The sequence below is a fragment of the Xenopus laevis genome, chromosome 4L, assembly GCF_017654675.1.
Source record: "Xenopus laevis strain J_2021 chromosome 4L, Xenopus_laevis_v10.1, whole genome shotgun sequence".
NCBI classification, from domain to species: Eukaryota; Metazoa; Chordata; class Amphibia; order Anura; family Pipidae; genus Xenopus; species Xenopus laevis.
The window spans coordinates 61,617,926-61,756,291 of NC_054377.1; the positions used below are offsets into that span (position 1 = coordinate 61,617,926).

General features: G+C 38.5%; 1 protein-coding gene and 1 long non-coding RNA gene across 2 annotated transcripts; one reads left to right on the forward strand and one right to left on the reverse strand.

Annotated features, from left to right (window-relative positions):
* Positions 1 to 852: 852 nt before the first annotated feature.
* Positions 853 to 14,994, reverse strand: lsm14a.L (LSM14A mRNA processing body assembly factor L homeolog; the record flags this gene model as incomplete). The annotated part of the gene is given in 10 exon segments (NM_001094038.1): positions 853 to 1,259; positions 2,517 to 2,766; positions 3,024 to 3,189; positions 3,556 to 3,735; positions 5,126 to 5,203; positions 5,281 to 5,460; positions 7,086 to 7,205; positions 7,956 to 8,088; positions 8,944 to 9,107; positions 14,805 to 14,994. Coding segments are annotated over 10 exon segments (1,416 nt in total). The 3' UTR covers positions 853 to 1,235.
* Positions 14,995 to 15,016: 22 nt separating this feature from the next.
* LOC108714111 lies at positions 15,017 to 42,644 on the forward strand. The gene is made up of 3 exons (XR_001935302.2): positions 15,017 to 15,149; positions 41,761 to 41,903; positions 42,362 to 42,644. It is a non-coding gene; the product is annotated as an uncharacterized LOC108714111 (long non-coding RNA).
* The last annotated feature ends 95,722 nt before the right edge of the window (positions 42,645 to 138,366 follow it).

Sequence of the window (138,366 nt, forward strand, 5' to 3'; positions counted from 1 at the left end):
GATGTGTGATATGCAAGTTTCTGTTTAGAAAGACTGAAGTCAACTTTTTGACATAAGCTCATTCTGCTGAAAAAAAAAGGGCACAACACTATCTGAAGAGGCAAAAATAAATGTACAGATATTAATGATTGCTCCAAATGAGAAGAACCATTACAGTCTGTCTCTGATTTACCAGGACCATTACCCCATTCTCTCTTAGTCTGGCAGTCATGTCATTTAACCCCTCCCTCACCTTATTCCAGTCTCTTGAAGTGGATCTGCTTTTCCAGAGAATCACCACGGAAAGCATAGGAACTTAAGTGCCATAGAAAAAGGTAACGAAATGAATGGCCAGTGGCCTAAGAGTGTCGGGGAAATCATCCCGGTGAGCTAAAATCACTATAATTGTTCAATCGGATGAAATATTTTTTTTTTCTTGTGCCAGTTCAGATAGTGTGGACGCACCTTTTAAATCGAATACTTTGTTCAATGGTAATAATACCAGGCATCTGAATGTTACCTTATGAATCCATTAGATAAGATGTGCTGACTACAAAATTTATTTTTACAGCTATACAAACTCTCCATGTTTCTTTGGCAGTGGGAATATAAAGGAACTTTACAACTATAAAAAAAACGTCCTTTACCTCAGAAACTCTAGCATGTAGCTGCAACGCTGCTCAAATTACCATCCTCTTCCAACACCTATTGCTGCTTTAAACATAAAAAAAGCCAGTGCAACAGCTGGTTGCTCGTTGGGCAGCATAAAGCCGTTTTTGGATATTGCACAGTACTGACAGCTTTCTGAATATATTTATATATGTATAGAGATGAAAAATCCTCAGGGTTGGAAGAAGAAAAAAACAAAACACATTGCAAAGTACTGCTTATTTGTATTTTGTTCAGCTATACATAGCAAAAATCAGTTTTCTAATTCAGAAAATTAATTCTACTATCTCAAATTTTTTTTTATCTTCAAAGATGGACTTTTTTCAAAAATGAAAAAAAAAAAGAAAAGAAAATAGATACAGAACAAACTGAGCAACGCCCCATTCTACAACCCTTTAGTGTTACAGGGATCCATTGTGCAGAAGTAACAAATGAACAGAAGGACCCTGAAACTTTCTCGGAGTAAAACCCCCAGTGCTGGTGACAAAATGTACAGCAAGATAAATGTCATTCTTCACAAGACTGAAAACAAGTTCTATGGACCGCAAAGGATTACAAAATCCACGTTGACACTCCTTCATCCTTCACTAGGCTGCCACTTTGTTGTCTTTCTGAAACAAAGAGGGGAAAAAAAAAAAAGTTAGGAAATGACCAACACAATCATCAAAAGTTATGGACCCTTACAGGCTTTCATTGGCCAGTCCCAAGCCTGACAAGGCAGATCACATTTGCATCCATGATTGGTACTATATGGTATGACTGGTGACCCAATAATACAGGAAGGGGGGTTGGAAGAGAAAGAAATGTTGAACACGTATGGGATATGTGGGGCCTCTTGTGTAGTCATATTCTACAACCGATTCTATGCACTATGCCGTTTTTGGCCATCATCAATATTATTAAAGCTAGTATTTAAACTTGTGCCAGTGACTGCTTCCAAAGTTTTGTCTTTACTGGTTCTGACTCATAAAAAGTGTAGCAGAAGCTGGCTGATTAAAAACCCTAGATAAGAAATATATATATAAAAAAAAAAAAAAAAAAAAAAGACTTCTGCTACATTGTTTCAGGAGACAAAAACAGAGAACAGAAAGGAGGATGAATAGATTGCAAATACAGTTAGAATCAACTTTTAAACACAAGAATACACAAGAGTCATGAATATCATGTCAATCTTATCCTTATAAAAACTGTGAGGTCATTGGTTATAAGCAGTGCGGAGTGATAGAATTTGTCACACGACTCACTGAAACTTGTAAATTATGCAAATAATGTACCCCCTGTTATAAAACACGAGAATATTAGAAGTTAATATGATAGAAGTCACTATGGAGTCCCATGACATTATTTGAGCACTCTCCCTTCAGCCTCATGCCTTTGGTCATTGAACTCCTAGGTGACTTAATATTTCTATATTTTTACAACGGGGGGTACATTATTTACCATAAATTGGAAGTTTGCTTAGTATTACATTTATTGTGAAATGCAGTTTTTGGGTGGTATACAGGGCTCATATGCTGAACCATCCACTCAAAGTGGCCAAACACATACGGAAGTGAGAATTGGAAGGTGTTCAGTCAGGAGGATGTTGTCAGCATGTTCTAATCCCTCACCTCCCCCCCTTGATGGTTGGACTTCGGCAGAATACATTTAACCCTGTAAGTGCCATTATTAAATTTCTTGCCTATGTCTGATGTAGATGTATTTTTCTGCTTAAGGTAACCTCAAATGGACAAGAGTTGACTCATAAAACCTGCCTGGTTTTGGAGCTGTTGAGGTCCCACCACACCAATCAACATGTTTCACCTTTAAATTGAATCTTTAAAACAGACAAATATTGTATGCTAATAAAAAAAAAACACAAAACTTACCCTGTATTCATAGTCTGCAAATTCCCTACCACCTCTGCCTCCTCTGAAACCACCACGGAAACCCCGAGCAGGTCCAAAGCCACCACCTCCTGGTGCACCTCTCCTCTCTCCGCCACGGCCTCTGCCTCCACGGAAGCCCATACCCCCACCTCTCCCTCGGAAACCACCACGCCCTCTGTTTGAACGGAGTGGAAGGCCGAATGTTTCAACATTAATTCTCCTTTCTTCTGCCCAGGTCTGTCTTCTATCCCTACAGGGTGGAAGATATTTAGCAACATAACTAAAAACCCACAAACAGTTATTCAAGAGAGGATAGGTTTGCTTGATAACAGAAAAATCACTATGTAAGCTATATCTTATGATGTATAATTCATGTATACATGGATATCTTATCTTGCTTGGTGTAGATGTATAAAATACTGGGGTGGTGTACATGTACAACCATTTTTTATAGAAAATACATACAAATACAAATTCAAAATGGCCAAATAGGACTACAAAGCATACCTATTGTCATCACAGGAGATGTTATCAAAGAAAGATTTGGTTTTATCATAGTAGCAAACTCCACCAGCCAAGACCTCCTCCTCCTCTACATTGCCTTCACTGTTCTGTGTGTCAACCACAGAATCAGTTTTATCCTCTCCATTTACTGGCTTTTCGGGTTTATCATCTGGAAAAACAAATTTTTTCTCAAGCAAGGAAACCAACCAACTATATTGTTATGTAAAGCGAGAGAAAAAGGCAAATCAATTAAATGAAAAAAAAATAAATAATGAAGACTGCAATGCAGAAACTGGTGCTCTGTGCAAGACCTTTAAGCAATAACACATTCTAACTGACATGAACAGTCTATTATTGCCCACACATAACCCCCTTATTGTGCATAGCTGATAATGAAAATTCCTGCTATTGAGATATAAATGGGTGTGCTAGACCACAGTGGAATAGGACAGTTACATATAAATCTGTGCTCCAATTTCCCTTTAAATGTAAAGAAAGGTAAAATCACCTTGGAAAGTCTAGAAGTTCTAGTTACCTTTTATTTTCAGTTTATTATGAAATTCTCTGTCAATTTCCTCTTTGTTAAACTGTGCATTAGCACTTTCAAAGTCAAAATCTTTTTCAAATTTCATAGGTCCGTCTCTTCTAACTCCAAATCTTCCACGACCACCTCGATTTCCACCCCGACCTCTCCTGGGCTGAAGAGCACTTAAAACTGTTAAAAAAGTGCCAAGTATAAAACGTTTAGTAAAATTGGCATTACAGAAGAGTAGTAGGTCTGCAACTGAATGCCTCATTTTATATACAGATTTCCCTCTCCCCTTTTAATGACTACTCTGGAGAGGGCTTACTCGACCACATACACATGGTAGAAATGCTAACTACTGTATATACAAACTGAAGAACAGTCATCCTGTGGCTACAGCTATAGTAGACCAAATTCCCTGAAACCTATGCACTCATCATGCTGTATAAAGCACCTCAAGGGAAAACAAAAAACAAACACCTTGTGTCCAGGTTAATCCTGGAATAGCATCTGTTCCATACTTCCTAAAGACACTAGATAAAACTGAACAGAGTGCCTTGTGTTGCATCTTAATTAAGGAATGTGACTTAAAGGAGAAGGAAAGGTAATAAAATAGTGCCCATTCATTGTTATGGTCTCCCAAACTGCCATAAGAGATATAAAAAGATATGTCCTGAGATGCAGAAGATATGGAAAAACCTTTAAGAATGTGGTTTCATCTTGGTTTGTGTATACATTACTTCTCTCTGTTAGATGCAAACACTATTTCTACTAGGGATGCACAGAATCCAAAATTCTGCCTTTTTCAGCAGGATTCGGATTTGGCCGAATCCAAGTGCCTGACCAAACTGAATAAAAAATATCACATCAAAAATTTAGCTGCTCACATGGTTCTCTTTCCTCCTCCTTTCCCTAATTTACATATGCAAATTAGGGTTCGGAGTTGGTTCCGTTTTCGTCTGAATAAAATAGTGGATTCGGTGCATCCCTAATTTCTACTCCTCCCAATAACCTCAGGCAGACTGTGAACCTAGCATCTCCTAGGCAATGAGGCTACGCTTCCTCTACTGCATGGGAGGCAAACGAGCTGGACCTTATTGTTTTAGTGATGGCATGCATGTGATAACTGAAGCAAATATAAACCCCACATTAAACAGAAAACATGCGCAGGGCTTGAGCAGAACTTTTTTATTTGAGAGTTTATCTTTGATTTTTAATAAGATAACACGAGGAAAGAGGAAAAGGAGAAGGAGGAAATAGGCTTGGGATAATGCAGGTGGCAATATCAAAAATCGAAGCTGGGGAAGTGTACCACCTCTAAAGAACAGAGGTGAAACATTTTAAATATTCTTAAAACTAAAACACACAGCATGAAACAGGTGACCATTCATATTATGTGAAGTTGTGTAACTTTCCTTATCTCTTAAAGGTACAAACTAAACAGCAATCAGTATACATTGCAATATACGTACTCCATATCAGCCTTAATTCTCACACACAAGGGAAGGGATTTTTTTAAAATGAAATAACCTTATAATTTAAAAGTGTGTCAAGAATGCATTTATATAATAGAATATACCTGGTTGTCTCTTGCTCGGGTCATTTTTATCGTTTTTGAGCTGATCAATGTCTGGTCTCTGCATTTTGTGTAGTTCACCTTTAAAACAACAAACCATATATAAAGCAGTGCTGGCAACTGTACTTGTTTTCATATTAATAGAGAAGGTTAGTTACCTTTCCTTTGTTCGGGACTCTCAGCTGTCTTTTGGATGGAGGATGGCACAGGTCTGGAAAGAACCGGGCTTCTTCTGCCTACAGTAGCTGTGGATGGGGCGTGAGGAGCTGCTGCAGTCTGCACAGCTTGTTCAATGTTTGGGCTCTTTCTTAAGGAATCTAACGGGGAACTGGATTGACCTGTAGGGTGCAGATAAATATTTTGCATGCTTTAAATATGTTATCATTACAGTTATAGCTTTAATCGATCTTTGAAAGATGTATGTTACAGAATACAAAAAAAAAAAAAAACAAACTGATTGTGATTGATTCAAACATTTGATTGTCTACTAAAATCAACCCAAGGTAAGAAACCTTTCCAAAAGTAGTAGTCGTTTTGCAGAAATGTACCTATGTCTTTCATTACAGAACATTTAAAAGCATATATAAAGAGCTCTTCTATGTAGAGTGCAGATTATGGCCCTGTTTGGCTGATCATGCCCACATTAAGTTATGCAAATATCGCGGTGTATTTGTTATGCCCTTAAGCAACAGGGCTGTCTTAAGGCCCAATACACGGGCCGATATAAAAGCTGTCGACAGATCGAGTCGGCAGCTTTTATATCGGCCCGTGTATGGGGCCTTAAGACAGCCCTGTTGCTTAAGGGCATAACAAATACACCGCGATATTGTATAAAGAAGCACCCCAATCAAGCAATAATGTTTAATGAGCCACGTTATTTATGTAAAAGATCTCTGAAAACATTTTAGGGTACACCCCTTTATTAAGGGCAATTGGTAAAAAATGTCAGCCTGCACATTTCTGGATCCTTCATAAAAGCCCATTACTTGCGGTGATCCAGCTTAATCGTGGCATTTTCCCCACAATTTAGCCAGATTGCTGTGAGTGATGCATTTTACTTGTACTAATCTAAAGGTTAGGCAAGAGGAATAAATGTTCAATAGATCTGAAGTAGCACAAATTAACAGAGGGCAACAAATCTCCTTGTGTGCCAGTATCATCATGCTGCAAGATAAGACCGTAAAACTTTCAGAAAAGCTTAAACAGTAACATCAAAACATGAAAGTGTTTTATAGTAATACAAATTTAAATTGGCTAAAATAAGCTGCACTCCAGTTCTGGGAAGGGATTATTTCTTAAAGGAGACATGTGAAAAACAAGAATGTGCCAGTGCATTAAACGCTTCGATATAGAAGGAATTTGCATTAAAAAGTTATGTTTCTGGTTACTATTGAAAATTTCTGCAAAAACCCTACTAGTCCCACCTATCTGTTCCACTTCCTGATGCCTCTATTCCTAGGCTGTGCAGGGGAGCCGGTGGCACTCAGTTCTGTAGGATAGGAATCAATCAGTGGCTAGACCTGATAGGGAACTAAAGTCTGTCTTTGCTTGTGTAAATACAGGGCTGTGATTGGCTGTCCCCTCCTACTGTTCCTCTAGCACAGTTAAGACATGCCCACCCCTCATTTGGAACACAGACAGGGACCAGAGAAGATCTATTGGAAGTTCAAATAAAGGGGCTCATTTTGAAGACAATATTAACTTACAGCCAAACTTTAAACCAGCACCATATAGTATACTTTATTGCCTACAAAATTAGGGGTGTTACATTTATCCAACATGTCTCCTGAGAGTGCTTTGCCCCACCAAAATTGGCATCAACCGATTCTACATCACATGCATAATGGGTGAGGTTGGGCACTTGCTTATTAATCGCATCACAGAGGTGATGGTGCAACAGATATGATAAAGTTACTGTAGTAACCAGAATAGTTAAAGGACAATCTCAAGAGACTAAACTAACCTTGGGATGACTGCGTTTTTAAAGTTCTTGCCTCCTGTGTGAAAGAGGTTCCAACAGCGCTGCTTGGTGGCAGAGATGTGCTGCTTGTTGTTTCAGCTCCAAAAGATGTCAGAGAGCTACCTGCTTTAAGACAGTCAATATCAGTATAATGCACAGGGCCATTTAAGTCTAAACAAAATTCAGAGGGTCTGTTAAAGCAGACACAAACCTTCAAAATTCTAAAAGTTTCCATTTTACAATTATGACCAGAACATTTATTATGCAAATGGCACACAAGGAACTTTTACCACTAAGGTATCTCAGCCAGCACTGAAAGACAACGGGAAGCAGTGGTTTCAGGCATTTAATAGAAACTGCCCGACATTGCTGGTACAGGTGGTTATCAGTCTGCAAATATAGTCAGGATAGTTTTATTGATGTCAGAGGAAGCAGCACAGGCTTTTTCACGGACAGCTGATTTATGCTGGCAGAGAAACCAAGCCATATGCAATTATGCTTAATTTGACAGAGCTATCATAGAATCTAGAGACAAATATCCAAAACCCAATGCACCTACTTTAATAACATATTACTGGTATATATTTATTCCTTAACAAAGATAGTGGCAAAATCACTTCTTTTGCAAATGCATGCCCCCGCCAAAAGGTGGACATCCCATTTAAAGTCTGACTGAGAGCAAGGATTTGGCCAGGTCCCATTAGAATTCTGCACTAGTTGGAGAACATTTCCCCCATGCTTTAGTTAATAATCCAAGACATCAATTAAGACATCTAATCCTTGCCGGCCTTCATGCTGCGCACCCTTTCACTTGGTAACATTTCAGCTCACAACAAGACTGAAGCTAATCAAGACACACAAAAGCAAACTCACCAACACCAACGGCACCAAACTGCGGCCCCACAAGAGGACCCGTGTTAAACTGACTGTATGCAGGCATTCTGCCAAATGGTCCATAAGAGCTCACAGACTGGAACGAGGAAGCGGAGGAGGACCCTAATGAAGACTGCAAAGAAAACTGTGCATCAAAACAACGACCATCATAACACCACTTAAAATTATATGATATAAATATGCCTCAAAGCCAACAGTGCAGTCACTGCACAAATGGCATGAATAGAAGGTGGTGTGTGAAAAAAATCAGAACGATTAACTGGAGCTGTGGTTTAACCTACAAGAGATAGTAGTAGTTAAGTAATTAAATAACCTCTTACTGGATGTTAAATTGCATTATATATTATAATAATATATATTGTATAATAAAATATATATTAAAAATAAAATATGTATACAGGTATGGGATCCGTTATCCGGAAACCCGTTATCCAGAAGGCTGTCTCCCATAGGCTCTATTATAATAAATTAATCCAAAATATTAAAAAATTATTTCCCTTTTCTCTGTAATAATAAAATAGTACCTTGTACTTGATCCAAACCAAAATATAATTAATCCTTATTGGAAGCAAAACCAGCCTATTGGGTTTATTTAATGTTTACACGATTTTCTAGTAGATTCGTTATTCGGAAACCCCCAGGTCCTGAGCATTCTGGATAACAGGTCCCATACCTGTACTATAAAATTGTGATGGCCTATGGAACTTGGATTGTAAGAAATATTCCATACATAAAATGAGGATATTCTATGTCCGGATGTCCATGAGCTACATATAAAAAAAAAAACAAAACAAAAAACACTTGGTATGAGGCCTTTTTCCGTTTATACTGTATCTGGCAACAGTGCGCTCTTGTACCCATAAGATGTTCAGTACTACAAGTATTTAATTTAGATCAAAGCATGAGATGGCTGACTCCTCTTTAACTACTTTTAGTTCTTCATCTTGGAAATGTATAAACCAGATACCTGTACAATGGCAGGGTCCTGAGGCAGAGAACACTGAGGTTTGGGTGGCTCACAGACGGTCAGATCTTTAATATCACTTCCTCTGAAAATAATATATTCAAATATTTCATCCCGGGGAGGTATGGGTCGGTCAGTCGGCCTGTCCTCTGTTCCAAAGGATCGTACTAATACAAAGAACAAAACCAGAAAATGCATTTCAGTTGTTTAGTTAAATCATTTTCAATAATGTATTTTATATATATATATTATATATATTCCACCCAAAGACAATTTGCCATAGAGGAAAGAATAATCTTTCCCGACTCAAAGAGAGAACAGTCCTGGAATCAACTTAGGGGTTGATCGCCTTAAATATAACTTTTCATTTATTTTTTTTAGTTATTGAGCTTCTTATTCAGCAGCTCTCCAGTTTGCAATTTCAGCAATCTGGTTGCTAGGGTCCAAATTAGGTTTGGTTAGGTTCTGGGGAAACAGAGTGGTGTGGTTTGGAAGGGTTGCCAGCAGTCATAGCTCAAATACAGTGTTTCGTACTGAAATGCTTCAAACCCATTTATCTATGGTTCCTTCATGCTTAGATGTCTAATTACAGCTGGTTAATCACCAGTCTTTACATCAGCACAGACTTGTGTAGATGAGATTGTTCTAACAAAGAGGGTAAACCTTTAGGGCAGAGACACACGTGAAGATTGGGGGAAGATTTAGTCATCTGGCGACAAATCACCTCTTCTTCGGGCGACTAATCTCCCCGAACTGCCTTTCCGCCGGGCTAGAATCTAAATAGACAGCGGGATGGCACTTGGAGTGCTTTGTTTTCCAAAGTTGCCTCACAAGGAAACTTCGGGCGAGTTCAGAAAACAAAGCGATCAGAGTGCCATCCCACCATCGATTTGGATTCTAGCCGGCGGGAAGGTCGTTCAGGGAGATTAGTCGCCAGAAGAAGAAGTGCTTTGTCGCTGGGTGAATAATCTCCCGAATCTCCATGTGCGCCTCTGCCCTTATTCTTCTTTGCAGGTACGTACTATATCCTATTTAAAAAGAAAAAAGAAGAATGGATAAAACCCCTCTTGAATGGCATAACTATAGAAGTTTGCCATGTTGAGTGAACAGTTGCTTTCACGTGTTGCACTTGTACAAAGACTTGCAGAGTGTATAGGCTTCATGACACCGCTTGTTGGCCACAGCAAAAATTCAGTTTTTCATGCAAATATCTGCACCAAGGGGGACACCATGCCTGTCAATGGAGCAACACACAGTGCATTCGCTGCTCTGCACTTTCATACAACACACAGGTGGGAGAGAAGTGGACCATGCCTCCTTCCACCTCCCATTCTTTTATACATGAAATTGCAGATAGCACAAGCACAAACTAAAAATTCTCTGGTGATTGTTTTTTTGCGGCTCAAAATAATTCAGAAAGAGTGAATGGCAGGAAATTAAAGGTGGCTGAAGTAAGTTGGGCAGTAAAGTTCCACGTGTCGGCTCAAAATGTTGATGAAACATAAACAATAGATTTCAGATAAGCTCTGTTCACTGTGGTCTGAAGACTTTGTTACAATGATTGATGGAATCTTTGCCATAAAGTATGACAGAACCAATCCCTTTCCTCCAAAAGCAGCAGTATTTCAGGGTCATGTTATTTGCTACAGGAAGCAATCTTTTAAAGCAAACATCTTATGCGCTACTTAAGGTTACTGCAGCTGGACAAACAGTCTAAAAGATTAACCCTCGTGTATAATAAAAGGCATTATTGTCACGCATCATCCTTCTCCATCAGTGGAAATGTGCAGATGCCACCCCATGTGTGTAGCAAAGAAGCATAAATAGGATCTGCCTGTTACAGGTGGAAAATGCATTTGTCTACTGGTGAAGAAATACTCTGTGATATTGGCCTTGGATTTCCTAGAAAAAGCACAAAAGATACTTATTTTTCTACTTTTAAGTAATTTCCCAAAAAGCTACTGTTTTTTGTTTTTGTAAGTAAGAGACATGTGTCACAGTTTACTTGCAGACAATGCAACCAGCAGCATCTCGAGATACTCAAACCTTTGTGAAGCCACTTTTGCATTGAAGTTATATACCATTCTAACAGTCACACCACATGAAAAAACAACAGCACCTGTCATTTCAGCAGGAACAGCCTACTTCAGTGCGGTCTCACTGGCAGCCCGCGACCCCCCTGCCTTGTGTGGCCCCCCGACATGAAAGTCTGCCTGCTATGACTGTTTACCTTGTGTAAGATTTAATAGGCATCAGTACAGAGATTAACTGGTCCCTGCATTGTTTACACCTCAAATTCAGAATATAAAATCCTGTATTGTTCACACATGTAATCCCCCTGCATTGTTCACATATGTAACACCTCTTATTGTTTACACCGCTAAAGGCTAGGACTACACGGCCGACATTGATGCGATCCGACGCTGGGCAACAAAACGCACACGTCAAATCGGATGTGACAGAAACAAGGTAAGTAAATATAACGTCGGATAGTGTCGCAACGGTGATCCGATGCAACTGTCAGATGCAGACGCAGCTTGCAGCATTTGCATCCGACAGCCGTGTTGGATCACTGTTGCGACACGATTGCGACTTAGCTTGTTCCGGTTGCATCCGACTTGATGCGTACGTTTAGTCGGCCATGTAGTCCTAGCCAAAGCCCTCAGAGCCAGACAAACTGCCCAATTGTTCACCTGCTCACACCTCAAATGAAGGGACACCAGCATCATGTCACTGTAGTGGACCTGATAGGCTTCCCTGTCTCCTACTGTATTCTGCCTGCCCTATGCACCGTTCATTGATCGGCTCTGTGTGCGCTATACTCTGCCAGCCCTCAGATCCCTGTATGTGTCATACTCTGCCTGCCCTATGCTCCCTGTGTGTGCCATACTGCCTGCCCCATTTGCATGTCATACTCTACCTGCTCTATGCGCCGTGTGTGCTATACTCTGCCTACCCTATGCTCCCTGTGTGTGTCATACTCTGCCTGCCCTATGCTCCCTGTGTGTGCTATACTCTGCCTACCCTATGCTCCCTGGGTGTGCCATACTCTGCCTACCCTTTCCTGCCTGTGGGACATGAGCCTGGTAAGGGTTTGTTAGCATTTGGAAATTGTGTTTAGGGGCCCCTAAGATGTAATTATGTGCAGGGGGTGTGGTATTATCCACAGTGGAGGAGGAGGCATTTGGATGTATGGGTATTTAATATGATTTACATTTTTTCACATGAGTGATAAGCGAGACCCCCTGCAGTGAACACCAAGCATGTTTTGTTTTGGTGTGCTAGCAGCATTAATGTGGACACGAGCTTAAAAGTTTTTGTGGTAACATGGGTGTCGTGTAAAGTGGGTGTGGTTAAAAAACTGGAAGTGGTCAACACTGGCTTCCATTATCCACACTCCACCACATCGGCCAGAAAAATTCTGTCCCTCAGTACTACAGCAGTTGGACAGCACTGGCCTACTTATAATGCTCTCTGCTATACACAGGCAGATTTAGCTGCCAATTCATCTCCTCCAGTCCAAATCTTCAGCTTATCTGCCAGTGTATGGGCCTTCAGACCTTCCTCCCCAACTTATTTGTGGCCATATAGATCAGGCAGTTTTGATTTTACCCTCCAATCAAGGACCGCAGTGGCTAGTTGATGCGGTCCTGGTCTAGTCGGCGCCTATTCCCATTTCTGGAATCGGATAGTTTGACCCTAGAGTAGACGATCACAGTCTATCTGATCTAGAATGGCAGCTAAAGACAAGACAGCAACTGGAAGAGAAATGGTGGAGGGCTTTGTGGAGAAAATAGCTTGAAGTTTATAACTTGTATAAAAAGTACTAGACCTGTGGACTTCTACTTATATTTAATATGGTCACATAATTACTCTGTGATGTCTAGTATCCTTTTAAATTACAGTAGGGGGCACATTTACCAAGTATATAAAGATATGAAAAAGTCAACATTTCAGTCCCAGCATAGACAAACGTTTTGATTTGCCTTGAGGAAGTTTTGAAACGGTTTAAGTACAAGGGCACACAGATCATTAGCATTGCTACTCTCAGATTGACTTTTTTTCCTGCAGGTAGAGGGAAGCGCATCAGCTCTCTTCCACATCTGTGTGACGCGTTGAAAAAGTACAGATACCACCTGACTGCAGGTACAAGGGAGTGGAGATCGACTTGAAAATGTCTGCTTTTGCTGAATCAGGTGGAAGCTGTACTTTTTCAATGCAGAAACAGAGATGCGGAAGAAAACAGATACGCTTCTCTCTGCGTGTGCCCTTGCCCTTAAGTTATTTGTAAATGTAATTTAAATCAGTGTTTTTTCTATCCTGTTGGATCTGATATTGTTGCAAAAAAAACAGCTGTCAAGTATTCTTCAAAGGGGTGTTAACCAGCTGGCTTCTGCTACAATGTTTAAATAGTTAGATTCATCAGGACAGAGAATAGCAAGGGATAAAAATTACATTTACAAATAAGTATAAATATAAGAATAGGCCATAAATTGAAACTTGTCAGGCTAATGTCATGCGCAAGTAGATACATTTAGTCTGTCACTGCAAATACAGAGCAGATTTCTGAACGCAGAAATGCTCATGTGGATTGATATGTGGTATTTCTCCCCAGGCAGAGAAGACATGATACTATATATACCCATCTGAAACAAAGGTAAAGCTAGGACATTCAAGATCTGTTCTGTCCAAATGGTGAACCAGGAGCTCCTCCGCAGATTTCGATTTCTCTGCATCACTTTTTACCCCCCCCCCCCCAAAAAAAAACCTTTGCATAGAAGTTAGGCAAGCCTGCTCTTGTTGTTTACATATAATTGTCAGTATGTTACATCAGCTTAGGTCAATCAGTACATACTACTAGATAACGGACTCTACGTCTACACTTTTAAGATGACCAAGCTTGCCAAAGAGCAGGTGTTTGCCCAATATGCCCACCTTGATATCGGTCTGATCCAATGAAACAATTAGTATGTGCCTGATCAGGTCTGACCAATTTTCAGTCAGATACTGGTCTGGCAGGCAAGTCAGACGGCCCCATACACAGACCAATAAACGACCAACTCAGCCTGGAAGAACGAAATCGGCAGCTTTTATTGGCCCGTGTATGGTTACCTTTATAGAAAACATCAGCAGGCCACAGCAGAGGGTCGTAAGTTTGATTCCATCTTGGGCCCTGTCTTCTGTGCGACTTTCCTTAGAACTCCAGATTCTCCTCACTATACAGATACGTATAGGCAGGTGAATTGGCATGTAATAAATCTCTCCCTACGGTCTGTAGCCTTAGGACATAAGCAACACTAGGACAAGGATTTGTAGGAGCAATGTAAATCACTGTGGGATATGCTGGTGGATTATATACAGGACAACGTGTATTATCAGACAGCCCAGGACAACAAATACAATCACAGTGAAGGTACCGCCTGTATAAAGTATCTTGGAGCTTGTTTAGCTAGAAGTGCGTCTGTTCGGGCTCATAAAGGTACAAGTAGCAAGTAACAGCCAAATGACAAGTATTATGAAAACATGAACATTTCGTTCACGGTTCCACAAGAGCATATCCCTACAGCTTCCACTGTACCAGGCAAATACTGGGCCCACAGCTTGATGGTGCGGAGACAAAAGAGAGAGCCGGCAACACTGTAACCACAGGCCTCCCACATCAGCCAGCCGCTTCCAACTCTATGGTTGTGTCAGCCCAACAGGGCCTTCGTCACCGTATAAGCCAGGGGCTTTCTGTAGCCAACAAAGCGCTAAACCTCCGCCTTGCGCCCACAAGCAGCGACGGACTGCTGGTGACGTAAGCAAAATACAATCCAATGATGTCCAACGGGGCACAGTATCCTCATCTGACTGACGCTCTTTACCTTTGGCGAGAGCTACGGTAGAGTTTTCGGTGTCGATAGTATATAGGATGCCTTCATAACGGATTTCAGCCTTTGAGATCAGGCTGATCTTGCTACCGATGTACGGAGTACCCCCGCTCATTGTGTCTCCCAGATGGATGCGGATTGCGGGAAACCCGAGTCCTCCTTTCGTAGTACTATTCCCGTCTGCGTTCACAGGTTCGAAACCTAAACAAACATGGCCGCTGCCGCCTTCATGTTCTACTCCGCCTCTAAGCACGCCGGGATTTTCCGCATAAATGTCTCGCGAGATTTGAAGATTGATTTGCTTTCGGGGATTGGCTGGTGTTAAAAGAGCAAGTTCCGGTGAGGAATTGAAGTGGTTTTAGGTCGCATGTCTGTGAACTTTTCTCTTGCTCCTACTATTTCTTCACGCTGCGCTCATCCATCCTCTAGGGGGGCGAAAATATATTTTACGTGGGGTACACGTCAGTTCGGGTGGGTTAGTCAGCTTTGCGCTGCTGTCATCTTCTTTGTAATAGTGACGAGCGAGTTGTCGGATGCAATGGAAATTAAGAAGCACATGCTACTTGTTTGCAAGGTCCCTCTTCTACGAGGGTCCCACGTTATTAGCATACCTCCCAACTGTCCCTTTTTTGAAGGGACAGTCCCTCTTTTGACAGCTCAACCTGCAGTCCCTCATTTGTCCTCATTTCTCTGCACTAAACAGCCAGAAAAAGAAACAAAGTTTCTAACTTAATTGGCTTTTGGCAGAGAGGCCAGTACAGCTAACAGGTGCAACTAAGATACTTTGTAACAATTTTGAGATAAGAAAACAAGTAATCTTAACAGTTTAGATAAGGAAAAATATGTTCAAACTTTTATAACCTGCCAAATTTTGTAAAATGAACATGGTAATTATGGGGTGTGGCCACAAAAATAGGTGTGGTCAAAATAAAAGCCGCGCTACATGCAAAAACATTTTTGTCCCTCTTTTTAATTCCAAAATGTTGGGAGGTATGTATTAAAACATTGGTCACCTGCCTATGAATGAGTAGAATCGGACTCCAATGGGAAAAATATGCCTTACACACACCCATGTCACTGACATACCCTTGGCACACCTCATTGTACCAAAGCCTTGTTAAAGGGGACGTAAAGGCAAAAACATATAAAATCCCATTTTTACTTTCTTTAATGAAAAATAAATCTATCCCCAATATACTTTAATTTAAAAAATGTACGGCATTTTTGTAAAAAACCTGACTGTATGCAGTGAAATTCCCCTATTGTTTTACTTGCTCTGACAGCTGTGGATAGGAAACTTCAGACGGTCCCTAGCTGCTCTGCAGGGAAACGACATACTTACTAATGGCAGGGGAGGGGCACCTTACTTCCCAGAACTCAACCAGCTTTGTTTGTTTCCCTGTAGAGCAGCCGTTGACTGTGTAGAGATTCGTATTGGATTTTATTTTTGCCTTTACCTCCCCTTTTATGTTTCCAACTCCAGTGGCAGAAACAGATCATGGCGACAGATTTAAACAAATAAACTGGGATTCTGACTGAAGGATTATTTAGCTGCAGCCGCTGGTTCTGCAGAGTTCAAGAAAGTATGTATTAAACAATACAAAAACTGTAAAATACACATTAGATTACTTGACAACACAGGGCTCTGTAAGTCTGCATATTCTGATTATTAATCAGTCTTGCTGTATCGGCTTCTGGCAGATAATATTTGACTTGTACTGTTTTAATAATTTCTGACGATCCCTAAGCTTAGCCTCCCAACAGCAGCCCAGACCACACTGAGCATGTGCATGGTCTTGCAAAAAATCATTTGTTTAATTAGGCTTGTGGTGCAGTAAGTCTATGTTTAGTTTACAAAATACAGCATTTCTAGCATTATTCTATTTTAGACTTTAGTTCTCCTTTAATGACCCAAACAAATCTTGCTTAATCCTCCACACGCTTAAAAACCCCTTACGTATCTTGGGGCACCTAACATAGGTTTGCAAGATGGTCTGCAATAGGTAGGGCAGTGACATACTCTGTCCTCCATTCTGCACAACCTCAAGTAGGACATTCATTTATCCTTTTTTGGGTGCCTGTCTATTAGGCAATACATAAATTACCATTAGGCTTGCCACCTGGCCAGTAAAAATGCTGTGTGACAACTTTATTTGCCATAATTCTACTAAAACAGCAGGAAATTAAGGCAACAATAACCACTGACATTTTTATTCTAACTTTACGTCATGGCCACATGTAATATAATATAATTTAAAAAAATAATTTTAGAAGAAATGCCCCATAATAGCATTCATCACATTATAGTGATGTTTGTCAAATAAACTATTTTAAGTATGTTTTGTAAATGTTCTTTTGTACATTTCAACTCATCATAATACATGTTTGATTTAGGTTAAACCTTCAGCCCAAATCTTTATTAATTGATGTTATTTATTAGGTAATTTAACTACTATAATTTGGTCATTTGTATTTTACTCTTAATATATTGTAATGAAGTAAAATGAAAGCTTAGGCTGTAAAGGAAAAGTTAAGAAGAGTATGGTACTGATTCAGAAGACCAATGGAATGAAAAATGTAACTGAAGCAGTTTAACGTTAGACTTGATGTTTCTAGCGATATCCTCTGTTTTATCTATGTGTACCCCCTTTGTTTTAACTACAAAGGGGGTATGTTATCTTTTGTAACTTCCAAGATCCACTGAGTCATGTAACACAAATTACATCCCTGAACAGGATCTCTAGCACTTGTGACCTGAGCCCTGCATCTTGCACAAAAGTTTTAAACTTGCTGAAGTTGCAGCTTTCCATTTGCCAATGTTACAGGAAAAAGTGCTACATATATTTGCCCTAAGGGGTACAGTTTTGCCCTATTGCACTTTGGTAAATATACTCACTAGACACCCATCTGTAGAAGTACATTCACCATGGATAATGATTAGTCTGGGTGCACATGCCCCAGACCTTCAGCTAAGGGTAGTAATCACACGACCATGTAGAGTAGGCTGGCACTCAGTCAAAGAAATTGTCCTTCTGGGCACTTGATCATAGGCTAAAGAAACACACTATTTAAGAGAAAAATGGCCAATCACAAAAACTAAGTTTTGGCACTAGCAGGATAAAAAATTTATGAATATACAAATCTTTCTTCTAAAGCCTATGATTAAATGCCCAGGAGGGGCCCAAATGCATTCGGCTTTTTGTACCCTAACAAGCTGTAATACTTTGTTGTTAATAAAACTTTTTTAAGAGGCAATTTTTTTCGACTGAGGCACAGTTTATGCCAGCCTTTACTCTACATGGTTGTGAAACATACACAATATATGTGAAGAATATATTTGTTAAGTGACAAACATATAACATGTATCATACCTCCCAAGTGTCCTGCATTGCATGGGGCAGTCCCAATTTTTCCTGTAAATGTCATCAAACATAACGTAAAGGGGGTTACAAGCAGACGTTAATAAAGGGGTGTGTCTGAAAAGTTGGCATGGTTTTCCGTGCTTGCTCCCAGGGCCGCCATTAGAAATCACGGGGCCCCGTACGACAAAACTTTTGGGGCCCCCTGGGCCCCGCCCACACTGACGACCAAGCTCCACCCCATATCCCGCCCACTCCACATCTCAGTTACAAGACCACACAGACATCAGCGCTAATAAGTAACCCCCCCACACAAGTTGTAAAAAGCTATTGATGATCAGGGCCCCCTTATAAAAAATTGGGGCCCCAAAAAAAAAAAATGTAAATTTTTTTTTTAAAAAAAAAATAAAATAAAAAACCATTGGTGGCAGGGGCCCCCTTATAAGTTAAAAAAACTTGGGGCCCCAACAAAAAAAAAACTAGAAAAAAACCAAACATTGGTGGCAGGGGCCCCCTTATAAGTTAAAAACAAATTGGGACCCCAAAACAAAATGTGAAAAAAAAAACATTGGCGGCAGGGGCCCCCTTATAAGTTAAAAACAAATTGGGACCCCAAAACAAAATGTAAAAAAAAAAATGGTGGTAGGGGCCCCCTTACAAGTTCAAAAAAAATTGGGGCCGCCAAAAAAAATAAATGTTTTTTTTTTAAAAAAAAACAATGGTGGCAAGGGGCCCCTTACGAGTTAAAAAAAAAATTGGGGCCCCAAAAAAAAATGTTTTAAAAAAAAAAAAGATTGGTGGCAGGGGCCTATAGAATATTAAAATAATACATTGGTGGCCAGGGGATTAAAAAAACCCCACAAACTGGTGTTCAGTAGAATTGAACTCATGGCTTCAGTACTTCAACTTCGCCTCCTTTCGTGACTTCGGGACTTTTCACCGCTTCAGGACTTCAATTTCGGCTGTTTTCGTGACTTCGGGTCTTTTCGGCACTTCGGCTTTTTCCGTGACTTCGGGTCTTTTCGGTGCATCTGCTTCGGCTTTTCGGCACTTCCGCATTCAGCAACGCAAGAGGCAAAACGTACGGCTCGGGCGCTCGTAAGGGGGGCCCGGATCTTCAAAAAATGCAGCGCTGCCGGGCCCCTTCATGCCCGGGCCCGGTACGCTTGTCCCCCCTGTCCCCCCCTGATGGCGGCCCTGCTTGCTCCCCTATGACTATGTCCCTTTCAGTCTGCTTTTTCTATCTTTTTTGTGGGATTCTCAGTTGTAGATTTTACTGAAAGTTCAGGGTAAAGTAATTTGTACACAAATTCCCTGTGATATGCTGTGAAGTGTTATACCATGGTTGGCTGCTAACACAGTTGAAAAATGCAGTAAAAAAACTAGTAGGGCTTGAATTTTTGGTTATTATTCCTAAATATAACTTTTTTTTTTAAAACTGCATTTTCAACTGCTGTGGTCCAATCTTCAGTGCTGGCTAACCATTATTGGTTCCTTCAAGAGTTTGACTCTAAGGGCAGGACTACATGACACGCTTGGACCCGACACGTTGCAATGCGACTAGACGCATGCGACGTGTCGGATGTTTTACATAAAACGGAAGTGAAGAAGAAATCGTATGTTACAACTGCATTGAACCGACTGTCAGATGAAAATTATTCCCATTCAAAAGCCTGTAATTTTCGCTTATCGGAGGGCTAGAAATATAGGGGATTTAATTAAACCCAGGCAATCCGGGAAAAAGGATTTACACTAGACAGTGAATATTAAAGGTACTTTCCCTTGCAGAAAGTGACTGTAATGGGATTATTGCAGGTGAATATGTGATGCACCCCTCTCTTGGGACTAGACATCCCATTAACTATTTCTCCACGTGCGACAGCCAAAGTCTTGTATACTGTATTGAATGCTCCTGTGGTAAGGTTTATATAGGGCAAACAACAAGTCCTATAAAGATGCAGCTAAATGAGCACAAATCAGTGATACACAATTTTAAGCCAGCAGGCAACACGGTTGGGGTAGCACAGGAGCCTTGCTTCGAGAATAGTGCATCTAGTAATAAAGAGATCAAAAGGTGAGAAAGGAAACATTGCTGGCTAGGCACTTTCATACACATGGCCACCAGGTGGCACAAATAAGATGGCAAATTGTGGAAATGATGTCTGCCAGAAAGGGTCAGGATATAAAAAGGCTTTTACTCTGTAGCGCTGTAGTAAACTGACTTGTGCCAGGGCCGTTTACTCTACTTTCCTTGGTGGGCTGAGACCACCGATGAGCTCTCTTTCTCAGGGGTAAGCCCTCGCAGCGGGGTGGAGGCAAGGGTGTAGTGTAACTGTAACCTGATGTGATAGCACAATGATGGGCGCCAGTAGTTCTTTAACAGTTGAACCAAGAATAGTATTTATAAAACAATAGCACAGAGATCATTTAGCACATTGATCCACAATGGAGTATAGAACATACACAGCAGCATAAAGGAAGCATATACTCACAGCACGTATAGGCTGAATCCCCACAGGCTAGGGAATATACAGCAGAGAGTAAGTTGACAGCATGTGATGGGTATTGCCCAGTTTTCAGGATATCTTCCAGTGGCAGACTAGGGGAACTCCTGACATTCCTATCTCAACACTTGGTTCCTTACTCTGGGTCAGTAATACCCTGGGATCTTAATCCCTCTAATCTCCTCGGCGGAGCCTTGAGCTGCTCAACTAATTAACCTCTCTATCACTCCTAGAGCGATCTATAAAACGAGTATAGCTATCTAATTACTAGGGCCAAGGCACCTAGGGTCAGCACTACCCAGTCCCTTCCAGCCTGCTTGGTTGGGCTTAAGCAATGGACCCAGAGCACATGGTTCCTAAACCTTTTATACTCTGGCACAGTGCCTCTAGAGTACACTGTGTGAACTGCAGGGGTTACATAAGCACAAGGTCCCCACAAGGACCCACTAAGGTGTCCATATTACTAGGGATGTGCCTGTCTGTAAAGTGTAAGGGTGTCTAAGATTTTCACATCCCTACAACTCCAAAGGGAATGTTACCGGATTTGGCTTCTTCAGACTAGAGATCCTAAGGGATTGAACGAAGGATACAATATGTCTTGCTTTTTGTAAATACGTTTTTTGTGTAATGGTTTCAGTATGCAACTTTTTATCTTTTACATATGAAATATCCAAAGTTCAACTTACTAATTTAGCATGGTCAACTAATACATTTCTCTATTGCCCTCATGTAGGGTAAGATTGATTATTTATACTTGCTATTAATGCTATTTAACATATTTGCTATTGATTCTAATAAATATTACGTTGGGGTTTATGCTCAAAATAAATCGGGATTGTTGGACATTGCATGCTAATTGCAGCTATTCTTTGTTATGCTGCATTACTGGATTTTCTATCACATTTTTTCATGTTTTCTGGACACTATGTTTGATTCTATTTACATTTGTAGAAAGCTTTTTTAAAAAATTTTTTTAAAAAGGTATTTTTTTAACTTGGATACAGAGCATGGGAAGGAAGTTTGATGGACTCACACTGGACATTTATTATAATCCGTTTTCTGTGTATTTAGGTGTTTTATGTCTTAAGGGCGTGTTTTTGTCTGTAATTTGCATTTTCACAAGTAAGTATTTTATCAATTGGTGGATCAATTATGACACATTAATTGAATCATTGTAAGCCTATTTATATGCAATAGCTGGTTTGTTCCGTATGCTTGACAAAGGGGTTTGCCCCGTAACGTTGCACTGCACTCCGCACTCTGCACTTGATTGTTCCAGCAGTCCTGTGTGCCATTTGGATTCTTTTGCTTTTCATTATCGGCCCTTCACCATGTAGGCCAGGAAAATTCCATCCCTCGGTACCACAGAAGTTGGATAGAACTGCATTTAAATATGTTCGTCCCAAGTCATTTATATTCACTGCCCCTTTAAATATGTGTGGGATGCCTTTCCTAATTTGTTAAATAGTTGGTAGTAACTGATCCAATAAGAATTTAATTCGTTTGAAGTGGAAAACCATCAACACCCACACCCAGGAGTCTAGACTGTTAGAGTCTTTTTAGATTGTAAACTCTAACAACCACTCTTCTATTGTACTGCACAGTGGGATATGTTGGTGCTTTATAAATACTCAATAACAACAATTTTGGTTACTGTCCTCTTGATCATTATGAAGAATTGTTTAAGTACTTATTTTATTTTACTATGTAGAACTACTTTATTATAAATGATGCTTGTTGTAGAGTTCATAGTACAGATATGTCTCTCTAGATATCCTGCAGGTGTATTAAAACCCTCAATCTAAGTGAGACATGGAACTTTGGAAATATAGTGTATTCCCCTTTTGCAGTGTACAATGTCCCTGCCGATGTTTTCCTTTTTAACTGACTTGTTACAGTTTTTTCAAATAACTTTATTTTCAGCATAGATCATTCTCAATCAGTTTTTCTAACCAGATAAGGAGACATTATATTAGTGTTAATGGGCATGTCAAGTCAGATTGCTCCAGTTTTTCTAATACCGATCTTTCTGTTCTGGCCATCTCATATTTATTCATATATATATTATATTTAGTTTCTCACTCAACCACTGTCTGGTTTCTAAGGTAAATGTGATCCTAAATAATTCACAATAATTTAAATTAAGAAAAAATAAAAACCGAAGACCAATTGCAAATGTAGTCAACATATCAGGATATTAGGAGGGGATTGTATGATCCCATTCATTGGTTGAAAGGCTGTCAGTTTGTTCAGGAAATGAGAAATTGACAGCCAACATCTTTCCTTGAACAGGTACCTGGCACTTTGGCAGGAGAATGTTTTCCTGTCTAAAATATCCTAACCTTGAATATACAGCATATAAATGAATACCATGAATAATGCCTTGATGTATTCTACTTTCTTTTTTCTTTTGTGGAACCATTTTTATTGCTTTAAGCAGTTACAGTTTTGTGAGTTATCTAAATATCATTCCTTACAATCTAATAGCAATAGCACGTGTCAATGTTTGAACACTTTTATGTCTTTATTTAATGGCTGATGATCATAATAATTCTCAAACAACATTGCCATGCTCCATTAAATCAAAATGTTTTTTTATGACCAAAAATCAACATTTCAGGATTTCTTTTTATCCTGCAGCTTAGTAATATTTCAGCATTTATGCAGCCAATATGTAATGACAAATATTATGTTTTGCTATGTTTTAATATTCATCTCATTTTAATACTGCTAAAAAATACAATTGCCTGTTCTGCATGCTGTGTAAGATATAGATGAATCAGAACTGTCTTTTTTTTTCTTTTTTTAAACTGGCATACATCTTCATCCTGTCAGAGTACAAGGGACTCTCATTTTCACTGCCTTTTGTAATATCAGAACAGGGGGCAACAGAATTTCCACTTCAGGCATTACTAAGCATGAGAAGTTATTTTTTCTGCAGCTGAATTCATCTCAGTTTTCTATATTTAGATATTAGGGATATTGGCCCTGATACCCTGTATAATCAGAATGTAAAGTACAGGGCTGTCTTGCATCTGTCAGCACTACTCATTGCAGAACCAGACAGGCCAACAAGTATTACATGTATGAGCTCTTAGTGCAAAATTTTGCTCCATAGGACATGCACATCTGCTTACACTATGGGGACTATTTATCATGCTATGTAAAAACATGGCGACCAAATACCACACATCACTGTTGGCAGGCATCACCAATCACATGTAGTATTTATCAAGCTGTGTATACATTTTTGGTGTAAGTGTACCACGTAAAATTTTGGTGTAAAAAGCAGTACCTGCATGAAAATGCTTTGTAAAAGAACTGCAATTCTCAATTTAAAAAAAATTGTGGACAATTCAGCCTGTCATTTACGTAAATGACAATAGAGGTGACAGATGAAGTTGCCATCTGGCTAGTATATTACCAGCTTAGCCATATAACAGCAATGTGCTTGCGGGTAAATTTACAATACCTAGTCAATCTGCCCCCAGCCTGCCTCTAGTCCACCCCTTTCCTCTACCGCACTCACCAGATCTTTATTCACTGCTTGATAGCCTGGCTGTGCCCCGTTGATGTCACAGATTTCCCTCCCTGCACCTCACTTGCATATGCAAGTTAGGGTTCGGATTCAGTTCAGCCAGGCAGAAGGATTTGGCCGAATCTGAATCCTGCTGAAAAAGGCTGAAACCTGGCCGAATCCCGAACTGAATCCTGGATTCGGTGCATTCTTAAACCCTAGTGACAGACACATTTTGGCTAGAAATTGCAGATTTGAGTATTTGATAATCAACGGAAGCGCTTGTGTGCCACACAGGTCCCTGACAATGTATGTAGTATAAAAACACCTGGCTTTTCTATAACTATTACTATAACTGGCTTAATATAATACAGTAAATACTCTTATACTTTCTAAGTTTGCATTTTGTACAGTTAAACAAATGTATATTACAGAATACTGTAACCCTGCACATAGCTCCAATTAAAGTTTTTATGGATGTAAGAAATTACCTAAGACCAAGGTTGAAATAATAAACTGTGGAACTTCATTTGCCCATCTGGCCATACTTGACCCACACAACTTAACCCCAGTCTGCACAAACGCTACCTTTGCCTCCACAAAATTTGCTCAAGGTCTACCAATCTGTCCCAAATTAAGGAACCCAAAGGGGACAGGTCATGTCAGAAAGTGGGCGAAGGGTTTGAGTGGATGAACTGGCATGAATTAGGACATGATCGAAATTGTCCAGAATTTAATATCCATATGTTGGAAGTTGTGTAAAACATTGGCAGAGAAATGGCACATTTTTCATTTGCTTCTATATGCAGAGTATGTTATGTAGGGGCCCGTAGGGTTAATTCCCCTACGGTCGAAACCACGTGTCTGCAAATCCCCTGGATATGAGCTACAGGGTCTACCTAAAGCCTTGGCAGCGGCAGAAGCCCTTGTGCCTGTGTAACATGGCAGATACCAGAGGGTGTCCCTAGATGCACCACTTTTCTATAAATAGGAGATGCCATGTGCTCATGATTGGATTTGCTGATTTTACTTCACTGAGGACAGAGTGGGAGTAAGAATCTGGCCGTCAAGATGTAGAGGCAGGAGGCTTTTGAGGCTGGGGCGCGGCAGCCCCAAGCCTGGGAACTAGACCAGGAGGGTTTGACGCTCCTGATTTCCAAATCTGGATTTCTGAGTACTCGCGCTAGAGACAGCGATGGGAGCAGGTACAATAAAGGTGGTCTATCATGCTTGCGCTATGGACAGTGCTGGGAGCAATACCCTGAAGGTTTAAAGCAAGTTGTGTGCTTGGCTAGGACAGCCTGGAGCTTCTAAGGAATTCATCACTGTGGATGCCTGTTCCAGCTCTGTATTGTATCTCAATATCTTGTCCACTGGGAAAGGTATTTGGGGCAGGTAGCGCTACCTGAGGACAATTGTGCTCTTTTGGGGAAAAGGGACTAAGACTCTTTGTCTGCCAAAGGAGTTGAGGGACTTTGCCTGGTACGGAGGGCCAGGATTTGGACTGCATATATTCCCAGGATAGTGGGTCAATTAATATGTAAAAGTATTTTACTTTGCCTTACTCTTATATAAGTAATTTGTGTGTTGAATGTTTTTCCTAATGGGGCCACCCGCAGGTGTATTCCCGGATCCCATTAGGTGGAGGCACTGCCATGAGAGGTAATTCCCAGTACCCTTTCACTTAGCAAACGGGACTCAGGACCTGCATTGGTAAGAAAATGTGATGTATAACCTTTGGCACAGGGGGGGTGGCCAAAAAGGGGTTACAGTTACAAAAAAATTATATTGAAATAAGACAGATGCAAAATTCTTTTTTTCGTGTTTTGGTCTAGTAGCAAACAAGGGAATATTTGCATAAGTGGTTATTTAAACATTTCATTAAACAGGCAAAATTTAATAAAAGAAAATCCTATAGAACAATTTTTAAAATTTTCAATTATTTAAATTCACAAAAACAGAACGGGTTGTATCCACACTGGTTAATGGCTTGCAAGCTGACTATGTAGCGTGTACTCTTGCAACAAAAAAATAATCTAGTTAGTTGCTTTGCAGTTATATGTTGACGTTCACTTTTCAATTAATCAAGCAGCATTCTGAATATCCATCACTGTGTGGAGTTCTTGCCCTAAATATCATGCATGTAATATTCAACACAAGCTGATTCTCTTGTAGGACGGACTATATAGCGTGTACTCGTGCAAGTATCTTTGTGAATAGCATATAGATGGATGCAGTTCTGCATTGTATTTTGTAATACTAAAATAGCCTGTTAGTCTGATTTCAGATTGAAGTTATGAAGGATGCGATTGGGTTGTGTTATGACAGGAAAAATATAATGTCAGATGATGGAAACAGATTTTGCTTTGCAAGAATTTAATATGGGTTAATGTATTATATAAAAAAAATCTAGTTAGTTTCTTTGCAGTTATATGTTGACGTTCACGTTTTGAATTAAGCAAGCAGCATTCTGAATATCCATCACTGTGTGGCGCTCTTGCCCCAAATATCATGTAATAATCAACACAAGCTGATTCTCTTGTAGGCTGGACATTTTTCATATAATTTTTCACCAGTAGGGGTCTCTAACCCTTTTTTTTGTGGTTTCCTTGTGAAGTATAGATAATGTAAAGGCAAGATGTTAATTATTATTATAGTATATGAGATTATTATCACACCATGTAAAATGCCTGGTTATTAGCCCTCATTTATACAGTAACAAAATAATGCAGTGCTTTACAGAGAAAAAAAATACAAATGTGCTTAGGTGGAAGGAACAGTACTTCCCTGCGCTGCCTGTGAAATGTATACACTATGGGGCCCATTTAATTAGCTCGAGTGAAGGAATAGAGGGAAAAAAACTTCGAATTTCGAATGTTTTTTTGGCTACTTCGACCATCGAATGGGCTACTTCGACCTTCGACTTCGAATCTAACGATTCAAACGAAAAATCGTTCGACTATTCGATAGTCGAAGTACTGTCTCTTTAAAAAAAAAACTTCGACCCCCTAGTTCGCCACCTAAAACCTACCGAAGTCAATGTTAGCCTATGGGGAAGGTCCCCGTAGGCTTTCTAAGTATTTTTTGGACGAATAAAAATCGTTCGATCGATGGATTAAAATCTTTCGAATCGAACGATAATAATAAGGATTTAATCGAATTGCGGTAAATCCTTCAACTTCGATATTCAAAGTCGAAGGATTTCAATTTGGCAGTCGAATATCGAGGGTTAATTAACCCTCGATATTCAACATAAATTACTAGGTAATGCACCGAATCCACTATTTTCCTTTGCTAAAGAATCGGCCGAATACCGAACTGAATCCAATCCCTAATTTGCATATGCAAATTAGGGATGGGAAGGTGAAACCATTTTTTACTTCCTTTTTTCTGACAAAAAGTCACACGATTTCCCTCCCGCCCCTAATTTACATATACAAATTATTGTTCGGCTTGGCAGAAGGATTTGGCCGATTCCGAATCCTGCTGAAAAAGGCAGATTCCCGAACCGAATCCTGGATTCGGTGCATCCCTAAATTACTTTTATGGCATGTATCCATTGCTCCATCTTCTCCATGTCCAATATATTAGGTAGTTCTTTTGGATATAGAAGGGCCAGTGCACAATTATCATCAAAGGGGCAATTCACTTTATTGTTTGCAATTAGTACAACAATAATGTTTACAGTAGATTTTTTCTTTTTTCCCCCCCATTTTTAAAATTAATTATTTTAGTTTCCTGATCTCTTGCATTTCACAATAGTAGCTCAAAAAGTCTGACTATAAACCTTCAAATATTTTTTGCTATAATTTCTTTTAAGGTAAGGGTACATGGGGCAAATTTGAGTGATTTGTTTGCTTGGCATTAGTAACTATCTATCTATTCCATTTTGGTAAGATTCTTGTTGGTTAGGTATTCATTCCAGGGGTATATTTTTACTTTATTTTCTAGTGATGAGTGAAATGATGCAAGGGTGCATTTGTTTTTAAAGGGATTCTGCCATGATTTTTATGGTGTTGCTTTTATTTCTAAATGACACTGGTTTTTTTTTTTTTTTTTTGAGTTTGACAAATATTTGGGTTTATTTGAATTGAAAAAAAGTTAATAAATTCAAATATTGGTAAAGCATAACCATAAAATCGATTTGGCACTACAATGCCCGGATTCATTTTCCAAAAAATACAGTATATAGTTACATAGTAACATTGTTAATTTGATTTGAAGAAAGACAAAAGTTCAACCCTTTCAAATGCAGAGTGCACATCACACATATTGTATAACCAGACCTGGCTATACATTCACATATATAAACTATAGGTGTATGGGTCAGGGGTACTTCCAATCTTCCTCTGGTTACTGGCTACTATGGTTATGACGTGGGCAAGGGGTCTAACTCCCAGCAACTCCCAGTAGGCACTGATATAATTTGACTCTATGGGGCCCATTTACTTAGCTCGAGTGAAGGAATAGAAGAAAAAATACTTCGAATTTCAAATGGTCGAATATGGCTACTTCGACCTTTGACCTTTGACTACGACTTTGACTTCGAATCGAACGATTCAAACTAAAAATCGTTCGACTATTCGACCAGACTATTGTCTCTTTAAAAAAATAAATGACACTGTTTAAGAAGCAGACAATTCACTCTACCATGTAAAATGTAATTCCTGAACCAACAAGTATATTTTTTTTAGTTGTAATATTGGTGTATAGGCAGCCATCTCACCTCATTTTGCCTGGTCATGTGCTTTGAGAAAGAGCCAGTGCTGCACTATGGAATGGCTTTTCTGAAAGGCTATTGTTTTTCCTACTCAATGTAACTGAAGCTATTGCTCTTTTGAAAAATGGATTTCAGTGCAGAAGTCCAGCATTCAGCCGAGCCCTTCCACCAGTGCCATGCAGAGTGAACTGGGAGTGGCATGTAGCAAGGGAGCACTGCTGCAACACAGGGTGCTAAGGAGCCCTGTCCTTACAGTCTGCACTATGGGCCTTTGTTTTTCCACACCAATCATTTTAGGCCCCCAAAACTTTGGGAATATGATAGTTATCATAAATATATATTGAAACTGTTATCCTACTAGGCCCCCTATTCTTCCATGGTCCCCCAGCAGAGTTGTTTATTCTTTCATTGCTGTCTGCAATAGTTATGTTTTCCCTTAAATTTTGACTGTGTTTCTTCACGTGTGAGTCTAATGTTTGTCAAGGGTCCTGTGTGAATGGGTGGGCATGTTATGATGGGCATTTGTGTGTTTGTGGTAAAAAAACGCATTGTGGAATGATCACATTAGTAGGAATGATCAGTTACTAGGAGGAGGCTGCTTATGACAGGGCAGCAGTTTAGTAATTAGTATCCATATATATCTATATATATATCTATATATCTATATATATATATAATCACCGCTTCCATAGGCACTCTCCATTCAATCGATCAGCCTACCGGGTGCTCATCCAAAGGGATATCTAATTTGAGCAAGAAAGAGCACTCACGGCCATATGTCTGCTTCAAAGAGTATATAAAAGTTTTTATTGCATAACACCAACGCGTTTCAGTTTTGGACTGAAACGCGTTGGTGTTATGCAATAAAAACTTTTATATACTCTTTGAAGCAGACATATGGCCGTGAGTGCTCTTTCTTGCTCAAATTATATATATATATATATATATATATATATATATATATATATATATATATATATATATATATATATAGCTTTATAATTTCTAAATGCTTTTGAAATCAAGCCTGATATCAACAGAAAATAATATTTTCTTAAACGTAATTGTCAAAATTGCTTTTGAATTTTCTTTGGCTCAGGCTGTTTTTATTTTGGAAAACTTTCTCAAGATATCATTTATCTGGATTTAAAATCATTTTCTTCTTTCCCCAAGGCAAAAGCCAGCCTTGATGATAGAGGTCAGTAGTCGCTAATTAACTAGGTTAGTCCTGCAGGGAAAATGTATTTTGTTGGTGGGGGAGACAAAAAGAAGAAAAAAAGAGTATAATGTTGCAATGATTATGCAAATAATTCATCAAGATGCACTGACAAATCTGTCGTTTTTTAAAAGTATTAATTAGATTTTCCTAATTACTAATCGCCCACAGCAGTATAGAATGCTTTAACTGGAATTAGTAATTTTGCCTTCCAGGCTAGATTCTAAATCTGTTTGAGATATTTTTATTACCTCTCCTGCCTGTTGTCAAAGTAGGACTGCAGATTGTGAGATGCCCTTACCTCGTCTTTCCATTTCTTTGCTAGAAATAGGAATTGAGCAATGACTGCTGTGTTACCTTAGCAGTTGATTTAATGCTTGATAAATTTTAGTGCATTTCATCCAATGGATTAAATCAAGTTTATCAGCTCAATTGAGTTTATGTGATGCGGGTATAAAAACTACAAGGACTTGGTGGGATTTGAGGAAAATTCTAACAGTGTTTTATCCCATTTATATTTATTCTGACACTATTCTTCAGTGGAATGGATGAGTAAGTACAAAGGTCTCTGGGTGGCTTTACACCAGAGTATTGAGGATGATATATTATATTTATGTTAAAGTATATTTGTAAGGCAAAATTGACATCTATAGATAACGAAAGCAGATCCAAGGGTCACTAGTCCCCATAGACAGGGAAAGCCACAGACTCTAGTTCAAAACTTACATTTTTAAACAAGAACTATTGATGTGTGGGAGAATATTTCACTTTAAAATATACAGTATATCTCAATGGACACCTATCATAAAAAAAATGTTGCTTGCTGATGTTGTCTAACACAATCTGCACTCTGATTGGGGCACAATACTATTATTACAAGAAAATGCCCAAACAAGAGCTATGCCACATGCAATAAGTGTGGCACACAGATGCGCATAATGAGTGAGAGCACCAGCTAGCTCATTATGCACATGCCTGTGACTTAAGGTGGCCATACATTATAAGATCTACCCGTTTGGCAAGGTTGCTAAATCAGTGGATTCTTCCGTGATTAGCCCACAAAAAGTGGGTAATAAGTACTAGTCCGATCATTGGGGCGAGGACTGCAGCAACGACCCAATGCAATCCTTGATCCGTCAAAAAAAAATCAAACCTGCCCAATCAACATCTGCCTTATTTGTGGCCAGCTATCGGTTAGGTAGCCTGGCAGAGGGCCCCATACATGGGCACATAAACTGCCAACTCGGTCTAAAGGATTTGAATCGTGAGCTTAAATCTTACCGTGTAGGACCACCTTTAGGATCAGGGGGCACGTTGACTAATTCTACATCATGTGAATGTGTATATGTGCACCAACTTTGCTGCTGCACTGGGACATCCTAAGAGGCTTTAAAATGGCACCTTTGGCGAGGGAAACAATTATTTTATGATAGGTGTCCATTAATATAAAGTTGCAGTTTACATTAATAGGTTTTTTATTAGATTTGATGACGCTTGCAGTTTTTACACTGCTAATATCAAAAATGTGTAAGCACCCCTGTTGTAAAATAATTTAAAAAATTGCAAATAATCTACATTATATATTAGAAAAATTAGGTTTCAGTAAGCACAATTTAATTGTTTAAGTTTACAACTTTTAAAGAGGAACTATTCCAATACAAACAACATGTAAAATTGCTCATGATATTATTATCATGATATTAGCATTTTTAGTCTACAAATAACACTAATCTGTGGGTGCATCAGTTGTTCAAGTTAAGACTGAACGTATTTCCTATAGGTGCGTACACAATAAAGCCTGTTTCTAAAATAGATGGGATGCTTTGCAGTTTACGCTACAGTGGTAGGATGAGTTTGGGGAAAGAAATAGCTGCACCGTCCATTCCAAAGATGATGTAGACTTAAGAAAAATCAGTCCTCTTAAAACCCAAAGTCCTCCTTTTTGTACCAGTTTCCCCAATTTCCACTATATCCTGGATTTAATACTTGGATTGGGTAATATACAGTAAGTCCTTGCCATTAGCTTTTTGGCCAGTTTTGAAAGTGCCCTGTTTACTTTGTCATCAGTAAAAGTGTACCCCCAACTTCTAGGTCTTCCTCCGCATTTCCCAATAATCTGGCAAACAAATAGAAATGCTTAGCATATGTGTATAAAATCAACTGTAAAACAGCAGCATATCAGCATTTTGTAAAAATTTCAGTGAAACTAAATACAAGCAGTTTTGCATTTCAGCCAAGCACCTTGTTTGCCGTTTCAGCCATATTGTGTTGAATTTCTGCTGCCGTTTACTATAGTGCTAGTTTCTTATGTAAGTAAAGATAGTGGTGCTATTCACTAATGTATCCCAGATCTCCATTAACTGCCAAATTTACTAAAGGGTGAAGTGGCTAACGCTGGCGAAAATTTGCCAGCGTGACGTCATTTTGGCACTTTGCCGATTTACTAATGGTAGCTGGCGTCATTTTACCTGCGTTCGGTACCCTGTGCACAACTTCGGATCTTCGTGAATTAGCGTTGTCCAGGCGAATTTTCGCCTGGCGAAGTGTTGCGATGTGCACAAAGCCAGCGCTGGCGAATTTTCGCCGGTTATTGAATTTGCCCCACAGTGCCTGTGAGGGAGCAAAGCAAATCAAGGCCTCTCTTGTGTCTCCATGTGCCCATAACCTTAGTGTGTAACACATTACTGTATGACTGCTTTGCTAATTTGCAGACAGTTAAGTGAAATTCCTGGACAGAACAGTCTTTGATGTAAATTGCTAGAGACAGCACATAATAATATGGCTTAGTATTTAGCAGAAACAAGGGGGAAAGCACAAACAATGCAAACCAGAAAGATACCTACAGGTTCCAGTGTTCAGTTCTGGGCAAATCATAGGATCATGTTAAACATCCCTGAAGGTGGCTTTTTCAGGTAAAAAAAAAATATTTACACCAGAGGGCAGTATTTAATAAAAATTAAACTATTCTTTCAGCTTTTCTGGCAACTGCTTTGAAAATGTGTGAATGATTAGTATCATAAACCATTACCTAAGCAGCTAAAGCAAAGCAGAGCTAACCTGCTCTTCTTTCAGCCGTAGCTGCACTACAACTCCCACCATACAACTCACTAAGGTTGCTGTGAGACTTGAACAATTTGGTTTTTCATCCTTCTTCTGTGTTAGAATTCTGTTAATAGCTTGAATGATTTTCACTGAATATCATATGCAAATTATAATAAATATATTTGGAGGCTACACCTCCTTGTATAATGAATTCCTTTAATTGTACAGACTCTAATGAATTGTGCAGTTTTGTGATTGAGGATGACATCTTATGGGCAACCTGTGCAGATTCAAGAAACTGGGCCTAGGGTAGGATTTCATTGTGCAGAGTAACAGACTGGAAGTGCTTGTGGCAGCTCTTTGCTTCCTGAAATGCAATGCCGAGATCATTGAAAAGTCATTATAACAGAACACACAGAATGGGTCATCAGACGAGTCAACCACATATTTTGAATACTTACTGTCGATCAGTGACCTATTACAGGCTGACAGCAGTACAGTTCATCAAGCACTCACAGGCACAAAAGCTTTCCCAGCCAGCCTAGTATGAAGCATGGGGTGAAGGCATGAGCATCCTGAAACAATTGCAAGAATATGGAATTACTTATAGTCATTTCCATCCTCAAAACAAACATAACCTTCTGCCTAACATTATCTATACAGAGGCTGATAAAAGCCGACTTAACCCCTTTAGACCATGTTGCCATTTTAATTGGCCCACTTGTAAGGCCCTCAGGAGGGTCTGTGCATCTGATATCTGGCAGAAAATTTGCCAATAATGAGCCAGCAGTATAGTTTTTTCATATTTATCAAAATTTTCCATGAAAGCTTTTAACACATTTATCAAAGCTGATACCTTTTGGCCCTCAACTGGAGTGCACTATTTCTTATGTCCCAGATCCCCTATCTATTTAATTGGGAACCAGAGTAAGTACTGGCATACTGGGGATTTGTCACCGGTGTTTATATCAGTGCTACTGTGGACGACAATTGAAATGCTTTCCCACCATAAATTGCAGATGGGAAAACATATGTGCTCTTCATTTTTTGAAGCTGCTTTATGAGGAAACATCAGACTTCGAAAAACAAAGTGCAGTGCATGTTTTCTCATCAGAGAGTTTCTTTATTGCCGAAAGGATCTTAGGGAGATTTGTCCGCAGTACCGCAGATTTAAACATGGGCGACAAATTGCTAATTGTTCCGGTACCCTAAAGTGCAAATGTATCAAGTTCAGAAGACTCCTGGCATTCGTACTTATCTAATTCTTCAAATTGCAAATGCTCAGGAATTTTGTAAAAACCACTGACAAAGATTTGCAGTTTGATAGCTTGACTCCCACATTCATCTGCGGGGGCACCTCTGATTCTGGTTCAGTTGTATAAATAACCTGGCCACAAAGCTGCAACTCATTGTCTGGATGGCAAATTAACTGGAACTGCTATGTGTGTCCAGTGCTTTAAGATCTTCTGTAATAGTTTAGGGCAGAATGTACAGTTTGTGTAGGGTTGACAGATTTTCTGGAAAAAATACCTTAACTTTTTTCCCTATTAATAACATTGGCATTAGGGATAATTTTTACCGCCCTGGCCAGTAAAATACCGATCAGGGGGCAACCCTGTATCTGGGTAATGAATTTGAAACTCACAGAGCCAGTGTGCGTTTTTATTTTTTTCAAGCTACAGCTTTTTCTATTATTGTGTCTACTCCCTACAGATTAAAAACGTTTTAAAAAAGTGACTCCCATACCTGTCATGACATGCAGAGCTGCACAGCAGGGTTGGCAGCCACCAATGAGATCTTTTCCCTGGGGAACTAACACCATGTTACTGCACAGTCTCACACTCTCTAACCTGACTCCCAAAAATTGACCCAATCCCCTGACCAGGTGCATGTGCATTGAGTGGCAAAAGGGAATAGCATAAGTATAAGTAATTTCCAATGTGCCTTTTAGAAGGTACTGTCAGTACTTATATTTTAATTTATCTGTTATAGTTATTTCTCTAATTCCCAGCCACAATGGAGCCAGCCCTACTAAAGAAGTAAGTCTAAAAGAAAACATATTACCATGATTCTGTACACAAGTGCTAGAGCAATAAGGGGTGCAAAATCATGTCCTTAGTACTCATTTAAAAGCAGCTGTACCAAGATCTTGCTGTGTAGACCTCATGCTGCATAGCTCATCTGTCCACCATTGTGCAGACAGTAAGTATAGTGCTTCTTTGTGGCCTGCGTCCACTGGTGCTTCATAACTTGTGCATGTACATGATGTGCAAGTTAGGGGATGGGAGAGAAGTGGAAGGAGAATGCTACCTGCGTGCCCTTGCCCCTCAACAATACAGCACTGTCAAACACAGACAATTCTGTATTTATGAGGGAAGTGCAGGTGTTTGGCAGCTTGCACCGATTTGTCACAGTTTGCATCCTGCACTGGTAATAAGGTTTTTTATTGTGTTAGCCATTGAAAAACTGCAGAAAATGCGAGGTTAGGTGATACCTTTTATTGGCTAATCGAGTAAATAAAAACTGCAAGCTTTCAAGATGATAGTATTGCATTGTTTCTTCAGGCTTAAAGATATGATCTTTTCACTTTTTTTCTTGTCTATTCCCCGCATTTGTAACCCTTGTAACCTCCACCTTACTTTATCTTGGTATGTATAAATGTCTTCCAGTACCGTTTCATACAATGTAACATCTTTAAGCCTGAACAAGAGATGTCATACTATCATCTTGAAAGCTTGCAGTTTTTACTAACTCAAGTAGCCAATAAAAGATATCACCTAACCTTACATTTTCTGCAGCCTGCACTGCCAGTTGCAAGTAACCCCTATTTTGTGATCTGGTGTCCACACAGTATTTTCTGTATACATTTTCATAAAAGCAATGTATATCTAAGGGGAATGAAAGTGGGTTGAAGTCTTCCATAGATCTGAATGACCTCTTCCACCATGCTATAGAATATCAGAAAATCAATCAAATCTCTCTTTAACCTGCTTAGTGTTGTAAAATAAGCAAGTGATATCAAATGTCTCAGCTAAAGGTGACATTATTAAATAATAAATGTAAATAAAATGTTGTGTTGCAGAACTCTTCTGGTTCATTAAACCAAAGGGGCTTCCATTTAAACATTTTTACAAAAGAAAGGCTAATGATAGGCCTCCCATTTCCTGGTGGGCCCTGGGGAAATGCCCTGCTTGCCTATTTATTAAAAAGATATTGTATAAAATTTGATTTATACGGTACTATTCCCACATGTATCTCACAGTGCTTTAGTGTAGTCAAGACTTTAGGTTAGATGAAATGCTAGGAAGTAACACAGTAACTTTCCATGAATAAACCTTAATTGATATGAGATTAAAAAGGCCAGTTCGTTTAATTGCATCGAATATAATAACTAATGGATGGATGGAGAATGTTAGCTACATTTTTGCGTAGACATGTGAAGAGTCCACTTAAAATAATCTCTTTAATTATGCAGAAAACTGGAGCTGTTTTTTTTCACAGTCAAATGCATCTTCCATCAAAGGTAAGGCAAGCAGAAGGGCCTTGTATAAAAGCAAATCTCTGTGGTACCTGATCTCATATATCTCACATTGCTGTTAGGCGCCTCAGTGGCATGTCTGCGGGCCCCTCTTTGGATTCCTGCAGAGATAACAGCTTCAGAGGATCAACCCATTATCACAGGCCTGTGATGCCTTTCTCTGGGTCTTTCAAACAGCCTTGAAACTTTAGTTTAAAATTCTTTCACATCTACATTCACACACTGAATCATTATTATTTCCCATACGAGCTATTCGCTGGGAGCTGTAGCTCCTTGTTTTCGAAGGTGAATTTGGAACCATTTGCTTCCATTAAGATAACATAATATATCATTATTTCTTAATCTTACACATATATTTTGCTTGTTTCTTAGTGGTGGCATTATAGTGTCTTTTTTTTACATTTCTGTTATTAGGAACAGAATGTGCACAATATACTTTTGTCTTATTGAAAGCAAATCCCAATCTAATGTCTTTTAGTTTTAGTATGTCTAAACCCAGGCATATTTTTAATGGGTAGCGCTGGAGGACTAGGACCGAGTCTTTTAAAAAGTGCTGTGGTGTTTCCTTGGAATAAAATCATGCAGAGTAAACCTATAATATATGTAAAGTTACAAAGCTCATTGGATGTTATTCCACAGTTCTCTACAATCTAAACCACCATCAACAATTCCATCCATTGTACCTAAAGCTGGCCATGTTACTAACATATCCAGGACTTCTCACTTATGACAAATTTTCAAGGAATATATAACACTGTTATTTATATTAGATCAGAGCTGAACACAGATTACTTTTCTGATTGCAAATAGCCCAGTATGATTACAAAATGCCCCGTGGCTTTGACATGAAGGTATAATATTCATAAATATTGCAGCATGTTTTGCCTTTGCATAATGTATATGTTTGAAATACATCACTATTTTCATTTAGTTAAATTTGAAAAGTTTTTGTCCCAGTATCATTACAATCCTTCCTAATCTAAGATGTATTTTTGCACCTCTAAAATGAGGTCCACTTCATCAACACTCCATTGCCCCATATTGCGTTTGGAGACAGGATGCCCCAACAGCATGTTTTAATTGTAGAAAATCTGAAAATACACGTGTATTAATTGTATTAAGCTCCTAAAATATTTTGCACCCATAGATATTGTGGAACAGTAAATTCCATATGTTTTCAGGATGATAGATTAACATTTGTACATGTTTTACGAGTTGTGCTCTGACTTTTCTACTTCCTTTTCTAATCTCTTGCATTTTGATCCATGACTTTCCTTGCTCTTAATTCTCTTTTAATATACTGTATAGGACTCACTCATACCATATGTAGAGCATTTGCAATTATGCCTTGGTGACAATTAACACAATATACTTGCTGTGACAGCTGTTATCGACTTGAGCGATCTATGGCGTTTATGTATGTGAGTGTGTTATAGCCATGCAGTGCCCCCTGTTTGGTAAACACTAGCAATTACTGCAGTAATAAAGAACGTCTGTACAATAATCAGTTGTTGAGATTAGATGGGTATAGAGGCTACAATAAAAATTGCACAGGTTCTATAGACCTAGGTTCTATCTGCTACTGTTGTCTTAGGTGATCATAGAAATAACAAAAGTCATTTTGCCAGGTCCAGACTTGGTGAACTTTGGCACATTATGCCTGCAATGGTGTAAGTACAATTTAAGCAAATATGCATTGCCACCAAGAAAATACACTTCACTTACTGATGCAAACTTTGGCAGAGTTAGAAGAGGAGACAATTCACCCTGTTGGGCCCCATGTTTTCTATCTCGACAAATGGAAGTGAATACTTAAATTCCTAGTTAAGTGCAAAAAACAGCATTTTTTATCTAACGCAACAGTATTATGAATTATCATTAGAACCTTTTGGCACACAATGCAAAGGTATCGATTTTCTCTCCCAGGTGTGTATTCCATATATAACAACCACAGAAATGGTAATGCACCCCATGAGAATCAGACTGTATTCTAACACATTCAAACCTGCTGCCAAGCTGTTTGATCAGGTTGGAAAAGTATGGTTTTATCATTCTGTAAATGTCACAATATGGTGCAAACTTTTCCTATTTAAGCCCTGGTCAGCTGTTGTTAATCCTTTATAGTCATGTTTATCTGTGTGTTCTTTTGATTCCTGCAGCCAGTCTCCTTCCAGACTTTTTCTTTTGTAGTTCTGGACCTGTTCCATTTAAGATCCAGGTCTGCTCCTGATCCTATGCTTGTCATCTTTTCTATTTCCATGCCTGCTCAAACTACAGTTAGACATCCCATTTCTAATTTCTAGCCTGTACTGTATTTAATCTTACTAGTATGCTGCATACATTGACTATTTCCTTTGACTTGACTTCTTGTTTGCCTGCCTATTTGGTTCATTGTCTTGCCATGAAATCTTTTACTTTTCTCTTGCAATTACGGTAGGTTCATACTGTCTCCACGAGGTCTTCCTCATTTCTGATCTATCACTGTTGTTCCTGTCTGGGTAAGCCCTTATAACCTTGCACATTAAGACCTTTCAGCAGAAGACAGTCAGAGGTTACTGTTGTTGGCAGAATAACATGCTTATATAGGATGTCTCTAATTCTCTGACATTTGGGTAGAAGGTGGTGACACCTCTGTTGTTTGTAAAAGGTAATCCGTTATCCTCTAGTCTAACCTATTGGTGTCAGACTTACCGAACCGGGAGGGACCACGGATGGTGAGGAAGACAACCCTTACAGCTCCTCTACCAATACACCCTTGACTGGATACAGAGGGAGATTAGTGAAGGTGTAGTATGGGAGCCTGGGATTGCTGGCAGGATGCGCCAGTCTGTGAAGGAACGGGTCTTGTGTCTGTAGAGGTACAGGAAGACGTAGGATTAGTTGTGAGAGTAGCTAAGAGCAGGGAGGACGTCACAGGAAACTAGTGCGGCAATCACCTTAGCGTCAACTGCAGCCGATTGTTGAAGAGTAGTCAGCAGATATGACTGTCAGCGCAGATGATACAATTAACCGCCTCACTAGTCGCACTGGCGGAACAGACGGCGTCACGTTGCTGGAAGTATTCACAGGAAAAGGGTTCCCAGGGTGATAGGTGGAGTGTAGTCAGGTTGGACAAAATTGGGTCGGCAACGGTGATCAAAGTCCAAACAGTTAACAGAGCACAGCGCCTGTGTAAGCGGGATTCTTAGTTGCTGAATAAACACCATAAGGTGCCACTTTTATGACAATATACTTGTCAGTTTTGCCAATGCTCTAATCATATATACTGTACAGCAATAGTTCTTGATGCAGTACTAGAATACATTAAAAAGTAAACTTTAAAATACAGAGTAAATGTTATCACTGTGTTTTTAAGGCCTACATATTTAGCATCAATGCTAATAATCATTAATTTCTTTTCTACACTGAATGTATTACGGCTGCTGGAATTGTAGTTGCTCCCCAAGGCAGAAGAAGGCCGAAGGCACTAATTGATAAATCAATAAATCTTTACCGAGTTTTGTAAATAAATTGTCAGGAGCATATGCTATTTCTACTCTTGAGAATCATATAAAACAGCATCTTAGACGTTTTTATGTTTTCCTTGCATCCTAACATTAACCGTTTACAGTCAAATATGCATGCAGTTCTGAACAGACAGCCAGACAACACTAGTATAATGCGGCCACGGGAAAGCATTGTTTCCCTCTCTGATGTTTATTTATATTATGGTAGGAAATTTTATATTCTACAAAGCTTCAATTTCTAAAACTATGGCTATTTATAATTAAGAGACTGAATGGATTCCACTTTCTTGGGAGTAACAATTATCAATGCTTAGTAATGTATGGAATATATATATATATATAGCAGTATGCACAAAATGTCGCTGTCTTAAATATATTGATAATGGGTTGAGTGCAGAGGACTCTTGTATTTGACTATCTCTCTCTCTCTCTCTCTCTCTCTCTCTCTCTCTCTCTCTCTCTCTCTCTCTCTCTCTCTCTCTCTCTCTCTCTCTCTCTCTCTCTCTCTCTCTCTCTATATATATATATATAGAGATATATATAGAGATATATATATATATATATATATATATATATATTCTGCCCTTTCTCCATGGAACTAAAAGGGTCCATTGTTCCCCCATTACAGTAACACATAACAACCAATCAGCAGTTAACTGTGACTGGTTTCCTTATTGGATTGTTGGATGTTGGTTAATAATACATAGGGCAGATTGTTGCTTGGGTTACATAATTCTTGTGTACAGCATTATGGAGCAGTCATGCTGAAGGGTATACATATGAAAATTAAGTTAAAATTTGAATTTGCACCAGGAAGAGACTTGTTCTATGATGAGTAGTAGTTGCTCTAACTATGTTACTCCTGGATATGGAAATTAAGTTAAAATTTTAATTTGCACCAGGAAGAGACTTGTTCTATGATGAGTAGTAGTTGCTCTAACTATGTTACTCCTGGATATCTGTCAGAGGAGTAGGAATACATTCTTGGGAGTCATTTATAAGGTTTGCGCAGCGCATATTTTTCGCAAATGGTTGTATTGCGCATGTTTTTTCCTGAACGCTAATATATTGCACTGCTCTGCCCGTCTTTCCGGTTTTTGCAAATTTGCAGTGTGAATACATTTTCGCAAAGGCTTGCCAATGAGACAGGAGTTTGCGCCAGCGCACCCAATGTGCGGGGTTGTTGTGCGCGAAAATAGCATTGACGGTAACTTAAATTCACAGTTTACGAAACTGTTTTGAGAATATTTTATCCGCAACCAAAGTTGTGGTGTAATTGAGTCGCAGAGTGTGTGCATAAAGATTCGCAATTTGCGAATTGTGACATATTTAAAAAGCTCCTATAGACATTCGCATTGTGAAAAAAAAGTTTGCAATTCTGTTTGCACCCTTATATTCAGCTTTATAAATATAACCATGCGCAGGGCAAATATATTCACTTTGCGAACCAATCTGCCCTGCGCGAAGTATATAAATGACCCCCCTTGTCTTGAAAGACTTCTCTAACCATCATATTGGTTTAATTAATGTTTTTTTACATGGTGACAGGGTTGGACTAGACTGGAGGGACACCAGGAATAGAGATGAGCTTCCCGGCTTCCACGGGCCCCGCTGACCCAGACCCACTCTACATGGAAGCTGCTGGTCTTTCCACAGTTTTCTGCCATTAAGAAGGGAGAGGGCAGTATAAGGTATGTGGTGTTGTGCAGGTGGGGGGAGGCTAATGCCTGGGAGGAGGGCCCTTGAGGTCACTAGGGTGATCCCAGTAACACTTTCTTTAGTAACAACTTACTCACCTATACAGGGTCGGAGTGGCCTGGCGGGACACCAGGGAAAAATCTGGGGCAGACCCCCTTTCCAGACCCTACAAAAAACCCCAATTTGCGGCGACACACAGCTCCATTTGCGCATGTGCGGCGTCGCAGGAGGGGGGTCCTGGACAGGAGTCCCGGGCCCCCCAGTCCAACCCTGCACCTATAGCACATTTCTGCCAGCCCTTTATGGATGGTAGTGAAAACATTTACAAATTCTGTGTTCCTATGCTTCTTTCATAGTAACCGTGTGCTATATTCATCCTTGTTAATTAAAAGAGAAGGACTGTGTATGAGTTCCCTGTTCCTTTTTTTTTTTTATACTCTTTTTTTTTTAGATTTATGAAAGCCCGATGCTGCAAAAAGCCTTAATCAAAAAATCCGCCATCTCAGACCTGCCAAGATCATATATAAGTCAATGGGAGAGGTCCCTATCCTATTTGGAAGTTTCTGTGGTCTGCTCTGGAAATCTGACTGTTTTGGGCTCTTCGGGAAAAAGCCTGAAAAAATTGAGCGATTCGGGAAAAAATGTGTACAGTTTGGGTTTTTGCTAGATTTTACTGAGTTTTTTACCAATCCAATTAAAAAGTGCTTTTTGATAATAAATAATGTCAAATTGTGGATTCTAGTTTGGTCAGACTTTTTTTAATGAAAAAAATCTGAAAAATTTGGATTTTGATCAATAACCCCCTTAATCTGACATATATCATATATATCTTTAAGAGAACTATGGAAATAGTTGAAATGTAACATTTTAGACTTAAATAAATATTTTTTGATATTTTTTCAATTCATTGTAGGAGAGATGCTACTGTGAGGGGCCCTGAAAGCAATTTTTAGTATGATTTATATTTCTTTCACAGAGCCAAGCAATATGAATGCATTTCTCACAGCAGAACTGCTACGGCATATATGCAAAGGTGTTCTGGTAATCATAAAAGTTCTTGTTTTTTTTTTTTTGATAGCGTCCCTCTAACACAGTAGCTTTTGAAAGCAACGCATTAAAGGTTCCTCCTGGCACAGAAAATGTGAAATGTACCGTAGTTTTGTTATGTTTTATTACAGAAGTGCGCTATTCTTTCATCTGTTCAGATGGCTAAAACTGAATAGTGCTTTGTGAAATTAAGGAACGTGCAGATGCTTCTCTCCCCCTCTTTCAAATAGGCTTTAAAGATATAAAACGGCGTCCAACCCTTCACGTATGAATAGGCCACAACTCAGCTGAACCCGATACATGCCCTGGCAGCAGTAAAAGGATTATATAAACCCACCACAAAACAAAAAAATATATAATTTAGCTGCAGCAGAGATCAAAAACTTTTATGGGGGAGGAGAAATCTTCACAGATGATTCTGTTGTTTGCATATTTTCTTTTCAACCCCTAACCTTTCCTAAGGACAAATAGATGTCTGAGTATGGAGCCTTGGGGCACAGAGCTGGAAATCGGTATTAATCCTCTGAACGTTGACTAGCATTCCCAGCGTGTGTGAAGAATGTGTGAGTAGCCCAGGGGAAAACTGGCATCTTAGTCAAAGCAAGAAAATTTTTTTTTTTTGTGTTCAAAATAACCCTTTTTAAAATGTATTTTGCTCTTAGTGTTTCATTGTTTTCCTAAGACATCTTTTTAAATCTGGCTGGCAACTAAATTTATACAGATCTATGAATAAAATGGAGACATTTCTTGCCGGTGTCCTCAGCTGATGGGTTTCTTCATCCTTCTGCACATATGCTAAAATAACATTAAGTTTATGCTCTGTGACATTTTAATGTTTCATTTGCACAGGATCTGCTTTTTGTATTGTAATAAATGTTCTGAAAACAAATGCCTCAAGCTTTCACTGTGACATCTTTAAGGTTGGTTCAGGTGTTGACCTAATTTTCACTTCCTGTCTCTTGTTGGCATCATTTTAGCAATATATATATATCGAGCTGTTTCTTTTTTATCAGCTATTCTATCTGTGGAGTTGAGGCAGGAATAAAAATCATAAATTACGTTTTTATTATTTATTTGAAAAAAAGAAATATGACTGTATTCAGAAACATGGGGCAGATGAAAAAATTCCTACAGTAAATTATGACAATATTCCAGTCCTTTTATAAAATGATGTTATTTTGAAAATAAATATTCAGAGAATCATCTATACCATATTTCTTCGTCTGCCTGGGCCCACTGAGACCTTTACACTTAAAGCCACTGGATGGCACCTTGACTTCATAGAATATCGGTAAGAGCAACTTGCAGGAATTGCATATTAACTCTAATGAGAGAACTCCACAGTGACATAATTCAAAACATTTTGAAACAGTTTATTATCCTGGTATAACAGACAAATAGTATTCGTGAAAAAAAACCTTATTAGAACTAAACTTTTTAATGGAAACAACACTTAGGGGCAGATTTATCAAGGGTCGAATTTTGAGGGTTAAAAAACCCTCGAATTCGACCCTTGAAGTAAAATCCTTGGAATATCGAATTCGAAGGATTTTAGCGCAAAATGTTCGATCGAACGATCGAATAAAAATCGTTCGATAAAATCCTTCAAATCGAACAATTCAAACGATTTTAAGCGATCGATCGAATGATTTTTATTCGATCAAAAAAAAAGAAAAGTGCTCTAGAAGGTCCCCATAGGCTAACATTGTACTTCGGTTGCTTTAATGTGGCGAAGTATGAAGTCGAAGTTTTTTTAAAGAGACAGTACTTCGATTATCGAATGGTCGAATAGTCGAACGATTTTTACTTTGAATCGTTCAAATCATTCGATTCGATCGAATTTGACAAATTAGATGGCCGAAGTACCCAAAAAAATACTTTGGAATTCGAATATTTTTGCATTCAAACTATTCACTCGAGCTTAGTAAATCTGACCCTTAAAATATGTAGAAATAAAGTGCACTACGCCAATTCACTAATATGCGGAGTTTCCTCCTGCCTAGTGAAAATTCGCTAGTGATCTTGCGCTTAGGTGAATTTGCTTACGGCAGGGAATTTAAAGTTATATGGATGTCTTAATGTTAAATGTTGGAGCAAATACTTACAAATTCCACTTTTAAAAACACATGTCCAGGGAACCTTTATAAAGACAATAGAGTTATTATAATGCCCAAGACATGTGCCCACTGTTCCATATGTTTGAAAATGTATGAAGAAAACCGGTGACCCAAAAAAAGTTTGTTTGTTTGTTGACTTTTGCAGCCAATCCCACTTCAAAAAAGGAAAAGTTGCCAGTGTTTTTTGAATTTAGATGCATTTTCGGCACTCAGGATATGATGTAAGTGACAGAAGATTGAGGAAGATCTAGCTACATTATAGCACTTCGCCTGGTCTGAGGTGGCGAAGGCAACTCTGGCAAAAGAGGTAACGTTCTGTAAAATCCGCATTATAGTGAATTTGCGCAGTAACGCCTGTTCGCCTGGTGATGGACTGCGATTGACCGCTAGTGACGGTCTCTTTCACTAGCGGATTGGCGCCTGTGCCTGTTAGTAAAGCAACGATGCCCCTGTGGATGGCAATGGTGGTGAAAAGTCACTAGCGTTAGCCACTTTGCTCTTTAGTAAATCTGCCCCTTGGAGAGAGAAGGAGAACTCAGGGGGTGGTGCTTCATATTAGACAAGGAAGTAGACACATTTTAGGGAGAAAAAAAATAAACATTTACTTATTCTTTAATAGTGACATTGGTAGGGTTGGAACTCATAGCAACTGCTTCATTTCCTTTCTCCCTATTTGACCATTTTAATGACCTTGTAACCAGCATATGCTATCATAGGGTTGCCACCTGTCTGGTTTTGACTCGGACAGCCCGAATTTTTGAAGGGCTGTCTGGGTCAAAACTGCCTGCCCGGTTTTCCTAATTTGGATTGATTGACACAGCAATCGCCGATCGCCATGTCACAGCCCCGGCCCGATGCATCACAACCCCCCCCCCCTATCACATCATGGCCCACCCGCTGCCTAGTTATCTACCAAGTTATATTTCTTTATTTTAAAAAAATGTTCTCCTGCACCATTTTTGCTTTGTCCCTTATTCTATGAAACACTCTTTAGTGCTTTCCATGTTTCAAAAAATCAGAATTCTTCCATAAAGCAGTCATGCATTTTCACTGTCTAGCAATTTTTGGAACAGAATATTCAGAGCACAAGATCCAGTCTACATTACCTTATTGTGCAGCCATTTACAAGAATAATAAGTGCCTGAGATAAGAAAGTTTAGCTGTTCCAACGTTTGCAAATTGTAGTTTTTTTGCATCAATGTATAAGATAAATTACTATAAAACGAAATATATTTTTTAACATGTGTTTTTCATTGATCCAACAATGATATGGTGATCCAGGCTTGTCAAAGAGTCCATGACTTTTGAAGAAGCATCAACTTGAAAAATCAAAGCCTTTTTTGTTGTTGAGCTATTTACAGGAAACCTTTGCATGCCACAGCCTAGGGTTAGAAAAGCAAGTTACTACTTTTTTTAATGTGTCTTGTGGCCTATTTGTCAAAATTATACGTCTGATGTATCTGCAGGCATATAATGTTTTAAAAATTGCAGAAAACTATACTAAAACTCTAAACTATAGTAGCATGCAGTGTTGCTCTTGGCAAAAACTGTGATGCATCACAAATTCACTTTTGTCTCCATTTTGTTAAAAAAATCAAAATTTGTCAATACTGGATCTTTACTGAATCTTTTATAGCATGTCCATTGTCCACCAAATCTGCATGACTTTATTTATGAGTGAAGTCTTCCAGATAAATATCTCTTGTTCAGAATACACCTTTATTAATGTTGCTAGATTTGTTGGATATTCAAATAGTATTTTAAGGGAACACTAAAAATTAGACCTTTTTAAGGGACAAACAAATACTTTTTTCTTTTTAAAATTACATTTACTGTATTTGGGTGGATGCTGCGCTTTAAACTTTTAAAAAAAAAAATGGAAATTCGGCTTTGCTATGGTAATTGGCCACTCACCTTGCCTCATGGCAGGAGCAGCCCTCAATATATTTTTAAAGGAGAACGAAAGGCAAAGCATAAGCATATTTCTACAATAAGACTGGTGGACTCATAACTTACAGAATGTTTTTAAAGTTGTCTCACTGGTGTATAGTAGAAGCAGCAGCGCTCTCCGGATATTATACCGTTGGACTTCGGTAACGTCACCAAATTTTGAGGCAGCTTCCTCCCTGCTGCCCGAGGCAGCCTTGAGATGCGTTGGGCTCAATTGTAGCATATTGCGCATGTCTCAGATGACACGCATGCAAATCTAGCAATACGTGCCACTAATTTTTAACTTGCTTGTGCAGCTCGTGCTGCTAGTAATGAGCGCAATGTCATATGTGACGCACTCCTGGTGTCAGGGATTTATTTTTCCGCGCATGCGCAATATGGATTGAGAGGCAAAGGAAACATCTAATACCTTAGCACAGGGATCCCCAACCTTTTTCACCCGTGAGCAACATTCAGAAGAAAAAGGAGTTAGGGAGCAACACTAGCAAGGAAAATGTTCTTGGGGTGCCAAATAAGTGCTGTGATTGGCCATTTGGTAGCCCCTATGTGGATTGTAAACCTACATTGAGACTCTGTTTGGCAGTAAACCTGGTTTGTATGCAGCCAAAACTTGCCTCCAAGCCTGGAATTCAAAAATAAGCAGCTGCTTTGAGGCCACTGGGAGCAACATGTTGCTCACGAGCTACTGGTTGGGGATCACTGCCTTAGCAAGATGGCTGCTGCATTAATGCGATTGAGAGCAGAACATGAAGATGGAATTTATGCGACTGGATTTGCTTAGGTGAGCTACAACTATAGAGATTCAGGACATCTTTATGAGTACATCAGAGGAAGATAGCTCATGAATTTTGCCTTTCCTTCTCCTTTAACTAAGATGACAGAAAAGCAGACAGGGTTTGTGCTTGTATTTTATCCCATGTCTGCAAATGTTTTATAATCTTGACAACATCTTTCCTTGTATTTCATTAGCAAGGCACAAAAGGGAAGTGTTTCTTAAATTTGAGATATAAATGATGAGCATATTCTTTTCAAAATGCCCCGTTTTTGTCACTCAAGCCACAAAAATAAATCCTGGTCCAGCTCAAGAAATTCTTTGAGAGTTGGGTGCAAACTCACATAGCTGAAAAGCAGCACAGCCAACTTCCAGCACTCCTATAGAGTTGGGCCAAGAAATTTGGGTAGTTCTACCTCTAAATATTGAGGTCCTGACATTTGTAATTACATAAGGATGAACACTGACACATACATATAGGTAGAGTATTGGCCAATCTTGTTTCCCATACAGTCTGCCAGTTGCTTAAAACACCAAACCAGCTGAGCTGGTTTGGTGTTTTATATATGATGTTGTTGCAACATGAACACAAATATATGTGTATATTTATATCCATATATATATATATATATATATATATATATATATATATATATATATATATATATATATATATATTTATTTTATTTTTTTTCAAAATCCAATGTTTCGGTCACATAAAGTGACCTTCCTTATTTGACTAAAATGTTCGATTTTTATTAAAACATTTTTGTTTTGTTCTTAGACCTGTGACTGCGGCATTCTTTGTGAAATTGTTTACAATTCTTAACCAGCACCCAGGCTTTTGATTTCTATAGGTGTGCTCTCATTTGTCTTATATATATATATATATATATATAAGACACATGGAGAGTGGAGAAGTAAAATAGTTAAGAAAGACAGATTTCCTCATGAAAGGAGGAAGGTATAGTTGGAATAAACCTGAAGATTATACTGGAAAATGGGGAGGCTTGGAGAAGTGAAACAGGTTAGAATATTGCACAGGGGTCAGAAGAATATGGGGTGCCGTTTGTCCCAAATACATTCTGTATACAAAACTATCCCTAATACACAGAATGAATGTCTCTCATGGTATATAAGTATTTGTGACCATACACAGATAATAAAAAAAAATATACAAAAGACTTATTTCTATTAAAAATTGAGAACAAAATCTGGTTAGTGCACAAAAGGATGTCATTATATTACAAACTCCATTCTGTACATTTTAACAAGCAATTTGTCGCACAATTGTATAACCATTAATGGACGCACCTATGTGCAAAGTTACTTACAGAATGTATTATGTAAAAAAAAAAAACTTGGACATAATATATAATAGTGTAACTAACTAGTGCATGTCAAGCTAGATTTGAATGACAAAATAGATATTTGTGACAGAAAGCAAGATTTTATAGCACAGGATTCATTCTTTCCACAAAATGAAAGTTTTGTTTCACAAAACAGATAAAATAACCATTCTGTGAAGCAACACTGTCAGTCACATTCCTGAACCAATAAGAACAAAGCTTATTGCCATATAACAAACAAGATGAGAAGTTGCCAGCTCTGTTCCACATGGCTGCATCATCCCTAAGGCAACGTATCTGACCTGCTATAGAGGGCGCCCTCTAATGTCCCCTGTGCTGCATAGTAATAAACATGAACAAACATTTCCTAAAAGAGCTGCTGTTAAACACTACAAGTTCCTAATTGGAAGTTTCTACAAATGGCTGAGAAATATAATGCTGCACTTATAATGATTCAAGAGAAAGAAAAGTATGCATAACATAAATATGATCATTTTAGGTGATATGGCTATTCTTATTGTAGTAACCTGCTTGTGTGGCCATTTTGGTTAAGGGCATTCCTGCTGTTTTGCCATTATCTTATGACTCACTCCTGTTCCTCTTCCTGTCTAAGCTGAGAGCAATAATGGGACAGGCCACACCTACCTGCCATGTTGTAATAAATGTACCAGAAGTTACTGTGCTTGTGTGGCTGTTTTGCCTGAACTAACACAGCAGAATCATTTAATCCACTTCCAGCCATTTTTTTCACAATTATATCTTGCAGCCTAACCCATCACAGGCCTAATATCCCTTCAATAACATCTGACAAACTCTCAGGGGCATATTTATCAAGGGTCGAATTTTGAATTTGAAAAACTTTGAAATTCAAAATTATCAACCGAAATTAATAGCCGAATAGGTCCGTTTTCAATCGAATAAGTCTGTATTCGAGTGAATTCGAATCGTATGAATCAAATGAATAAGTCCACCAATTGACTCCAAATAGGTTCTAGGAGGTCCCTCATAGGCTAAAACAGTAATTCGGCAGATTTTAGATGGCGAATGGTTGAATTTTTAAAGAGACAGTACATGATAAATTGCGATAATCGAATTTTCACATTTTTTTCAAATTCAAATCGAATTTGGACTATTCCCTAGCCGAAGTACACAGATGATGTATTATGTCCAAGTTTTTTTTTACATAATACATTCTGTAAGTAACTTTGCACATAAGTGCGTCCGTTACATGGAGATTATACATTTGTGAGACAAATTGCTTGTTAAAATGTACAGAATGGAGTTTGTGATATAAGGACATCCTTTTGTGCACTAACCAGATTTTGTTCTCATTCTTTAATAGAAATAAGTCTTTTGTATATTTTTTTTCTCTGTGTATGGTCACAAATACTTATATACCATGAGATTTATACCATGATTCATTCTGTGTATTAGGGATAGTTTTGTATACAGAATGTATTTGGGACAAACGGCACCCCATAGAAGAAGGTTAGAAGAGAGGGAAGGAAGGGAGAATAGATTTTGAGAGAGAGAATTATATGAAAGAGAAATGGGGCAAAATGGGACAAGCGGTAGTTAAAGGGTGAAGGAAGATAGAATGACACACATGGTAAAGTTAATGGCAAAGGAAACAGGGGGAGTGTGAAGGGAACATGAGGACTATGGCAAAATAGAATAGAGCAAAAATAAAGAGAGTGGCACATGGAGACAAAAGTATCACATGAAAGAACTTAACCTAAGGGACATGAAATGGAGTAGGTATTGGGACACAAGGCAGAATGGCACATTTACTATGGAGGAATGGCATATGAAGGGCGCTAAAAGTACATGGGGGAGAGATGAGAGGTAGAAGGATAAAATGGGGCAAAGCAAATGTTTGTTAATTGCATGCAGAATGGGAAAGTACATGTAGTGATGAAAAAAAAGAAACATGGAAAAAGCAGGAAGGAGAAGATGATTGGCTTAAAAAGGTAAGACGTGTACAGTGGATTCTAAATTGTGTGGTAAAGCAATTGTCAAGAATCATTAACAGTGGAATTTACTGGTGAATAGTCATTTGACACTGCCCACCAGTACATGAGAACACTTAAGTGTGGTCCATTCAGTGGTTTTTGAATTGAAACTACTAGCACCCCTTCTGTGCTTGATTAGGAAGTGGTTATGGGAGCTTCTTGTATATATTAAAACGGTTGCATGTGACCATAGACTATTTATAGTCTAACCACTATTAAATAAATCCAGTTATTTTTTTGTCCTTTGCAGACACAGTTTCATTATTCTAGTTATGTTTTTTACAGCTTTCATGATTTGATATGATTTTTGTGATGTATTTGTTTGCCATACAGTAAAAGGTGGTAGTGAATTTGAGGCAATATTAGAGATCTTATGGGAATAAAAGTAGCTGTGCTAAATGTTCCATTTTCTGGTGTCACAGTCTGTTTTTCGGAAATGAAAGGATCGGCCAATATATTAATTTTCCTTGTTGCTATACTTCATTAATTCCTTTATCTTTATTACTTGTCCATTTATTTGAGGGATGTTTAGAAATTATATAAATTTACAAGAAATAAAATAAGTTATGGTCCATACAAAGTGGTTGTTCTAGCTTGCCACAGAGTGTCCCAAAACATAAATAATTTGGTATAATTCTCTAATATATTACATTATATTATATAGACAGAATAGTATGACATAAACATGTTTTTGCCAGTTTGTAAAGCAGAACCATAGGACAGTGTTGCTGATCTCTGACATCCTATAAAGCAGAATGGTCTTCGACTGCTCAAAGATGTTGAACACATTCTGACATATGGACACATTCTTTTGATAAATTTGTCAGTTCTTTAAATACCTTTCTGACTGCCAGGACAATATCCTGACATCCAGGAAAGTGTTGATAAATGGGGAATTCTTCAGGATTACCAAATTCAATAAATTATAAATCTGCCACCTAGTAATTGCTGATTTGCCCAGGTTGTAACTCCTTTTAACCATGCACAGCCTGCTCCTCATTCTTAGCCATACCGAAGAGTGATTTTGCATTGGGCATTCATTTATCACAGTCATTTCTGAACATGTCATTCGATTTGGGCAATTAATGTGGCCATTTTAATTTCAAGAATATCTATATTCCGTAATATTATGTAACTGTGTGTGCAAACGTATTGGAAAAAAAATAAAAAAGGCTTATTTGGTTGACATTTATGTCTCTCAGGGGAATGTATATTATATGGATCCTTGATGCAGTCTAAGGGATCCTGATCAAATGCTAGTCCCAAAAGAGACCTTGCCCCAATTGGACGAAACACCTGCCACTCACCACGATATGCTTTCTACAACTCCCTACGGTTTTAATTAATCATGGCCTTTTAACAAAATATATAAGTTGATCTATCAGAAAGATCTTAATGCAATTGTATTGTTTTAGGCAAAAATAAAATCTACAAGAGCACTGGAAAAAAGTGATGTACCACCTACCGTAGTTTAGACCTCTTGGAAAGACAGAACACAAGTTTAGAACAGGAAAGCGCTTGTGTGTGTGTGTGTAATTGCCCAGGCAATGGCAGTGTAAGGATGTGAATTGATGTGGGGTGTTCTTGTAAAAAAAAAACAAGTCTAAAAGTAGGTATGGGACCTGTTATCCAGAATGCTCGGGACCTGGGGGTTTCTGGATAACGGATCTTTCTGTAATTTGGATCTTCATACCTGAAGTCTACTAAAGAATCATTTAAACATTAAATAAACCCAATAGGCTGATTTTGCTTCCAATAAGGATTAATTATATCTTAGTTGGGATCAAGTACAAGCTACTGTTTTATTATTACATAGAAAAAGGAAATGACTTTTAAAAATTTTGATTATTTGGATAAAATGGAGTCTATGGGTGATGGCCTTCCCAGAATTTATATATTCTGATACCATTAGACTCAGTCTTTACATAGATCAACTAATTGTATCACTATTGTTATTTTGCTATATGTTTTACTCAGACTATTAGCATGGATTGTAAATAGAAAACGGAAAAACATATTGCAGTGTGCTGTTTGGATTACTTAGATACGAATGGTGAAAACCATTGTTGTTGAGATTTGCTAGTAATTAACATGATGTAGAACAATTTTATGTAGCAGTAGTTAAATACATCTGATAGTAATGCAGCAATAAATATGGCCAGCTGACAAGCAGAGTGTTGGATATTGACTGGGCTGGTAGGATGCATTAATCAGTGTACTGAGAAGAGTCAGCTATTGTTTGAACCATGTAAGAGTGACAGATAAGCAACATTTTGACAGGTTTGAAACAGATTTTATTTGGTATTTTAATGTCCTGCAGGCTGTCTCACAGAGACCCTATGGTTGGTTTAGACTCCAGAGGGAGATGGCCCTTCCCTGCCATATACCACAACAAGGTCCTACTATGAAAAAATGCATATGTCGTATCTTTCATTAACTACTTGCTTCCAGCTGGTTAATTATAGTTTGCCAGGTAGACTGACAAGATTGTCTCTGCAATACACTCTAATTACTAAAGTGTTTTTTTCTGGTAATTGAGGCACAGTTTCACTGGACAAAGGTCACTGTTTTTGGCATCAGTGATCTCACAAATCATCTCCTAGAATCAACAGTAGCTAAATGAATAGGGCTTGTGCTAAACATACTTTTGGGGGTTTATTTACTAAGTTCCAAATTTATCTAAGTTTTTTTATTATACAAAGCTTGACCAAACTCCCATCCATGATTTTGCCTTATTTATCAGTAAAATAACTTGAATAAATTGGATGGCGGAAAAACTTGATAAAATCAATGGAAAACCTGAATCAAACATTTTTTTTTGACTTTTCTCCCAAATCCTTGATTTTTGTCAGGTCATTGCCACAAAACCCCAAATTTTCAGATTATCAGGCTAAACCCAACGCAGACCATGATTTCTTCAAGTTGGGATAGGGATATCTGCCATTTACTTATACATGACCTCAACAGGTTTGAGATGCCGAATTTTCGGATTCAGTTGTTTTGCAGGATCGGGGTATAATAAATCTCGAAAAATTCTAGTTTTTCCACAAAAAAAAATTGAGTTTTGCCCCAAAAAGCCTGACCAGAAAAATAAATAAAGTTTTAGTAAATAACCCCTTAAGAGTTCTGTTTGTTCGGCCAGGTTGGCAAGCAAGTAGATTTAAATTGATATACCCACCTTGAGCTGGGTAATATTGGGTTGATCCGATTGATAGAGTTCTAGGGAACAAATAGGAAGCTATACAAATTCCTACGTGGGCAACATCTGGCTTAAACACATCCAGATTGACAGTTTAGCTTTAACCTAGAGAATAGAACCATGAAAACACATGCAAAACTATGCACAATTCTCATAGTATATACAACCTATAACCAATGAGTCCTCTATATTCCTTGTTCTACACAAACTAATCTTAGATCACAAAAGTCTGAACAGATTTCATGAATTCTGCATCCCCTGGGATACTGCCACCTTCTTGTAACCATCGTCCCATGTGGTTTTTTCAGTAGCTGAAAAGAAGAAAAATCAGTTCAACACAAAGGGGCACATTTACTTTGCTCGAGTGAAGGAATAGAATAAAAAAATGTATATTTATTTAACAAAAATAAAGATTATTTAATACTTCCCTTATGAATTCCCTCCCGTTTGATATTATATATTGAAAAGTGTACTTTGTACAATGAATGAACATAAAGATCCTTGTTAAGTTTTTAAAAAAAGATCAAGGATTTAGGCCCAGTGTTATTTTTCCTCTACTCATTCTCATAAACTTTGGAACTGCACATATGTCTTTGGACCTATATATATATATATATATATATATATATATATATATATATATATATATATATATATATATATATATATATATATATATATATATATATATAAATAAAGCAAGCCCTTCTTGTACCAAATTGAGCAAATCAGGATGTGTAAAGTGCTTATATGTTACATGGTTAATAAAGGCTTATTTTATGAAACCATTTGGGAATTAAAGGATAGAGAGATAGATAGATAGATAGATAGAGGACCTGTTATCCAGTATGCTTAGGACCTGGGGCTTTCTGGATAAGGGGTTTTTCCATAAATTGGATCTCTATACCGTAGGTCTACTAAAACATTAATCAATAGGATGTTTTTTTGTCCAATAAGGATTAATTATATCTTAGTTTGGATCATGTAGAAGGTACTGTTTTATTATTACAGGAGAAAAGGAAATCATTTTTAATCATTTGAATTATTTGATTAAAATGGAAATGGCCTCCCCATAATTCGCAACTTTCTGGATAACAGGTTACCGGATAATGGATCCTATACCTATACCACCAGCTAGAATAAGAAAAAGCCTTTTATTAAACTAAGAAATTAGAATGAACTTAGCAATGCTTCTTAGTTATACAGAGAATCAGAAAACAAATCTCCAAATCACAAGAAAAACAAAGGCTGCCGGTAAAAAATAGGATGTATAGGTCATGTGCCTTGGACTAAAGAATGGAAGCCCCGGGGCCATCACTTCTTACCCATCCATTCATTCATTTGATCTGACAATATTTTCCATGTACTTATGGGGCCTCGTGTGGATAAAGCTTAAGCTTCTGACTCCAGTGCTAGGTTGACATATTATGAAACATTTAAAGCCCGTTTATAAATACAGATATATTTTAATTCCAAAATGAACAAATAGAAAGATGTAAGATACCATTTGTAGACAAGGAAATGGTTCGTGTATATACAGTATTTTGCTGTGTGTAACACCATGCTGCCTCTAATGCTTCTAAGGAAGAAAGATGTTTTTTTAGACATGTATTCATGACAGCTATGCAATAATTTGATTTATTATTTGAAATTATTTGTCTTCTTACTGAGAAGCTGGAAGAATTATAGAAAGTACAGGATTTCAGATGCATCAGTGCACGACAGCAACACTTGTCACACTATTTGTCTAAAGCTGTCATCTTTTTTTATTTTACTTTCTCTGATGGCTGCAATAAATACATATACCATGTTCCCAGTGTAGATGTTATAGATATAATGATAACTTACTCTATACATTCCTTTGGCTAATAAACTGCTTTAATCAACTTGGTTCAATGTATGCCTTGAGAGAAAATCCTCGCAGTGCCCCCTAGTGGTAAATGGCAGCCCAGTGCCGTAGTAGTGGCATTGATTGACTGAGGCAAACCAATTGCTGACAGAAAGCCATGGGTGAAGATGAAGAATGCCAGTTCATTTTAAATCACATCATTAAAATCATAGAAGTAAATATCAACACGAAACAAGTGTGTTCTCGTTCTGTTTTCAAGAAAGGCTTGAATGTGCCACAAGGTAGATGACTGCTTTATTAAAACACACACACACACGGATTATTTTAATTTAGATTCACAGTAATCTCAAAGCAAAACAAAAGGAATACAGTTTTGACTGCAGTCCACAAATATCCCCCAACTAAGCTAAAAGGTCTTAAGCTGCAAGAGGAGAAAGCCAAAATGATACCATCATAATTAGGAGAATGTATGCTATAAACAGTACAAAAAAAGCATACATTAAAGGAGAACTAAATTTTAAATAAAGAAGTAGGCTAGAAATGTTGTACATTATGTTTTGGGCCCAAGGCAACCACAGCCCTTTAGCAGTAAAGATCTGTGTCTCCAAAGATGCCCCAGTAGCTCCCCATCTTCTTTTCTGCTGATTCACGGCACATGCTCTGTGCTGCTGTCACTTACTGAGCTTAGGGACAGACTCACAATATACAGTTCACATAAAATATAAATGTCACAATATAAGGCTGATTAGTAATTAATACAGATAATTACTACATGACAGCTCAGAAACCAGTGCATCAGAATTTAATAATCAGCCCTATATTCAGTCTATATTACAGGTAAACCTCATTTTCTGCTGGATATTTTGCAACGACCCCTAAGCTTAGCTTCTCAACAGCTGCTCAGAGCCCACTGAGCATGTGAGTGTCACAGACACTTTACAAGATGGTGACCCCCTGTGACAAGTTTGAAATCCTGTATCATTACTGCTATTGAGAAGCTGCAACTTTAGGCTGGTGCAATAAATTATTTTTTTAGGCAGATTCATTTTTAGGGTTTAGTTTTCTTTAAGAGAAAATCAGTGGCATAAATAATAGAGGATCGGGGGTGCCACAGTATCACAGCAGCCAAAATCCACTTAACTCTCAGCCCCGAAGGACTCCTGCAAAAGTAGGGACCAGCTGAACATTTTGCCCTGTGACCTTAAAGCCTTTTTTTAGTTACACTACTGGAGAAAAGTCACATTTTGCAATGTAATCTTCATAATTGGATTTTTATTACATTGCAAATATAAATGCATGTAATTCTTAATACTTACATGAAGGTGGCGTATACAGGCAAAAATAAATACTTTTTCAGCAAGAATTTCTATTACAGGTATGGAACCTGTTATCCAGAATGCTCGGCACCTGGATAAGGGATACTGTATTTCTGTAATTTGGATCTCTATATCTTAAGTCTACTAAAAATCATATAAAAATTTATTAAACCCGATAATATTGTCTTGCATCCAATAAGGATTTATTATATCTTAGTTTGGATCAAGTACAAGCTTCTGTTTTATTATTACTGAGAAAAAGGAAATCATTTTTAAAAATCCCAATTATGGAAGATCGCCTTTCTGTAATACCTGTACCTATGCTACACTCCGGCGCTGGCTGATGGGGCGCTAGATATTTGCAAAACTTTATTAATTTACTGACACCAAGGAAAAATGTTTGTATTGTACAAAACTGGTTCAGTTTAAGACTTTTATTATACTTAAAATTACATTTTTTTAGAGGTCTCTGATAATTTCTTAATTCTACCATTGTTTTTACCTATTAGAAGCATTTGGTGTAAATCACTAAAACACCTACATCAGTTGAGCTGATTATTTTAGGTAATGGGGTAAAAAAAAACAACCTGCATATATATAGTATAAAGGCAAGGCCCTTGTTTTCCCACTGAACACTGAAATAGCATCACATTTTAGAAGCAGAGTTCTCTTTAAGATTCTAGAATACTTATTTAAACAACTTATTAAATAATGGTATTCTGCACCAGTCACTGTATCTGCTTAGCACTGCAATTCACAATGTAATGTTTAATGAATCACACTAATTGTGTGTGATCTTCGCTTTACTTGTTACGAGCATGTCATTAAAGCACAAGGTGACTGTGTGTAAATTTCATGAGATATATGCTTAAGAGTGTAGCTAGCAGAAGGCTTAAATTTGATGATAAAGTGGGTTATGCCTTTTGCAGGTTTCTTACCCACTGTTTTTTTTTTTTTGCTTCATCAGAATTAGCAATCCAAAGACAATAGGAGAATAAAATGCAGTTCGTTTGATACAGTCAGTTTGCTTTTAGCTTCAAATATCATTTTCATAACCAAAGTATTTTGCTTTTCATGATGCCGTTTGGAGAACATGAAAAGCTGCTTGTTATAAAGAAGAGTCTTGATCAATTACATTTTACATTTAAATGACCAACTTGAGTTTAATCAATGTTAATGCAATATACATAGAATGTGTTTGCTGTACTGCTGCTCTGCATGTGCCTTGGGGTTAGCTTGCAATATTAATATTAAGTGAGCCTGTGCCCAGTGCAGAATATAGGTTCTATTGTAACTAAGGGATAACCACAGTAGAATAAATAAACTGTCATGGATAAGGTCCTTATTTTTGTTTGTAGCTTTGTTTCTTCACTACACATTGTGCAGATATGGTGTTGCTTTATTTAAAAAAAATAACATTTAAATAATTATAACTATAGGCATGGGACCTATTATCCAGAATGCTCGAGGTCTGGGGTTTTTCCGAGTAATGGATCTTTCCATAATGTGGATCTTCATACTTCATACTTATTTCTTCAAAATAATGTGAACATTAAATAAACCCAGTAGTCTGGTTTTGCTTCCAATAAGGATCAATTATATATTAGTTGGGATTAATTACAAGGTACAGGTATGGGACCCGCTATCCAGAAAGCCATTATCCATAAAGCTCCAAATTACAGAAAGGCAGGGCCGGAACTAGGGGTAGGCAAAATAGGGGGCGTGTCTAGGGCGCAAAGCTGGGGGGGGCGCGAGGCACGTATCGCCTCTGTCGCCTACCCCAAGTCCGGTTCCCTTCTCTGCCCGACTATTGGTGCAATTTTTACCTTTTTTTTACACTTGTGTGAGAACTCCAATTAGCGCATGCGCATGCGAGTGACAGTAGACGCATGTGCACGCTAAGCCGGCGCCGTGATTGGCCAGCTTGCCTAGGGCGCCTGGCCAGCGTGGCCTGGCACTGCAGAAAGGCCATCTCCCACAGACTCCATTATAATCTAATAATCCAATTTTTTAAAATGATTTCCTTTTTCTCTGTAATAATAAAATAGTACCTTGTACTTGATCCAAACTAAGATATAACTAAAGGAAAACTATACCCCGAAAATTAGTACTTGAGCACCAGATATTTCATATCAAATGAAGTGGCATATTAAAGAATCTTGTGATACTGATATTTATATATATATATATATATATATATATATATATATATATATATATATATATATATATATATATATATATATATATATGAAGACGAATGACCAGCAACACTGAGGTATTTCGTGAATAATCAAAGTGTATTAGTAAATCACATGGCTTTACATGTGATTTTCTAATACAGGTATAGGATCCCTTATCCGGAAACCCGATATCCAGAAAGCTCCGAATTACGGAATGGCTGTCTCCCATAGACTACATTTTATCCAAATAATCCAAATTTTTAAAAATGATTTCCTTTTTCTTTGTAATAATAAAACAGTAGCTTGTACTTGATCCCAACTAAGATATAATTAATCCTTATTGGAAGCAAAACCAGCCTATTGGGTTTATTTAATGTTTAAATTAAAGGAGAAGGAAAGGTTAAAACTAAGTAAGCCTTATCAGAAAGGTCCATCTAAATATACCAGTAAACCCCCAAAGTAGTGCTGCTCTGAGTCCCATGTCAAAAGAAACACTGCATTTATTTCCTTCTATTGTGTACACATGGGCTTCTGTGTCAGACTTCCTGCCTTCAGCTTAAGCCTCATTGTCCTGGGCAAGAGCATGCTCAGTTTGCTCCTCTTCCCCCGCCCCCTCCCTTCTCTACTGTAATCTGAGCCCAGAGCAGGGAGAGACTCAGGCAGGAAGTGATGTCATACCATGTTAATACTGCAGCTCCTATCCTAAAGAAACAGAGAGTTTCTAGAGCTTTTTACTCAGGTATGGTAAAACATTTTACGGAATAAATATAGCATTCTAGCTTGAACTATTGCAGCTAATCTATTGGCAATAAAATGCCTCGGTAGCTTTCCTTCTCCTTTAATTTCTAGTAGACTTAAGGCATGAAGACCCAAATTACAGAAAGATCCATTATCCGGAAAACCCCAGGTCCCGAGCGTTCTGGATATCAGGTCCCATACCTGTACACTTTGATTATTCACTAAATACCTCGTTGTTGCTGGTCATTCGTCTTCATATCTGATTTCCTTACCTTGCACCCGAGTTGAAACAAAAAGAGCGGAGTGCTTCCCATATGGACTCATATATATATATATATATATATATATATATATATATATATATATATATATATATATATATATATATATAGTATCGATCCATGGGGAAGTCAGCACTCACGTAACATGGTATAAACGTGCCTGGGTGCAGTATTTGTTGAATTGTAATTCTATATATATATATATATATATATATATATATATATATATATATATATATATATATATATATATATATATATATATATATATATATATATATATATATATATATATATATATATATATTTAAGTGAATTTTGCCCTTTTACATCTCTTACCTTGAACCACCATTATGTGATGGTCTGTGTGCTGCCTCAAAGACCACCTGACCAGAAATACTACAACTGTAACAGGACGAAGTGTTGAAGCAAAAGACAGAACTCTGTCTGTTAATTGGCTCATGTGACCTAACAAGTATGGTTTGTTGGTATGTTTGTGTGCACAGTGAATCCTACGATCCCAGGGGGTGGCCCTTATTTTTTAAAATGGCAATTTTCTATTTATGATTACCCAATGGCACATACTACTAAAAAAGTATATTATTATGAAAATGGTTTATTTACATGAAGCAGGGTTTTGCATATGAGCTATTTTATGTCATGTTTTTATAGAGACCTACATTGTTTGAAGGGTATAGTTCCTTTAACTCTTATTGGATGCAAAATCAGCTTATTGGGTTTATCTAATGTTTACATGATTTTATAGTACATATAAGGTATGAAGATCTAAATTATAGAAAGATCCGATATCCAGAAAACCCCAGGTCCCGAGCATTCTTGATAACAGGTCCCATACCTGTACTGTTTTATTATTACAGAGAAAAATTGCAATTATTTGATTAAAATGAAGTCTATGGGAGATGGCCTTTCCATAATTTGGAGCTTTCTGGATAACACGTTTCTGGATAACGGATCCCATACCGACATAGCTCATCATTTTTTGGTTTGCATTTTCATTGGACAACATTCCAAAGTGTACAAAAGATTATTATTCAAAGTTTCCTTTACAAAATTTCCACCACATCTGATGATATAAAAGCTAATCTCTACTCACATTTTCCTAAACTATATGTAATTAGGATGTTAAACTTGTTTAATCGGATTGATACCCTATTTAGTCAGTTTCCAAGAACATTAGTAGTAAATATCACAATATATTTACTGTAAGTCAGGACTGTAAAACCAGTGCTACAGATTTTATGGTTTGCAGCACATGTATGTATATTTTTTTTTATAGCTACAGTATATATCTTTTAAGTTTAGAAGAGCTGAGCAGTAAGTAGGGATGTAAAAGTTTGAAACTAGGTTTGTTTCATTCAAATCCAAGGACACCAACAAGAAGTAAGTACTATGTTTTCTAAACTCTGAGAAAATTAGTAACGCTGTATAAGAACAATTTAATATCAGTCTGCCTATACACATAATTATACTGTGCTTTGTAATTAGTATCAGTAGAGATAATGATAATCATACTACTATTATGTATACAGCAGCCTGCTCACTTATATAAAGTGCTATACTAAAAGGGAGGGATAGCCAGTGAAGAAACTCTATACAGCTTATTTTTAATAGCATATGGGTGCTCACTAGAGGTCATTTACATAATGAAAGGCAGGGCACATATTTAATTGGCATGGTGAAACTTTTGACACCTTCCACCAATTGTTATTCTATGCTGCTAAGCACTGCAGTAAATAAAATCCACCTACTCTAATTGTGCAATTATAGACATTTACTAATGGGGGTCAGAGAAGGCAATGGAAAAAGGAAGGGAAAAAGCAAGTCAGAGAGGAAAAAAGGAGGAGAAGTAAAGGAAGAAAATAAGGAAAAAGAAGTGTTGAGAATGGGGTGGGTAAATAAGCACATATGTGTATAAAGGGTTGAAAGGAAGAAAAAAGATACATGAAAGAAGGAAGAAAAAATACATAGAAAGAGGAGAAAGGGAAAATGAGTGCTTATGTGCATGTGTGACCGGCCAAATCGGTAGTTTGAAGTGCACGCCAGGCCCTTCCAGAAATGTTTTTGCAGGGGGGCCAGGGATATCATTGTTAAACCATTGACAGAGAGGAAACATTACACAGAGATATACTGACGTAGGAGCAAAATATTAGAGAGAGAGACCAGAATGGTAGATCTATACTACTATTATACTGCCAACATTAGGAAGTACATTTTCACAAAATGTACACAACATACACAAGATAATTCTATTAGGTCTCAAGCATTCTGCATAACAGGTCCCATACCTGTATCTAATAAACAGCACTACACTGTAACAGCAAAAAGCAATGATTAACTTTATTCCACCGTATACATCTCAATGCACACTAACTAAAATTTCTATTTTCTACTTCTGATTCCCTTTCTCCCACCTCCCAATATGCCTACCTAATTTCCCTTCACCTTGAACACGATTCCTGCATTTCAGGGTTTTAAAGACAGGGAATACTTTGCAGACATTCCACACAAGGGATTGCTCTTCATGGCTGGATGCATGCTATTGCTAATCACAAATTCAGGATTTTCAGTCTCTATTGTGAGTTTTGTCAGAACATCAGGTGACTGTTCGGATGGTTGCAGTGGAGATGGATGATGCCCATAGCTTCACCTCAGGCCCCATGCACATATGTGTTACCTTGTGATGGACCTGTGTTCACAGAATGCACTCATTGCTGACTCTCCATATAGCTAGCATAGCTCCTGGAAATTTAACTGTAAACTGTAATTTTGCATTTTTGAACTTTTTGTTCCTATTTTCATAATGAAAGACACAAACTCTATTAACAACTCAACTTATTTAATTTTTAAAAGAGCTCTTTGCCTACTAAAAGACAACTTTCTTGTTGTGTTAAAGGGGTTGTTCACCTTTGAGATAACTTTTAGTTATTTACTAAAACTATCATTTCTCTTATATTTTCATTAAACCAAGCTCGATGAAACTCCCATCCACAAATATATCTTATTTATCAATAAAATTATTGGAAAAAGTCGGAAAAAACTTGATAAAATCCAGTGGAAACCCCAATCGTACTCATTTTTTAGATTTGACCCACAAATCGTTAAATTGTTTGGGTTTTCACCTGAAAACCCAGAACTTTTTGAATAATCTAACGAAATCCAGCGCAGATCATGATATCTTCAAATTGTAGAAGGGACATCTGCCATTTACTTATACATGACCTCGACAGGTTTGAGGGTATAATGAATCTCAAAAAAAAAAATTCTCCTGGAAATTTTTTTTTCCTGAACCAGAAAAAAAAAATCAAGTTTAGTAAATAACCCCCTTAATGTAATGTAGTGATGTTCTTTCACAATTGGTTTTAATTTTTTTTTATTATTTATGGTTTTTGAGTTATTTAGCTTTTTATTCAGCAGCTGTAAAAATACCTGGTGGTCTAGTGGGGGTGATGGAAGCTCGCCACCTGCTTCTTCTTCATGCTGCTCCTGAATGCCACTTCCAGTTTTTGCGAGGCTCAGTATTTTTGGCTTTCTTCACTGTGCCGCGTGCTGTAATTGTGGTTGGTGCAAATTCAATTATTCAGGCGCACATGCCCTATTTCCAATTGACCAACGTCTATTCCTATAGTTCCTGGGTGCACTAAATCTGTTCTTGTTCCTGACCTGTTCCATTCTGCCTTCTGTACTAACCTCTGCCTGTATTTGACTATTCTCTGTATCCTGATTTTGTACCACGCTACTGTTTGGCTTGACCTCGGCCTGTGACCTTGACTACTCCTCTGTTATCTGATTTGGTACTACATTGGCCGTCTGGTATTTGCCCTGCCTGTTTCACGACTCGCTGACTGCTCCCCATCCCTTCTGCATACGTTCAGTTTCCTAGTCTGCTCAGAACCCTCTACTTGGTCCTCTCACGTTAGGGGGCAGATGCATCAAGGGTCGAATATCGAGGGTTAATTAACCCTCAATATTCGACTGGGAATGAAAATCCTTCGACTTCAATATCGAAGTCGAAGGATTTTGCGCAAGGATTTTAATCCAACGATCGAAGGATTTTAATCCAACGATCGAAGGATTATCCTTCGACCAAAAAAATTTAGCTAAGCCTATGGGGATCTTCCCCATCTATCGAATGGTCGAATAGTCGAACGATTTTTAGTTCGAATCCTTCGATTCGAAGTCGAAGTCTTAGATCGAAGTAGCCCATTCAATGGCCGAAGTAGCCAAAAAAACACTTCGAAATTCGAAGTTTTTTTTCTTCTATTCCTTCACTCGGAGTTAATGAATTGGCCCCTAAGTCTTGGCAGCATCTGAGTAACAGAGGGCTCCTCTTGAAGCCAAAGACGGCTGCTATAGGCAGAAGTGCGAGTTGTAAGTGGGTCCTTGGAGTTGGTTCTGAGTTTGAGATACTCTACGTTACAGCAGCTCTCCCATTTGCTAATTCAGCAGTCTGGTTGCTAGGGTCCAAATACCCTAGCATTGATATGAATAAGATTTTGGAATATGGATAGGAGAGGCCCTAAATAAAAAGAAGAGTAATAAAAAGTAGAATTAACTGTAAACTTGTAGCCTTACAGAGCATTTTCTTTTTGATGGGATCAGTGATGTTTTACTCACAGGTAAGAATGGGATATATATTTGACCAGAACCATCTTAAACATTAGTTAATCAACACATGTATCCTATTAGAAATATATATAAAAATATCGTGATATATAAATGACCAGGTGAACACATATAATAGTAATTTTAGGGGGGAAAAGCATTTGGTTAATATAGATGACCCGTGGAAGTGAGTCAGTAACAGGTCAAAACACAACTACACCTGTGTAAAATTTCTGTAGCAACTTCTGACTGCCTTCTACCTCTTACCATAATATTAAGGAAGGTACACCATGACACAATGATAGCAGTGCTGCTTCTAAAGGCATATTGGGATTTGTAGTTGTAGTCTGGCTCACAAAATTTGCAGTCAGGAGCAGGGCTTCCTTAGTTTTTTGATCTTCTTTTTGTTCAATCTCACTCTTATGCTTATAACTAGGTCAAGTCTATTTTTTTGTGTAGGATTCTGCACCCATGCTATTGCCTAATTTCTGCTTCCTACTTTAGCCATAGCAGAATATCTCCAGATAACTTTATCTCCATGCTAATAGAGTCTTAACCCACCAGTTTTTTCCCGCTGTCCCGCTGGCCCAGTCCAACCCTGCATCAACCCAACTGTAGTGCTACCTTCTCCATGCTTAAACAGTAAGAATTCTCTCATTCACTCGGATGTACAAAAGCTTGCCTTGATGACTTGAAAATGTCAACCTTGACTTCAGCAGCCCACAAATATCTATTGATGCTGTAGCAGTCCAGTTATTAGCTCAAGCAAGTACTCTTTCTCAACCTAGAGAACCCCTTTTAGAAGAAAGACAAAAATAAAAAGGCAAAAAGTAAACAGAATATCCTTATACACAGTGCTGTGTGATATAAAAAATGACACAACTCTTTAAAAGTTGTATAATAAAAATAAAGTTGTCTCTGAGTTCCATGACCTTGTGCCATTGAATTCCATGCTGACATATTTTACAACAGGAGGTACGTTATTCCCAAATAATGCATGATATTTTTAACTGTTAAACATACTAATATCTACAACTTGTACATTATACTAAAAGTACTTTTTAATATAAATGTATCCTTAGACATGAGAGGAGCCACTTTCCTTTACCACACATTGTAGGCTCTTTTTTTTTTATACCCAGTAACTTGGATATTGTACAGACCTTTATGTTGGATGCTGCACAATTTGACATATGTGATGATAAGTAAATTGATGATCCACTTGCTTGACCCATCTGCAAGGGAAGGGGTGGTCTCTCTAAATTCTTAGTTGGTCAGAAACCTTGCATAAATACAGACATGGATACAGATTTTCTGCCTGAACATCATGGATGTAGGGCAGTATGGCAGATGTACACAGTGTCGGACTGGGACACCAGGGGCCCACCCAAAAACATTAGACCAGGGGCCCACTCTCAGTACTAATATTCTTGATCTCCTCAATCAACCTCTATTCTCGTAGTCTGTTCTCTTTATACTATAATCAATTATTCTATCTATTTAGCCTCTTTGTTCTAATAGAAATAGGGAAAGGCCATGAAATAGGCCAAAAGTTTAGCAGTACGAGGGCCCACTGACACTTGGGCCCACCGGGAGTTTTCCTGGTATCCCGGTGGGCCAGTCCGACACTGGATGTACATGACCCTGTTTCTCTATAACTGTCCTGCTTTGGTTTTGTTGGTATTAGACCTATTCAAGCAAGCTCTCACACACAGTCTGCATCTGTAATTCTGGCACCCAGCCCTTGTTAATCACCATCTATTATTTTTATTATTTTAAATCCAGAGCAACACAGAATGTGACTGTTAAATGAATAAAACATAAATGCTTGGGTGTAACCATATTTTCTACACACCCCAGGTGTGGGATGTTTTTATAAAGCCCTTAAGCTTAGCCCTAAGGTTTTCATTAATCAAAACAAAATCCTCGGGTGTGGATTCCCACCACCCTTAAATTATGCATCGTTTTATGTGCAATTCGTGACTCCGAAAACATAATTGTAGAACAAACATGCAAGTTCCTAGTTATTATGTGCTGTGTTTGGATGGGGAACTGGTATCTGCACCAGTGTTGACATTTTTCCCAGTTGTACAGAGTTTCAAAAATGTATTTTGGTACTTTTGGAGATGGAGTGCGTAATGTGTTATGAGTATTATAAATTATGTTATAATGTAATTCAATGAAGTCATGCCATGACATCACAGTGTGAATTTCAGTGTGTTATTTTAGCAAAGCAATATAATGGGACATTTTTTAATTTAATTGTCTATTAACAATAGCACATTATCTTAGATTATTTTTGTCTACTTTAAGGTAAATATTCTCTTTTGTGCAAAAATAACTGAATGTATTCCAATATTTTGCCTTCTGCATAATGAAGCATCCTTTACTGTATCATCACTGATCTGCATTATTAGAACATACTTTTCACTAACACATTTTTTAATAGAGTGCTATTAATATAAACTTTAACACCCTCAGTATGGAGGTGGGCCCAGTTTCCTGTGACTTCCACACACAAAGACAGCTACAGAGGGTAAACAAATTAACAGTAACACCTAATGAAAAAGGAACCATACTTCCAAGTAACTAAATCCCAATTAAAAAGGATTCTACCCATGTGTTTCATATTAATCTCAAAACCAATTACTCACATGTTTCTGCTATAAATGATACCTACGATCAGCATTGCAGCATTTAAGTCTCTAAAGCAGCAGGGTGGAATAACGGGTGTCTGAATTCTCAGTGTGCTGCTTATAGTAGCTGCAAAATGATTCCATGTTTCATAGGAACAGTACTTTAAATCACAATGACATAGACCAAAGGATGAGAAGCTGCATCCACAAAAAGGGACAGGGGCTGCAATCCAGGAGTCAGATAAGAGGCCTAACCTCATGGCTGGACCAAGATCTTGGGGAGAAACAGCTTGGGGAGAAAATGAATATGTTCTTCCTGGAAACATTTGTCTATTGCTGTGTTTTTTACATTTATTTTTCATTTAAACACATCCATGTTTTTTTTTTAATTTAATTATAGGAAATATCCAAACTTTGACTTTTATATTGCAAGAGGAGACTGTGAATCAAACTCATAATATGGTATTTTTAAGCAAACAGCTTGTAAATGGAGGTGTTATTTGGTGTGCTGATTAATGCCTTTGTTCAAGGCTTTGTGATAGGGGTGGCATGACTCTACAGGGATTATTTATAAGTCTGAATGTATCTCAATATTTTTGCTACAAACTCCGATCAAATTCAGGGTTTTTTACTCTTATTTATTATTACATTTTCGGAAAAATGTGCTTTGCGGGAAAAAATCTGATTTTCACGATTTATTCGTCCGATTTTCAAGATTTTTTCCGTAATTTTTACCTGAAAACTTCATAAACTTCGGGGTATTGTACGAAACCCATTTCACATCAAAAAATCATTGGGACTTCTCCCATTAACTTATATGCAACCTTGACAGGTCTGAGATGCCAGATTTTCAGATTCAGACTTTTCCATCCCATGGGTTTAATAAATTCCGAAAAATGTGTGATTTTTTTTCATGAAAAAAACCCCACAAATTTTTCAAGATTTTTGCATTCGTTTAGTAATAACCCCCTTATGTCTTTACTGGAAAGTGCAATAAGTTTTTTTATTCTACTTCGAATAAACTCTTAATAATCAGAATATACAAAATTTCAATGAATAAAATTGGGAAAAATAACTCGAATACCTCCAAGTTTGTACAGTCATCATTTTCAATCAGTTGTAAAAATGGAAAAGCCCCATAGACTTTATCTGAGCATGGCAACTTTTACAATAGAATTTTTTGAACTTTTTGCACTTAATAAATATCGTACATTTGAGTTTATGAAAGCATAATTCATATTCTTAAAATAATTATTAAAAGATCCAAATATAAAAAGCATTCATGAAAAAAAGCTAAACGAGCTGATAAAAATCTGAATATGTCTAAAACCTCTAAAATTTTGAGTTTTTCAGACAATTACTAGCAACCAAAATGGTAAAAAAAAGTCCAGTAGGATCAGCACAGCTCCCATTGACTTCTATGGGACCTCTACTGGTTTTACTTGGCACAGTTTTGTATTAGAGTTGTTCATGGTTTTAATACTGACTAAATCTTGAATTTTTATAGAGAAATAAAAAAAAACAAATTTTTAGAGAAAAAATATGATTTGTGAAAAAAAAGGAAATCTGAATTTTAGTAAATTGGCCCCATAGAGAATAATAGGGAATGACCCTTGAGATACTTAGGGGCTGATTCACTAAGCTCGAGTGAAGGATTCGAATGAAAAAAATTCGAATTTCGAAGTATTTTTTGGGTACTTCGACCATCGAATTGGTTAAATTCGTTCGAATTAGAACGAAATCGAACGAATCGAACGAAAAATCGTTCGACTATTCGACCATTCGATAGTCGAAGTACTTTCCCTTTAAAAAAAACTTCGACCCCCTACTTCGGCAGATAAAACCTACCGAAGTCAATGTTAGCCTATGGGGAAGGTCCCGATAGGCTTGCTAAACTTTTTTTGATCGAAGGATTTTCCTTCGATCGTTGGATTAAAATCCTTCGAATCGTTCGATTCGAAGGATTTAATCGTTCGATCGAACGAAAAATCCTTCGATCGATCGAACGAACGTTTAGCGCTAAATCCTTCGACTTCGATATTCGAAGTCGAAGGATTTCAATTCGAGGGTCGAATTTCGAAGTATTTTTAACTTCGAAATTCGACCCTTAGTGAATCTGCCCCTTAGTGATGTATGAAAGAAAATATAACATTTCAGTTGTGGCATATGCGCACAAAAGCCTTCAACGCACTGTAGCACAAAACTGTAATGCTGCTAATACAACTGCTGTCAAATTCAACATGTTCTCTTCTATAAATAACTGCCAATAACTGGTGTCAGGATTACAGTAGTCAAAACTCTTTCTACAACATCAAATGGCCTTGTGTGTGTAGCAGGCTTCCTTCAAATTCTTCTAACTTGTTGGAATACAACCCGTGTCTTTCTTACATGGGTCTCTTTCTCATATCTGGACAGGACAAAAACATCACAGTTTCATTATACACGTTATTGACAATGGGTTTATTTTCCATATTCATTTTGCTACACTCTTTTGTCTGTGATAGGCTTTGCCCATTTTACAAATGGCAAAATAGTTGAAATGCTTTCAAGAAGCAAGAACCTCATTGTAATACACTCAATTATGTAACGCCCCCACTTTTTATTTTAGTTGAAATGAATTAATGGTGCTTGCAAGTTCCACCCATTACACATGGGGTGGATTTATCAAAATGTGAGTTTAGCGCTTAATAAATAAAAAATCACCTACGTTCTATTCATTCCTATTGGAATGTATTTATCAAATGGTGAGTTCTAACTTTCACCCATTGTTAAATACAATCCTAAAAATCCAATAGGAATGAATAGAACGTTAAGCTCTTAACTCACATTTTGATCTGCCCCAAAGTGTTTCCACACTGCACCCATCTGCTCAGGATTTGTATTCTAGGCTGTATGTTTTAACAGGCTTTCAGGCACCCTGGTCTGTGAGCCTTGGGACATTAGTGATTTTCTTTTTTCACATCAGAAACATCAAAAAAACAAAGGCATTTCCAAAAATATACTGAAAAATATACTGTAGCTTTTCTACAATATGCTTCTTTTTTAGTCTATTTTGCTGCTGATACAAAGAAAAATATGTATATTATTATTGTTAAATGTTCACTTTTCCTTGCCACCAACAGAGTGGTATGTAAACATTTTTGGCTGGGGCAATTGTTTCTAGTGGCCAGATTTGCACATAGAATCACAGTTAAGGGTCAAATAGCCCATCCCTAGGGAACAGGCCTTCAGTGTTGGAAAAAGCTTGGGCTGAAAAGGTCACTGTAACGTCACAGGCCACAAGTGTGAGGAAACGGAATAATGGCTATTACCCTATCCTAATGTGTTCCTACTGAGGCAGAAATCTGTAGGACAATATTGGAATTCAACTACTACTAAAGCCATTTGTCTCTTCATAGATTACCAAGTAGAGTCCCGGAACACAAAATGAGGATTGAAGACTCCTTTTGTACACACTGTATACATCAGTGACATTGTGTTTCTCCACATTTTGAAGCAAGTAAATGCACAATATTGGTTTATTCACTTGTTGCATTTTATTTGGCCCACACATTGGGAATCACGTTCTGAAAAGCAACAACTTAAACCTGCAGAAAGGTATATTTCCAGCCATTTTGTTATGTTGTTTTCTTTCTGTTCTCTTTGCCATTTCTTGCTTCTTGCACAAGTAATATTATGTGCAACAACTCAATGATACCGTTAAGGTCACTGATGAAAAAAAAACCTGCTTTGAGCTTTTTCCCCCTAAGGGAGATGAAATGCCCTGCAAGCATAATTCTGTCCAGATGTAGGGAAAAGAGTGAAAGATGACTCATCAGAACATATTAACATCCCCTACTGCTCGAAAGGGCAGGCTTTTTGTTTATTACACCAAGAAATCGTTTTTTTGTACACTGGCCTGGGGTATAAATGTCAGCCCTACCACAGAAAGGAGTTCTGTGCAGCCTAAATGTACAGTTTTCATTTAGATTGTTTAATGTTGTTTCACATTTGGTTTTGTTGTCATATTTGAGGCTGTGGTATGGGGTCTTTAGGTAAGTTTTAGAGCCTATCGTGTTTTAGGTAGCAAGAAAAAAAAAGAAAGAAAAAAGAAAGCAGGACAGAAAGAAAGAAAAAAACAGGCACAACCCTCAAGAATACCTTCCAGGGGTATGTCATTCCTGGACCACAATTTTATAACAACTCAGTCTTGGCTTAGCATGTTGTGAGAAAGCCAAAAGGAATTCATTTTTCCATTCTTATTTAAGAGGCAGTGGGTAATGCAGAGAACTGGAGGCAATCTCACAAATCAATCAAAGTGTGTGTGAAGTAACATTTCATTGATTTTCTGCTAGGAATGCCACAATGTCCATAACCTTTGCCTGTGGTTAACCCTCTAGCTCCGTACCACACAATGCTGACTTCTACTGGCAGGCAAGCAGTTAAAACATGAGCCAAGCAAAACCATTCCCTGGTAACCTACCACGTTTGTGTTCTGTTTTTTAGCTGAATATTCAGCAGGTTGCAGGGTCAGCCCTATAGGCTTGGATTTGCACCTCTGTAATTTTGAAGCATCCCATCTTTTGACACCTTGTATCATGTTTTCCTTTCTCTGCTATTTTTTTTAACATGGTGCACACAGATGAGGGTCTTTATCCATCTGTTAACCCTGTTTCTTTCTCACTATTTTTCTTTTTCCATTTGAGCAGATGTGCTGGAGGCTAAAAGACCCAGAGCAAGAATGGATGAAGCCTAGAAAAAAGAAGGTAAGCAGATCTGGAGATCATTACAATTGACGTATCAAGGCTTTTTACTGATTAATGTTTTATGCCCTGCTTCTTGCATACCATTAATAAAAAATCTGACTAAAAACTTTTTAGGATATATTTGTTGCATTTTATGTTTTGATCTTAATGTTGGCAAACTAATACATTAATACATTGAAACCCGGAGGGGAGAATATTTGCATCTGTTACATTTCCATTTCAGGTAGTTGGAGTATCTCTAAGGCGGTTAATGTCGGCTTAAGTTTTTTTTTTTGTGATCGAGGGGAAAGGCAAAGCAAGCCAGATCCGCTCCTAGTAGGAAAATTCTCAAAACAAAAAGCTAATCAGGGATAGTGCCTGACATTTATAGCTACACTAGCTCAGCGGCCACAATGCGTCAACAAAACCTAAAAGACTAATGGGTGGGCATCCCTGGAGTAAAACATTTAATGGCCTAAAGACCTTTAAAGAAGGAATGTTCCTGTCTGCCCTAACTAGACGTCCATGAAGACCACTTGTGTAACCCCACAGCAGAAATGAATTAGCAATTCATTTTGATCAGTCAAAATGCAGATAGAACAATGCATATAGATGTCTGATTCCGTCTGGTTACTGCAAGTTTTCACAGTAGTAAATTGTATTTAATTAGGGCAATACATATATATATATATATATATATATATATATATATATATATATATATATATATATATATATATATATATAATCAGAAATAAAACCGCACTCCAAGGTCTTGAAATGATGAAAAAAGTGACAAAGTTTAATTCAACGTTTCGGCACGCTTAACTCGGGCCGTCTTCAGGAAGTGATATATATCACTTCTATATATATCTTCAGGAATATATATATATATTCCAGTAAATGGACCCGCAATCCTTCATTTTGGTGAAATAAATTAATGTGCTTTATTCACAAATTCATCTCCAACGTTTCGGTCCTCTCTGGGACCTTTTTCAAGGATTTTCACCAAAATGAAGGAGTGTGGGTCCATTTATATATAAAGTCTTCACCAACGCACTGTAAGGGAGAATTACCTTCTGCCTCCACGCCAACGCTGCCCTGCTGTCCAAGATGGCGGCGCCCAGTCCTCCCACGTGGTTCTTCCCAGGCGCGGCACTGTGACGCCAGCGCGTGTTCGCCAGCGTCAGAATGGGCGCCGGCGGACCCTTCGGAGGAAGCCCAGCCCGATTTCGGCAGAGCTTTTTGCGGATTGGCTGCCCGCATGGAGTCTTACGAGGCTCAACAGTCTCATTTCGGACAGGCGCTGGAGGCCATCTTGGAGAAACTGTCTATTGCAGCTCCTGCTCCAGTTCCTGTTGCTGCTCCGGTTCCTGCTGCGTCCGCGGTTGAACCACTTATCCCGGCACCTCCTCTCTACAGTGGAGATCCCCAAGCTTGCCGAGGATTCGTTAATCAGTGCCAGATCCAATTCGTTCTGCAACCCGCTCAATTTGGATCTGAGCGTGCCAAGGTGGGATTTGTCATCACGCGTCTGGCAGGAAAGGCACTCGAGTGGGCGTCTCCGCTGTGGGAGAAGGAATCTCCTTTAATTGACGACGCCAAGGCTTTCCTCCAGGCGTTCCGGACCGTCTTTGACGCTCCTGGCCGAGTTGTGTCTGCTTCTTCACAGCTATTTCAGATTCGACAAGGGAGCCGCAGTGCCTCTGAGTATGCCATTGAGTTTCGTACATTAGCTGCAGAGACAAGTTGGAACAATGACGCTTATCATGCCGCTTTTTACAACGGGCTCTCTATCCGCCTGAAAGACGATCTAGTTTCTCGCGAGCTGCCTATGCTTCTGGAGGACCTAATTGCTCTGGCCATCAAGGTGGACACTCGGCAAAGAGAGCATCAAGTGGATAAAGACCGTCTCAAAAGGTTCCAACCCACTCTGGCTCCTCACTTTCAAAGACCCGTGCTGCCTAATACAACTTCTCCTCTATCATCTTATTCCTTGTCGGCTTCTCCTTCTTCTACGGTTGAAGAACCCATGCAGATAGGACGAGCCAGACTTTCTGAACAGGAGAAACAGCGGAGACGGTTAGCTGGACTTTGTCTTTATTGTGGGGGCAAATCGCATTTTACCCATGAATGTCCTGTGAGGCCGGGAAACGCCAACGCCTAGGTAGGTTTGGGGAGACCTACCTGGGCGGGATTGATCCTTTTCCCCGCAATTCTTCTCATAGATTTCTTCTTCCAATACAGATTCGATTTTCCACCAAGACCATCCACTCCCAGGCGTTCCTTGATTCTGGTGCAGCAGGGAACTTTATGGATCGAGTCTTATCTGAACAACATGCCATACCACTACAGCCCTTATCTGTTCCGCTTCAAGTCTTGGCCATCGATGACAAACCTCTGTCTTCTGCTTTCATTTCGAAGTCCACTGTTGAGCTTTCTATCATGGTTGGCTCCCTACATTCTGAGAGACTTTCCTTTTTTATCATCGACTGTCCCTCCACACCAGTAGTTCTAGGATTGCCTTGGCTTCATCTTCATAACCCGGTTATTGACTGGGCAACATCTCAAATCTCCCATTGGAGTTCTTTCTGCCAGCAGAACTGTATTCCTAGCAATCCTATTCTGAAATTATCCTCGATGGAAAATTACACCCCTGCGCGTTCTTTTCCAAAAAATTCTCCCCTCCTGAACAGAACTACGACGTGGGGAATCGTGAACTTTTGGCGGTAAAACTAGCTCTGGAAGAATGGAGGCATTTATTAGAGGGTTCTACGGTTCCTGTAACAATTTTTACGGATCACAAGAATCTGGAATATATTCAAACCCTTAAACGTCTGAATCCCAGACAGGCTCGGTGGGCATTATTCTTTTCCAGGTTCAACTTTGTTTTGACTTTTCGTCCTGGTTCCAGAAATAAGAAAGCCGATGCCCTGTCCAGAAGTTTTCTTCCCGAAGAGTCTAGTATTGAGGAGGCTGAACCCATTGTGCCTCCTACCAAAATTTTGGCAGCTCTTACTCCTTCCTTAGCTTCTAAATTATTATTTGCACAATCTTCGGCACCAGTGAATACACCCTTTGGGGTAGCATTTGTTCCTCCAGAACTACGCCAGTCCATTCTCAAACAGTCTCATTGTTCCAAGCAGGCTGGTCATCCGGGGATTCGTAAGACAATGGACTTGATTTCCCGTCTTGTCTGGTGGCCTTCTCTTCGGAAGGATGTTAAAGATTTCGTCTCGTCCTGTGCAATTTGTGCAACATCTAAATCTGGTCATTCCCCTCCCAAGGGACTTCTTCTGCCTCTATCTATACCGTCTCGTCCTTGGACTCATCTGGCCATGGATTTTATTGTTGACCTTCCTGTTTCCCTGGGACACACGGTCATCTGGGTGGTAGTAGACAGATTCAGCAAGATGGCTCACTTTGTTCCTCTTCGCAAGTTGCCTTCTGCTCCGGAGCTCTCTAAACTCTTCATTCAACACATTTTTCGCCTTCATGGATTTCCGGCTGAGATCGTGTCCGACAGGGGGTCCCAGTTTGTTTCCAAATTTTGGAGATCTTTGTGCAAGGCGCTTCATATTTCTCTTCTGCCTACCATCCACAGTCCAATGGTGCTGCAGAGCGTGTCAACCAAGCTCTTGAACAATTCCTACGTTGCCATGTTTCCTTATGCCAAGACGACTGGGCAGATCTCCTTCCCTGGGCCGAGTTTGCCCACAACAATGCTTTGCATGCCTCCTCTGGGAGATCTCCCTTTTTTTGTGTCTTCGGACAGCATCCTATGGCCTTTCCTCAAGACCTTCTTCTCACCAACGTCCCTGCAGCCAATGACCAAGTTTCCCACATGTCAGCTATCTGGCATGCTACAAGGTCCAATCTGGAGAAGAGCTCTATTTCGCAAAAGTTTTTTGCTGACAAGAGAAGAGGTCCTACTCCTCAGTACTCCCTGGGAGATAAAGTTTGGCTTTCCACCAGGAATATCCATCTTAAGATTCCTACCCCCAAACTTGGTCCCAGGTTCATTGGCCCTTATGCTATCATTGAGGTTATCAACCCAGTGGCAGTCCGGCTTCAACTTCCTCCAGAGATGCGGATTCCCAATGTATTTCATGTATCCCTTCTCAAGTCTGCCTCCTCTTCAGAGTCATCTTCCTCTTCTCCCCCTCCTGTCATTGTAGATGGTCTTCAGGAGTTTGAAGTAAGAAGAATCTTGGACTCCCGGGTTTCAAGAGGTTCCCTACAGTACCTTGTGGAATGGAAGGGTTTCGGTCCAGAAGAATGTTCCTGGGTGAAAGATTCAGATGTGCATGCTCCTGCACTCATCAAGAAATTCCACAAACAGTTTCCTTCGAAATCCAGTCGTGGTGGTCCTGAGGCCCCCCATAAGGAGGGGGGTACTGTAAGGGAGAATTACCTTCTGCCTCCACGCCAACGCTGCCCTGCTGTCCAAGATGGCGGCGCCCAGTCCTCCCACGTGGTTCTTCCCAGGCGCGGCACTGTGACGCCAGTGCGTGTTCGCCAGCGTCAGAATGGATGCCGGCGCTTGGATGGACGCCAGCGTCGGAACGGACGCCGGCGCTTGGATGGACGCCGGCGCTTGGATGGACGCCAGCGTCAGAATGCCTGCACAATTACGCCAGCGCAGTGACGTCATCACGCTATCTTTTGGCGCCAATGGAGGCCTATTTAAGGAGCCTAAAGATCTACAAACATTGCCCAATTATAGGTTCTACTCCGTGTGTTCCTGTGTGTGCTAGTATATATTGATTCTTGTTCCTGATCTTGACCCATTGCCTGTTTATCGTTATTGAACTCTTGCCGCCTGAACTGATCTATTTGCCTGGACTTTGACCATTCTTTTGCCTAATCCTATTGTACCGCGAACTGTGCTGAACTTCAGCTTCCTCTTTGGTCCGCTACTCCAGTTTGAGCCTTCGGGCCCTTACACTCACCACCATCTATACTTTAAATCCGGGAAGAGTGCGCTCACTGTACTGACATATATATATATGTTCTTATTGAATAAGTAAATATATTGGATATGGGATATACACAACGTATGCTGTTTATAGGTGCACCCGACTAATTTGGCTCCTCCGCGCTCTTGCATAATAAACAATGATATGTCTTATGTCCTCTCCTTTTGTACCTGCTGTCTGTTTAGTCCCTACTCCTGTCTTGTTTTGAATAGCTTATATATAGCAGAAAGACGGCATTCCCATGATTAACATGGTTCTCGGAAAGGTCAACTAAAGAGGTATACAAAGGCTCTATTGCTTCATGAGTAGCCAGCATTGGGTGGATCGTCCAAAACTCTCAGGAATCTATGGTAAAACAAATGCTATAATGACCATGTTAAAGAATTCACGTAAAACATTTTATTCTAAGGCAAGAAACCCTGAAGCATGAGGATACTGTGATGTAATTGTTCATTAACACATTGCTTCCGCATGTGTGCATTTGGAGACTAGGGATCCTTTTTATAAACCACAAAGTATTATTCAGTTTACTCACAAATTAAAAACAACCATACTGGAACATAAAATCAGATTAAAAAAAGACATGGCAGCATGGGGCTCCTACAATAGTACCTTGGGCCTGTGCACTTTTTAGAAAATAGCCCCCCACCCAAAGTTATTATATCTTTTAAGAGATGCCCTGAGTCAAAAAATTATGGTAACATAACTGTACTGTAATACACAGAGAAAGCGAGCCACTTCTGATAAAGTACCTGAAACCTAAAATGACCCTGTGTAGGCACTACTTCAGCAACATAGTACCAAGTTTGGACTGGCTTGTCAAAGTACCAGAGCATCTCCCAGTGAGTCAGGCCCAAGTGGAACCCAGCCAAATATAATTCATTCTCACCACAAGCCTATATAATGCTTTTAAGATTTAGCACTATCTATATCTTGCTGTGAGATTGGGTTCTGGATTTGAGGGTCACTGGTGGGTCCTGAGAGGCCCATTCCATCTCCTTTTGGTTACAGAAAACTACTACTAGACAAGACTTACATAGTTTTTGCTATCACTTGCAAAGTATTAAATTAGTTACAGAATACGGTAACAATAATTAATAGACCACAGGTTGGGCATTCCTAATGTAAGTCAATAAGTATGTAATAAATATTTCAAAACATGTTTGGCTCAAGGTCCCATGTAAAACGAATTGCCCTTCTCTGATCAGTATTACCTTAGTTCTGGGCAAAGTGAAATATAATCCAGAGCAATGTAAGGAAAATGATCATTTTCATTTTGCACTGATAAATATTTAGTGGAAAAAGATTAGGCTACCTAATGCCCCAAAATACAGTCCTGTGCATGGACCTGTGCGTTGCTTGATAGTATTGATATTGATGATTCTTGCATTGGTTATTGGTTGTTTTTTTGAATGCAATACGTAAAAATATAATAATAACAATAATAATAATATGTTTTTGTATTGGTAACAAGAAAGTACAAGGAGCAGAACAGAGACACTCCTACCTCTTCTCATTAAAAGCAGTTTCAAGAAAAGAAGATAATTTGTGGTGGGCAGAAGAAGGAGAGAAACACAGTGTGAAGCAGAAAACATCCCAACAGAAAAGAGACGCATCATAAAAACGGATTTGTTGCTGGAGTTTTGCATAAAAAAATCAAGTGGTAAAATAAAGAAAGTGGTCATTACAAGTGGACAAGTTAAATCAAGAGAAGTGCAGGAACTAATTATTGTGTTCTCTGCTGATACATGAGTATTTCAAATGTCTGTGAAACCAAAAACAAAACCTAAGGAAATGTGTCCCATGCTTCTTCCTGGTTGGACTGGGATCCTCCACATTCACCAACAGGAGTCATGGCCATGGGAAACCCGATTTTGCATCTGAAGTAATTATATCCAATCTTGCTGAATTCTAAAAATAATTTACTGGGTTCCCCATACAAGTTTTTCTAGGCTCCTCTGGCCATTGGAGGCATTGGAGGTGGAAATAATGAAATGATAGTCCTCTATAAAGGGTACATTAAATAAAAATGTACCATCAAACAAAACCATTCACTCAGAAAAGTTGTATGAAGCAGGTAAAACATTACTTAGGTAGCAAATTAAGCTATATAGCATACTTAGTTATGATTATTAAGCAGAAGTCGTTGACCAATGCAGAAGGTTTAATTTATAGTGCTCTTTCACTTTTTGATCGGTCCCCAACCAGTGGCTTGTGAACAACATGTTGCTCTCCGACCCCTTGGATGTTACTCCCCATGGCCTCAAAGCAGGTGCTTATTTTTGAATTTCAGGCTTGGAGGCAAGTTTTGGTTCCATAAAAAACTAGGTATACTGCCAAATAGAGACCCCTGTAGACTGCCAGTCTTCACGGAGGCTACTAAATGGTCAATCTCAGCACTTATTTGGTATCTCCAGGAACATTTTTCATGCTAGTGTTGCTCCCCAACTCCTTTTACATCTGAATGTTGCTCACAGGTAGAAAAGGTTGGGGATCCCTGGTCTAAGTAAATGACCCCTATGGTACCTTCATTAATTATTGATCAAGGATAAAAGTTTGGCTTTACCATGTTCTTTGTGTTTCTACATTCAGGATTTTCATAAAATCTAAACATTTTAGGATGTTTTAAAGGTTTATGAATGGTAGAATCTGGATTGTTTGAAACTGTAACCATATTGTGCTAGCACTGGGACCTATGTAAACATTGGCTAGGGATCTCTACATGTATAATTCAATAAAAAGAGGCACAGGCTCAAAAGAGCAGTTTTATCACATATTTCAGTATTTATCACATATTCCTATTGGATTTTTACCGTATTCTCTTGTACACATTTTATCATCAAAAACCACCAGTTCTTTTGCCACGAATCATAGTTAACTGTTGTCATTCCCTGTTACCTGCCTTTAAAGGGGATGTTTACCTATAAATTAACTTTTAGTATGACATGGAGAGTGATATTCTAAGACAATTTCATTTTGTATTATTTGTGTTTTTTGAGTTATATAGCTTTTTATTCAGCAGCTCTCCAGTTTGCAATTTCAGAAATCTGATTTTATTAGGGTCCAAATTACCCTAGCAACCATGCATTGTTTTAAATCAATGACCCCCATTTGTAAGCTGATAACAGGAGATGAATAATTTAAAAACTATAAAAAAAGAAAAAATGAAGGCCAATTGATACGTTGTTGAGAATGAGTCACTCTATAACAAGCTAGAAGTTAACTTAAAGGTGAAGCACCCCCTTAAACCACTATTCTTTTCTTATCCTTGACTTTTATCACATCCTTTATATTTTTTTCGATGCAGCTTCCCATTTTTGAGATATAAAGCATATATGTTAAGGAAACCTATGTTCAGAAACAAACAAGTGTATTTTGCATGGAGGAATGGAACAGTTTCTTCCCCAGACGTGGAAATGCAGTGAGTCTTATGAAACTATTTTACGAAGGTTATTAAATATCAGCCACTTACTTGTACAACCTGTTCTGTTCTACCCTACCCATATCTCCACCCCATTTAATTAACAGGCATTCCTTTATCAAAACAAAAATCAACATCTTGATGACAATCATATTAAAAAAACTAAAATAATTTTCTGCAAGGCTTGCTATGTCTGTGCAGGAAAGCCAACTCTATTTGCCAAGAATATGTAGGCATACAGTAATTACACAGTTTAAACATATATCTGAGTAAGCTTTAAAGGAAAGACATGTCTAATAAATGTTGTTCTTGCAATGCTATGGCTGAAAGGTGGTACCTAGTTTCCCTTTGGACCAGCTATGTTGCAATCACACTTCTGACACTGATAGGAAACCAAATACTATGTGGCACTTTACTTTACACAATTACACTTTACCAGAGGTTCTTACACAGTTAATTGCAGAGTTGGTATCCCTGTTTTTGTATCTAGTATACTGACATAACTGCAGATCCTCTGTGGAGCTCACAACTGCTTGGCTACTCAACCCTAACTGCATGACCCTTCTAGAGAAACTCAGCATATGGATTTAGCTTTACTCTGAGTAGTCTCTGCTTAGGGGATCACAACTTAGTGCTTTGGAGATCCCAGGATCTGGATAAACATCTATCCTTATTTCTGAGGGAGATCGAAATTAAATATCTACAGTATACCATTCCCCTATCTTATACTCTCCACATTCACACATGCCATATGGGATGTTAAACACTGCCAGACAAACCTAGGTTCTCCAATTACTTTTGCCTGAGAAAATACCCAACCTACAGGAAGGCTGGCTCCCCTTTATGTTCTGGTAGGGATAATCAGTTTACTCTAGAACATAGAATCTTTCTTAATTAACGGTAAGAATAAATCTCACTTTGTATAGCACTTCATTAACATATGTGTAAATATTTTAAAGTATTACTTTTCTTTTCCATCCATCCATACACCATACCTCCCAATTGTCCCATTTTTTCATGGGACAGTCCCAGTTTTGACAGCTTAACCCACAGTCCCGGATTGCTACTGAAATGTCCAGAGTTTCTCTTTGATCTCTTGCACTGGCAAACAAGAGGCCTTTTTAGCAGACAGCCCAGAATACTCAGCACCTGCAAATTTTGCATTTTTTGTAACAATTTAATATAAGCAAAGATCACTATTTAGGAAACTATTTAACTCAACGCTTAAAGAACAATTTCACCTTTTTTTTTTATAGCAAAACTATAATAACCAAATTTTCCATAACCTGCCAAATTTTGTAAAATGGACATGGCATTTAGAGGGTGGCCAAAAATGTAACTGTGCTACGTGCAGTAGAGCTTTTTGTTCCTCTTTCTGCTTTTCAAATGTTGGGAGGTATGCATATACACTGGCACCTGACCTTCCCCTATCTACATTGACACCTCCGTTTATGTGTAGTAAAAGTATCTTCCTCTGCCTATGATGATGCCTTCTTTTACCTAGAGTAACATTTTCCTCTACATACCTTCCCTCTATCTGTACTACAAGCCTCTTTCTAATTTTGTAATATGTTTCACAGTAAAAAAAAAACTAAACCTAATGTAAAAATGTTCTAATACACTAAAGGGAAATGTAATCAAAAATCGCAAGCCATGTTTAAAATGGCATTTTTGCAAATGTTTAGCACTAGTGATGGGCGAATCTGTGCTATTTTACGGAAATTTGTGAAACAGCGAAAAATTTGCATAACACATTGAAGTCAATGGGCGTCAAAATAATTTTGACACGAGTCAGTTTTGGCGCAAGCGAAAAAGGACGCACCCTTATTTGGTCCAAATGCATTAAAGTCAATGGGCATCCGAATAATTTTGATGCGCGACATTTTTTATTTTTGATGCAACAGATTTTTCGTAGGCAAATTGCCGCTACAGTTTTACGACTTAATTTGCTTGCGCTGAAACGTGAAATTCGTGTCTGGCGAATTTATTCACCCATCACTATTTAGCACTGCTCACAATGTAAAATCATTTGCTGGTCAAAGTTAAAACGCTGGTGTTTTTTAATATTTTAAAATGGGATTATGTTTAAAAGTTGTTGTTAAATATATATATATATATATATATATATATATATATATATATATATATATATATATATATATATATAAATATATATATATATATACTGTATATATATATACTGTATATATATATATATATATATATATATATATATATATATATACTGTATATATAAATATATATATATAATTTATTTTTATTTTTTTCTCTATTATCTCTTTTTTCTTTATTTTGCTTCCTTGGACATTTGTAATAATAAGTGGCCACTTCCAGCAATTTCACCAACATCTCTAATAAAGACATATATATGACATATAGGGGCAGATTTATCAAGGGTCGAAGTGAATTCGAGGGAATTTTAAAAAAATTTGAAATTCGAAGTAATTTTTTGGATACTTCAACCATCGAATAGGCTACTACGACTTCGACTTCGAATTTGATTCGAAGTAAAATAGTTCGACTATCAACCATTCGATAATCAAAGTACTGTCTCTTTAAAAATACTTCGACTTCAATACTTCGCCAAATTAAACCTGCCGAAGTGCTATGTTAGCCTATGGGGACCTTCTACAGCTTTTTTCTAAGTTTTTTGAAGTCGAAGTAAAATTTAATCGTTCGATCGAACAATTTTACTTTGACCGCAGAATACCAAATTCAATTCGATATTCAAATTCGAAGTATTTCAATTCGATGGTCGAATTTCGAAGTATTTTTTTTTTAAATCTGCCCCATACTGTATGTACCCACCCTATTTAAATTGACAAAAGCATAAAGGTGTGTTAACAAAGTTTTGCTAGGCAGAAATGAACGGTAGCGAAAGTTCACAATGAAATGCTTGCGCCGACGCAGTTTTGATGGCGTTCGTCTGCCGAGATGTAACTTCACATTTTGATGAATTACCACATGAGCTAATAATTATTAATGTCTGGAGAAATGGCGCGATGTGTGAAGTAGCCTTCCGAGGCGAAAATTTGCCCTTTAGTAAATTTCCCCCATGTATTATTTTGGTATTGCTTTGGTATATGACATGCACCATATGGACTATATTAGATAAATTAATATATAGAATACAGCAGCTTTTTTTCCCCTAATCTCTGTGCAAACAGGATATACTTATTTTGGCTGCATACAATGTAAAAGTTGTTTCTTCTAAGCCTTCAGAATCAAGCCACCCCTCTAGCTATGTGGGAATTCACTGTCAGTTCCAGGAATCTCAAATCTGTGACTTTCTCCACCTATAAATTATGCTCAAAATGCTTGCATATCAGAAATGATAACGTCTTTCTCAGATATGTCTTGAGAGAAAAAGTAAAGCCAACAAAGCAGGTTAGTTCGTTTTTTTTACACACTACGGGGCACATTTACTATTGGTCGAATATCGATATTATTCGAAGTAAAATCCTGCGAATTCGAATATCGACGTTGAAGGGTTTACCGCATTTCCATCGATCGAACGATTAAAGGATTTTAATCCATCGATCAAACGATTTTCCTTTGATCAAAAAAAGCTAGGAAAGCCTATGGGGACCTTCCCCATAGGCTAACATTGATGCTCGGTAGGTTTTAGGTGACGAAGTAGGGGGTCGAAGTTTTTTTTAAAGTGACAGTACTTCTTCTATCGAATGGTCGAATAGTCGAACGATTTTTAGTTCGAATCGTTCGATCCAAAGTCGTAGTCGAAGTAGCCAATTCGATGGTCGAAGTTGCCAAAAAAATACTTCGAAATTCGAAGTATTTTTTATTCTATTCCTTCACTCGAGCTAAGTAAATGTGCCCCTGCGTGTTTAGAACTTATTGTGTAAAAAGACTCACAGGAACTAGTGGATCATTTTTACATTTACATAAACTATAGATTTGACACATGGGGCAGATTTACTAAGGAGCAAAGTGGCAAACGCTAGCAACAATTCGCTAGCGTGAGCACCCGCAGGGGCATCGCCAATTTACTAACAGGCGCAGGCGCCAATTCGCTAGCGAAACAGACTGTCACTAGTGGTCATTCACACTCTATCACCAGGTGACTTTTTGCTTTAGCCAGAGTTGGCTTTGCCACATCAAACCAGGCAAAGTGCTACAAAGCAGCTAGATCTTCCTCAATTACTTACATCATATCCTGTGAGCCGAAAATGCATCAAAGTTCAAAAAACGCTGGCGTATTTTCCTTTTTTCAGCGTGATTGCCTGCAAAAGTCCTAACAAACTTTTTTTGGGGAACCGTTTTTTTCCAGACATTTCCTATGGAACATATATAAATTCAATTGTATTTATTAAGGTTCCCTGGACATGTGTAATAATAAGTGGTAACTTCAAGCATTTGCACCAACATTTATAATAAAGACTCCCATGCAACTTTAAATTACCCGCCCTATGCAAATTGACCCAAGCACAAGATCACTAGTGAATTTTCACTAGGCACAAACGAACGATAGTGCATCTTCGTTATGAAATGCTTGCAATGCCGAAGTAACGATAGCGAAAAGTCAAGAGCGTTCGGCGCCCAACTTAATTAGTTAATTAGCATGGTGGTAGCGAATTTGCACATGGCGAAGTGGTACGATTTGTGCAAATCGGTCGCTGCCCATAATTCGACCTTTAGTGAATCTACCACCTAGTATTCTAAAACCAGTGAAGCATTAGTCTCTCATGTATGGACATCATTTTTTATAGGGTTCTACTGAAACAAGCGATTTTTAATTTGTTTCTGGTTTACTATTATTCTGTAACAATATACCTTGAACAAATACCTTGAACATAATAATCCTGCTGGGTCTTTTTTTTTAAATGTTTTTAGCAGCCTTAAAAGGGTGGTTCACCTTTAAATTAACTATTAGTATAATGTAGAGCGTGATATTCTGAGACAATTTTAAATTGGTTTTTATTTTTTATTATTTGTGGTTTTTGAAGATTATTATTCAGCATTTTGCCATTTCAGCTAGGGTCCAAATTACCCTAGAAACCATGCATTGATTTGAATAAGAGACCTGAATATGTAAAAAGTAGCAATAACAATACATGTGTAGCCTTATAGAGCATTTGTTTTTTAGATGGAGTCAGTGACCCCCCATTTGAAAGCTGGAAAGAGCCAGAAGAAGAAGACAAATCATTCAAAAACTATAGAAAAGAGAAAATGAAGAGCAATTGAAAAGTTGCTAATAATTAGCCATTGTATAGCATATTATTGTTTTTTATGTGTTATCTTAGCCTAGAATTGGAGAGTTTCGCTAATACTGTTTAAGAATGTGCTTAGAGATTAGACTTTTTAGTTCCATGTTTAGCGCAATATAATTATAACTCTATAGTTTTGATAAAAATGGAAATGGTTGCATCAGGTAATTCACCCCTTTAAGGCATGGTGCTCCAACAGAAAGTCTAAAATAGAATAATGCTAGAAATGCTGTATTTTGTAGACAAAACATAAACATGAACTTACTGCACCAGTATCCTAATAAAACAAATGATAATGTTTTCAAAGTTGACCGCAGGGGGTCATCATCTTTTAACTATGTTAAACATCTTTGCAAGACCAAGACTATGCACATGCTCAGTGTGGTCTGGTCTTCTGTTGGGAGTTTAAGCTTAGGGATCGTCATGAATTATCAAAACAGCACAAGTCAAATAATATCTGCCATAGAAGCCGATACACCAAGACTGATTAATTAATAATCAGAATATGCAGACTGCACTGGGTCTGCTGATACAAATCTCTACACGGTCACCAGCTGCTCTACAAGGAAACAAACAAAGCTGCTCTGGGAAGTTCTCGGAAGTAAGGTGGGGGTCCCCCCTGCTGTTTGAAAGTATGATCGTTTCCCTGCAGAGCAGTTTCCTATCTGCAGCTGTCAGAGCAAGTAAAACGAAGGGGGATTTTCACTGTATACAGTCGGGTTTTTTTTATAAAAACTGTACACATTTTTTAATTAAAGTATATTATAGATAGATTTATTTTTCATTATAGAAAGCAAAAATGGGATTTTATTTTTTTGCCTTTACAGATCCATGACCTGAAGCACCAGCCCCCCTACCTTTATCCTCATTTGCAGTTGCTACCTACAGTTCGCCAAAAATTCATATGTATGTGTTCCTGTACATACGTGCATAGTGTCCTTTACTGCTAACCTTGCCCCACAATATTAATAAACAGACTGAAGAACTTATGTGGCTGGATGTATACACACCAAGGGGTCAGGAATTTAGGGTGTTATTTACTAAATATCCAAATGCAAAAATCACGAAAAATTCGATTTTTTTATATAAAATCTGACCTTTTAAAAATCCCACATTTTTCTGAATTTATTAAACCCCCGAGGTTGGAAAAGTCAGAATCTGAAAAATTTTCAGAAAAATGTAATAATAAATAAGTGCAAATAACCCAAGCGGATTTGATCGGAGTTTGTAGCAGAAAATATTTAGATAAATTCGGACTTTGATAAATAACCCCCCAATTGTCACTTAAAAGAATAGTAAGTACAGGGTTCCCTTGTAATAGCAGTTGTGTTTGTGTGAGCTACAGTTGACATTTTTGTTTAATCTGTCAGTTGGATTTAAATATCTGTATACTGAATATAAATTTAAATAAAATTAATTTATTCTTCATTTAATAAAGCTATTGAGTTAAGAATGTGTATTTGCCATAGCTGATAATGACACACTAGCACACATACTTGTGTCAATTACTAAACGATTTTGATTTGGCAAATACTAATTATGCTGTTGAACATTTCCCTTTGATGGAAGAATTAAAAATGTTTAGACAGAAATTCACGTCAAACTTGATTACCCATATTTTCGCTGTGAATACATTTATTTATGAATAAATATGTTGTGTCAATTAACAGCATAACATCTGGGCCAATAAAAGTGAAAATTAGCATCATTAGGTATCAGGGTCCTAATTATGTTTACAATATTACTCACATGTATTTGTTTGCTTTGATGAGAAAATAGTAATTGTTTTTTATGTGTTATCTTCCCCACATGTCTTAAGGTTTAGCCTAGAATTGGAGAGTTTCACTAATACTGTTTAAGAATGTGCTTAGCGTTTAGATCCATGTTTAGCTTGATATAATTATAACTCTTTAGTTTTGATAAAAATGAAAATGTTTACATCGGGTAAAGTAAACTATATGAAACAGGAGCAATTAGTGCCACAATGTCCCACGTGGTGTGTATTCATACCGGAGAACTTGTCCAAAAGTACTCGCACACCCTGGCCTTCACCGGAAACAATTTGGAGAAAACGGCAACCTCTCAAATGGAGAAAATGGCAACACAAAATCACCTGCATACAGGTAATGCTAGCAGGTTATACCTTACATAAGGTTTATTGCAGCATGCAACGTTTCGGGGTTACCCCCCTTTATCAAGCATCATACTTTACCTTTTTCTGCATTACCTGTGTGCCGGTGATTTTGTGTTGCCACTGTATTCATACTGACCACCTAACAATTAACTAACATGCTAATCTTCCAATTTAACTGTACCCATCATAATGTACAGTAGACAAACTTGATTCACAAAATGTTAATCCAGAAACAATTACGGTATGTGGGGATATAAAGTAACCAGCACAAAAATACATGTTTTTCTCCTACTACAGTGCTGCACCACCTTTGTAGAATACTCCCTAGTAGCTTTCTACAAGCTACCATTTTACTACATCATGATTTCTGGTGTCCTTTTCTTGAATGCCTTAGTGATCCTTAACCAGTGGTTCGTGAGCATGTTGCTCTCCAACCCCTTGGATGTTGCTCCCAGTGGCCTTGAAGCAGGTGCTTATTTTTGAATTCCAGGCTTGAAACCAAATTTTGGTTGTACAAAACCAGGTGTACTGCCAAACAGAGCCTCATGTAGGCTACAGTCTACATGGAGGCTACCATTTGGCCAATCACAGCCCTTATTTGGCATCCACAGGGACTTTTTTTCATGTTTTTGTTGCTCCCCAACTCTTTGGATGTGGCTCACAGGTAAAACAAAGTAGGAACCCATATTTTTAGGACATACCTATGGGTAATTTTGCAGCAAGAGGTGATAAGCATGGTATGTGATGTTACATAAATACGATCTGTAAAAGAATTAAACAGTCTTCTGCAATGGCCATATCACTATAAATATTTCAAAATAACCCTGTTAGCTCTAATCCTTTCTTAAGACAAGATGATGCAAGACAGCAAACAAGCATTTTGGCTAGTGAATATTATTAGATTATATTTTAATAGCATTTAATTACTTGCTTATTTTCCTAAAATTTTTTTACACAGTAACAATGTAGCATGAACAAGAGCCCACTTTGATAAATGTGTCAATTCATTAAAAACTTTATGGACAACCAGGAATGTGTTAATAACTGGGGGAAACATTCTGGGAATCAGTTTGAATAAATTAGTCCTGTAATCGCCCTCATTACTTTCTGTTTTGTCTTACCATGGTACATATATTTACATAGTTAAGTGGGGCTTAAAAAGGCCAAAATCCATCAAGTTCAACTCCTCCAAATGAATCAAATGAATTCCAGTGCACATATATATATATATATATATATATATATATATATATATATATATATATATATATATATACATACTCTCATACTGACCTATCTGTACATTCACATATATAAAACAGAGTAGATACAATCTTCTAAATAAGAACTTTGCTTCCCTAAGCCTGCTGAAAAATAGAGATATATATATATATATATATATATATATATATATATATATATACATACATACATAATGGATGAGCTGCTTTTTATGGAGCAGTGTATTTACAAGTTCCTGTGCCTTTAAATGACCATGCCTTAAATTATTTACGCATTCATAGCTCTCACTGTTTACTAGACATTGCACAGGAGGCCCATTTAGGAAAGTGGAATTAAAAGAAGTTGGAAGTGAAGACTAGTCTTGTTTTATCACAGGCTAAAACCACATTTCCCTCATTTGCAGACATCATCAATGGACCTTGTTTGCGATCACTCCCATTTCATGTGATTGCTTGGAAAATGTAAACTAAAAAAGCTCTGGTTTATCCTGAAATTCCCTTTGTTCTGTTCTGTGCTGTAAACAGCAACTTCTGTCACTTAAAGAATATAAACCCTGTTGTACTGATTTTAATTTTCCTGGGGCAATGTTTTCTTGATTTCAGACGGTATATGCAGTTTGGCACAACCATTGTCAAGCAATGCATAATTCATAGGTGATACAGAACTTTTTTTAGATTTGAATTATCAGCCTGAGCCTTTGAATAGTCCAAGATTTCCTGATAAATGAGTTTAGCTCCCTCAGTCAGCAAGGAACTATACAGTCCTCTTGCAATTTGGGTAGTGAAGATAAAACACACAGGGGCCTAATTCATTCTGCTTGTGTACATTCCATTAAACTACTGTTTCTTCCTTTGCTTGCAGGACTTTCAGGGACGTTATCTAATTTAATAATGAGGTATTGCACTAGAGAAAAATGCTTTCGCCCCTGCAGTTATAGATTTTGTAGGAAGTAAACAACATGCAATATTACCATTGGTAATGTAAACTGCTTGGTCAGTTCCTCGCTATTTGTTTTTATGCAGTGGGTATGTATTTCTGCTGCAGCTTTTGTTGTCAAAGAAGCTCTGCATTTCCTTTAGGCCTTTCCTTGAACGTTCTTTTGTCTTTTTTTCCCCTAATGCTGAAGGAAGTGGATGTGCAAATCATAGAACCTTTTTAAAACTTGCTTTGCTGTGGTGGGCCTGCCTGAAATGAACTGCATTGGTTATCTCCAACTTGACAGCAATTGTCCTTTAGCTCTTTAACTGTGTTTGTTTAAAATAATGCTACATCTATCAAGCATTTTATATGCCTTATACTTACAGTATACTGTGTGTGAAGGATGGACTAGAAGCTCTGCTTATGTATTTAGGTGCAATGGTTTTTGAGACTAAAAGATGTGAGTTGTTTCAGAACCTCTTGGGAACCACAGCTGCCACCTCTGTTCCGGATTTTTTTCACACAGCCAGAACTAAGGTTAACTGCTGAAAGTTCACAAGATTATTCACATTGGGGCACATTAAAGGGATACTGTCATGGAAAAACATGTTTTTTTCAAAACGCATCAGCTAATAGTGCTGCTCCAGCAGAATTCTGCACTGAAATCCAGTTTTCAAAAGAGCAAACAGATTTTGTTATATTCAATTTTGAAATCTGAAATGGGGCTAGACATATTGTCAATTTCCCAGCTGCCCCCAGTCATGTGACTTGTGCTCTGATAAACTTCAATCACTCTTTACTACTGTACTGCAAGTTGGAGTGATATCACCCCCTCTCCCCCCCCAGCAGCCTAACAACACAACAATGGGAAGGTAACCAGATAGCAGCTCTCCAACACAAGATACCAGCTTCCTGGAAGATCTAAGAACAGCACTTAATAGTAAAAGCCAAGTCCCACTGAGACTGATTCAGTTACATTAAGTAGGAGAAATAACAGCCTGCCAGAAAGTAGTTCCATCCTAAGTGCAGGCATAAGTCACATGACTGGGGGCAGCTGGGAAACTGACAAAATGTCTAGCCCCATGTCAGATTTCAAAATTGATTATAAAAAAAATCTGTTTGCTCTTTTGAGAAATGGATTTCAGTGCAGAATTCTGCTGGAGCAGCACTATTAACTGATGTGTTTTGGAGAAAACATGTTTTTCCATGACCGTATCCCTTTAAATAAAGAGCGGATTGTGTTTTTCTGCAGAATTTTTGCTAAAAAGAAAATTACATTACCTATTTACTAAAAGACGAGCAACACATTTAGCTAGTTAGTTAACTTGTCACTGGAGAACTTTCACTACCGTATTTACTCGAGTATAAGCCGAGTTTTTCAGCCTACAAAATATGTTGAAAAACTCTACCTCGGCTTATACTCGGGTCAAGCGCAAAAACGGTCGCGGGCGTCTAAGAATAGTCGCCGGCGCCTAAGAGTAGTCACCGGTGTCCAAGAATAGTCGCCGGCGTCCAAGAATAGTCTCCAAGAATATTCGCCAGCGTCCAAGAATGGTCGTGGCATCCAAAAACGAGACGCCGGCACCTCCAATGGGACCAGAAACCCTCAATTTTTTGATTGAAACTTACCAGAAGCTGCTGCATTTCTCACCCTAGGCTTATACTCGAGTCAATAAGCTTTCCCAGTTTTTGGAGTTAAAATTAGGTACCTCGGCTTATACTCGGGACGGCTTATACCGAGTATATACGGTAAGTTTCGGAAGGTGAATTTAACTCAGGTGAATGACTGTAAATCCACAAATTAATGAAAGTGTGAAAATTTCAGTTCGTTACCGTTTTTTACCAAAATCTATTTTGCCAGGTTCTGACTGGTGAATTAATACAATGAAGCTACATCCTCATTATTATTATGTCAGTGACATCATATCCTGTATTCCAAAAAAGTCATTAGCAAAAGTCAAAATGCTAGCTTTTTTTCATATTTAAAAGTTGTAACTGTTAAAAATATCGTATTTACACTTTTTTAACATTTGAAGCTCATGCAACATTTGTTTAAGGGTGGGTTCATGGCATAGGACAATAGAGGATGCTTAGGTATATATTAGTATGTAATATGTAAAGGGACTGGAGGGATTTATGATATTTGAGGCAGTTGAGATGCATATTAAACTGTGCCAAGAGATTTTTATTTTATTTGAAACCCAGTGGTCAACAGTTTATTATATACTTAATGGTAGAATTTTGGCCACGTGGCAACCCTATGTGCAAAAAAGAGTTGAGATCCATACATATTCAGGTATGAAATCCATTATCTGGAAGCCTGTTCTAGAGAGAGCTCCAGATTATGGAAAGGCCGTCTCCCATAGACTAAATTTTATCCAAATAATCCAAATTTTTAAAAATGATTATGATTTCCCTTTTCTCTGTAATAATAAAACAATACCTTGTACTTAATCCAAACTAAGATATAATTAATCCTTATTGGAAGTGATGGGCGAATTTATTCGCTAAGTGAGAATTTGCGGCAAATTCCCGCGATTTGCCGCCTGCGAATAAATTTGCGAAACTGCCCTGAAAATTCACTGGTGCAAATTCCGTTCCATTTGTTTGGACGCAGGCGCCGTTTCACAAATTTTTTGCAGTTTCGCGAATTTCGGGACAATATAACCCATCACTGCTTACTGGAAGCAATGTTCCTTTCATGCATACTAAAAAATCATTAGTATTTGGAAAAGCAAATACCAAGAGCAGCGATTTACCGGGAAAAACATGTTGATTGGGAAATAGATTCCAGGAATGATTCCCACCCAACCTTTACCCATCAGGCCTGTTGTAAAGGGTGGCAGTTGTTTTTTTTTAATTTCCTTTCCCTTGATCAAGACTGGAAGTCTGGAAGACTTCTAACTACTAAAAGTTGCAATAACAATATGCATGTATATATGTACCGTATGTGTATGTAAAATTAGAGAATCAGAGATAGAGATTAGGGGTGTATCCCATAACCATGACCTACAGACTATTTTGGGGACTGGAGTCTTTGCTAGAGGAAAACTGTCTTCTAATACATAGTTTCAATAGGGAGAACCAGCAGTCGTGCAGATAACAGCAAGGGCCAGATATTTATTTTAATAACAATTGAAGTACATAAAATAATTTGAGTATTTATTCTGATGATTCAATGATTTTATGACTTGTAATGCCTTGGTGCTAAACATCCTCCCTACAGACCTACATGTACAGATACAACCAATAAACATTTTTAAAACATTTATATCGGAAAGTTGCTTAGATTTACATTTCTATTTATTAGGCAAAGTCTTGTTTTTGAGTTTACAACCCGTTAAGATCTAGTGCCAGGCGGACCTAGAGTCGGTATCCTAGGAAGCCATAAAGCAAGTCCAGCAGCCACGTAGAAAGTTAGGCAGTGTACAAAGTGAAAAAAATGCCAATTTGCACCCTTTTTTGCCTTTTGCACACTACTTTCCCAGATGTAAGGGACCTCTGTGTGTCTTTGTTTCATACAGGGCAGATTGACTATAATTTCAGCTGGGGTTCCTGAATAATTCCCAGCAGTTTTCACCTTTTCACATTTATTTACACCTTCCTAACTGTCAGGAAGTGTTCAATGTAGTGCCACACTTATAATGCAGGTGCATGTGTCAGTTCAACACAATGTGTTCAGATGCTTTGATGCAAAACGCAAGGGGGATTAACGATTCAGACAACCCCGTTAAATTTGAATGCATAGTTATTTTTTAACTGAGCTGTAAGCTTTCTTACCGCTTAGTAATATTTTCTAAAGTTTTCTGCTTTTAGTACCCAGCTCTGGCTCGACTTGTATTTATATGAATTTTTGGCTTAGTGGTTAGCACCGCTGCCTTGGGGAGTTCCATTCCAAACTGGCCACTATCTGGGCATGGAGTTGGTATGTTCTCTGGTTTCCTCACACACTCAAAAAACATGCAAACAGGCTGTCTTTTGGGGAAGTTGACTTATAGATTGTAAGCTCCACTGGAGCAGAAACTGATTTGAATGATGATTTCCATGTGTAGTGTCAATGATAATACGATAGTAGGCATACCAAACCCAAAATGGATTGTTTTAAATAAATATTAATTATATCATAGCTGGGAACAACTACAAGTTACTGTTTTATTATAACAGAGAAAAGGGGTATATGTTTTAATATTTTGAATTATTTGATTAAAATAGGGGGATGCCTTTCCCATAATTCTGGATAACAGGTTTCCAGATAACGTACTAAGAATGTAATCATGCGTATTTTTTACACGCAGTATAGAGGATTGTAATAACATTTAAAAAAAAATTCACATTTATTCATGTTTACATTTCTAAGGTTTGGGATTGAATTACTAGAGGCTAACTAGTTACATGGCAACATAGTCATCCCTTTGTTTCAAAGCCAAACATTCAGTCAATGGACTGCCTTATGTCAATAAATGTGGAGCAATATTTTATTCTCCATCTTTGCCGTGATAAATATGGGTATTGGTTGCTTTTATATGTATAGAATTGATGTTCATCCAGGTCTTAGGTATGTGATCTGCTTCAGGCTCCTTTTATTGTCTTGCCTTTTGGTTTTCTTGCAAAATATTCATATTTAAAACACTGGTAAGCAAGAAAATATGTTTAACCAGAAAAATGCTTCTATTTTCTCCCTAGCAAGTATAAATCAAGTGGTTTCTTCTGTTTTCAGAAATAGCCCCTGGTAGTAATTCTATCTATGCTAAAGAAGCATTAAAATGAATGAGTTTCTCTACAGAATACATAGCTAAAGTCTTTTTTTTTGCCTCTTTTAGTTGAGCTCAGTGCGTCCTGGTCTTACTCTTTGTTGCTGTTCTTGTGACACAAACCAAAACTATTTTAAATAGATTTAGGAATTTAAGTCATTTCCAATCACCAAATCCTAAAATGACTTGGCTTTCTCTATATAACTTCAAGAAAATGCCTATATATACAATACATGTTTTATTTGCTTAAAGGGGTTGTTCACCTTTAAATTTGTATGAAGTGAAGAGTGATACTTTGAGACAATTTGTAATTGGTTTTCATTTATTTGTGTTTTCTTGTTATTAAGTTTTTTTTCTGTTTTTTACTCAGCAGCTCTCCAGTTTACAATTTCAGTAGTATGGTTACTAAGGCTAAAATGACCTATAAATACTTTTATATACAGAGATACTTGTGAGCTTATCCACCTTCTTTTGGAAACACATTAAGGGGCCCATTTATTAAACCTTGATATTTCTGGTTGAAATTTTTAGGGGGAAAACTTTTTTTTTAGGGGTAATATTTAATGGAACAAAAACTAAGATTTTTATATTTGTCATACCCCAAAGCTGCAAAAAACTGAATCCGAAAATACGTCATCTCAAATCTATCAAAGTCATGTAGAAGTCAATGGCAGATGTCCCTGAAGTGTTTCTTGACATTGTAATCTGTGAAGGATAATCTGATAAATTCGGGGATAATCTTAAAAAGTTTTTGTTGGTCGTAAAATAGAATTGACGCTCTACTTTGTTGTGATGTTTTTGGTTTTTTTTTTTAGAGAAAAATGATTGATAAATGAGTTAAAGTCATGGAAGGGAGTTAGGTCGACTTTGTTTTCAGAAATAACTGAGATAAATTCGGGTTTTAGTAAATCAGCCCCCTAAATTCCACATTGAAATATAACTACAGATGTTGTATTTTATATAACAAATTCACTGTGCCTGTAACCTGGCCCTTTATCAGTAATGATCAGTAATGTACCTTTAAATTGTCCACAGCAGCTCCCTGTGTTTGATCATGTTATGCCATCTTTTCAGTATTAGCAGTACTGGACATCCTCAGCTGAATATTGAGAAACTAAGGGGGAGTTTGTACAAAGTAAGGATACATCTGCCATAGAAGCTGATGCTACTGGGCTATTTATTAATTCTGACACAGAATGCACTGGTTTGTATATACTGTGTGTTGTCCATCTTCATTAATTACTAATCACTAGTGATGTGTGGGCAGGCCTGAAGCCTGTGGGAAATGAAATCTTTGGCCCGCAGATGGGTTTGGCTGAACTTTAGCCTCCATTCGCCCCACCTGCGGGCCTTCTTCTGCCCACTTCCTCCTCTGCATGTGACTTTTTATATACTCATGCAGGCCTCACCCCCCTTGTGACATCACAGCGGGCGGGTATATAAATAAAGGGTGAAGGAGCAGTGAGTTAGGGACAGGTGCTGTTGGAGGATTTCTCTACCTGCACATCACTACTAATAACCACTGTATTGTGAATTTTATATTGCATATTCAGCAGAGAACACTCTGATAGGTGACAGCAGTCTAGATCACACGGAAGCTGGGGAGATAATAGGGGGCAGATAATAGGGGAGAAAATAGGAGGCACATGTTTTTTACTGATTAGGGAAGGATGATGTTAGGTTGGTGCAGATTCGCAAAATATAATGTGAAACATTTTGTAGACAATTTCTTTGTTCTGCTTTATTTCTTCTCTAAATGTACATTAGATGGGTTGTGTATGTAAAAGATAAAGCACCTGGCCTTTCATGTACAATACAAAACACGATCAGTGCAAGTTAAAGGGAGGGCACCTACCAATCGTACATACTCCTGGAATGCATCTGCTTGAAATTCCAGTCACACTAAAAGATGTCTAGGTTTTGGCCTTAAGCACCAGTGTTCATGCTTTTAGAGCAAACTTCAAAATCTAACTGATGGAACAGTGATCGTACCTGAACTTTTCATTATATCCAGACCCTTTTAGGGATTCTTTGAAGACTTAACTAGAGGTTTTTATACATCACTAAAGATCACTTGCTCTCTCTGCCTTTAAAACGGGACCCATGTGAATAAGGTGTAATGCAGGTCTGTGTAGACTTTAACACAGTTATGTTCATTGTATTTTTAAGAGGCTTCTTATACATAGCATTCTGCCTGGTCTAATTGAATCCGAATCCTAATTTGCATATGCAAATCAGGGATGGGAAGGGGAAAACATTTTTTACTTCCTTGTTTTGTGACAAAAAGCAACACAATTTCCCTCCCCGTCCCTAATTTGCATATGCAAATTAGTTTTCGGATTCAATTCAGCCAGGCAGAAGGATTCGGCTGAAAAACTCCCTATTTCAGAGTTTATACAGTAAGCGCAAGCAATAAAAAATAAAAACACTCTACCATATAAAACACAGTTTTGGAGCCAGTGATGCATTATAACAAGGACCGTTTTGTCTCCTATCACTAGGCAAATATTTGCTCACGGGAACGATCGTTACTAAAGTGTGAATTTTACTGAACTTACCTCTTTCGCCAAAGTTTCCTTCACCTTCCTAGATCAGGCAAACTGAAAAGATGAAGCTACAGCCTCGTCAATCTTAAGTCATAAAAGTTGTAAAAAACGCTGGCATGTTTTCATATTTTAAAGCGGGCTTGCCTTCAAAAATCCAAATTTTTATAGATTTTTGTGTTAACATTTCTTTCCCGACCATTTGAGGGGCATGCCACATTTATTTTAGGGTGGAATTATGTCTAGGGCATCAGAGGATCTCTTTTGTCTTTATTTTGCTTCCTTGGACTAGTGATGGGCGAATTTCTCCCATTTCGCCTCACCGAAAAATGCGCGAATTTCCAGCAAAATTCGAGAAATGGTGAATTTGGCTCAAAATGCTCCAGCCTCTACTCCACCTCTTGTATGGCAGGTAATGGCTTTTTGGGAAGAGGTTGTCTGGGACGCCAGACCCCACTGGCTCATACTGTGTATAATATATTTGGGGTGCCAGACCTCACTTACTCTTGCAGTAAATATTTTATTTGGTTTTCCAGTTCCCACCTGCTCTAACTAAAAATAAAGTGGGTCTTCGCTTTATAAAATATATTTTGGTACCAGAACCCACTCACTATCACTGCATACAGTATAATGTAGTTTCCAGTGCCAGGACCCACTACCTATATTAATAATATATGATGCATTTACAGGTATCAGTATCCCCTGCTATCATTGTATATTGTACTTGACATGCCAGTGCTCATTGCTTCTTACTTAATAATGTGCTTGGTCTGTCATTACCCACTGCCTCTTATTGGATAAGGTGATTAGGGTAAAAGTACATTTTTTCACTGTATATTGTGTTTGTGGTCGCAATGTCCATTGTTCCTCACTATATAAATAGCTATATTTGTAGTCACTCACTTATTATTACTTTATAATATGCTTGAAGTGTCAGTATTGCATCTCACTCTATATCACTATACAACATGTTTGATGTATCAGCATTGCCTCTCACTATATATTGTGCTGAGTTGATAAAAGCCAACTGTATCTCACGCTATATAATGTGCTTGGGGTGCCAATACAAGCGTACCCACTGCCTCGCTTTGTATATAATGCACTTGGAGGGTTAGAACACCGAGAGGCACATTTATCAAGGGTCGATTTAAACTCCCATAGATTTGAAATTTGGCCAATCTGAATATATTAATAAAATCTAATTTTTTCAACTCGGACGAATTGAAACGACCCAAAAACTCAAATCAAATCAAATTTGATTTGAAGACTCAATCCGAATTTAAAAAACCTCGATTCAAGTTTTTTGTCTCTGAAAATTCTCCAAATTGATCCCTGGACCTCTCCCACTGGCTTATACAGTAATTCAGCCGGTTTTAGGTGGGGAATAGTTGAATTCTAGTTCTTAAACGGCCAGAGTATGATAAATCTTGAAATTCAATTAGAATTTGAAAGTTTTGACAAAAAAAAATTGAAAATTTGGATTTTCACCTCTACCCTTAATAAATCTGCCCCTAAATCTCAGTTTATAATGCACTAGCAGTGCTACCCAATATATCTCACTATATAATGTGGTTGCAGTACGCTGCTCTCAGAGTATAGTGTATTTGGGCTGCTAGTACCAACTGACTTTTGTTTTATATAATGTGTGTGGGGTGTTACTATCCACTGTCTTTCATTGTACAATGTGTTTAAAGTGCCAGTATCCACAGCTCTGTATGAGAATGTATAAAGTGTATAATAGACTTGGGGTGCCAGTATATGCTTGGGTTGCCATAACTTTATTTTACAAAGGGCTTGAGGTGCCAATGCCCAGTGCTAATCAATGTATAATGCCATATACTGTATGCTTTTCTTGCAAGAACCATTGCAATCCTCATTGCATTTTAATTGCTTGCCCCTATTATGTGCCAGGGATAATATCATGTTAACCATTGCTCTTATTGTACAATGTTGTTTGAATGTTATTAACTACAACTGCCACTTTATAATGTTCTAGGGATGATATACCAATACATATTGCTCTACCTATATCATTTGCTTTGTTTGCTATTAGCTATTTCTTTTACTGTACAATACAGGCGCTGCTGAAGATAATTTTGGTTGAGGGGCCAGGGGTCCGTAGCAAAAGCAAAACTTTTCCTGCGTCCCTGGTTCCCTGCCACAGCCACCTACACTAATATGCAGAACAGGGGACTTCATTTCTGAGACCTTGGACGTTTTTTGACATGAAGCAATGTTAGAACCATTTTTCATAGCCCAAATTCATCTTTTTTTGGGTGTATACATTGCAAGTGAGTTACATGCAGGGTGGTGGCATAGAGATTTTGCTTTAAGCAGCATCAGCTCCTAAAATGCCCCTGTGAAAACACTGATATCGTTGTTATATTCTATCAGGAATAAAGGATTTGTTGCAATTCACCTAGAAAAAGGCTTTGATTTATGGGTATGTTTAATCAAATTTTAATCCGCTGGAACAAAATTTCCTTTTTCACAAGAAGGTCATTCAGTGCCTTTACCTTCAGGCCCATTCTCTCAAGGGCATGTGACTCCTTAGTGACTGATTCCATAATCAGACCCTCTTATTCACTAATTGTCTGTGGTTCGTTCCAGAGGAAGGGCACATCCCCAGGAGTTGAAATTTGACCGGACTGCCATGATTCTTTTTTTGTGTAGGGTTCCCAATGAATATACAAAAACAATATCCATTTTTTCCTGACAAAATCTGGCAATACAAATGCATAATTATGACAGCCATCAAATGATGTGCATTTCTGTGAAAATTATGACTTTTATTTCCTTCTTTATGGCCAAAGGTTGGATTCATATGTCAAACCACATAAACTCTTACAAGTTTCCTAAAAGATCCGACATATCCATCGTCGGAAAGGTGTTCTTAATATCAAGGAGATGTGTCAGACAAGTCAAGTAGGCTGTAAGGAGGTGTCATAACATATAAGCAGGAAATTAGACTGAACAGCAATCAGGTGTTAATTGTATTCAGGTAGACAAAAATGCCTCAATACCGTTGTTTTTAAAAGAGAAATGTATCAGGGACAAGAATAAATTGTGCTTTTTGCCCTAAAGGGGCCTGCAATCAGAATTCTTTCTTAAGTGCAAAAGCAGTTGTGTGCTGTACTAATATAGTATTATCTGCTTAGTAACATAGGGAGAGAGCAAGCACTTAGTGACAATTACTATGAAAAGCCCATTCAATTAAGGTACAAATCTATCTCTACTAGTAAGCGAGAGAGAGAGCTGTATGCAATTAGAGTGATAGTAACACATCCCTATGAAAAGCCAAAGGAAGGTTTCAGCATCTGCAGAAAAGTACCCCAATCTGCACCCCAGTCCAATGGAACTTACTGTAGCCAACACTCTTGCACTTGATAGCACAATGGGCTGAAGGCACCACAATCATCCAGTTGTATGGAGCACTGGTTTTATATGTACAGTATGCCAGCATAAAGAAATGGCTGCCTCTCCCGATGCTTGTGGCTTTGGACAAAATGATTGTGCCAATTCCTATAAATTTCCAGATCAATGTGTACCACTGAAAAGGGATGAGCTACAGTATAGGTTGATGCACGTTACATTTATGCACAGAAGTTCAAGGGGAATTGATATTGTCTTGATTGTTGTAGAACCACCAAATATATCCCTATTAGGAAAATATGGCCTGAGGTAAAGTTTTTTAAATCTCTGCTATAGAAAGCGCACCATATAAAACTGGGACATTCATTTGGGAGTTGCTTTCTCAAGAAAATACTACCAATACTAACCTTTGAAAAATGGCATGAGACAAATAGCTAGGATTACCATTTTTTTACTATGACATGGAGATGATGGCTTCGATAATTTATGATTATAAATAAATAAGAGATCCATGTGACTAAAGCCTGCTGTTTTGAGAATGAATTACAGCTAAAACATGGAACTGGGTAATAAAATAACATCTACCCTGTTGAGATTTGTCAGAATCGGGAGAAAAAAATTAGGAAAGAATAAAGATCAAGAGCACAGGAATCCCAACATTCTGGTGTACTGAGTGTACTGATCTGGCCAAGGAGATTCATCAATGCATATTCCCCAGACCCCTGTTTATTTGTAATTTAATACCTGTGCATAAATAGGGGCTTTGTGTTACAAAGTCATTATCATAAAGTTGTCAAGCTACCATACCACGTCAAGACAGACCCAATATAGTGGTCCGAATGTTTTACCTCTGCTCATATTTTTTTCATAGACTCAAACCACTCTGCATATCTGTATCTTTGGGAAAAGTGTCTCCTGATCAAAGCATTGCTCTCACCGACTGATACTCCCCCTGTTGTAGTTTTTATAGCAGAGAGATTCCCAAGACCAATGCCCATTTTTAAAGGCATAAGATCATTTAAGGGACCATGGACCAGACTGCAAGATGATATAGGACAGGGGCTCTCAAAAGGTAGATTGGGATCTACCAGTAGATCTTTAGCTGGTACTCAGTAGATCTCAAGAAACTGTCAACAAACTGCTTGTTTATATCATCCTCCTGTTTCATGCTTTTCATTAAGAATTTTTTAATGTTACATCAGAAACACATGTTTAAATATAACAATATACATTTTAACAGAAATCAATGTTTAAGTAATATTTTCCATGGAACTGGATGCTAATGGATGTAGATCATAACAACATAACTAAAAGTAGACCCCACATTAGTAAAGTATGGGCACTCCTGGTATAGGACCATATGCACAGTACTTTCCACATATCGAATAGGGGGGTAAGGCGGATATTTGCAACAAATGTGGATTAGTAAACTAAAGCAATAATTCATTCACATTACAGCTGTTTGAGAAGTTTAAGAATACTTTTCAAAGACCTTGATTGTGGGAGATTGGCAAGAAAAAAAATTGGAGGGCAAGAAATGAAATTGTCACTCTTTGTCAGCTATATACAGTTCTGCTTCAACATTGTGGTTTAGCAACAATTCACACTTCCGTTTATTAACACCTGCCTCAATAAGATTCAGTGTACGATTGTGAATGGATCATACTTTCACACCTTAGTGATTTTCAGCTTACACCTACCTGAATAAGATCAATGGAACCAGTGTTATTCGTTTTTTTTTTTGTTTTTTTTTTTATTACAGTGTAGTTATTAATTTGGTGTTTCACTGTGTGCATCCAAAAATGCATCCTACTGTTTAAAGCTTTATTTTCTAACACTTTCTAAAAATGTTTTAATGATGGCATGTGAACAGCCAGTACACCATTCCTTTCAGGCAGCTCAGATATTCAGTTCTTATCTCCAGTTCCTACATGATGCGGCTTCTCCAGTTTATCCTGCTGGGTTCTATTCTCCTATAGGGATGTCGCGGACTGTTCGCCCGCGAACTAATTCGCGCGAACATCGACTATTCGCGTTCAGCGAATGTTCGCGAACGTCGCGCAACGTTCGCCAATTTGGGTTCGCCTTAGCTGGCGCTTATTTTTGCCCTCTCACCCCAGACCAGCAGATACATGGCAGCCAATCAGGAAGCTCTCCCTCCTGGACCACCCCCACACCCCCTGGACCACTCCCCTTCCATATATAAACTGAAGCCCTGCAGCGTTTTTTCATTCTGCCTGTGTGTGCTTGGAAGAGCTAGTGTAGGGAGAGAGCTGTTAGTGATTTGAGGTACAGTTGATAGTAACTTTGCTGGCTAGTAATCTACTTGATACTGCTCTGTATTGTAGGGACAGAACTCTGCAGGGATTTGAGGGACATTTTAGGTTAGGTAGCTTTGCTGGCTAGTAATCTACCGTCTACTGCAGTGCTCTGTATGTAGCTGCTGTGGGCAGCTGTCCTGCTGCTGATCTCTCATCTGCATCTGTTCTTCAAACAACTGCCACCTAGCTGTCTAAATATCAATAATAATACCGTCTCCAGAAACACCACCCGAGTGACGTTTTTCAAGCAGCAATAATATATTCCGTATCCAACGGCTGTAGTGTATACGTTGACCTTGCAGGCATTATTTGCCCAGTCTTTAACCAAGTGCCACCTAGCTGTGTGAGCTTGTTCACATTCTGTCTAAATATCAATAATAATACCGTCTCCAGAAACACCACCTGAGTGACGTTTTCCAAGCAGCAATAATATATTCCGTATCCACTGCTGTAGTGTATACGTTGACCTTGCAGGCATTGTTTCAATTTGTTTGCCCAGTGTGTTCTTCAAACAACTGCCACCTAGCTGTGTGAGCTTTTTCACATTCTGTCTAAATATCAATAATAATACCGTCTCCAGAAACACCACCTGAGTGACGTTTTCCAAGCAGCAATAATATATTCCGTATCCACTGCTGTAGTGTATACGTTGCCCTTGCAGGCATTGTTTGCCCAGTCTTTAACCAAGTGCCACCTAGCTGTGTGAGCTTTTTCACATTCCGTGTCCAGAAACATCACCTGAGTGACGTAGTGTGATTTCTGCCCTTTACAGCACAAAACGCAGCGCTGTGTCAACAATGGATTTTTCAGATACATTTTTGCCCTTGATCCCCCTCTGGCATGCCACTGTCCAGGTCGTTGCACCCTTTAAACAACTTTAAAATCATTTTTCTGGCCAGAAATGTCTTTTCTAGCTTTTAAAATTCGCCTTCCCATTGAAGTCTATGGGGTTCGCGACGTTCGCGAACTATTCGCATGTTTTGTCGCAAGTTCGCGAATATGTTCGCGAACATTTTTTCCGCCGTTCGCTACATCCCTATTCTCCTATAGGGATGTAGCGAACGTCGGAAAAAAAGTTTGCGAACATATTCGCGAACTTGCGCAAAAACGCGAGCGGTTCGCGAACGGTTCGCGAACCCCATAGACTTCAATGGGAAGGCGAACTTTAACATCTAAAAAAAAATTTCTGGCCAGAAAAATGATTTTAAAGTTGTTTAAAGGGTGCAACGACCTGGACAGTGGCATGCCAGAGGGGGATCAAGGGCAAAAATGTATCTGAAAAATCTGCCTGTGTGTGCTTGGAAGAGATAGTGTAGGGGGAGAGCTGTTAGTGATTTCAGGGACAGATGATAGTAAGTTTGCTGGCTAGTAATCTGCTTGATACTGCTCTGTATTGGAGGGACAGAAGTCTGCAGGGATTTGAGGGACATTTTAGCTTAGGTAGCTTTGCTGGCTAGTAATCTACTGTTCTCTTTAAACAACTGCCATACATTGACCTTGTAGGCATTGTTTGCCCAGTTTTTTTGGACGCAGCCACTGAAGCACAGTTGCCAGAAAAATATGCCATATAAATGCTGAAAATAGTCATTTTTCGCCATACGTTGACCTTGTAGACATTGTTTGCCCAGTTTTTTTGGTTGCAGCCACTGAAGCACAGTTGCCAGAAAAAATATGCCATATAAATGCTGAAAATAGTCATTTTTCGCCATACGTTGACCTTGTAGACATTGTTTGCCCAGTTTTTTTGGTTGCAGCCACTGAAGCACAGTTGCCAGAAAAAATATGCCATATAAATGCTGAAAATAGTCATTTTTTGCCATACGTTGACCTTGTAGGCATTGTTTGCCCAGTTTTTTTGGTCGCAGCCACTGAAGCACAGTTGCCAGAAAAAATATGCCATATAAATGCTGAAAATAGTCATTTTTTGCCATATACGTTGAGTCAACGTATATGGCAAAAAATGACTATTTTCAGCATTTATATGGCATATTTTTTCTGGCCTCTGGGCAAACAATGCCTACAAGGTCAACGTCGTTGACCTTGTAGGCATTGTTTGCCCAGTTTTTTTGGCCGCAGCCACTGAAGCACAGAGGCCAGAAAAAATATGCCATATAAATGCTGAAAATAGTCACTTTTTTGGTCGCAGCCACTGAAGCACAGTTGCCAGAAAAATTATGCCATATAAATGCTGAAAATATGCATTTTTTTGGTTGCAGCCACTGAAGCACAGAGGCCAGAAAAATTATGCCATATAAATGCTGAAAATATGCATTTTTTTGGTTGCAGCCACTGAAGCACAGAGGCCAGAAAAATTATGCCATATAAATGCTGAAAATATAAATTTTTTTGGTTGCAGCCACTGAAGCACAGAGGCCAGAAAAATTATGCCATATAAATGCTGAAAATATGCTATTTTTTGGTTGCAGCCACTGAAGCACAGAGGCCAGAAAAATTATGCCATATAAATGCAGAAAATATGCATTTTTTTGGACGCAGCCACTGAAGCACAGTTGCCAGAAAAAATATGCCATATAAATGCTGAAAATAGTAATTTTTTGCCATACGTTGACCTTGTAGACATTGTTTGCCCAGTTTTTTTGGTTGCAGCCACTGAAGCACAGAGGCCAGAAAAAATTAAACCAGTAGGGTTTGCACCCTAGTTTGTAACGGTGGCGGAGGGAGGAGGAGGACGCTAAAGGACAGCTGTGTGTGGAGTCATGAGGCTTGAAGAGAAGGACAGCTGCATAGAAGTCAGAACAAGTCTTCCGGCGTGCAGTAACCCTCCGAGATCCACCCCTCATTCATTTTAATAAAGGTCAGGTAATCGACACTTTTGTGACCTAGGCGAGTTCTCTTCTCAGTTACAATCCCTCCTGCTGCACTGAAGGTCCTTTCTGAGAGCACACTTGAGGCTGGGCAAGACAAGAGGTTCATGGCAAATTGTGACAGCTCTGGCCACAGATCAAGCCTGCGCACCCAGTAGTCCAGGGGTTCATCGCTCCTCAGAGTGTCGATATCTGCAGTTAATGCCAGGTAGTCCGCTACCTGCCGGTCGAGGCGTTCTTTGAGGGTGGATCCAGAAGGGTTGTGGCGCTGCCTTGGACAGAAAAACATTTGCATGTCTGACGTTACAGACTGGCCAAAGGGCTTTGTCCTTGCAGGTGTGCTCGTGGCAGGATTACTGGCACCTCTGCCCCTGGAATGTTGATGAGTTCCTGAAGTGACATCACCCTTAAAAGCATTGTACAACATGTTTTGCAGGCTGGTTTGTAAATGCCGCATCTTTCGGACTTGTGGTATGTTGGTAACATTTCTGACACTTTATGCTTGTACCGAGGGTCTAGTAGCGTTGCGACCCAGTACAGGTCCTTCTCCTTAAGCCTCTTGATACGGGGGTCCTTCAACAGGCATGACAGCATGAAAGACCCCATTCTCACAAGGTTGGATGCAGAGCTATCCATCTCCGCTTCCTCATTATCAAGGACTGCATCATCCACGGTCTCCTCCCCCCAGCCACGTACAAGACCAGGGGTCCCCAAAAGGTCACCACTAGCCCCCTGGGAAGCCTGCTCCTGTTGGTCCTCCTCCTCCTCCTCCACAAAGCCACCTTCCTCCTCTGACTCCACTTCTGGCACCTCTCCCTGCGTTGCAGCAGGTGCCTGGGTTCGTTCTGGTGATTCCGACCAGAAATCGTGCGCTTCCAGCTCCTCGTCACGCTGGTCTACAGCCTCATCTGTCACTCGTCGCACGGCACGCTCCAGGAATAAAGCGAAGGGTATTAGGTCGCTGATGGTGCCTTCGGTGCGACTGACCATATTTGTCACCTCTTCAAAAGGTCGCATGAGCCTGCAGGCATCGCGCATAAGCACCCAGTAACGGGGGAAAAAAATCCCCAGCTGTGCAGATCCAGTCCTACCACCCAGTTCAAAAAGGTACTCGTTGACGGCCCTTTGTTGTTGCAGCAGACGTTCCAACATAAGGAGCGTTGAATTCCAGCGAGTCTGGCTGTCAGAAATCAAACGCCTGACTGGCATGTTGTAGCGCTGCTGAATGTCAGCAAGGCGTGCCATGGCTGTGTAGGAACGTCTGAAATGGGCCGACACCTTTCTGGACTGGGTGAGAACGTCCTGGAATTCTGGGTACTTGGAGACAAAACGTTGGACTATTAAATTTAACACATGTGCCATGCAGGGCACATGTGTTAAATTGCCTAGTCTCAACGCTGCCAACAGATTGCTTCCATTGTCACACACCACTTTTCCGATCTGCAGTTGGTGTGGGGTCAGCCACCGATCGGCCTGTGACTGCAGAGATGACAGGAGTACAGATCCGGTATGGTTTTTGCTTTCCAGGCACGTCATCCCCAAGACAGCGTGACAACGGCGTACCTGGCACGTCGAATAGCCTAGGGGGAGCTGGGGGTGCACAGGTGTGGAGGAGGAGAAGGAGGACCCAGCAGCAGAGTAAGAAGAAGAAGAAGACGAGGTAGAGAGCGATGGAGGAGTAGAGGTGGTGGCAGAACCGCGTGCAATCCGTGGCGGTGACACCAACTCCACTGTTGTTGTTGAGCTACCCATTCCCTGCTTCCCAGCCATTACCAAGTTCACCCAGTGGGCAGTGTAGGTGACATACCTGCCCTGACCATGCTTGGAGGACCATGCGTCAGTAGTCATATGGACCTTTGGCCCAACACTAAGTGACAGAGATGCGGTAACTTGGCTCTGCACATGTTGGTACAGGTGTGGTATTCCCTTTTTAGAAAAAAAATTGCGGCTGGGTACCTTCCACTGCGGTGTCCCAATTGCTACAAATTTGCGGAAGGCCTCAGAGTCCACCAGCTGGTATGGTAAAAGCTGGCGGGCTAAGAGTGCAGACAAGCCAGCTGTCAGACGCCGGGCAAGGGGGTGACAGTCAGACATTGGCTTCTTACGCTCAAACATGGCCTTCACAGAAACTTGGCTGGTGGCAGATGACTGGGAATGGGAACAGGTGGTCAAGGTGGAAGGCGGAGTGGAGGGTGGTTCAGACGGGTCAAGGAGAGCAGAGGTAGAGCAGTAAGATGCTGGACCAGAAGGAGTGTGGCTTTTAGTTTGCCTGTTGCCTTTGAGGTGTTGCTCCCAAAGTGCTTTGTGCTTGCCGCTCATGTGCCTTCGCATAGAAGTTGTACCTATGTGGCTGTTGGGCTTACCAAGGCTCAGTTTCTGACTGCACTCATTGCAAATTACAATGCTTTTGTCAGAGGCACACACATTAAAAAATCCCACACTGCTGACTTTTTGGAAGTGTGCGATCTGGCGGTAACAGTAGAAGTTGGCGGCATTGGCGGCAATGGCGGGTGCGTTGGCCGGCTGAACACAGGTGCCGATACATGTTGTTGCCCTACTGATCCCTGCGGGCTGTCCTCCCTGCTTCTTCTAAGTCTTATTCTCCTACTGCCTCTCTGACTCTCCGTCTCTCCATCTGAACTACCCTCCTCTTGCTCTCTTCTACTAGGCACCCACAAAACATCAATCTCCTCATCATCATTCTCCTCAGATGCATCAATTTCTTCTGACACATCACAGAAGGAAGCAGCAGCGGGGACCTCCTCCTCATCACTCATTATGTCCATCTCTGTCGTGTTCTCTGCCAGAATTAAATCTGGTGTAAGGTCCTCATCTCCTTCATCTTCTTCTGGCAATAATGGTTGCGCATTACTCAGTTCAAGAAACTCATGGGAAAATAACTCCTCTGACCCCAGTGAAGAAGGGGCACCGGTGGTGGAGGAAGTGTTACGTGGGGTGGCCATAGCAGTGGAGGATGAGGAGGATGTTGTGGTAAAGTTAGAAACGGTAGAGGATGGGGTGTGCTGTGTAAGCCAGTCAACTACCTCTTCAGCATTTTGGGAGTTCAGGGTCATTGGCTTTTTAAAACTGGGCAATTTGCTAGGGCCACAGGATTGCATAGCAGCACGGCCCCTAGCACGGCCTCTGCGTGGCGGCCTGCCTTTGCCTGGCATTATTTTTTAAAAAACAACAACAAAAACTCAGTTGGTTTTTCTGGAAACGATAATACACACAGCTAGATGGCGGGTTGAAGAAAACAGTGTGCAAATAATGCCTACAAGGTCAACGTATACACTACTACAGCGGTGGATACGGATTACGTAAAATATATTATGGCTGCTTGAAAAAAGTCACTCCGGTGTTTTTTCTGGAGACGGTAATATTATGGATATTTAGACAGAATGTGAACAAGGTCACACAGCTAGATGGCGGGTTGAAGAAAACACTGTGCAAATAATGCCTACAAGGTCAACGTATACACTACTACAGCGGTGGATACGGATTACGTAAAATATATTATGGCTGCTTGAAAAAAGTCACTCCGGTGTTTTTTCTGGAGACGGTAATATTATGGATATTTAGACAGAATGTGAACAAGGTCACACAGCTAGATGGCGGGTTGAAGAAAACAGTGTGCAAATAATGCCTACAAGGTCAACGTATACACTACTACAGCGGTGGATACGGATTACGTAAAATATATTATGGCTGCTTGAAAAAAGTCACTCCGGTGTTTTTTCTGGAGACGGTAATATTATGGATATTTAGACAGAATGTGAACAAGGTCACACAGCTAGATGGCGGGTTGAAGAAAACACTGTGCAAATAATGCCTACAAGGTCAACGTATACACTACTACAGCGGTGGATACGGATTACGTAAAATATATTATGGCTGCTTGAAAAAAGTCACTCCGGTGTTTTTTCTGGAGACGGTAATATTATGGATATTTAGACAGAATGTGAACAAGGTCACACAGCTAGATGGCGGGTTGAAGAAAACAGTGTGCAAATAATGCCTACAAGGTCAACGTATACACTACTACAGCGGTGGATACGGATTACGTAAAATATATTATGGCTGCTTGAAAAAAGTCACTCCGGTGTTTTTTCTGGAGACGGTAATATTATGGATATTTAGACAGAATGTGAACAAGGTCACACAGCTAGATGGCGGGTTGAAGAAAACACTGTGCAAATAATGCCTACAAGGTCAACGTATACACTACTACAGCGGTGGATACGGATTACGTAAAATATATTATGGCTGCTTGAAAAAAGTCACTCCGGTGTTTTTTCTGGAGACGGTAATATTATGGATATTTAGACAGAATGTGAACAAGGTCACACAGCTAGATGGCGGGTTGAAGAAAACACTGTGCAAATAATGCCTACAAGGTCAACGTATACACTACTACAGCGGTGGATACGGATTACGTAAAATATATTATGGCTGCTTGAAAAAAGTCACTCCGGTGTTTTTTCTGGAGACGGTAATATTATGGATATTTAGACAGAATGTGAACAAGGTCACACAGCTAGATGGCGGGTTGAAGAAAACACTGTGCAAATAATGCCTACAAGGTCAACGTATACACTACTACAGCGGTGGATACGGATTACGTAAAATATATTATGGCTGCTTGAAAAAAGTCACTCCGGTGTTTTTTCTGGAGACGGTAATATTATGGATATTTAGACAGAATGTGAACAAGGTCACACAGCTAGATGGCGGGTTGAAGAAAACACTGTGCAAATAATGCCTACAAGGTCAACGTATACACTACTACAGCGGTGGATACGGATTACGTAAAATATATTATGGCTGCTTGAAAAAAGTCACTCCGGTGTTTTTTCTGGAGACGGTAATATTATGGATATTTAGACAGAATGTGAACAAGGTCACACAGCTAGATGGCGGGTTGAAGAAAACACTGTGCAAATAATGCCTACAAGGTCAACGTATACACTACTACAGCGGTGGATACGGATTACGTAAATATATTATGGCTGCTTGAAAAAAGTCACTCCGGTGTTTTTTCTGGAGACGGTAATATTATGGATATTTAGACAGAATGTGAACAAGGTCACACAGCTAGATGGCGGGTTGAAGAAAACACTGTGCAAATAATGCCTACAAGGTCAACGTATACACTACTACAGCGGTGGATACGGATTACGTAAAATATATTATGGCTGCTTGAAAAAAGTCACTCCGGTGTTTTTTCTGGAGACGGTAATATTATGGATATTTAGACAGAATGTGAACAAGGTCACACAGCTAGATGGCGGGTTGAAGAAAACACTGTGCAAATAATGCCTACAGGGCAAATAATGCCTAAAAGGTCAACTTATACACTACTACAGCGGTAGTAAAATAAAAAAAAGTAAAATTAAAAAAAAATGAATATTAAAAAAAAAAAATTAAAGTTGGTGCTGCTGAACTACTAGGAGCAGCAGATTAGCACACCAGTCCCACTCCCCAACACTGCTAGACTAATAGCACTGGGCTCTTATAGTAGTAGTAGTAGTAGTAGTAAAACAACAAAAAAATAAATAAAAGCAGTCCTTACAAGGACTACTGTTATTGCAGCAGTCAGCAGATGAGATCAGAAGCAGGACAGCTGCCCACTGCAGCTACATACAGAGCACTGCAGTAGAAGGTAGATTACTAGCCAGCAAAGCTACCTAAGCTAAAATGTCCCTCAAACCCCTGCAGACTTCTGTCCCTCCAATAACAGAGCAGTATCAAAACGATTACTAGCCAGCAAACTTTCAACTGTCCCTGAAATCACTAACAGGCAGCAGCTCTCTCCCTACACTATCTCTTCAGCACACACAGGCAGAGTGAAAAAACGCTGCAGGGCTTCGGTTTTTATAGGGAAGGGGAGTGGTCCAGGGGAGAGCTTCCTGATTGGCTGCCATGTACCTGCTGGTCTGGGGTGAGAGGGCAAAAAAAAGCGCCAACAATGGCGAACCCAAAATGGCGAACGCCGCGCGACGTTCGCGAACTTCCGGCGAGCGCGAACACCCGATGTTCGCGCGAACAAGTTCGCCGGCGAACAGTTCGCGACATCTCTATTCTCCTATCTACCACTGGATGGAAATGCATTTTCAGCAGTGTATAGATTTCTGAGCTAATTTTGACCTGCAGAGTTCTCCAGCCTTCATGTAACCTGCTGTTTGGAAGGATAAGTGGGGATCTGCAGTGTCAGGATCCATTGTCTCTCTCTCTGTATGTAATGCATACTGTTAATAAAATTTGGGAGTAAAGTTTCCACTGACTCTCACTGTACACTGTGATGTTGGTACACTCTGCTTCATATAATACTGTATAATGTGTATGGGGTGTGGAGATATTGTTCTTCAAAGTCATTTACAAATGTATATATACTGTAGGTTTTACCATACATGCAAGTTCAGAGAGTCTGAAGCTAATGACATACTGGGCAGTGTTTCAAAAGCATATTTTAGCTGCTACCATAAAGCCTAATAACACACATTTACATCTTAGGATGTAAATTGAAACTGCCTGACACAGCAAATACAGATGGCTCTCATCCTAAAAAGGCGCATTAGTGCATTTTAACAACAAACAATGGAACAATATAGATATAAGCCAAATGGAAGATAGGAATTGTTTTCGCAGATTAAGTGAGGGAACACAGAATTCTTCCTCCATTCCTTATGCTTCTTCATTCTCCTTTTTAGGTAGCAGTCGAGATTTTAGGTTTAGGTTTTAGGTAGCACGTTCAAAAATAATTTGGGTAACCAAATACCGGAAAAAAAAAAGCTATTTGGAGAAGAAATAGGTTCCCTTCAAGCGAAGGAGATATCTATCACCAAGGGGGAATTAAACTGGGAGAATGAAGTGGGGGAGCAGAGAGAGGAGAGAAGGAAAGCCAAGGCCAGTTTAAATTGGGACAGGAGCAGAAGGTAGAATTGAAACAATACATACTTTTTATTTGTTAGAAGGGATCCCTCTTAAGAAAAGTTTAACATATATTCCAAAACAGAGAGCTTCTAAATTCCAAACATTTGTTGGAATTCAAAAATATGTAAGAAATGTATTGGTATAAAAAGCAAGTAATACACAGTAATGGTAGTAATGATAGAACCAAGGGAGTGGAGTCTTCTGAAAAAGAAATCATTACATTTTTTTTTGATAATATGGTTCTTAATCTCTTAGAACAGTTAAGGGCAAAGACACACGCTCAGATTCGGGGAGATTGGTCGGCCAGCGACTAATCCCCGGAAATCACAGACGGGGTGGCAGGGTATTAGGTACCACTGTTATTGAGATAAAACAATTACAAAACACTATAACTTGTTTTCTGTATCTTGTTACAAGATGCAGAATTGGCTCCATTTGTCAAAAATAGTGTATACTAGAGCAAAGCTCCATCTCAACTGAGATTGAAAATCAAGAGTGTGTTTCAAAAACTTATGGGAATGTACAAATGCACATGGTGTGTTAACTGTAAATTTATATTACAAAGAAAATTGATAATGTAGGATAAGGAACAATTACAACATTACAGGTATGGGACCTGTTATCCAGAATGCTCAGGACCTGGGGTTTTCTGGATAATGGAACTTTCCATAATTGGGATCTTGATACCTCATGTCTACTATAAAATCATGTAAAGATTAAATAGGCTGGTTTTGCCTAATAAAGAATAATTGTATTGTAGTTTGGACCAAGTACAAGGTACTGTTTTATTATTACAGAGAAAAAGGAAATCATTTTTAAAAATCTGGATTATTTGAATAAAAGGGAGTCTATAGGAGATGGCCTTTCCTCAATTCAAAGTTCAATGGGTTTCCAGATAATGTATCCCATACCTGTATAACTGTGCATAACTGTCAGTCTAGACATTTAGGGGCAGATTTATCAAGGGTCGAATTTCGAAGTTAAAAATACTTCGAAATTCGACCATCGACTTGAAATACTTCGACTTCGAATATCGAAGTTTTTTTCATCGAATTTGGGTATCCTGCGGTCAAATTAAAAAAACGATTCGAAGGATTTCAGCAATCGATCGAACGATTTTACTTCGACTTCCAAAAACTTAGAAAAATGCTCTAGAAGCTCCCCATAGGCTAACATAGCACTTCAGCAGGTTTAATTTGGCGTCTATAAAAAAGGAAGACGGAAATCGGAAGCCGACAGTGTAAGTTAGAGGGTGGGGAGAGCAGGAAGAAGAGCTACAGAGGTATTGCTAACACAGAATAGGGGTAGGCAGAGGACGTTTAATAGGTACCTGCCAGGCCTTTATCGTTGCGCCCTAAGCAGGTGCCTCTTCCGCCTACCCCTAGTTTCGGCCCTGGAGAGGAGGAAGAGACATAGGTATATAATCCCCAGCTCATGTGCTGTTCATTAATTTGGATCTTCATACCTTAAGTCTACTAGAAAATCAATTAAACATTAAATAAACCCAATGGGTTGGTTTTGCTTCCAATAAGGATTAATTATATCTTATTTTGGATCAAGTACGAGCTACTGTTTTATTATTACAGAGAATAAGGAAATGAGTCTATGGGGCTCATTTATAAACTAATCTATTAACCTTTAAAGTGTATTAAAACAAATTATTTAATTTAACTGTTTTGTATCTAGCTATCTATCTGTCTATCCATTTTCACCTATATGCAGGGCCAGAACTACAGGTGGGCAAAAGAGGCATGTGCCTAGGGTGCAACACTGGGGGTGGGGGGTGCTGGTGTGTACCTCTTGCCTGCATACCCCTAGTCCTGGTCCTGCCCACTATCCTACTCTAACAGATCTCTCCACCCCCCACCCACACCGTCATCATGTGCCTCGCGCTCGCGCAGGGGTTGTGCACCATTGCCGTCCAGGTTGCCTAGGGCCCCTGGCCACGTCCCTGCCTAGACAAATACTATCAAATATATGTTAAATTAATTGTTATGACCATATTTATACATAAATGGTATTGGTATGGGACCTGTTATCCAGAATGTTTGGGACCTGGGGTTTTCCGGATAACAGATCTTTCCGTAATTTGGGTCTTCATGCCTTAAAGCTGGCCATAGATGTTGAGATTTTTAAAAGATCAGATCCTGATCGTGAGACCACGATCTTCTCAGAACGATCGTACGATCGTACGAATCTACCATCAACTAAAAAGACCAATTTACCAGGAAAACAAAGGGGAGCTGCCTGCTTGGCCCTGCAAACATAGAGAGATTGCACTGGGACCGACAAAGATTTTTTGACCTGGCCGATCAATTTCCCGACAGATGTCGGCCGAAAAATCGTAAGATGTACAATCGTTCGAATACCACTAACCGCACGATAATTTCGAAGGATTGGTCGGGCTTCCCTAAAATCGGTCGTTCGGCAAGAAGAATCGTCGTGTCTATGGGGACCTTAAGTCTACGAGAAATTCATTTAAACATTAAATAAGCCCAATAGGCTGGTTTTGCTTTCAATAAGGATTAATTATATCTTAGTTGGGATCAAGTACAAGCTATTGTTTTATTATTACAGAGAAAAAGGAAATCATTTTTAAAAATTTGGATTATTTGGATAATCCAAATGAGAGAGCCTCCTGGCTTATGTGCACATGTGTGATGTCATGTGGGACACTTTGCTAAACTTGCATGATTGGGTCCCAGAATGGCCTCTCGCACTAGCTGCCTCCAAGGGGGGGGGCAATTAGCAAAACGTAAAAACAATTTGTATTGTTTTCCCTAACTGGAGTGCAGGCACTATTAGTCCTCCCCTTGGACATGAGTTTTCACGTGATAAACCTTGAGATAAATTTTTTTTACTGAATTGAATCAGGCCCTATATGTCCAATGAGTGTCCTTCCACCTCCTGCTCCCAACCCCCCTTCCGCAAGTTCATGCGCACTGGCTATAGGGTGGGGTGTCCGTATATATATATCTATATCTATATAGGCACTAGATTGATTCACTACGGTATTTAATTTTTCTTCAGCTTCCTTTTGGCAGGGTGATTGCGGTGCCGACATGGATGGAAGGGTTTTTGATTCAGGGGCAGTGTGTGTATCCACGATTGAGGTAGTGCTGCTTTGCCCTGTAAGGTGAAGCCCTGATAGGTGGGTCAAAAAGAGTAATATGGATTTTAATTATAAGGATTTTAGTTGTAAAGAGATCAGTCAGTTGATCAATGTAACGAACTGTATACAATATACGGCAGTGTGAGCGTCCAATGAATGGGTTGATTGTGAGACACGTCATTGGGGGATGGGGATTTTGAATTTCACGCAATTTACTGTGTAAATAGGGGTAGTTTTGAATGGTGTATGTAACTTTGTCAAAGGCTGGGATACAGCCGAAACTTTAGTGTATTTCTAATAAATCAACTATACATTTATAAGACCTGCGAGTGCGGCTTCTACTTGGGAGGATTAGATCGATATATATATATATATATATATATATATATATATATATATATATATATATATATATATATATATATATATATATATATATATATATATATACAGTATGTATATATATATAGAGAGAGAGAGTCTATAGTGGTGCACTCGCGATACAAGCAGCTGCCTGGGTGCTGGTTATAGCATAGTGTAATAATCCCAAAAAATAAAACCGCACTCCAAGGTCTTGAAATGGTGAAAATAGTGGAAAATTTATTTCAACGTTTCGGCACACTGACTCGGGCCGTCTTCAGGAAGTGAAACTGAAAACGGCCCAGTCAGTGTGCCGAAACGTTGAAATAAATTTTCCACTATTTTCACCATTTCAAGACCTTGGAGTGCGTTTTTTTTTGGGGGGATTATTATTATTATTATATATATATATATATATATATATATATATATATATATATATATATATATATATATATATATATATATAATATATACTGTACGTATATGTGTGTATATATAATAAGACAACTTATTTATTTGATCCACGTTTCGGTCCTTACCATGGACCCTATATTGATAAAGGTCCATGGGGAGGACTGAAACGTTGATCAAATAAATAAGTTACCTTTTTTAAGATAAATCCTGGTGTGCATCATCTTTTTTTACAAGTGGATATCCAGTTACTGAACTGCACCCAGATATATAACCCCATAAGTGAGTGCCTAAGCCTTCCAATGCACACATATATATATATATATATATATATATATATATATATATATATATATATATATATAAAACGCTGGAATTAGCAGTTATACAGGAGCTGGATCAGTTAAGATTGCCTGTAACTGCAATGGGTAATTTTAATTTTAAATACACTTGAAAAAACGTAATCTCTCTACATGCATCTGCATTCTGCAGAATATCATACAGAAATGGCTACTAATTATTTATACATATTTACAATGGAGTGTGACAGCGAATTTTTGTGATTACCGATAGAACTGCTGCTGGCTTTTCTTTGAGGGTTGGAGTGCTACATTAACAGTGTATGTATTTATCACTTTTAATAAAGGAGTAAAAAAAAACGTGCCTTACGGTATCTTGCTGTAATATTATGTTGTAGCACACAAAACGTAGCAGCATGTCGCTATGTTCTTTTTTTTTTGTTGTTGACCAAAAATCAGTACACCGACACTTTCTTCTGTTTCCATTGGCTTGTCATGTTCACTAATTAGAGAACTGCTGCATGGTTCACCTTGTTAATTAGAGGGACTTGCACACAAATCCCTTCAGGCAGGAAGAAAGAACAGCCTACCACTACTGCCCTGAAAAGCTGTAGCCTCTGAAGTAATCCTTCTCATCTACCTACAATTTTTTTTATTTGAAATGAATAAATCATTGAGATTTTCCTTGTGGAGTGAGAATGCAAGAATTCACATCTTTGTAAGATGCAAATTATATGTGATCAATAGAATAGCACGACTACAGTATTGTGCTTACAAGACTCCTTAATTTATTGCTTTCAGCGAGTGAAGAGAGAGAGAGAAAAGAATTACTTGAAATACTTTGTCTCCATTTTGGCATTTGATGCCCTTAATCAGTAAGGGGAATGCAGTGTTTAAATCTGTGTTTTAAACAGATGAGCTATAGGCATCTGAAATTTTTAGTAGGAATATGTGTTTGAATGCAGATGGCTTTTAACAGCTGAAATGAGGCACTTTATTGTTAAATGCCTTCATTGATAAAAATGCACAACTTTTCTGGAGTTGTGTGGCGTTATATACTTTTCTTTAGCATTAAATGCATTACTAACATATACAGGGTTTCTTTTTTAACGTTCAGGTACAGTTAAGGAACTATTATCCATTGAAACATTAACTAAGTCTTTAAAGTGTGCATTGCTATTTGGGTAAATTGGAAATATTGGCCCTTTCTCATCTGGTAGCACCTATTTGATTGTCAGAGAGTTCCCATCTTTGGGGCAAATTCACTAAAGCGCAAAGCGCCTAATGCTAGCGCAAATTCGCGAGCGTGACATCATTTCGTTACTTCACCGATTTACTAATGGGCGATGTCGTAAATTTGCTAGCGAAGTGGACCTACTCTAACGCTACTTCGCACCCTTACACCAGGTGAAGTTGCGCTATGGCGAAGGGACGTAACTACACTAATTCACTAACTTGTGCATTTTACTGAACGTTACCTCCTGCGCCAGACTTGCCTTCGCCACCTCAGACCAGGCGAAGCGCAATAGAGTAGATAGGGATTGCTTCAAAAAAAGTTTACATTTACAAGTCCCAAAAAACGCTGGCGTCTTTTCCTTTTTTAAGGGTGATAGGCTGAAAAAGATTGTACATTTTTTTGGGGTAACCTCCTTCTCCCCTACATTTCCTAACATATGGCACCTAAACTATACAGTGGGCACATGTATAGGGCAAAATAACACCTCTATTTTATTTTATGAAGGTTTCCCGGGCTTGTTTAGTGTAATGTATTTGCTGCTACATATACGTCCAATGTACTTTAACTTGGCGCCGTATGCAAATTAGGCATCGCTAGCGTAACTTCGCTTTCCTTGGCGAATTAATGCTAGCGCAACTTCACTACTGTTCGCCTCCCTGAGCGCAACTTCAGATTTTAGTGAATTTGTGGCGCCCTGACGAAGTGTGGCGAAGCCTGCGCTTGCACAACTCCGCAGGTTAATGAATTTGCCCCTTTCTGTTTAAATGAATGAGCAATATGTGATATACAGTACCTACCAAGAAAAACTAACTTAAACTTCAATATTAGGCAAACAGGGTCAGAAAACTTCGTCTTTGCCCTTGTTTCTCACACCACAGATGGTTAGAGTCCCACACATAGTTCATATATTCTGGGTCCTGCCATCATGAATGCTTAATGCCGGTAAATTTGTAATACCGACCCCAGTGTTGGCAGATGTTTTGGCAGCTAGGCCAGTAAAATACCGTCTGGGTGGCAACACCATTTAAGGCAATGTACAATGTGCTAAACACTGGTTTGTTTTGTGCTAATTTTTTGCACATTGCCCATAAAGGTGCCTATGCTCTGCTTATGCAAAAATGCAGCAACTGGTAAATAGTTGAGTCAGCTTTCAGGGAAACATCCCAGCTACTCTTATCTAAATACTAGGGGATGATACATTTTCTTTACCAAGAAAAACAACCATGCACATCAATGGATTTTATGAAAACAGAAACAGACTGTAAAGCAATGATACATGCTTTATTTAAAGAAAAAAATAAATAAATACATAAAAAGTGAAATGGATTATAAAAAAAATCCTTAGGGTAAATGATCCTGCCTATGATGTTTTTCTGCTGCCTGAGGAAATGATTTCTTCTGACACTCAATAGGTGCATAAAATACATGTGAATTTTACAAATACTGTACATTCTTTGATATATGGGAATTATGAATTTCCTGCATCTGACAGAACACTTGTTAAAATACAAAACAACCTGTTGGAATTAGAACGATCAGTTTGGAATTAGAAATGGTTTTGACCATCCAAGGGTCTATAATCTTTGGTTTTGGTTTTAACATGGAACACATGCCATTCTGTTTTACTGCACACAGGCAAAGTTTATAAAGCTTTTCACAAAATTGCATTAAAATACAGCAAATGTCACCACTTGAATGCCCCAGTACACAAAATCATTCATAGCATGCAATGTTGGGCATAGCATTGATCTTTGTTACTGCTTTTTACAGCAAAATTGCCATACTGTATGATCATGTCTCACTGCAGGGCTGCAATGGTGCAAAATTGTTATGTAACTCACTGCATTAGTCTATGAAGTACATTAAAATAGTGGGATTCAGTCTTTGTAATGCATCACTTCAACAATTGCAATACCTGGAAGTTGCTTTTTGTCTGGATAAATAGTGAAGATTACAAAGGGAGGCAAAGCATTACATTGAAAAGTTTAAAACATAAACAAGAAGAACAAGGTCGTGTTGGGTCTTAGTACAGAAACATTTTTGTGACCCTGTCAATTTCCATACCCCCTAGGGTAAAACTAGAACATATTAGACAAAATCAAAGATTTGAATTAGGAATCACTAAAGGACACTAATATTTCTAATTTCACTATTGGTTTGCTTCAAACAATTGGCAAAGGGCTGGCTTTTGTCATTACATAATTAATTTGGGCTGAAAAGAGACAAAAGTCCATCAAGTGTGACCTATCAATACACACATGTATAAAATTGTATATATACTGTATATAAATATATATATATATATATATATATATATATATATATATATATATATATATATATATATATATATATATATATATATATAGATTACAATAGCCTTGGATATAAATTTTTTTCCAAAAAATCATCCAATCCACTCTTAAAGGTATTTATAGAATCACGCTGCGACAAACCATTTTTACTGTGCAAAGGTCAATTCCTCAACGTTAAAGGGGTTGCCTCTTTTTTTATATGTGACAAAGAACAACCTAATCATCATGCCTTTTCTATAGATGAAACAACTACAACCTTGACAGTCTTTCCTCATAGTTTAATTCTTCCTTACTACTTTAGTGGCATGTCTTTGCACAATATCCAGCTCCTGGGTATAGAGTTTTTTTTGGGGATTTTCACTTTGGGAATCCGTCAACCTAAGGGTCTTAATTTAAGGTTTTAAATGAGATTTTGTGTGCAGATCTTTTGGTAGCTCATGCTGAGGAGCGCTGGTGTGCTATAGCTGAATTTTATATTAAAGAAGAATTAAAATTTAACAAAGAAGTAGGGTATAAATGTTATACATTATGTTTGGTGTTCTGTGCCAATCCAAGTTAATCACAGCCCTGTAGCAATGAAGATCTGTGTCTCCAAAGATGCCCCAGTAGCTCCCCATCTACTTTTCTGCTGATTCACTGCACATTCTCATGGCTGTTGCTTACTGATCTTAGGGACCGACCCATAATATACTGTGTATATATGGAATATATAAGTCACAACAGGTCTGATTAGTAATTCAGATTCTAATTACATGGCAGCTCAGCAGCCAGTGCAATATGCATCAGAATTTCATATTCAGCTCTGTAGCATCAACTTCTCTGGAAGAAAAACTCTAAACATATCTTCAAAAGGCTGCCCAGTGCTCACTGAGCATGTGCAATGTCACTGACACTCATGACACAATCCAAGAGCTCCTAGGGACAAATTTAAATGCCTGGATTATTACTTTATAAAGCTGCAGCACCCTTAGGGGTTCACTACATAAAATATAGATTTTCTAGCCATACCATTATACATTGTTAAACACTGGGATTAAAACTTTGTATCTTTACTTTTTTGTAACAACTTTTTTTGTAATAAATATATTATGGACTACAATGTTTACTTGCAAAGATCATTTTATGATCATGTTACAGCAGTCCTATGTTTGGTTTTTCTACTTCCTTTAATGGTAGTCGATATACCTGGCGGACCTGACAGCATGCTTTTAACTTAAAGATGATCTTATACTGGAGATTAATATGCACAAAACCTACTTCTATAGGTACAGTACCAAAGGGACTCTTATGGTCAAACACCAAATTATATTCAAGATATTATACTCATACCCAGGGTTTTATATATATATTTAGCCCTCAGTGAAAAAACAGCGTTCAACGGACATTGATTACAGGTAATGCTAAAATGCACATAAAATATAAAACAAGTTAGGGACCGCCATTCGGGGTTTACCTTGACGTGGTATGGTGGCTTATCAATTTTATGATCATAACTTTGTAACAAAATAACCCCTGTTTTGGGTACATATGCAATAGCATTTATTATACTTATATATATATATATACTTTAAAGCCTTTAGAGTGCTCCCACAACCCCCTGTTTTGATATTATATATATATATATATATATATATATATATATATATATATATATATATATATATATATATATATATATATATAGGCACCCAAGGTCCTGTTCCTAAAGTGCCTATATAATTGATAATTTCTAAAAAAGAACAGTAAAAAAACCTCCCTAGCTGCTGCCAGAGATTATCTGTGTAAATGTGGGGGCGGAGCTAGGGGTGAGGGGGTCACCAGGTGCATTGTAGCAGATGTGACATTATGCTTAGCAGAAGTGACGTTCCACATTGTGGGCATGATGTACATGGGACTTCTGGTTCACATGTAATATCCCATAGCAATCAATACACAATGTTTGCTTTTACACAGGTGACCAAAGAATACTAACTGTTAATTGGTTGGTACAGGTGATTAGATCTGGATGTAATAGGGTAAAACGTTAATAGTTACACAGTTACATTGGGTTGAAAAAAAAGACAAAGTCCATCAAGTCCAACCCCTCCAAATGAAAACCCAACATACACACACCCCTCCCTACTTTCACATAAATGATATATCAACATATCTATACTAACTATAGAGTTTAGTATCACAATAGCCTTTGATATTATGTCTGTCCATGAAATCATCCAAGCCACTCTTAAAGGCATTAACTGAATCAGCCATCACAACATCACCCGGCAGTGCATTCCACAACCTCACTGTCCTGACTCTGAAGAACCCCATACGTTGCTTCAAATGAAAGTTCTTTTCTTCTAGTCTAAAGGGGTGGCCTCTGGTACGGTGATCCACTTTATGGGTAAAAAAGTCCCCTGCTATTTGTCTATAATGTCCTCTAATGTACTTGTAAAGTGTAATCATGTCCCCTCGCAAGCACTTTTTTTCCAGAGAAAACAACCCCAACCTTGACAGTCTACCCTCATAATTTAAGTCTTCCATCCCTCTAACCAATTTAGTTGCACGTCTCTGCACTCTCTCCAGCTCATTTATATCCCTCTTAAGGACTGGAGCCCAAAACTGCACTGCATACTCCAGATGAGGCCTTACCAGGGACCTATAAAGAGGCATAATTATGTTTTCATCCCTTGAGTTAATGCCCTTTTTTATGCAAGACAGAACTTTATTTGCTTTAGTAGCCACAGAATGACACTGCCCAGAATTAGACAACTTGTTATCTACAAAAACCTCAAGATCCTTCTCTTTTAAAAAAGTCACCAAAAAAGCTTGGCAAGTAAAAGCTTCTAAGGTTGTATAGAAGTCTTCTAAGGTTGTATAGAAGTCAATGGGAACAATGTTATTTATTTATTTCTGAAAGTTTACTGGAAAGGAACATAAATAAACTGCAGCTTACATGGATGGACAAGCGACACAGCAAAGGATATTTTTCAGCCTCATTGAAAATGAAAGGAACAGCATGCAACTTTTTTTTCTGGCAAAAAAAAAATGCACACAAGAAAGTTTTGTAGTTTTTTTCTTAAATAAGCATTCAAGAAAAAAAAGTTTCTTGAGTTTTGTTGTGTTTTTTTTCTAGTAGATAGGCCTCCACATGTAACATAATCAAAGAGTATTGGAAAGTAAAAAATATTCTCTTTTCTCTTTGGATGGTGTATACATAGATCTGTGAAATTTCCTACAATTTATTCAGGACACATACAAAATAGTAGCAACAGGCTGCTGTTGTGTTCTGTAAAGGTACTATATTTTCATTTCATTTGGAGACATGCCATGTTAGCATTCTGCTGCATCTAGAACTGAATTTTATAACCTTTGAGTAGGGTTAACGTTTAACTGCTGCTCATGTGTCCAAATGTTCCGTTTAATTACCATAGGCACTGGCTGATGCTTTCCAGAGAACAATAGAGTAACCAGAGAACACAGAGGCCTCTCGGAAACTAATGAACTTCTAACTTGGATGTCACTGCATAGCCTTAAAAGTACCAAATAGAATTCTACACCAAATGTGTCCAAAAACCCATCAGGCTCTCTTCTGCCTCTAACCCAGTTTTCTCTTTTTTAAGTTACACACAACCTGTATTTGGATTTGGAGTAGCCTCAAACATGCACATTCAGTCCTCATGACGGGTCTCATAAACAGAAGCATGCAGTCTGTACTGAGGTCCAGCTGAGAGTCTTTTGGAGAACATCTGCATTATTGTAAAATGTTTTATACATACAAACAACCTGAATAGGTTTTACTATTGGTCTGGTTTTACAAATAGTTGCAAGAAGATTGGTTAATATTGTTAATTTCAATTAGTTAAAGACTAGTCTCAGAGCAGGGATCCCCAACCTTTTTTAACCCATGAGCCACATTCAGATGTAAAAAGAGTTGGGGAGCAACACAAGCATAAAAATGTTCCTGTGCGTCGCAAATAAAGTGCTGTGATTGGCCACCTGGCAGCCTCTATGTGGACTGACACCCTACAGTAGGCTCTTTTTGGCAGTACACCTGTTTTTTATGAAATCAAAACTTGCCTCTGAACCAAGAATTCAAAAATAATAAATAATAACAAGGTAACAATGTCTATATCAACATTAAATATGTTTAAAGATGAATTTCCCCATTAAGCATTTCTTGTACTGGATACGGTGTCCTTTTATTACACAGCAATTCACCTTACCCCCCTCCAATATAAATTATACTTTTATGATATTTTAAGTGCCATTCATTTAATCATTCAAGTGCTGTGAAAGCAAAGCTAATTATGCACTTTGCTCAAACAAACAAACAAATGGTGAAGGAACAGGACAGATTTTGATTCTCATTAGTAGTGAAACTTATAGTATAGTATATAAAGTATAACAACCACAAAAACCTCTAATACAAAACTTCACTAAGGAAAAGCAATTGAGGTCCCATAGTAGTCAATAGGAGCTTCACTGATCCGATTGGACCATTCTTAATCAATTCGGATGTTTAGAGGTTTTCTGAATTTTTTTCACTAGTAATTGTTAAAAAAAACTTGAATTTTTAGAGGTTCTTATAGTTTTTAGCACACCGTTCAGTGTTTTTTTATGTTCGTACTTTTATATTTCGATCTTTTATTAACTCATGGCATTCAGGGTTTTAGAGAAATAGGGGCAAATTCACTAAGATTCGCCGCGCTTCGCCGCACTTCACCAGGCGTAGTTTCGCCAGCGCTCCACAAATCCACTAAAATCCGAAGTTGCGCACAGGGGTAGCGTAAGGTTGCGAAGTTGCGCTAGCGTTGATTCGCCAAGCGAAGCGAAGTTTCGCTAGCGATGGTTCATTTGCATACGGCGACAAATTCAAATTTCAATGGAGGAATACGTATCAGCACTACAAATGCCTAGAAAACCTTCAAAACATCAAATAAAAATTTTATTTTGCCCTACACATGTGCCCACTGTATAGGTAAGTTGCCATGAGTCAGAAAATGTAGGGGGGAAGGAGGGGAGCCCTAAAAAATTTTTCGATCTTTTTCAGCCTATCACCCATAATGTAGAAAACACGCCAGCGTTTTTTGGGACTTAGAAAAAATTTTGACTTTTTTTGAAGCAATCCCTATCTACTCTATTGCGCTTCGCCTGGTCTGAGGTGGCGAAGGAAGTCTAGCGTAAAAGGTAGCGTTCAGTACACTGCGCGCGTTAGTGAATTCGCGTAGTTACGTCCGTAGCGAAAATTCACCAGGCGTAAGGGTGCGAAGTAACACTAGCGAATCTACGCCAGCGTTCGTTAGTGAATTTGCGAAGTAACGAAAATGCCCAACGCTAGCGAATTGACACTAGCGTTCGGCGCTTCGGCGCTTAGTGAATTTGCCCCATAGAGTCTAATGTGGTTTCAAAAACCTCTAAAACCACTAAAATTTGACCTTTAATAAATAAGCCTTGCAGTGTCGGCACTTTGGTGTTTATGCCTTCTCACTGAAAATGTATGCATTGCCTTTTAAATAGATGGTAGTCCCTTTCTTATACTCCTAAACATTGTGAGTGTGTGATATAACTCCTGAATAGGTGGTGCAATTTATTGATTTTAGGTCTCTACCTTTTGATAGAGGAGTATATGTGTATTGATAAAAAATTAGAAAAAGTTTATATTTATTTATGTGTATTTCACTATTTGATAAACACACTTCTAAAAATCCCATAGGAATGAATAGAAAGTGGGTGAGTTTTTTTTGCAGTAACTTTAATCTCACATTTTGATGAATCTGCCCTTAATGTTCTGATTTGTACATGTGGAAAGCCACTATATAAGTCACCAAAACTTGCAATTGCTAACAGATATAACAGATATTAAACTCCACTGTGTTAAGAAGGCAGATCCTGACCTTATAACTGATATTGCTGTGTTGCTTTATAACTTAAGCTCAAGGGATATTACTTTTTTTTTTGCTATTGATATAATGTCCTCTGATGAGATATCTGGGGGGCTAAGCGACAAAGAATAGTCCTTTTTGGGATTAGACTGTCGTTGTCTGGCAGTGGTTTAAGTAGTGGATTGGGTAATGCATTGTTACAATAATGTGCAGGATTTGTCAGAAAAAAAGGAATTATTGCTGGGAATCTGAGCAGTTGCCCAGTTGTAAATCCATGCGTTAATCAAGCGAGCTTTACTCACAACATCTGATGCCAAACTCTCTCTCTCTGACCCTGCATTACCATCAGAGACCTTATCTGATGAATAGTGCCTTCCTGTTTATGACATTTGTTAGCCTGTAGGGACTGATCAAGAGTGATCTCAGTTCATCCCTATGATTTTTCATCCTCAACGTGGTTTCAAGCTTAACACAGACAGCATTCACTGTCTTTAAAGAGAAAGTCAGCAAAAATGTTTCCTTAACCCTGCTGGGAAAAAAGGTTTCTGCATTGATTATAGGATCACAGGAAGTAATACACAAATGCTTACTATTCAAATAGCATTTGTGAGGCCTGCAAAGAGATTTGTAAGCACCACTTGTTACAATGAGAAAATAACCAGTAAGAACTTGTTTCACATGTGCAGAGAATGTATTATCCATACTGTGTGTATGTTGTTTGTAGATATCCCCACATTGATTCAGTCCAAGTCATCTGTCACCAGTATCATCATCATTTATTTATGTAGTGGCAGGTCATTTACGCTTTACATTATTTTATAATGAACAAAGGGTTTATGGAGTAAGAATAGGATTATAGAGCCCTACTTGCAGGAGTTTACAACCTAAAGAATTAGGGTACAATTGTAACAAGGATTATAGAAACAAATTGTTGATTTATGATACATTGATGCCTCATTAATCAAGAATACATTGAATAAGTTCCCTGAATAGGTGGATGTTTTGGAAGCATTTGAACGTGGTGAGTCTGGTAGCTCGAGGCAGAGAGTTTCAGAGACAGACAGAAGCCTTAGAAAAGTCTTGATAAAGTATTGAGAAGAGAAGAGAGGTGAAGGTCAGAAGCAGAGTGCAGGTTGTGTGAAGGAGTGTATCAGAGATGAAATATACACAGGGACTTTATTGTGAAGTGTTGAGTGTAATTTGAATTTGATTCTAGAGGAGATTAGGACCCAGTGAAGGGACATGCATAGAGGAGCAGCTGATTTGGAGCGGTGACATAAATGACTGAATCTAGCAGCAGCGTTTAGAACAGATTGGAGATGTGAAAGGCGACGTGTTGGAATGCCTGCAAGGAGTAAGTTGCAGTAGTCAAGGTGGGAAATAATAAGTGGCTGAATAAGTGTTTTAGATGCATCTGAGCGGAGGTAAGATCATATTCAGCCAATATTGCACAGATGAATACGACAGGCTTTGGCAAGTATTTGAATGTGTGGTGAAAATGACAGATGGGAGTCCAATCAATGCACCAGTGATATCGGAGAGATGTGACATTGAGGTAAAAAGGTAAAAGGTATAATGTAAAGAGTTACTTTTATAATGATCCAGAAGGGTTGCATTGTCTGAATTCAACATCCAACCGAAGCATACAAATAAGATTTCTTTTTAAACTGGACCAGTTGGTAAATTTGCAGGTTTCAGGTTGATACTCTTAGAATTAGTGGTTAGGGAGTTAATTGAGATGTACAAAGTGGAGCTTGATTTTGATGTTGTTATCCTAACTGGGCAGAGAATGTTGACCTTTAGTTCTGAGCATAGAAGAGCGACTTGATCTATATACATATAAGAAGCTATAAAATGGGAAATTTGTGTATTAGAAATGGCATATACAAAATGATTCAGTATGGTTTTGCACACTAAACTCTGATATTTGTTTCTTGAATCAAGAAGGCTATCCAGGAAAGTTTATATTATTACTGGATTGCAGTTAAGCTACTAGTAACTAAGATGTGACCATTGTCTTCCTTGCTCAATGGCCTTTCAGCTAGAGGACCCCTTGCTCAGCCATCTGGCATTCATATAATTGTTCCCCATCTGCTTCCTATTCCAGTGATTGCATTTCTTCTCCTTGATGGTCTTTTAACGTATAAAATGGAGAAACCTGTTTTTACAGGGTTTAAGCACACACGCACACATGTAATGGGAGCTCTATGGGTGTTTGTGTTTCTGTTCACTGCAGGGTATGCCACCCTTTTCATAAGGTTCCTGCCATTTTTTTCATCCTTGTTTTGGGTGATTGTAGATAACCAATTTTCTAATCAACAATATAAGGTATAACTATACATGGTTTATGCTTTGAGACAATTCTGGTTTAACTAATGCAGGTTGCAACTACGGTAAGTTAGGGGGGTATTTAGCTTCCGTTTTACTATTACAACAGATCTAAACACTTCAACCAGTTTTGGGTAGTGATGGGCGAATTTATTCCTGTGATTCGCCGCCGGTGAATAAATTCGCGAAACCGCAGCGAAAATTCACCAATGAAAATTCACCGCCTTCCAAAACATGCTTACAGTGAAACCTCAGGTTTACATGAATTTTAGATTTGCCCACACTTTATACCAAAGTTGGTAGCATGATTGCACATCACATTGTTTGCTTCTGATTGGCTTGTTCATTCTCCTCTAAGGCTTATGGCCACTGTCTGTGTCTATGCTCGTTTGAATTTTCTGGCCTTGATCCATCCCATGCGCATAATGACAGGTGGATCACATTCACTCCAGTCACAAGACAGGAACCCCAAGCTGGTCCAATTTTCTGCTATTTTTACAACTGATAAATGCAAGAAGTATATAGTGGCATCTGATTTAATTTCCCCGGGACTATGGGGCATAGGTAGGTATGTTTATTTATTAATTTATTGTTTTTATTCATTACCCAGTATTGGGAAAAGGCAACTTCTAGTTACTTTAAGGGATGCATTTCAATCTTTAACTCTGAATTTCAGCTTTTTATTTATACATTGTACCTGTATATCTGTTCTAGACATTGTATCTTCTCATAAATATGACTGTTTTAATATGTTGTTTTTGAACCCTCATCCCTGGACCTATTAAGAATGAATGTAATATTCTGTTGCACTATTTTAGTCTCAAAAGAGCAGTTTTTGAATTTGTTGCATTCCTCTTCTTCTTTCCAGCTTTCATATGGGTGTCCCTGACCTCAGAATCCAAAAACTATTGTGAGGCTAAAATGTAAATGTTTTTGCTAGGTAAATTGGACCCCAAAAGTGAATACAATGGAGAGATGCTAAATGAAAACTCAATCAATTTGTTTTTTTACATTCTAGCCCTCTAGAGTTCATTCAAGTTCATTTGAGGCATAAAAAAGCTCACAAAGCTCTAAATTCAACCTTTGATAAATAACCCCCTAATTATTTGACTGATACTGTCCGCCAGTGATCCTCTTTTTTTTATAATGGCCTGGAGTAGTTTTCCTTAGGGTGGACAACTACTTCTCTCTACTTCTCATGCATTCTTTGTGTCAAGTCAGCCATGGTCTTTAACCAGTCCTACACTTTGCAACCCTAAGGAAAACTCTTCTCTTCCTCATCTGAAGAAAAATTACATAATTCATATGTTTCCCTCTTGCACAAATACTTTTGAGAATAGATGCACCTAACGGTGTTACGTGTACTTTAAGCACTGCATTTACTATAGATCACTGTGGAAAACAATCCTGCCTGGCAATCTGGAGTTTCCTAAAATGTTACATCTTTTCCACCAATAAACTCAGGGGCTTTGTCCTGCTTTGTCCACATTGAGTTGGTATTCTTGTTTTGTGCTTGGAAATTATTGGAGGGTGCTGTACTGTGCACTTGGCAGATACATGAGGCGAGACCAGGGTTTGCTGGTGAGTTTTCTTCAACAGAACTATTCCTGAACCATCTATAGTAAATGTTTATTCTACTGTATACATAGCATTGTGAGGGACATTTTTACCATCCAATGTTTTGGCCTGATTAAAATGGCTTTTAAAATTATGCTTGCTGTGTGCTGTAGAATGGGCTTCAAGCAATAGCGAGGAACCTAAATAAGAATTCATCTATATTACCAACCTCAAGCCGCGCCCCTTTGATTTGCGCACATCATGGGACAACTCACAGTTTATAAACTTCTGCTTAAGATTCAGCATCTCAATTCAAAGTAGGTGTTATTAATCATGATCCCTGCAACCTTTGAGTCTAGGCATTCTATAGTTATGCTACTGAATGGGTCCAGGTGCATTACTTCAAACTGGAGGGAATGTAAATGTCACCAAACAACTCCCTTTTATCTGGTATATGTGAATTCTGGTCGCATAAACTTCAAGGTATGTACATAAAGGGGGTTATTTATCAAGGTCCGAATTTATCTCAGTATTTTCAAGTCCGAGCAACTCCGATTGCCCGAATGGACCTTATTTATGAAGAAAAAAGCTCTGAAAAAATAGGGTCGTGCAAACTTCGTAGCTTTCCCCAAAATTTTGAATTGTACGGAGTTTTGCACAAAAACTGAGATTTTTTTGTAGTTGTCTGAGTTTTTTACGTAGAAACCACAAACTCATCAGATATCGGTACGGACATCAGTGCAGAAACTGGGACCTTTCCCAGTGACTTATACAGGACCTCGAAAGCTTTTAGATGCCAGGATTTCGGATTCAGAGTTTTTAGACCTTAATAAATCTAGAAAAAATCTTAGTTTTTTTTTCCCTCCAAAAACCACAAATTATTAGAGGTTCGGATATTCGGAGCTTGATAAATCACCCCCAAAGAGTTGTAGTAAATTTCCTGTGCATGGCAAATGTTTTGGGGAAGCTACACAGTGTCAGATTACTGCTCACTGTTAAATATTAACTTGTGCTTTTCCCTCTATATGGCAGTCAGTAATATAAATGTCTACCACACAACCTTAAAATTATAATGTATTATTCTGAATATTATCACAAGATAAAAAAAGCCAATGACATCCTGATTCGTTCAGTCTAAAGCTCTCAAAATAAAAAAAACAGATTATTATGGATATTATACTGTATATAATGTTGATTGCCCTGTCTATATTGATCCCCAGAATGTCTCATAGGGTCTTGATTGTAGTCATTCTTTTATCATACTCCCATATCATCTCCTGGCAATGCCTGTTTCTGCAGTCCATGGTGTCAGATTTAATTCTGTCCTTAGCTTTGCAAACACAGTTCATAAGAAATATGTCATTTACCAATGTCCCTTTTTTTTTATTTTCAACCTTTCCAACTTTCACGAAAGAGTCATAATTTCTTCTCTGAGGTATTCCTTGTATCTAGATTTGCACATCTATTTACAAATGCCTTCAAGCTCCATAATTACAATACAGCAGAAAATGTCCATTTTCTTTTCCTGACTACAAATAGGGATCAATGGAATTTTAAATGATTGCTCACGGGCTAGCTTCCGATCATGACCTTTGTAAATGATTAGCGCTCGCCACTGTTCATATCTACCTTGAAAGGGTAAGTAGGCTGGCCTGTCTAACTGGCATTTAGTCTGGAGCACGGCCAAAAATATTTCAGCACCGAACCTAAGTTGAGTTGGCAATGGAAAGCGAAGTAAGACCTTTTGCAGTGTCATGTAGAAATGTCCTTGCTTTTCACCTTCCAGGTTTCATGTCTGCAGATACACTGGTATGTTCTATATCTAATTGAACGCAGAGTAGTCTTCAAAGAAATACTTTTCTAAAATCGGTGGGTGGAAAGTAGAGAAAAATAAATGCTCACTGAAAAACCTTCTTTAAATCTGCTAACAAACCTTAAACATTGCTCTGATTCTGGTTCAAATAACGTCCCGAGCATATGGTTTGATTTTATCCAGTCCATTAAAGTAGCAAGGAATAACAGGCAGTTATTTATTATTATAAAATAATGAGTGAGTATAATAAGAAGCACATTCGTGGCATTAAAAAAAATCCAGCCAAGTTCTTAAAATCCAAGAAGATATTATAGCATAATCACCGTGCAATAAACAAAGTTTGACATTCTTTGAAATATCTTAGGGGGATTTTTCACTGTGATAGGGTTGTCTCCTATATTAAGGCTGAGGACTCAAATATTATGGTATAAAAGGGACTCTTACAATCTCTCTCATCTCAATGTCTTATATGTAATAAATGACTTTACTGTAATAATCCCATCCTAAATGTATTTGCATTTTTCGTAGCTCCTACCAACTTTTCCTGCAGATAATAATATATTGTTGATATTTACAAAATGTGTAAAATATATATTTTTTTCTATATATCAAGGTCAATTTGCCTTAACATACTTTTGTGTTCAGGATTTTTTTGCTGTCATTCAAAAAACATGCTTTTCCATCTGCTTCAAACTTTAGCAAAGTGATACAGAGAGGGTCATTGCAATGCAGATATCTGAAAACTTTATTTGAGAAAGAAATAAATAGGCAAAAGTGGTGTTGCAAAAAAAAATCTTTTCAGAAAAGGCAAATTATGAGTATATCCTTATTTCTATTATATCAAAGAAAACTTTATGAAAAGGCAAATAATAAAAGAGCTTAGAATAGCACTAAGGACTAAAACATTAAATTATGTCAAAGGTTACATTCTTGTGTGCACTGTGTGCATAGGACTGGCAGTAGGAAGCAAGAATTCAGTTGCATACAAATGTTTTTGTGTGCTTCACAGTATGTGCCGTTTAGGTGTTATAAACATGGTGCATAAGCAAATAGCTTCGAGGCGACGTTAAACTAAAGCCCTTTGCCAATTAAGTTAGGGCCTTGCAGTTGTGTAACTAGAAATTAGTGGGCCCCACAGCAAAATCATTTTAAAACTTTTAAACTTTGGGAACTGGACATTTTTCATAAACATTTAATTATGTTCATGTAATATCCATGTACCTCGTGGGTCCCAAGCATTGGCAGGGTGTGCTTCATCTATAGTTATGCCCTATAACTCAGAATATCCCTAAACCTATGGGATTGATTATGGACTCTACACCGTACAGGGGTGCAGGGCACTTGATGCACATTTGTACTGATACTCTGTACCCTAAAGCACGGTTGGGGAAAGATGGTGCCACCAGAGGACCATGGAAGGTACATCTGAGTGGCACGGAAACCTCTAACTTAGAAAAGTAATAGTACTGTTGGCTGTGGGAAGTTGCAGCCCACTATGAATACTAAAAGTATGTTGCATTTAATAAGACCTTTAGTTTCCCTTTATGGCAATGGCACATGGCAGCATCACCAACACTAAATCACCTCGGTTTACCAATGCTAAATCTGCAGTACCACAGAGGACAAAATGTCCTTAGTTTCCTTCCCACTGGCAGTAATATAAATTGCCAGTGGGTAGACATACTTTGCGATGCAAAGTAGCCAGTAGTTGTCTTGGGATGTTACTTCTTCAGACACAGAAAGTGATGAGAATGTCTTCCCATCAGGGATTTATATTTCTTTCGACAGGAAGGAAACAAAACACATTTTTGTGCATTATTATTTCAGTGGACAAAACATCTTGTGTTCCATTGCCCAAAAAGAGAGACAGGAATATGTTTATTTAATTTCCCCATTTACTTTTGTGCCATTTAGGGTTGTCACCTCATACCGCCCAACATTTTGGAAATAAAAAGAGGGACAAAAAAAGTTGCTGCGCGTACTGCCGCAAATTTTTTTAACCATACCCATTTTTGTGGCCACACCCCTAATTACCATGTTCATTTTACAAAATTTCACAGGTTATGAAAGTCTGAACATATTTCTGTGTTTTTTTTCCAGTTATTTCAGTTTTTCTAATGAAGGTGAATTGCCATTTAAGCTGTGAGTCTAACTTCTCCCAAGAGACCTGTTATCTTATATTGTTACAATTACTTATTTGTTTATCTCAAAATTGTTACAGAAGTATCTTATCTGCAGCTGTGGCTGTTCTGGGCTCTCTGCCAAAAGCCAATTAAGTTAGAAACTTTGTTTCTTTTTCTGCCTGTTGAGTGCAGAGAAAATCGGGACATTCCAGTACAGACGAGGGACTGTCAAAGGAGCGACTGTCCCTCTGAAAACAGGACAGTTGGGATGTATGCCACCTATCTGTTTTTGATCTGGAGAGCCTGGTTTGCAGAATTTAGAAAACCGGGAAGGGTTCCTCTAGATCAGGGTTGGACTGGGTTGGCGGGATCCCGGGAAAAAAACCCAGTGGCCCTGCCAGCCCAGACCTGTTCCTTGCCCTTGCTGCTGCAATCTCTGTTTCCGACCCGGGTCAAAACCAGGTATGCGAATGCGCGCGCGGGTGGGGGGGCGGCGAGTTAATGTCGAATGGGGCTCTGAAGGGGGATTTGCGGCAGGGTCGGGGCTTGGGGGGCCCTGAGACATCAGCCCCGGTGGACCCTGGGCCCCCCAGTCCTACCCTGCTCTAGATTGACGAGGTGGCTGTCACCACATCATAGTCCTGCCCTCGTGATCCCATCACCCCATCCCACAATGTCATGACCCCATGAAGTCACCTCTGGTCCCCTGTCCGGCTTTCCAGACAAGCAAAAGCAGCAATCCTAAAAATAATTCTAAATATGAGTAATGGTAGGCGCTTTCAAATCTTTAAAAATCATAGCATATCAAACCTGTTAAGAACATGAAACATTGTCTGTATTTACAAACACTTAAAAAAAAAGATAATTGCAGTTACTGTATATTATTATTATAAACATTACTGTCACATTGCCAACATACACCCCTTGTTTTATCTTAATTACTCACTAAAGTGTGGCATCCCTCTGTGGCTGCAGAGGGGTTAATTATCCTCTCTTCACCAAACAATTATATTTTTGTTGGTTATCTTGCATTTATATTTAACCTTAAACCATTTTGTATTGGCTGCCTGCTGGTAAATATCTCAAGTTCCTTTTTTTTTTACACATACTTTTTTTTTATATGTAAACCAAATGACTTTTGGGTTTTCAAACACAGCAAAAGGGAGGAAATGAATTCTTTTTTTCCACTTCATTTTCACATCCTCACATTTCCTTATTTCACATGGTTTAAAACTAAAACGCCTCTAGCGTTATTTTTCCTTTCTCAAGAGCAAAGTGAATGTGACTTCTCTAAAGGGGTCACAGGATGCCTGCAGGGGCAGTGGGTGTTGCTGGACTGCTGCCTGCTTTCAGCTTAACTGAAGGGCTTGTCAGAGTTTTCATCTAGTAAGAAATTAGCCTCAGGCGCTGGCCAGCAGCAGGAGAAGGCTGCATTATGAATCCCACGCTGGCTATTTCCCACTGACATCAAATCCTCAGTGTTTTTTTTTTTTTTAATTAATCCCTTACAAAGACAGGCCTTCATTTCATTGCCAACTTGAAAGTAGCCTGGAACAATGACCTTCCAAAGATGTCTCGTACAGAAGATAACCCCCTGTTTAAACCTGAAGTTAACAGTCACACCCCCATGCAGATGAGACGACAAGGGCTGTGACGCATTTTAAATAAGCTGACTTGATGTCAAGACTCCAGGCTTGACCTGTGCTGCTAAACGAAAAGAAACCATTTGCCAAAAGGGACTTTCTAGCCTTCTCTCTGTAAGTGCAGAAGTGCCCATGGCAGACAAAGAAGCTTTGAAAAAAGACACAGTGAGCAGATCTCTTACAATTTCCCTAGAACATGGGCTCCTTTTACCTCCAGAGTTCGGCTAATCTGCAGGATGTGGGCTGATTTTACAGCTCTTAATTTGTTGCAAGTGTTGAAGCAAGAGATGTAAGAGAAAATAAACATCGCCTTCTGAATGGGTGAAAACAAAAGTGTGCTAATAAAATGAAAAGAAATCTAGAGGCCTTAGCTGCTTCTGAGAGAAAAGGAAATCAGTTTGAATATTCTGAATATTACAGAGGAAAAGGAAATCATTCTTAGTATTACAGAGAAAAAAGGAAATCATTTTGAGCAATTTAGATTATTTGGATAAAATGGAGTCTATGGGAGACGGCTTTATGGATAACGGGTTTCCTGTCTTGGAACTGGAGGCTAAAACAGAAGTAGAGTACATAGCAAGAAGCCGCCAATACAGTTTGGGTACGGGTCCTACAATGGCAACATTTTGCAGCATAGGTTCGGGTTAAGGTTTTGCAGGTTAGGATTGTGTGGAACACCCAGAGGAAATGCACAGACACAGGAATAACAGGAAAACTCATAGCAGGTTGTCCCTTGGTCTGAGTTAAGCACAGGACATGACGACTGCAAACTTTTACCCTCCCCTATTTTGCTCACCAGCCTACAACTCCTTTCTCCCAGTCTTAAACCGAAGCTGGCTATCATCCTATCAGGACCCCAGGTCTATCAACTGGCTGGCTATGCCCCGGGTCATTGGGTCCCCCTCTTGCAACAGTGCTAATCAAAGAGTCATTGTTCATAGAGAATGGACACCCAAAAACTGCAGTTTTAACCTTGGTGTTTCACTTGATATCTGTGTACTGCTTTTATATCTCCCTCTGCTAAACTTTGCAACATTGATGTAAACCTCACAGCTCATTACACAAGTAATGGAAACCATTCCAGGTATTGAAATAGGGACTTGCATAAGAAACAAGAGTGAGGCTGGTGATTTTCTACATATGCAGATTGTAATATCTAACCTTGTATCAAAGTTGTAAAGAGTGATATTCTGAGACAATTTGCAATTGGTTTTCATTTTTTATTATTTATGGTTATTATTTGGTTTTTGAGTGATTGAACAGTTTTTTCTGCAGCTCTCCAGTTTGTGAATTCAGCAATCTGGTTGCTAATGCCCAAACCATAGCAACCATACATTTATTTGAATAAGGAGAGGGCTAGAATAGAAAGCTGATTATTAAAAATAATAATAATAAAGGTGTAGCCTTACAGAGCATTTATTTTTAGATGGATCCCAATTTGAAAGCTGGAAAGAGTCAGAAGAAAAGGGCAAATAATAAAAAAAACTGTAAAAAATAATAAAGACCAATTGAAAAGTTGCTTAGAATTGTCTTTTCTATAACATGCTAAAAATGAACCACCCATTTAAGGATTCAGACTATTTTGTTCTGCAATGGAAGAAATAATTCCAGGTTAGAAAATAACAAATTGGAAACTACAATTTTCACCAAACCATAACCATTTCTCTAATATGCCACACTGAGTTTTTCAGTTTAGTTTGCTTGTTGCGCAAATAATGCTAAAGCAGGAATAAGTAAAAAAAAAGGTTATTTTCTTTAATAATGACATGTAAGGGGACACATTTGTACATTACTAAGGCAAAGTATATGCCTTTTAGAATGTGACCTGAAATCTGATATATATTGGGTTTCCTATTTCACATTTAGTAACAATGGACATATTCTCTCCTAAAAGGGAATCTAAAAGAAAA